The sequence below is a fragment of the Melanotaenia boesemani genome, chromosome 19, assembly GCF_017639745.1.
Source record: "Melanotaenia boesemani isolate fMelBoe1 chromosome 19, fMelBoe1.pri, whole genome shotgun sequence".
Lineage (NCBI taxonomy): Eukaryota > Metazoa > Chordata > Actinopteri > Atheriniformes > Melanotaeniidae > Melanotaenia > Melanotaenia boesemani.
This window is the reverse complement of record NC_055700.1, coordinates 9,961,131-10,105,309: the sequence shown is the minus strand read 5'-3', so window position 1 is coordinate 10,105,309 and position 144,179 is coordinate 9,961,131. Positions and strand designations below refer to the sequence as shown.

At 38.5% G+C, this 144,179-nt stretch overlaps 1 protein-coding gene across 1 annotated transcript; it reads left to right on the top strand.

Annotated features, from left to right (window-relative positions):
* Positions 1 to 67,572: 67,572 nt before the first annotated feature.
* On the top strand, positions 67,573 to 143,545 carry LOC121630378 (netrin-G2). Its single transcript, XM_041970652.1, is given in 12 exon segments — positions 67,573 to 67,908; positions 69,049 to 69,537; positions 69,539 to 69,581; positions 69,583 to 69,807; positions 81,843 to 82,110; positions 82,113 to 82,453; positions 82,456 to 82,493; positions 108,756 to 108,928; positions 110,027 to 110,056; positions 138,180 to 138,347; positions 141,098 to 141,232; positions 142,320 to 143,545. Coding segments are annotated over 11 exon segments (1,674 nt in total). The 5' UTR covers positions 67,573 to 67,908; positions 69,049 to 69,508; the 3' UTR covers positions 142,544 to 143,545.
* Positions 143,546 to 144,179: the final 634 nt, after the last annotated feature.

Sequence of the window (144,179 nt, the reverse complement as noted above, 5' to 3'; positions counted from 1 at the left end):
CATCCAATAAGCCCCCAGTGTAAATGTGAGTATAGGTTTTTGAGGTGGGGGTTGGAATCTGACTTATTTAATATGAACAAGGGAAGATCAAGCTCATTCCACCCACATCCAGTGAAGGCTTTGAAAGGGACGCAAAATATAAAACACTCCTGAGCTGTGCTATGCAGCACTGCATTACTTATGTTTTAAGCAAAAACCACTCACTAAAAAAGTGGCCAGTATATATTTTTCACAGTTTGTCCAGATGTGGCATTGCTCTGTTGTATGTATTGTATGTATATAATGTATTCTGCAAAAGTACAAAACATTACTGCATGCACAACCATACTGTTAAGCACAAAATTCCACTTATAAATTTAGGTCCAGAGATATTTGGACACTGACATAATTTTTGTTTACTATTTACCAAAATATATTCCAATTATAGTTGTATAATAAATATGGGCTTAATGTTACTCTCAGCTTTAATTTGATGACATTTACCACCAAACAGGATGAAAGGTTTGAAAAAGTGAATTATTTAATATGTGGAACCCTGCTTTTCCAGTGGCTCAAATATATTTTGGGCAAATTAGCATAACCATAAATAAAACATTAATTTTTAATTCTTTGTCAAGAATCCTTTGCAGCAACTGCAGACTGCCTGATGTCTGGAAGTCCAAAGCAATTACATATGTAAGAATTTCTTCTTTTGCAATGATTTATGTTCACTTTTTATATGTTAGTGACTTTCTATTTGCATTTTATTGTCCACAGAAAGTAAAATGCAGCTCAATTAGGTTGACATCAAGTGATTAACGCAACCGTTTCAGAATATTCCTCTTCTTTACCTTTAAAAACTCCTGGATTCTTTCTCACTTTTTTGGGGGTCATTATGTGTTGTCTAAGTGAAGCCCTGTCCAGCCAGCTATGTTTCTTTTGTAATGAATTTGAGTAGACAGTACAGCCCAACACTTGGCTGCTTTTGTCCTCTGTCATATCATCAATTAATAATGGTAACACAGTGCACTGGAAGCCATGCATGTCCCTGCCATCACAGTGCTTCCATATGTTTAACAGGCAGCGTTGAGGCTTTGGACCATTAGCTGTTCTGCTCAAGGCCTTCTTCATGGTTTTATTTCCTTTTTTTCAGGTACAAGTTGATATTAATTTCTTCTGTCTCAAAAAATGCTGCTCCAGAACTTAGCTTTTCAACAGCAGAATTGGATAATTGGATGTTTCGTCCTCATGGAAAGTGTTCTACACTTGGGTGGATGTCAAGGAGATTTTCTTTGTCATAAAGAGGATCTGAAATCAACTGGAAATTATATCCTCTCTGGCTGTCCAGGCTTTTTCATGTTTCAGAGCTCTCAAATCTTCTTTTTCTCTCAGTATGTACCAAACTATTGATTTGACCAATCCAAACATCCCTGCTATCTCTCTGATGTATTTGTTTAGCTTTTGTCTGTTGAATGCTCTGTTTCACTTGAATTGAGAAGTTATTTGACCACATATTGTGAGTTCAAAGCAGCCTCTTCCCGAAGCAAATCCAGACCTTTTATGGATCTATAAAAAAGAAAGGATAGGTCCACACCTTTTAAATCCAATGTTCAATAATTTTGAAAAAAAGATGTTTACAGAAATAAGAAAGAAAGTTCCTAATCCTCCCCCCATTTTTGGACATCAAAATCCAAAGACTAAAGCAGAGGTCATTTCAAACCCATATATACTACATAATTGTAAATTTTATTATGTTTCTTAGCAAAATAACAGAAATCTATGTCAACATCTTTCAACACTGTATACAGATTTGCATCAATATTAACTTGCATGGAATTCTATTAGATTTGGAAAATCCTACATGCCAACTCACCCGACGGTTTCAATAGAGGGCTACTTTCTTCAACAGAAAAAGTGTAACCTGTCAACACCACAGTGGCTTTTTGCACCTCTCTACTAATTCTCCAAGGAGAAGAAAATGAACTGGATAAAGATGGTGAAGAAAAAAAAAGATGGTAAAGAGGGCATCCCACACACAATGTGCATTGGCAAACTTTGTAAGGAAACTTGCTTGTTAGAAAATGGCTTAAATGGCACTTAAACTACAAATTTATAAGTAAAAACTACTTTAAAAATTGTTTTCGTACAGCACTTTCCTCAATGTCACAAACCAACAGTTCCTATTAACCTCTTTATACATCAATGATTTGCATATAAGAAGAGACTGTAGATCAGGGGTGCCCAAAGTCGGTCCTCGAGGGCCGCTGTCCTGCAGATTTTCCAGTGTTTCCTGCTTCAACACACCTGACTCAAATGAAATAGATCCAACAGCCTATTAAGTTTTGCACAATGACTCATCAATTTGAGTCAGGTGGTTTAGGAGCAGGGACACATAAAAAACCTGCAGGATTGTAGCACCTGAGGACCGGAGCTGGGCACCCCTGCTATAGATAGTTTACAAAAGCATTATCAAAATTATGTAATTCCATTTTAAAGTTATCTTTACACAACCTCAATCATATTTAACATTGGGCAGCAGCGTGGTTAGCACTGTCACCTGACAGCATGAAAGTTTTAGTCTTGAGCCTGTTGGCGGATAGGAGCCTCTCTGTGTGGAGTTTTTCTCTCCTCCCAGAACAATGTCAAAGACATGCAAGGAAAGTGTGCAAGTACCTGATCATGATGAAGCAGGTACCAAATATTTTTAGTAGTTTAACATATAAAAACAACAAAACATGCTTGGTTCTGGGAAATCTAGAGCAGTAGTTGGCTAAATGTCATTCTGAAAAGTTTTGTTTGCATGTATAATGGCCAAGCAATGCTGAAAAAGCATTTAATTAACAACAAACAAAAAGATCTCAGTCTGTTGTAATAACAATTTGAGAGATGCAAAATATTGGACATCAAATAAAAGCTGTGATCAAAAATCTTTATGCTAAATAATAATTAATTTAGAGAAATTCTATTAGCAATTACTCACTAGTTTAGGGTTAACAAGCAGTTAGTTCCTGTTTTATTATATGGGAATTACTCAAAAAAAGATGTTCCTTATTGCAAATAGTTACTAATACATCGTCTCACCATCATAGTGAAATTAGTCAAAATAACACACTGGAACAAAGTGATGGGAGTTCAGTGTTTCAATGATCTTTGTCATTAAGAGCTAATACAAAGATCTAGGCTGGAAGATCATCTCTGTAGCTTTTGTAACATTTTAAAGGGATTTCTTGCAATGCTGGATTTACAGATGTTGACAGTTCAGTTTTTCATTGTAGATATACTGCTTGTGTTTTGTCTTTATTTACTAAGAAGATACAACTTATAATTATTAGTAGGAATATCACTTTTGACTCATCAAGAAATTGGTCTAGTATAAGTAATGCAATACACAGGCGACCAAGCTAATGATAATAATAAAACAAAACAAACAAGAAAACCTTAATGCAATTCACTCTTACAGTCTGCCCAACATTCATTAACTTGGCAGCTCATTCAGAATGCCAGTCAAATGCTGTCCTAAAGGAAAAAAAAAAATATTCTCTCCGGGCTGGACCACTCTTTCCTCCAACAAAGCAGGTTTAAAACAATGTCTTGTGTCTCTCAGAGCTTTAGCAGAGCTGTAATGCATATTCTGAGCTCACAGAAAACAGCATTGCACACACTAGGGTGCAACGTCTTTTCATCTCCACATTATCGGCGTGAGACTGCTAATGAGTGCCGTCGTATGTGCCTGTTACACCATCAGTTTCAGCCTTTAGAGCCTGGTGAGCATGCAGCAAGTTCTCTGTTACTGTGAGAGTTGAAAAAAACTGTGCGTGTGTGTGTGTGTGTGCATGTCTATGTGTGATTGAGAGAGTGTGTAATTAGGGATGAGAAAGGGATGAAAAAATGGGATAGAGGGGTTAAACTGAAAGCTATGGAGAACCAAGACATCTGGGAGAACAGATGAGGGGAGGATTTTCTCTTTGCACAGTTATGCACAGAAGATGGGTCCTTTTTCTTTCCCCCTTTCTTTCACATTTCATCACTCTTTTAGAGTTGCAGGCTAGGGAGAGAGCAGAGGACCTCTCTGATGGAAGAAAGCAGAGGGGGGAAATCTCCTCTTAAGGATGAAGGGGTGGAATTAATATACATTAGTTATGGGGGACTAGAGTAGAAAAACAAAGAAAGTTAATTGTTCCATGACCTTGTTTGCCGTTTTTTGACATGTGAAGAAAGTATGTAATATCTGACATAACCCCATGCAACACACTACTGCATCAGAGTGTAAATCAAGCACACAAGCAAGGCCAAATCTTCTAAGAGTCAGCAGCTGGTTGGCTGAAATCTACTCAATCTTCAGGCCTCATCAAGCAGAGTTTTAATGAACATTGCTTTTTTAGTAGCTTCAAAGATAAACAATACCAACAACACTGCTATGCATTCCATATGGTGCTACTACTATTACAATAGTTGATATGTTGCTGCTTATTGCATTTCCTCTTAAGGCTGGTTTACACTTCATAAACTGCAGTCTGTCTCATAGCAGACTTATATGATGCGTTTCAGAACATCCTGGATCTATTGTCTTGGAAATACTCTGTTTCTGCTTCTCTGTTATTTCTAACACAACTGAAAGAAGGAGGTTTCTTTTGGAATATATCTGCAATTTCTAATGCATATTCAGTGATATATTTTTTTAGGGCAGAGCCAAGCTATAAACAGGACGAAGACACATTATTGTTCTTGGTGTATACATCTTATGATTGGGTTTGTTTACAGAATTCACAGTTAAACCAAAGCTCATTTAGTTTTATAAATAAAAAAAACACTCGCTCATGAGCAGTGATAGGAAAGGGAAGGTGTAACATTAAGTTATTACATTTAAAATAGGTGTTATCTTACAATCCAAAACCTTATTCATATTAGATAAGGCTCAGTTAGTTTACAAATGCATCAGAGAAAGAGAAAAAAGTAATTAAAGTTTCTGTATAAGCTGCAGACTTGATTATCATATGCCATGAAATTTAGCTGATTATAGCAATGTATTCTGCATCTAAAGGTGCATTAATACAACAGCTCTGCAAAGAATTATACAGTTAACTCAAATAAACTTTAACAGCCTCGCTCCTCATTCTGTCTGTAGTCATGACATTGGACCCTAATCTTATTAAATCCTTTTTAAGTGGTTTTGACATAGTTTAAGAAAACTCATGGTCAGATTTACAGATGTATTGTAGACCGATAAAACGTTTGTTTCTTTCCTGTTAGATTTGTGAATACAATCTCTCCTTTAGTTTAAAAGATGTACCAACTGGGTCTACTTTGCATACATAAATACCCATAAAAGGTCATGAAAATGAAGATCCATGTGCAGACACAGAAAGAGTTGAGACAGAGATAAGCAAAAATAACAAACATAATGGCAAAAGAAATTAATTAAAAAAAAGATATGCACTGAAACCTGTTTTCCTCATTTTTAAATGATTAACTTAATTATAAATAATCACATAGTGAAATTCATATCATGTCAAAGCAAATTTATGTACAGATGGGCAATTACTTGCAGCCAAACCTCTACAACGAGCCTGCAGTCTGGCCCCATGAGCACATCAACATGCACATCCTCATGGTGTAGTGTCTAAAGGGGGAATGTTACACCGGTTTTAATCTTTCTTTAGACACCTTCTATGGTTTGAAAGGCAAATGGCCACCTGCTCTGTCCAAACACCTCCAGCATCTTTTTAAGATGTATTGCACTCATGGATCGAGTGTGTGCAGCTGATTAAATAAAACCTCCTGGTGAGTCTAAGGTTGGTCAGTGATGTTAGTAACTAGGGGCCAGGATATAACCTTCATCTCCTAATAAAACCAATAATTACAATAAAAAGCCACAGTTTCAGAAAATGCACATTGTTAAAAGACATGTACCACTGATCCATACACCACTAGCTGCTTCTTTTAGGTGGGCACACTTTTTAGGTAGACAGATTCTTGTTGGGAAAAAAGCAAAAGAAAAATTTCAAAGTAAAAACAGAAACCTCTTGGTGTTACTCCCTCATTTACTTGTGGTCATTGAGTCATTTTTGGCCTTGGCCAATCAATGAGCTAAATTTTCTTCTTCTTTATCAGTGGTTGTCTCAAGGAAACTTGCCCCTAGCGAAACGACATGATATTTTTCAGGCAGTTTGTTCCACTTGAGTAAAAAGTACAGTGTGAAAGCAAACCAAAGCGAATGAAGATGCAATTTTTTTTCAAAATTTCCTGCCCAATCGAACAGAGTCCCCCCAGACTACAGTGGTGAGTGTGCCCTAAGATGAAGGAGTTGTAAAGGAGTTTATTTTAAAATAACATATTGCTCAGCAAATTAATAAGTCATTTATAAAAATTTAAGTAAAACATTACTATGATTCTATTATTGTTTGTTAATGAAGAAGAGAAGACAACACAAACATTGGTTCGATGTCATCACTCAAATTTTCTTAGAAGTACTCCTGAGTTTTCATAAGATTTGTTTTTAAGAACAAATATTGGACACAAAAACATTCACGAATGCGTCAGTTTTCAAAAATGTTTGTAGGTAGGAATTAAAGTAGCACTATGCAACTTTGATCGTAAAAAAATGTGTTTCAGACATGTTTTGATGGCACAATGGCGTTTGCTGCACACTGTCCCAAGGCTGAGAAACTGCACTTCACAACTTCTTTTGGAACACTGTATCTGTAACAGGTGACACTGAGGACACGGACATTCAGCTGCAACACAGGTGTAAGCATTTAAAAGGAATACATTTATTGAACTGAAATCAGAGCAAGAAGTAGGGTAGGCAGAGGACTCTAGGGGTGACAGCCCGATGGGGAGGAGATGTTTAAACTGAGGGCTTCTTGCAGCACTTGCCTGCAGAATGCTCCCCCAGTGGCGTGACAGACGCTAACAGTGGCAGCTATCAGTGATGAAAAGCAGGAGGAGTAATCCCCAGAATTCAGAACACGGAAGAGCTCCACAGTTAAAGCACCAATCCAAAATCCCGATGTGTGGTCAATAAACAGACAATGGTGAAACACAGGAAGGCAGAGGTCAGGATACTTAACAAGGTGATATGTGAGAAGCAGTTTATCTCACATGTGACAAGAGACAAAGAGACAAAGATGCATGGAAATATGAGGGTGGTAACATTTGGCAACATTTGAAATTAACATACCTATTTATGTAAGTAAAAGGAACATAAATGAGCCTTTAGCCGTTGTTGGGGGCACCTTACTGAGAAAATCTACCAAAATTCGGCAGTGCTTCTTTAAGAACAAATTGCTTTGAAAGAAAGAGTTAGGAAAGGAGGTCCACTGTGCTGTGGTAAACTGAACTTTGGGTCCATGTTTTGCTCTGTTAGCATTACCAGCACTGCTAAGTATGAAGTAGCTTGTAATCTTTTTCATCTGATTTAGCATCAGGGAATACCGATGCACATCATGGATTGTAAAGACACCTGTACAGGGATATAATCACAAACTTGAACCACCATCTTATTACTTTTTAAATGCATCAGCTACAGCAAAAGTGTTAGATAAAAAAACCTATGACTGATTGAAACCACATTAAAGTAAACTAAGCATCAGCAGCAGTGATAGTTCCATGCTCTAGGACAAAAACAGCAACTGCAACATAAAGCTTAACTGCAATGGCGGAGGGGCGGGGTGCCTGCATATGATAATAGACACACTTCACAACTTTTTGGTAAGGCTGTGGCCACCCCCACCTGGCCACCATATTGGCCACCTCAAACACTGCATCACACCCATCCCTATTGTTTTTGTTTCCATTTTATGTGGAACCATTCCCGCGCTGAGATGGCACTTCCAGACATTTTAGCTCTGCACACATCCTGTCTTCAGATAATTCACATGGTTAAAGACTCACCTCAGAGTGGCAGCTGTCAAACATAACAAGCAACAGATAATCGGAGGCACCGCTCGCCAACAGGCAACTTTTGACCAACTTTTGACTCGCTAATGAGCAGTGACAAAATAGAGAACTTGCAATGACAGTTGTCGACCGGAGCAGAACTCCCTAAATGCATCCGCCTCTCGGTCTTGTTGCAAGTAGTGTTGCTTCTTATGTAAACAAACATGAGTGCAAGTTGATCAAAATGAAGAAGTTTTGTGTCTGTGACCAAAAAAGAAGAAAACCAACTAGAGCTGGTTGAATGTGAAGTTCCTGTGTGTCATGAGGCTAAAAATAAAAATGAATAACTTATAACTTGGACAATGCTCATTCTTTTGTTATTAAATTAAAGCTGTGTCCTGTGTTAAACTGTCAAGATAATAATGTTATGGTAGAATTTGTTGGCAAGAAATTTAGATCATGCACTTCTAAGGTTTATAAATGTAAGTTGTGTGTTGTCTACAAGTGGTGTATATTATATATTTTCAGTGTGTCCAGTTGTCTTCATGTTTCTGGAAATTGCATTTATTCATTGATTTATGTCCTGTATTATGCTGTAAATGTAATCCTAAAGAGTCATAAGACAAGCCTCAGCACATAGTTTAATATTCTGTATTAGAACCATGTTAAATCATATTGTGCCTGTTTAATTAAATGAAAATTGAAAATAATAAAGTAGAAAAATAGTTGCAGTTGCTAAAGAAAATCCAAAAGTTGGATTTGAGAAATTTAATGTATTAGCAACAAAGCCTTTAAAGATATTATTCAAATGTTATTGTTATTAATATGAAACATAATGGTTGGAGGAGCCTTCTGTGAAATGTTGCCTAAGGTGCCAGGACACTCTAGAATTACCTCTGTAGATAATTACAGGAAAGCTATAATATCAAAGGGGATGCTGTGTGTATTATATTTGTGCGTATAAATCGAACAGACTATGATAAGAAAAATAAATTATGTATCTGTTTCTGTGTATTTCTGATAATGATACATAGAGAATGAAGTGAACTCATAATACTGCTGATCGCCATAAACTTAGCTGAGCATCTCCTCCAGGCAAAGTAGTGACACTCAGTACAGTTGAGTCTGTAAAAATGCTATATTTGTATAATGTAAGCTCATTTTTACTTCATCTGCACAAATACGTAAAAAACTTTTGATACATCAAATATTATTTAATCTTCCACAAACTTTCCAAATGTTGCTCAGGTACGTTGCTAATCTCAGTGGAACATCAATATTTAGGGGTCTGGAGAAGTTCAAGTTCCCAGTGTGCCAACAGAAGTGAACCCCTGCTCTTTCCCATGAGCACATATGAGGCAAAACAGTATTTGCATCCTCCTAATTGTGGTAAAAGAAATTCAAAATATGCATGAATGTGTTATTACCTGTTTTAGGTAACTTTCCCTTTTGAACATGAGCTGAAACAAAGTGTGTAACAGCAATATAAGAACAGAGTAGCTTGATATTGTTGACCTACACTTCGGGTTTGCATGCTAGAGCCAAACAGAAATATTCTAGTTAACACATGACAAAACTTTTTAACACTGTGCAGTCCATTTTGTCAACTTGAGGAAAGAGTTTTATATTGAAAATAACATCCCGGCTCAAAAGACTGCTGGACTGTGCACCCTGTTCCGCAAGATGCAGGCGAAATGCAAACCAGAGACAATATGAGGCCCACTGAAGAGGATGCAGAAACAGTCATTCATATTTCATAAGCACAGCCCTATGCATACCCTTCCTCCCCACCTCCGCCTACCTTTAACATTTGCTTATTAAATTTGCAGCTGTCAAAGAATCCTCAAAGGCTTACTGCACACACACACACGCACACATACCCACATGAACACAAGGAATTATTTTTCAAAATCCTGGCTGTGCACAGGACAGACACAGCAAGATATACACACATAGGGACACACGCACGCTTTTTCTATTCCCTCTCTGAGACAAGCACCCTGACTTTAAACTCATTACTTTGGACAAGGTTTTTAATGGAGGCAAGAGCCAGTCACACCGAGGTGCTGAAATGAATGAGATGGAGACGGAAGGCCTGAAGGGGGGGGGGCAAAAGTAAACTTTTATTCTTAATTTACACCACACCTTGGCCACAGGCCTGACTCTTGAAAGGAAGTTAAGAAACAGACCATTTAACCATGACAGACCAGGTGAGCCTGAAGGCCACCAACAAGCACAAAGCCTAACTCGGATACATTATCTCTCCTATGTTGGATTTTCCACTGTAAGTCCATGTAAATCAAACTTTGTCTGACTGGCTGGCCAGTGCTTCTGTAAGGCAGCAGACATGTGCCACCGGGGAGTGATTGAGCAACAATGACGCCTGGGGTGTCATAACAACAATATTGCACCAGCAAAGTGCTAAATGACAGTGAGCTCACAGACACAGCAGTGGAAGTGGCGAAGCTACACTGATCAATGAGAAATCAATACGGCCCGGCCAGGCAATCAAAAACCGTGGTGATTAACGACAAGCAATCAATCGCTATTAACCCCTGCATGTAGCAGTAAAGCACACAATCATCGTCACTATGGGTGTGATTAATGCCAGAAATTACAGGAGGCTCTTTACCATCCTTCTGTCTCTTTAAATATCAGCAAGCAGAAAGCTCATGTCTATGATTCACTGTCTTTAACCTTACTCACATGTCTAGTCTGACTAACAGCACATGGCAGTCAACACATATAGGAGATTAACTAAACTTCAATCAGTAAAACTCTCAAAAGCAAAAAAAAAAAAAAAAATCACTTTTGATTCTCTTGCTGCTGCACAGGATTTTGCACATTTTTACAAATAGCTTAAAATATTTCATCTTCCTGATTAAAATACAGAGGAGACAGTAACTGACTCGTTCATCTGAAAACTGAGGGATAAAACAAAAAGGAATTAATTTTGAATTATGTCATAATTAAAAACAGAATTTAAAACTAAAGTTTGAGATGTTTTTCCCTTCATGCCCCCACAGTCCCATACAGACAGGTGGGTACACTCCCACACATACAGTTGCTGGATCATTCTCGTGGGTGTGACACTGGCCCATGGAGCAAACTGCACTTGTATATTTTCACATGTAATTCAACATCACACAGCAACAAAAATTAAATGATCAGTGCTTTTAGTGAAGAAGAAATGTGTCAGTATAATGGTCATCTGGTATGTCTGAGCTGTTTCTTGCAATCACAGTCAGCTTTCATCTACTTCAAAGTTATAGGCTCAGATTCACACTGACAGCTGTTGCTAGCAAGTAAAGTGATGGATGAGTGTGTTCAGAAGCAAGTAATTTGTAAAATTCTCATTGCAACTAATGAGGAATAAAAACACAATAGATCGAGTCTTTGATTGCATTGCCAATTTTGAACCAGAAGAGGGAGCTGCTAGAGGAGCTCAGGCCAAGCAGCATCCAAACCCAGTAAAATAGGTCAAAGGAGTCTTTCATTCTCTCTCACACCTGGCCATCTTCCCCTTTTCATACTTAAAATCCACTGAAACAATTATTCCCTTTGCTTTCTCTTTTTCCTCTTAACCCTTTTTACCATACCATCATACTAACATTACAGAACACTTTTGACATGTCTTCCCTGCTCCTGCTTCCTCACACTCCATTTCCTCCCTCTCCTCCAACATCCCTTCCCTCTTGTCTCCTCCGTCAGCCCCTCCCTCCAGTTATTGCATGGCTCAGCACAACTCCCAAACTTCAGCCATCACAGGACTCTGACGAATATTCTACACAACTAAGCACTCTAACTCGCTGCTTACTTTGCTACTATGCTAACCTTGAGCTTGTGAAGGATGCATATGGCAGGATGGATATGTGTGTGTCTCTCTCTCTCTGTGTGACTGTGGGTTTCATCAAATGCAGATCAATATGACTGCAAGGTCACTTTAAAATTTAATTAATAAGAAAGTGAACATCCCATGAGCTGTTGCCACCCCTGGGGACCAAGACTCGACATGACCCAATCCCAAGGCATACAAATGATGAAACAGAGAAGATATGGATAAATTCATATCTGTATTATTAAGCACACACAGCTTTGTTTGGAGATGGGCTTGCCTGGAATGAATGTCTCAGTAAGTCTATGTTTTATTAACGGTCGTGGAACAAGCCAGCAAAAGCATATTGTCTCTTGCACCACCATCTGTGTGTATTTTTCTTTGCATGTGCTTGTGTGTGATTAAATGTGTGTTTATGTGTGTCTCTTTCTATCATGCACCCATCAAGTTCAGGTGAGTTTGTGCAACCTGACTGGTTCACGATACATAAGTTGGAGAGTAAACTTAGTTGTGTTGAGTAATGACTCATTTCCCATTTCATGCATCCACACAATGGTTGCATTAAAATATGTATGTTGGGCCACCACTCAGTCTTAATATTTAAACCAGCCTGGAGGTGAGGCCCAGTCCAACACAGCCTGACAGACAATGTGTACAAAACACTGCCTGTCTCTCATATAAACTTGCTTAGTTTACGAGCACACACACACACACACACACACACACACACACACACACACACACACACACACACACACACACACACACACACACACACGCACACGCACACACACATATACAGGAGCAGCGACAAGCACATGAACACAAAAATAAACACAAGCTGGTTTAGACAGAGCCATAGATTTATCTATAATATGTGTGTCCCATATGGAGAGAATTCTTTTATTTGTAAAATCTTAGCTGCAGGGGCTGCTGGAGGCCGAATGAAACTAGACAAGAGGAATGTAACTGGTGCTTGTCTGTAGTGAAAACTGGGTGCAGTTGCAGAGAGAGAGCATGTGACCCACAGAGACCCTGGTGATCCGAGCGTTAATTACATCTGCTAATTACGTGAGAGACGCATCATTAAGCGGAATGCGCCACCGGAGGGCTTGAGGACTCCCTGTCTCTTCTCTCTTCTACTCCTCTCGCCTTCTCCTTCTTTCTTCCTGACCCCGATCTTGTGTCCCAATTAGCACTGCCCTGCCCCCCTCCCCTCCTCCCTCCTTCCCTCCCCTGTGTGTTTTCATCAACACTGCTGCAGCCGCTGTCTAAACATGAGCAGCATTGCTGGGACGCGCCATACAGGCTGTGGACAACGCACCTCCTCACACACAGCTATTAGAGTAGACAGAGCTAAAGAGGCTGTGTAGACACCTCCGTCTTCATGCACAATGACTAATGTGGCGTCACTAGCTGTCATATATGCCTCACCAAGTTTCCCTTTTCATTCTCCCTTATTGTCTTGAATTCTTCCTAACATTTCTATCTGTAATATGATCAGTCTGTTTTTTCCTTTCCTTCCTTTTACAGTTTAAGTATTTTTTTAAATTTTATTTAACAGCACTTGAGTGATGTCAAAGTGAACAAACTTGCACTTTAACCCCTTACGATGCAGAGGTACTGGTCCCGGTACATGACTACTGATCAACAACATTGCAGCCATGTGTGCAAGCCCCTCCGTCATGAATGCCCACAATACCAAATGAAAGCTCAAAGTCTTGTCTTTCTGATGATATAAACCATTTTGACACGCAACAACCACAGCGCTAACACTAAAGCCTTTTTTACAGAGAAGCAGAAAGTTTAAATGTTGACTTTCCTTACCTTTGAGGGCTCTCTATAGGTCAAACATCAATATTTCCCATCACGATTGGTCTCGTTCTGTCCGTACAGGTTAGGCGAGGACAATTTTTTTTTTTTCTGTGTTCTAAAGTGTATAACTTTTTATCAGTAATGCTTAAAGTGATTCTGATTGCTGTGGGTGAAACTAGAGAGTGTTACCTATACAAAGAGCCCAAGCCTGTACTTACAATCCAGAGGGTTTAATAACAGCAGTAATTCTAATTTGGAGAGGTCATATAATTGGCGTTTTTGCCAAAATGACCCCGCTTGATAAGGGGTTAAATAACATTTGAGTGCACGGACATTAAATAAAAACAGTCTCAGACTGAGATGAGGTGCAGTAAATGACAGGTTCAGCTGTTTTCTTCACCATCTCATAGTCCCATTCCTGTCCTTTGCCTTTCATCTTGCTTGAGATGCTTGTTCCCTTTCAGAAACCCTGGGACTTTAGGCAGGACAGGATCAGCTGCTGAGGGGTCAGATCAGAACCTTCTACCAGCCAGACCATCTGGAACCCCTTGACTACTTGGTCTAGGCCATAGCTTCACCACTAGGATGATGGCATAGAGCAGGTGTGTCGGTGCAGAGATGCATGGAAAACCTGCAGGATTGTGGCTCTCGAGGACCGACGTTGACCACCCCTGGCATAGAGCAAGAAATACAGATGAGAGAGGGATGCTTCTGTAAGAAAGTGGATAAAGGGGGATGAAGATGAGGCAAAGAGAAAAGCAAGAGACAAATATGGTAGATGAGAACTGATAAAGAAAAGGAGTAATAAGAGAAAAAGGACTATGTTGCTAAAATGAGAGCAAACTTTGTTGTGATATGAAGGAGATGATCTTTGACTTTGACTAAGATGAAATGAGAAAGTTCCCCTTATGTTTTTTAGTGTGAATATTTGGGAGGGTAATTCTATGTAGCTTGCCATTTAGTTCTCCATTATTTAGTGTGAATCCTCATATATCCAAGAACAGTTAAGAAAAAAAAATCCATACAGCCTAAAGTGTTGAAATACATCTATAAAACATTTCACATTACCTTACTAAACAGAGAAACATAAAATCTACTGGATAATTTAACAATACAGTTATTTTCAAACCAAATAAGTCAGTTTGGTGTTTTACTTTTGTTACAAAGATCTTTCTGTTACTTTGACAGTTTAACATTAAAATTTGATTTGATTTTAAAAGATGCTGCAAGCTACAAAACCTTGTTGGGGTAGGGTGGGGGTGTGTTGATGAGCATAAAGAAAACAATTTTTGATATGAAAAGAAATATATTAAATGTTCAGCTGCTCAACATCAATATAATTAAATTCAGGTTAATATTTGTTCATCTTTACACCAGAAACTGAAAGAAAAGTTTCACGTGGTTTCACATGTCATATATGATCTAACAATATTTTAAGTCTCAAAGGACTGTAAACATTTAGGCACTACTATAGCCTACCAGCAATTAAGACAGATAAAATAAATAAATAAGTAAATAAATAAATAAATAAATAAAGTACTGAGAAATTTCTTGTAGACCTGCATGGTGTCTTTTTGGTGATGCCAACTGAAAAAAAAAAAAAAAAAAACTAGCTGTGAAGAACAGTGACAGAAATAGTGGTGACAGGTGTCCTTATCACAAATCTGCAAATCCCATGTAAAAAATGAACCAAGAATCTGTTAATTATCCCTACACACTCTCATTATGATGTGAACCTGTTGGAAATAGAGTAATGTCCTTTAGTTTAAACTATTAGAAATTATATAACTCTGTGCTTAAAACTGAGCCAGTAATTCTTTGTTTGATATGCAAGTATAAAATAAAAAGCTGTGAGAACACCTATAAATGCCACTGTGCTTTTCACTGTGGTAGATGCATTGGTACAAAGAAGCGTGTTTCTTCTTTCTTGCTTTTCTTTCTTTTCTTTTTTTTTTTTTTTTGGCCACAGAAGGCTTGTGACTTTTACTGCCAAAAATTTTTGAAACAATATCTTGTGTAGAACAAAATCCAACAAATGCAACCACACATTTTTATCTGGATGAGAAGAACTGAGCCTTTATAGAACAATGACTCACTCGCTTCTTGTTCTATGTCAGCACAATTCTGTTGTTTGCAAAATCTCTGCTTCTTTATCCTGATTTAATTAACAAATTGATTGTAAAATGTGGAAAAAATCATGTGGAACTAATGTAACTAAATGTAATTTCCATACTTTAACATTTCTAGATTGACTCTATGAACATTAAGGCAGGTCATCATTTAGCTTCCTTGCTCTGAGAAATAGTATATTTCCTTCACACTAACTAGTTTTGTGTTTGAACCTAAGCAAAGACTAAAAAAGAAAGGTCTAGCATGGTCTTCTTGGAATGGCCCTGAATCTCTAGACCTCTGACTGAAAACAGCTTGATGTCACCAACCACCTACCACCAACATATCCTACCACCATATTTTGACTTGGTAGCTCACCTCAAAGAAAAATCACAGTTGCATTCAACACATTATACCTGTAGCTCCCATGTTAAAGTACACTTTGTGTGTATCCCAGACAATGCTGAGTTGAAGTCAGTCTTTGACACCACAGAGATATGAACTGGTTCCTTGTAAGACTTTTAATTAATCAAGCCTCACTGAATACAATAAAAGCTAAGGCAACTAGACTGGATAGAACTGAGAAAGCATTTTGCCTACAAGTGGCATTTCTAAATATAGTGCAAATGTTGTGCTGTAATGGAAACTCACTCTACTGTAATAGTTAGATTTGTATCATTTAGTGTGCATGCATAAACTTGCATGCAGTGTTTTGTCATTGCTCCTTAGTTTTTCTCTGCTTTAATCATCTGCCCCCCTCCACTGTGTCTTTCACTGTTGACCATGTTCCACTCCGGGAAGCCTGATAGCCCTGATGGTGAAAGCCCCATAGTTCTCAAGACATGTGTCTGTGCCCACCGGGACCGGCAAGCGAACAGTGCAATGATAATGCTTTTTTTCTTTTTTCTTTTTTTACTTTTCCAGTACAATCAACACCATCAAGGTGGATCTATAGGGTGAGAGGCTGACATTAATGCAGGAGGTGGACATCCTAGATTGTGGATTACCTGACAGGCAAATATTTTGGTGTACTCATTGACAATAAACTTGACTGAACAAAGAACACCATCTAGAGGAAAGGCCAAAGTTGGTTCTATTTGAGGTGACTATGATTTTTTTTTACATGAAATGGACAACGCTCGGGATGTTTTATGAGGGCTGTCCCCTTTGCTGTTGCATACTGGGACAACAGACTGAGGATCAACAAACTGATACACAAGCACAACAACATTGTGGCTGTGGAACTGTTTGATAAAAGTGGCAATCAAACTATAAATCTTCATTGTATATATTTTATGGAGCAGCCATTTGTACAACACTGTATATAATCTTTTTTGTATCTATTTTTTACTTCATGTTAATTCTTTTCAGCTATTTCTTATTGTCGCTAATGCAGTGCTTTTGTAAAAGAATTTCAGATAGGGAAATAAAATATTTCTGAATATGAACTAAATCTTTTTGATTAATTTAGATTATGCCAAACTGTTCGCAAAAAGTTGACTTATACCAGAGGACAGGACCAATTCAGAGTTGTTTTTCTATCAGAGAGTGTGAAGGTGCAGTGAAGAGGCAGCAGAGTGCAGAAATGTCTGACCTGTTTTTCTTTTACTGCTCTTATTCTTATTTTTTGATACATAAAAACAGTGTCCCAATGCAATTTGCAAAGCTATCTTATATCTCTGTTACAGGCACAGTGACATGAATGTATCCTCATATAAAAACATTTTCCTTGATGTAAAAGGACTGTGTTGGCAGCTAATGGTTGTTGTGTAATGTGCATGCTGATGCATAAATTAGACTACAGCACAGGTTGATCAGGCAGTATCTGGGCTATGCAGGAGAGGCGAGGTGTTGCTTTGCTCACTTTGCAAAGGCTCCAGTAAGTACAGGTCAGTCAAGGATGGCTCGATAACAGGCTTAATATTGCAACAGAGAACATGAATAAAACAAATCTGATACCTACAGTACCACTCCCCCCATCCATTACATTCAGCAGCAGGATATCAGAGCAAGCCTCAGATCAAGGTAACCAAACACCCTTACAGTTGAGGCACTTGTTAGTCTCTGGAAGTTAGGATGCATGTCTTGTAAACAGAATGACTTAATGTAGATCTAACTTAAAAGGAGCTGTCAGTCAGTGGTAGTCCTTGACCCTGGTTGGCTGATGAGGGTTCTCTTGAGGCTGGACTACGATGACTGTCTTGGGTTTTCTGGACAGTTGGCTGTCAGAATTGTGCTCATCAACAATGCAGCACCATTACAGCCAAAGAACAGCTGGAACATCAGGGAGATGACATTGAAAGATTAATGTGCTCACACATACATTTATAAGCAGCCACAATCACATCCAGACAACTGTCAAAATAGTCAAAAAAGAAGAAGAAAGGACGTATAAACTTAAGTTCTTCTAAAGCTTAGTCACAGATTTCTTTTTTTTTTTTGTTAGTGATCATATACTCTGTGTGTCTTGTGTGTGTGGGTAGATGGGTGGGAGTGAATGGACAGACCCGATGATATTTAAATGTTGACAGCGTGCCTAGCGCTCATGTCCTCCATCAGCCTGCCTTCATTTCATCTCACTCCCCCAAACACACAGCACGAAATCAATGTGCATCAGTCCAACTCAAGATTAATGTTGCACCAGCGTTATAATTAGTTGAATTCTTTTATAACGCGCTTTTGCATAATTGCAGTGTTCATCTGTATACTATAATCTCATTTTTCTGAGTTGTAAAGCAGAGGCTGAATAACTCATAAGCAATTCTTGTTGTAATAACTAGATTAAAAGTTGCTTTTAAAAGGAAGAAAATCAGTTATATACAAAAGTACTAACCAGAAATCTATCATCACACCATTATGTCATAGCTAATTCCACTACATGTCCTTTACCCTGACTCACTTCCTCTCAACAGGCAAGTCCCCTTGTCACTGATGTCCTTGTTGGTGTGTGTATGTGTGTGAGTGAGGTGTCAGCATTTTATCAGAAATCGTTGATCCAATGGCCTGTCACCTCACCTTAAGGACACAGCGAGGAGAGGCGAGGTTCACCTTTGCCATTGCTGACATTTTAATTTGTCACTGTTGGCCATCCTGTTTCCGTCAATAATACATCAATGCATCAGAACAAACACCATGGGACACAAGAGGATTTCTGGGTTCAATACCATTGATACACACTTCTGATTAAGGCTGCACTTCTGACGCTTACAGAGATACCTGGATTTGGTTTATAGATTTGTCAAGAGAGGGGAATAGAGGAAGGAAATGACAACAGATCATAAATAGAGAGATAATCACAAGGTCAAATGTACAATCACAAGTCTCCCTTAAAGCATAGGCATAAGAGGTCTTTAGGAAGCTATTGAGAGAATTACAACAGCTTCCCAATTCTCAATTTTAGTGGAGCATTTTTACATTTCTCTATAGCCCAACTCTTGTAATGCATGAGTAGTTAAAGTCTTGGGTAGTAGCATAAAAATTAGTGATGAGCTTTTGTGAAGTCACACATTGGTTTGTGAACTTCTGTTTTGAAGTTCAACATTCTGCAGTCGAATGACCAGAAGTGATCATATTCTGGCTAAGAAGCTGAAAATGAATCCCTGAAAATTGATTAGACAATAGTGTGTTTCTTTGAGGTCTTTAAGAAGGAATACCAGGGTGCTGATCTAAAGGATTGAATCTAACAAAAGACATCGTTATTTGTGAAAAAAATATTTACCACTGATTATTGATAATGATTATTTCATAAGTTGATGTTTGTCAACAGTTGTTTATTGGTGCCACAGATGGTTTAAAACAGTTGATGGTATTGCATTGTAAGGGACGTCTACATCAGCTTCATATCTCTCATTGCATAACCTTTCCTTCTTTTCATACAGTCAGTGAGTGAAAAGTAAAACTGGTTTGCAGATAATGCCACACTATTCTTGTTCTTTCTTGTAACTGTGTAAATTCAGTATCTTTGGAGTCACTCCTGTTGTAGAAAAATTACCAAGAGTCTGTTATGAATAAAAGTATATAAAGTTTATTACAGGAGAATTATTGAATACAGAAATACTTGCAAGTTGAGAGCAGTCTTCTGACCCATGAAGAGTCAGGAGAGGACTCTACCGATTCATCAGAGAAAAACAGTTTTATTCAGCTGGTCCCCAGCTGAAAGTCAGTCTCAAAACTGATAAAGTCAGAGAAAGAAGACTGGGTGGCACCACTCTCTTCCAGTTCTCAGAGGAGAATCACGCACCCAAGGACCAAAAACAGCAGCCTATCTAGCAGGTGTGTGTCTTTGAAAACCAGTCTTAACTTTCCCATATCCAAGGTCTGGAAGAGAGTGGTCAGTCTGACCTCACACAAGCATGCACAATAAACCTGCAGAAAAACAGTAACATCAATATTCTGTAAAATGAGAACACACAATATGAAAATGTAACAGTGAATGGATTAACAATAATAAACGAATAAAGAAAACTGAATATACGTGTGATTATTATATGAGTAAATATGAGTGATTACCATATGCAGCAAAATTTCTTTCACACTCCAGAAGAACATAATGAGCTCTTTTACAAATTTTTAATTTTACAATCTGAAAAATAACAAAAGTATTAGTTGTAGTCTGACAATTAAATGATGATATATTCTAATAGTAGTGTTGTTAAATATTCTTAAGTCACTGCAGTACAGTTAAGCACATATTTATACATCTTTTCCCTGACTGGAGCAGTCATTAAGCCCTCACAGTGGCGTCCCGTCAGCATGGTCGAGACACCTCTCCCAGACGTCAATACAGGTTTGGCACACCTTGGCCCACGGTGCCCTTTGAGACCCCACTCCTGTCCTGCACATGTCAGCAGAAACAGAAGCCACTGTGTCAGGCTGCTGCTCCCTCTCGCTCTCCTTCCCCCAAATCCATCCCTCGCTCTGTCCAGTCCCAGGGGCAGCAGGTCAGTCCTAATTGTATGCTAATCAGGGCACAGTGCACGTCTTTCTAACTGCTGACAATCGATGGGTGACATCAAGGTATTGTAGCCAATGCAAAAGAAAGCCTTTGGAGAAAACAACAAGGACAGGATGTGGCGGCAGAAGAAGTGTCTGTTACACCTACCTACCTGGATTTTTAATCTGTTCTCGACATTCACATTATAACAAACATTTTTCATTACGGCACATAGAAATAACTGCAACAGTGCATAGCTTCTAAGTCTCCTTTTTATTAATAGTCTAACTCACTGTTAATACAACTATTGTTGCATGATACATGCAGATGTGAGTGCGCAATGCTGAATGCTCAGGATCTCTATCCATTTTGTAGTGTAGTGTTGATTAATTTGCCTCTTTTCCCTCCCTTTCCCCCTCTCTCTGTCAAGACGCATTATAATGACACTGATGAATCTGTTCTGACTCCCAGTTAAACCAAAACTGGCTTTTCTAAATGAATGAAGCATCAATAAGCTGAGATGATAGAGAATATGATGAATAAAACACCCAATATGGGATGAACGTCTGTACCAAGCCATCCTGTATGGGTGTATGAGTCTGTGTGCATTTACGTGTTTCTGCATGTGTTACTGCTTACGTAAGAACATAAGGGTGTGAATGCTTTTTTATGTGTCAGTGATCACTAACTGCAGTGCAATGTTTAATTTGAACTGTCATGACATCTTGTATTTGTCCACTAGTGTTTGTTTTTGAAAATGTCACTATGGAAAAGAAAAGAAAACAAAAAAATCTTACACGGTATGTAAATATAAACTTTGAATAACTGTGCAGTAATTAGTCCTGAAAAAGTCTCTTTATTCTCATCTTAAAGACAGAGCTCAGATTTATTACAACTTGCTATTTCTGATGAAAAACTTCATTCTTTAAAAATAACTAAATAAAACAGCAATGCTAAATCGCCCAGTTCTCCTTAATCACAATGAACAGTAAATCCATAAACAATAAATCCATAAAACAGAAGACTGGATAATTAACATGGCTGTATTACAAAAGCATGATGAATAATTATACTATTTGTTGTTGAATTGCAAAAATTAAATCCCTCAAGTTGAAAGTTTCATCATGCATTATTGTTTTTCAGAAAACAAATGCAGCACTTTTTTAGTCTGACATCTTGATCACCAAACATTTGTACCCTTTTGTTTAAAATACGAAAACAGTTTAGTTTAAATTCAAGAAAGATCATATAATTGACTTAAAATTACTCAAATTTAAGGGAACCTAACTTCTAATACTTGTTAAAAGTGCAGTGTGGAACTTTGATACTAATTTTTTGCTGTGATCATTCTCTTTTTGGCTGCAATCTGACTTTTGAATAAACTTTTATTGTACACTTTACAGGGTTTTCTGCCATGGAGCCTGCCATATTCCAAACTGGACTTTACTGTGACTCAATCCCCACAGTTGCTCTCCCCTTCAGCCCTTTTTGGCTCTCTCTACCATGAGCAAAGCTTAGTGAAAGCAAAGTGAACATGAATGTAAAAGTCATCTATGCCTGAATGACTTTATACAGTCGCTTTACAAAACACTGAAGCCATTAATGATGTGCATCCGTGGTCTGAAACGTTTTGCTTAGTACATGTGTCATTTGCACAACGGTGTGCAGCAAAACAAGTAAACAAAGACTACCTAAAGAGGTGGGTCTTGATCCAATTTCAAATAAACTGTGATTGAGTTTAACAAAACTATAAACACAGTATGGAACAAAAACAAACTTACAGATCTTGATTGGTGGAAATCAAGTGTTCTTCTAATCACTGGAACTCATTAAGCATTTATCTATCGATCTAGTATTTGACAATTCAATTTGCCCAACACTTAGCATTGTTTTGCAAAACCTATCAACAAATTATCATCACAAAAGCTGTACAGTTAAGTGTGTGACCTCATCTATAGAGGTCCACCTACTTAGAATAGCCCTTTGCATTTGCCATTTACTTCCCAGCTGATCTTCTACAAGATCCTTGGCTGAAACACCACTCCCACTATCTGAAACTGGCTGACAACTAGTTGGCCTTTGGCTGAGAACAGCAATTCTACACAGCCACATCCAAATGTCTTTATGAGACATCTGTTGGGTTGATATGTAAAAATGCCAACATGAAAGGCAAAGCGAACTAAGGCTAAATATCTACTTTGGTCCAGACTGGATAACTGAAGTATAATCATGAAAAATGTTAGAAAATGATAATGATTGTGTTAAAAAAAACAAAAAACATATATATATATATATCTATATATATATAGATATATATATATATATGTATTACTTAGTATTCACAATGAAAAGTTGGACACTGACCCATTCATTCTGTCCAACATACTCTTAGTAAGTTTTTGTGCCATTTGTTATTTGTATTCTTTACTTCCTCTGTTTTTTCCAGCCAGCAAGATAAATTAATCCCATGGCTTTTTGATGGCAAATCAAACACTGTCCACATTTCACAGTCAAAAATATCGTACTGTTAAAAAATAAAGAAACTTTAACTTCTACTCAATTTTAATGATAACACAGAAGAGCACCTTCCTATCAGGGGTCCCTTGCTGCTTACATGCCTATCCTACTTGGAGATGCAACTCTCACTTTTGGCTTACGGCTTTCAGATTTTAGCATCTGTTTTACTGGGTAAAACTTGTTCACCATAAAAGCTTCAATAACCAAAGAAAAAACTTACAATGGTCCTCTAAACTTCTACAGTCGTCTAAACTTCTTCCTCTAAACTTCTCCAAAACAGAATAACTGAAGAATCTACTCCATTTTCCCATTGTCCAACATAGCCCTATTCACCTATTTACAGGGGGCAGCTTTGAATCTCAAGGAGAATATGTTGTCTACATTTGAAAGGTTGGTGGTTCAATTCCTGGCTTCCAAAATCCTCATATAAACACCCTTGCGAGAGTACACGTAAGATGGAGAAATAAGTACTGAATTGGCTAAGTGTTGTGTGGATGGGTAAAAGTCCATTTACTTTCTACCCACTCTCAAACACCCCACAGGTCCCACAGTTCTCTCCTATTCTCCACCGGTATGATGCCTCTTTTCCATCATTCTGTCCCAAAAACCTCTTGATATAGGGGTCAGTCTAATCCTGCCATACGTAATCTCCAGCATTAATCCTTTCAATCCCCCCATGATTAAACAAAAAAAGATGTCTGAACATGAGCTGGAAAAATTATGACCCATTGCACAACATGCTTCGTAGCTGCTTTGGGAAGAGAGTCTATGTGCAAGGATGATGAGGAAGAGTTAATGAAAAATAACAAAACATCACTGGGTTTTATTTGAGAGATTAATTTCAAGGTCTGTATATCAGCATAGGTTTTCTTATCTGGAGTGTAAGAATGTTATCTCTGTTTAGCTGTGCAACGTTAGGTGAAGATAATGGAACAGAGCAAGAAGCAGCATGTCTATATTCTACTGGAGAAGAGCAGGGTGTTATAAGCTTCAACATCCCTCACTAGCCTTTCATCTCTCCATCCCTTTAACCCTCCTGCTGCTTAAGGAGGAAGCTCAACAATCAGATCATCAGTGTACTTTTTGTTCAACAGCCTTATCCCTCTTTGTATAAAAGACCTCTGTATTGTAAAAACAACTACCTGAAAGCACAGACAGAATGAAAATCTATTACAAACGAAGAATAAAAGGGGTACACAAGTTTTTTTTTTTTTTAGTTAGGTATGCTGAAAAAGCTTCCCAACATGTGAGTGTTCTGTCATCCCACAAGTACAAACGAGGTCATAAACTTTGGCGGAGCAACATCCGCACACTGTCAAACAATGAGACTCTGTGATCATATACCTGCACTGCTCTGAGGAGCTGGAGGTGGGCCAGACCACATGTGTTCCGGAGTTGGATGGATTTGGACCCTGAAGTGTGGCCGGGTCCCACGTGACATACTCCTGTTAGGAACGCCTGGATTCCCGGCTGACGGGGGCACACTAGAACCGACCCGACAATGCCACTGCGGATCGATCCCGCAAGGACACAGCAGCTGCTTTGAGAGTGAGATGAAAATGGGCCTGGTGACTGGCCTACTGGTGACTTCCCACCACACTGCTGGGGAGGGAGGTGACCTTGGTTGTCTCTTGATTCATGAAGCTAAATTTCTCCCTTTTCCTCTGACCCTTTGCATTGGAGTAGAAATGCACTTTATTTGTACAATGAAAGAAGAAGAAAAAAAAGACAAATTAAGGACAGGGCTACTTATATTTGATTTATTTTCTAATTGTAAACAAATCACATAAAACAAAAACAAAGTCACTCTTATGAATTTTCCTCATATTTACTGTCTGTCCCTGAAACAGATTTAAAATTGCATGAATAAGCCACATTTCTGACTGATATAAAGTGAACATCAGCTCTCTGGTTTATTTTGAGTCAATCTGACATAAAACTATTAGATTGACTCAAATCTGGAACCAGGTGTGTCTGAAGCCAGAGAAGATATTGTTTGATAAATGTATATTTTTGTTTCAGAAACTGTTGGAAATCATATTAATATTAAATAAGGACCCTTGTTTCACTACAGCTTAGTCTTTACATAACTATGTTTGGTCACTAAAAAGGAAAAAAAGTAAATAACAAATATAACAAAAAATACAAAACATAAGATCTTTATGAATGCAACTTGTTTCTCTGTTGCTTTAGAATCAATGCAAAATCCAGTAAAATCTGTTTCCAAGGCATTTTTCTTTATAGAAAGTCCATAACCATAGAAGATGTTCTTATTACTAGAGAATTGCAGGTAGAATCTATTGTTTTTTATGCTTCAATAGCTTGACAAAATCTTTAATACACAAAATTACACAGGAATACTTATACTTGAACTGCTGCTACGCAAGCTGTAAAATGTGATTTGTTTTACTGTCATCATATTCGCACTATACCAACCTGCACACACCTTCTTCATGTACACAGTTTCCTGGCTGTGAATCACAGAAAATTTGTCACAGGCTCTTTAAAAGGGAAACTTGAGCAGTGGGGGTAGAAGACAAACCATAAGACTTCCGCTTCTCTGATTTCACACACTTATGAGAATCCAATACCACTGGAGCAGAGCTGGCCCCCTTCTTTTCCTCTGCTAAGCGCTCCATCCACTGGGATAAGTGAGCAAAAATTCAGGGAGAAGGCAAGTGGAGGAGAAAAGAAGAGATAGAGTGTATGTAACATCAAGACAAAAATAAAGACATGGAAAAGGGTTAGTGGGTGCAGCAAAGAACAGATGAGGAGAAAGATGGGGAGCTCTGGGGGTAGCATGCAAGAGCAGGGAAGGAGACTTACAGGTTTATGGAAGACATGACTTAAAGTAAAAGAGACAGAAGTGTTTGTGATGAGAAGATGAGTTTAAAACTGTAAAAGAGACAGCAAAGGGAAGCCATAGGAGAAATACAAACAGCTGGTTTAGAGGAATGCAATGAAGAAAGAGAAAACCCCCTCATGTGAAGACAAACTTGCATAATTCATGTTCTGCTCCTTTTAGAAACAGCAGTTTCATCAGGACAGTGGTTCTCCACTGTAGCAATGCAGTGTGTGTGTTTGTGTGTGTGTGATAGAGCAAGAGAGAGAAAGTAAGTGACGTGCTGAGTTCTGTTTGTTGTGGCATGTTTGTTAGTTATGTGCTTTCTCTGTTTCCTTTTCATGGTGCCTGTACACAGTGTGTCTGAGCACACAGATGTTCATGTGAGTGTTTTTCACTGGAAGTGGATTTGTGTGCCTTCAGCTTGCCCCGCTCTTCACCCTCACTCTCTCTGACTGCACTCTACAAGGCCATTAGAGCTCTCAGAGGCCCGCGGAAGCTGCTTGTCTCTGTGTCTGCTTTCATGTGTCAGTGAGTGGGCCCCAATGTGTGTGTGCGTGTGTGCACATCCATGTAGCCGTGTGTGTCGAGCTTGCAAAGAGTGCATGGTAAAGTTTTTTTCTCTTTTTTTTTATATTTATTTATTTATTTATTTATCGTAGCATGTTATTTCATGTGACTGGGGACTGGTAACATGAAAAGATATCAATTGCACCTTAAAAAATAAAAGTAATATTTTCATTTCATAAGATAAAACATTGCAATTAAATGTCCAAAAGAACTGATGAAAAATTCTGAAAATGCCCTTGACAAAATTATTATTGCCTGTTTGGTGAAAAATAATACATTTCTCAACCAAAACAAACAAACAAACAAATCTTCGGATTTGATCTTTCTATATTAAAATAAACTGACTTTCTATTTTTTTATTTCACTTTTGTGAAAAAAAAGCATCTAAAATGCTGTTTAAAACAAAACAAAACAAACAAAAAAAAAGAAAACAAAAGAAAACAAAACAAACAAAAACACAAAACAAAACAAACAACAAAAAAAAACAACAACAACAAAAAAAAAAACACAATTCTGAGGGCTACTGCAATGGAACTTACTGTGTAATGTAGTTTTTAAGAGTCATGGACATTAAAGTGTTAATTTGCTTCCAGGACAAGATTCCAAGAAGAAACTCAGGGATAGAAGTTGAAGGTTGGTGCATATTGTGTTGACCTGGAGCAAGCTGGAGTGGTAGTTTCAGCCTCTACTAAATGTTGCAAAAATTGAATCAAGTAGATCTCTGTGGGTCATAGCATAGAAGGCCCCCACTGACAAATAAACATAAACAAGTAAGTCTTTGTGGGGATATTGTTTTATGGACAGGAAACCCAAGTGAGTTCCATCATCCTAGCTACATAAAAACCTGGTTGCAGTTCTATGAACATAATTTGAACACGTAATGGCACATGAATTGTTTTAATCAGCAACCAACCTTGACCCAAATCCCGTTAGAGACTAAAATGATTCTAACAGCATTGTCAATATAATAACTCCTGACCAAAGTCAGAGACATTTATTAGTTTATCAGGGTTAGGAGTTGTTGAAACTCCCAGGAAAAGACAGTGATGGAAATTCTAAACTTTATAATCTTTAAACTTAACTCCCACAATATACAACCACAGGCTCCCCTATGCAGCTGTCGCATACTGATAGTTAAAATAAATGATGCTCACAAAGCAGAAAATGATTGTAAGGGAGAAAAATGTTTGCAACTACAAATAGAGGTCAGGTTTAGATGATCAAAGAAACATTTCCAAGACAACTGCTCTCAGTTAGAAAGTCAAGTTAAGCAAAAAACATTCTTACTCCCAACTCATCAGAAACACTGCAAACACTTGGTGGAGATTCTTCCACATCCATTTTCATCACTGTTGACCTCTTTATTGTCATTTGTATGACATCCTGCCAGGTGTCCTACACACAAAACCTACAAACCAGCTGCACCAGTAGTAAATGCAGACAAATATCTTAGAACAATGATTACACAGAACATCATTAAGGCATTGGCAGTGCTACAAAAATTAGAAATCCACCCTTACAATGGTGTGAATAAATGCACAAAAAGACAAGTTTTAGGTTCTAAGTCTCATACTGTTCATCTCTAAAGAGTATGTTTTAATTTCTATGATAAGTTTGGTGTTGGCAGAGTCCCCTGTCAGAAGGAGTTTCAACTCCCATCTCCGGCAGAGCTTCAACCAAGTCCCGGGTGAGGCGGGGGACATTGAGTCTGAATGGGCTGTGTTCCGTGCCTCTATTGTCGAGGCGGCCAGCCGCAGCTGTGGCCGTAAGGTCGTCGGTGCCTGTCGTGGCGGTAACCCCCGAACTTGTTGGTGGACACCGACAGTAAGGGATGCCGTCAAGCTGAAGAAGGAGTCCTATCGGGCCTTTTTGGCCTGTGGGGCTCCAGAGGCAGCTGATGGGTATCGGCGGGCTAAGCGGAGCGCGGCTTCGGCGGTCGCTAAGGCAAAAGCTCGGGCGTGGGAGGAGTTTGGAGAGGCCATGGAGAATGACTTCCGGACGGCTTCGAGGAGATTCTGGTCCACCATCCGGCGGCTCAGGAGGGGAAAGCAGTGCTCCGTCAACACTGTGTACAGTGGGGATGGGGGGCTGCTGACCTCGACTCGAGACGTTGTGAGGCGGTGGAGGGAATACTTCGAAGACCTCCTCAATCCCACCAACACGTCTTCTGATGAGGAAGCAGAGTCTGGGGTAGCTGGTGCTGGCTCGCCTATCTCTGGGGCTGAGGTCGCTGAGGTGGTTAAAAATCTCCTTGGTGGCAAGGCCCCGGGGGTGGATGAGGTCCGCCCAGAGTTCCTTAAGGCTCTGGATGCCGTAGGGCTGTCTTGGTTGACACGCCTCTGCGGCATCGCGTGGACATCGGGGACAGTCCCCCTGGACTGGCAGACTGGGGTGGTGGTCCCCCTCTTCAAAAAGGGGGACCGGAGGGTGTGCTCCAACTACAGGGGGATCACACTCCTCAGCCTCCCCGGTAAGGTCTATTCAGGGGTGCTGCAGAGGAGGGTCCGTCAGATAGTCGAACCTCGAATTGAGGAGGAGCAGTGTGGTTTTCGTCCCGGTCGTGGAACAGTGGACCAGCTATACACCCTCTTTGGGGTCCTCGAGGGGGCATGGGAGTTTGCCCAACCAATCTACATGTGTTTTGTGGATTTGGAGAAGGCATTTGACCGTGTTCCCCGGGGACTCCTGTGGGGGGTACTCCGGGAGTATGGAGTGCCGGACTCGCTTGTAAGAGCTGTCCGGTCCCTGTACGACCGGTGTCAGAGCTTGGTCCGCATTGCCGGCAGTAAATCAGAATCGTTTCCAGTGCGGGTTGGACTCCGCCAAGGCTGTCCTTTGTCACCGATTCTGTTCATAACTTTTATGGACAGAATTTCTAGGCGCAGCCGAGGTGTCGAGGGGATCCGGTTCGGTGGCCTCAGGATTGGGTCTCTGCTCTTTGCGGATGACGTGGTTCTGTTGGCTTCATCGGGACGTGATCTTCAGCTCGCACTGGAGCGATTCGCAGCCGAGTGTGAAGCGGCTGGGATGAGAATCAGCACCTCCAAATCCGAGACCATGGTCCTCAGCCGGAAAAGGGTGGAGTGCTCTCTCCGGGTCTGCGATGGGGTCCTGCCCCAAGTGGAGGAGTTTACATATCTCGGGGTCTTGTTCACGAGTGAGGGAAGGATGGAGCGAGAGATCGACAGGCGGATCGGTGCGGCGTCCGCAGTGATGCGGGCTCTGCATCGGTCTGTCGTGGTGAAGAGAGAGCTGAGCCGAAAGGCAAAGCTCTCGATTTACCGGTCGATCTACGTTCCTACCCTCACCTATGGTCATGAGCTGTGGGTAATGACCGAAAGAACGAGATCTCGAATACAAGCGGCCGAAATGAGTTTCCTCCGCAGGGTGGCCGGGCTCTCCCTTAGAGATAGGGTGAGAAGCTCGGTGATCCGGGAGGGGCTCAGAGTAGAGCCGCTTCTCCTCCACATCGAGAGGAGCCAGATGAGGTGGCTCGGGCATCTGGTTAGGATGCCTCCTGGACGCCTCCCTGGTGAGGTGTTCCGGGCACGTCCCACCGGCAGACCCAGGACACGCTGGACAGACTACATCTCTCGGCTGGCCTGGGAACGCCTCGGGATCCCTTCGGATGAGCTGGTGAATGTGGCCGGGGAGAGGGAAGTCTGGGTTTCCCTGCTTAGGCAGCTGCCCCCGCGACCCGACTCCGGATAAGCGGAAGAGAATGGATGGATGGATGGATGGTTGAAGTTTGGTGTTAGAAGTGAGATTCATGATGTGATTAAGAATCTAACCTCATGATGCACAAGTCTACTGCTGTTACACCCAAAGAAACATCAGGTCATCTTGGTTGAGCCTCAATTGCTGATGCAATTCCAGACCTATGAGGCAGATGACAAAGAGACACAATTTTCTTTGGGTTTGTCAGGGTCTGGTAAGGTAAAACTCCTTGTACAGTTAGTGTCAATGTTGGCAAATGTCCCAATAATAAGGGGCACCATAACAGTGCAGTACTTGGCTAAGGTTGAGAAAACATCAAATGCCAGTATGTGACAAACTGGCAGTGAGAATGGGCTGAGTGAAATCCAGAGTGTGAAAGACATTCAGGAAGATTAATCAGAACAGGTTTGCTGCTATACTGTGCACCAGCACCTGCAAAAATGCAACCGTCAAGCAAGAATCATGGTATCAAAATCTCCATGATCATTGAAAAACTCACTATTTGCAAATGATGCAATCTGGAAAAAAGTCGTGTGGAGAGATGAAGTTGAAATAAAACAGTTGGAAAAAAAAAAAGATGCAGAGCTATAAAACATGGCGACTGGATTGATTATGCTCTAGGCTCCTTTTTGCAGCCAGTGGCATGAAGAAGAATGGTTTCAATTAAAATACCAGCAATTTCTGAAAGTACATATCATACCGCCTTTAAAAAAATCTGGAGATAAAAATAAATAAATAAATAAATAAATAAATAAATAAATAAATAAATAAATAAATAAATAAATAAAGACTATGGCTTCCACAACACAGCAGCATTTGATATGGATCAGTTCAAGAAGAGTAAGCTGAAGGTTTTGCCACGCGCCTTACATACCTAACCTTAAAAATAGCTACCACAAAACTTAAGAGAACCAGAAGTCTTATAGAAAAGTGAACAAAAATTCCCTACACATGAAGTGAAAGACTCTTAACTGGCTAAAAAAATTATGCTGTGGTACTTTTTGCCATAGTGCAACTTTTGCTTGGGACTTCTATTTCTTTTCAACGCAATGATAATTTTCTCCTAAATAATAAAGTCATTATTATTTAAGGCATGGAAAGTCTTTAGGTCTTTCAATGCCAGTGTCTGAGTGTGAGTACTTTTCAAACATGTAAATTCACAGGTGTGTGAGCCTGTGCAAATGCATACAGTGTGAACCCATGTGTGTAAGCATCTATTCAGGCAGCAGTCTGTGCATACAGTGTGTACAGCTGCAAACAAGTCTCAGTAGGGTTGCAAAGGGGCCCAGCTCTGCAGGCAGTGCTGGTCTGATCAAAAGATCCCCAGGTCTCTGGAATACACAGCTCAGGCTTTATGTCTGTTGACTGCTAGATTAGCATGCTGACAACAAACATCACTATACAAATAGATGGATAATAATAATAAAAAAAAAAACATTCTTAAGAAGAGTCAGAGCTCCCACCCACTCTCCTCACAACCAATATGTTAAATTATGACAATGTTGTTACAGCTCCACATACAGACACAAAAGGGAGACAAAGCAAAGGAGAGAAATAGAGGGAGACAGAAAGAATCTTCTTTGGTGGAAAAAGCAGTGTTAGTCACAGGATCTCAGATACATATCAAATATCATAAGAGGAAATGTTGAGCATTTGTTTTCAGTCTTCTAAGCTGATTATAGTAACATATCATTCACTAATGTGCAGCAGACTACATAGCACACACACACACACAATGAAGTGTGTTTCTGCTTTTGATGAATCACTTAATCATATAATAATGAAAAAGTTCTTCAGTGCTTTAATAACAGCATGAGCTTGTGTGTAACCTGTGACCTGTTAATAATAATAACTTACCCTCATCGTAATAAACCATTCAGACTGCAGGTGCACTAAGTTCAGCGGGTTTTGGTCCATGATTTTCTGTTACTCTTTTCCAGGAAGAAAGTAGTTAAGTTATCCTCCATGTTCTCTGTCTTTTTTGAGTCATTTTATGGTTTTGAATGTGTTCATATGTTGTCTTAAATAAATAAATGTATTAAAAGCACCAGTATTATGAAATTAGATAACAAAACGCTGTTTACTTTGAGAAGAGCATTGTGAAACATCTGGAAATAAACATACCTCTGCAGACTGGCTTAATACTATTCTGTGAAGCATCACAAAGTTTAACAAAATTAAGAAAAAACTGTATAGAGACATTTTTATATTTCCTTTGCCATCTTCTTTCTGTCCACAAGAAATATTGTGTTCTTTTATAATTTTGACATCTTTGAAAGATTTAATAGGCTGAGATTTTCTTCATAAATCTACATTTATATGGCAGCCTATTGGATAATCAATTTTAAGAAATAACTTAAACGTTTAGTGAAATCAAATCAAAGGAAAACAACAGTAGAACTCGGGACTATGTTTAATAAAGAAATAACATTTCCACATGGACAATGTGAAGGGAATTCAAGGGATTGAACAGCTGTGTAGCCAAGAAAACCACTAATCAGTGAGGCTAACCAGAGAAAAGGGCTTTCATTTGCTGGGGAACATAAAGATTGGACTCTGGAGCAATGGAAAAAGGTCATGTGGTCTGATGAGTCCAAATTCACCCTGTTCCACGGTGATGGGAGCATGAGGGTAAGAAGAGAGCCGGATAAAGAGATGCAGCCATCATGCCTAGTGCCTACTGTGCAAGCCTGTGGGGGCAGTCTATGATCTGGTGTTGCTGCAGTTAGTCAGGTCTAGGTTCAGTAACATTATGTGCCCAAAGAATGAAGTCAGCTGACCTGAATATTTTGAATGGTTTTAAATGGATATTTTTCTTCCTTGATGGCCATATTCTAGAATCAGACTGTGAAAGAGGGGTTCAGGGCGCATGAAACATCATCTTCACATGTAGATTGTCCACCACAATCCAAACCTTAACCCCAGTGAGAATCTTCAGGATGTGTTGGAAAAGGCTTTAAGCAGTGGTCAGACTCTCCCATGATCACCACAAGATCTTGGAGAAAAATTAATGCAACACTAGATGGATATAAATGTGACATTGCAGAAGCTTATTGAAACAATGCCACAGTGCTGCTGTAATCAAAGCTAAAGGCGGTCGTACAAAATATTAGTGTGTGAACTTTTTTTTTGGGGGGGGGGGCAACTTTTTATTTTGGCCAGGCAGGATGCACACACACACACACATACATACATCAAATTTAAAACACTTGAATGAATCAAATAATTTTCCTGGTATAATGCAAAATCCTGCTGGGGGAACACTGCATCTCTCACCCTTATCACCTAACAGACAGGTTACTCCAGGACATCCTCTGATGGTCATAATATTGTCTCTGTCACCTGTTGCTGTCAAAACAACTGCAAGACTCAACATAAAAAAGGGGATTCTGCATGAAAAATAATCTCAATCTTCTTCTTTCGTCATTTCATTATCTTTTATGTTTGGGTTGTGTTTTTTTTTGTCATAGCACCAGCGTTAGACTGATTGCTGCATTATTTCCTGCTGCATTCTCCTGGTTGAAAAAAAACATCTAAAGGCTTTGCAAATTGACATCGATACTGTAAATGTGGGAATATGAAAGCTGTTTTAGGAAAAACTTGACCCTGTCCATAAGGTTTGATCTCACTCTCATATTAACAGCCTCAAAACATTTCTCTGCCCTTCAAGAAACTCTATTGAAATATGAAATGTATTTGAATTAAAAAAAAAAAAATGCTGTCATGTGCTAAAGCTTACTCCAGGGTTTTAAATATGTATTTTGCAGGTTGTTGGGGTTTTAATGTGATTCAGCAGAGTGGCTTGATGAGAGAAGTGTTTGTTGGCTTTCTTCCTATTACTGTGGATTATGGCTCATCCACATGCTTTCATTAGAGTGGACCTTTGAGTTTTGATCTGAACATGGATTATGGGATATCTACCACTGTCACCCTCTGACCTGAGTAACATCCCTACTTGCTTTAATGCTGGGATGAGTGCAACAGAGGTCATGGGAGAACACAAGTAGGCCCTCCCTTTGAGTGAGTATGCAACAGTCATAAAAATCACCTTATATCTGCCACCAAACAAGCAGCTTTTTGATTCTCACTAATTATGAAATAGTTAAACATTCTGTGCGTGTTTCTCTCCTTCGCTTGAGTTGAGCTGCTGCACAGCCGCAGCCCTCCACCGGCTCTCAGATGAGGCTCGTCAATTAGAGCTCAGGCCAAAGCGCGGCATGTTAATGCGCTGTAAAATATTCCTCCTCCAGCGCTAATTAGGTGCTAGCTGTGGTCGAGTAGCACTGTTCACCGTGCGAGAGCAGCCTGTGCTGCATAGCAGTCCCCCAGTATCGTTTGGCTGACCAAAGCAGCCGCGATAACAGGGAATTATTTTAATTAACCGGTGCCGCCTTCTGCAGCTAATGAGCCTAGTTGAAACCAATCCGACATCTTGCTGCGGCATGCATGGTTGTGAGTCCAGAGGATCTTATGCTTGCACAAAGTAAATCTGGGGATACATATATTATAAGGTGAATGTATAGGAACACTATGCATAGATAAGTATTTTGAATAGTGCCTGTTCAATACTGACACTAGTTTGCTTTCAAGTTTTTAAGGGATGACTTCTATGAGTGCATAAATGCATGACCAAGATGGGTGGTAACAACCATGACATACACCGAGTGTACTAAACAGAGGGGACAATAGTCTTGAGATCCTTGAATCTTTTAGTCTTCATACAGGATAATACATTTCCTGTGTAAATGTGGGAGAGGGACATTTTTTTTATTCTCTTCAACTGAGTCAGAGTGAGAAAAGAGGAGGCTTTGAAACTCTGCCTGGTCTCCTGCACAGCAGAGGAGGGAAAAAAAACAAGCAAGCTGGCCCTCATCACTGTTATTCCCCTTCAGCTGTGTAACAGCGACATTTGCTCCAGGCATTCATCTCTACCTCCGCATGCAGCCACCTGCATTCTGAGAATCTTCCCCTGAAAAACTATCTAAGCCACATGCAGGTGCCATGCTTTGCATTTCTGGGATCTGCTGCATATGATTAGGTTGGCTTGTGTTGTACGTAGGCACAGGTGTTAAAGAGAGTCCAGGTTGGTAATGGCACAGACTTGCATTATTGTGCTAGGAGAGTGTGAGATGTGCATGAGTAAATGCTGCATCTTTTAATTCCTTACACCTGGAGTTGTGGCCTCTACATCTTGGGTGCTGACACAGATGATCAGATGGTACCATGCTGATGAGGTAATCAGCACAAAGATCCTAAGTGAAGTGAACAACACAGTTAACAAATAGTTCTGAGACACTATGCAATGCCCCAGTGTCTATTCAAGCACACACAGATGTCTGACCTCAAATCAGTGACCTGGGCCTGTGGTGAATCACTGCTGCAAGTGCAGAGGCTCTCATTACCTTTACGTAGGAGCTGAACTTTAAATTAGTCAGTAAGGCATATTCATTAGCCTAGCTGAATTTACCTTCTCTTACTCACTAATGCGCAATACCACACTTCATCTGCACATCACACATTTTACGTCATACTTAGCCTCTCATCTAAAACCAAGCTATGCTGGCAGCAGCAGTCAAGGTCATTTGATGATAGCTGGAGGTGTATGTGATGTGAATTCACTCACTGGATTGATTCTTCCTGTACGTCCTAATGATCAAACCCTGGTGGATTTAGAGGATAGTCAGGCGCCTTAATGAGAATGTGGAGGATAGTGGGGAACAAGGAAATGAGATAGTGTAGATACACATTGTTACAGTAGAGAGAGCCAAATGAGAGGTTGTTTCATAGTTTGAACTGCAGATCATGTTCGCAGAGAGAGGGATAACCTAACTTATCAATATAAATTTCACAGGCTTGCCGTCAAATGTCAATGACTTCTCACACTTTTTCACTTTTAAGCTGATATATGTGATTAATAAACATTTTCAAGATCAAGATTTTTGGAAGAAACCCTGATATATTTAGAATGACACTGAGCCATAACATTAAAACAACCAACAGGCCAAGGGATCAAGAAAGTATCTATCTATCTATCTATCTATCTATCTATCTATCTATCTATCTATCTATCTGTCTGTCTGTCTGTCTGTCTGTCTGTCTGTCTGTCTGTCTGTCTGTCTGTCTGTCTGTCTGTCTGTCTGTCTGTCTGTCTGTCTATCTATCTATCTATCTATCTATCTATCTAGCTAGCTAGCTAGCTAGCTAGCTAGCTATCTATCTTTTAGCAATAAAAATGGTTTATAATCAACAAATAATATCCAGTACAACAAATGTTATATATTAGGGAATTAACTCAAGAAGGTGAAATTAAATTAATATGTAAATAAATGATTAACTCTGCCCTCAGCGTTTGTTTGTGAACAGTACATATTTGCATTTTGCCACCTACATATCCTCCAAACATGTGTTAACTCATGTTTAACCTCTTCAAGCATGACTACTAGCAGACAATTATGAAACAGCTTAACAGGGTAGGCTGTTCTCAGTGGGCTAAATTAGTGCATACTCTGCGAGAAGTGAGAACTTTGTTCTTGTTCTGGAGTCTGCAAAAGCAAGAAAAAAGTTTGTATTGGTCTGGTCACTTCATACTAGAAGAAGCTTTGTTATCTATGGGGTGGGATAACTGCAGTGGGGGGATTTCTGTGTTTTTATGTGCAATGACTGGCTTACTGGCTTATTTCATATTTAACGAGAAACTTCGTCCATGGCATGGCGAGACTGTGTGCGTTGCGTTATCCCATGTGTTGTATACATTTACATACTTTCTCAGCACCTCAGTCAGCTGTTCATTAAAACTATTCGTCCTTGCATTATTCAGCCTCGCATTAGGGGAAATGCAGAAGCCACAACTTTCACTTCATTCTTTTTCACATTAACAAAACCCACCTCAAATGTCCAACCAATCACACAATACTTCTCGGAGCCCCATGAAAATAAAGTTCTGCTTACCTGATGTGTCGAGAACAAGATGCAAGCTTTCCTTTTTCAAATCTGCGCGAGCAAAATTACATCGTTTTGTTCTCTCGGCTTTGAGAACAACAAAAAAGTTCTTGCTTCTTGCTGATTATGTAACAGCCTTCAGTCGACTTGGTAGTTATACACCTGCCGAGGCTGACTTGTTGTTGGTGCCTCTCCACTGTGAAAATGAAATATTAATTTTCAAGTAGACTCAATCTCATGAAATTGATCACATATTTGAAGTTTTAAGATTTCTATTCTCATTGGAAAAAGTGACATTTGCCAGGGACAAACAGACAGACAGACAGACATTATTACTTCTGCCTCGGCAGAGGTAATATGTCTGTGTGTCTGTTAGACGGATTTTGATTAAAGTTTTGGGAAATCGGTGATATATAGATTTACAATAAAGAACAACTGATCAGATTTTGAGGGTGATCTGGATCACCGTCTGGATCCAGGAATTTTTTTTTGAACACGTGAACCTCCAAAATTTCAATACCATAGCACAGCAAGAGGGAGTCATTTTGACACCATGCCGATGCAACATAAAAATGTTAAAGGTGGCGTTTACAGAGACCATTTACCCCCTTTGAATCTTTTTTGTACCACTAAGAAGTAAACACATCTTCAATAAATAAATAATAGATTAGCATGTGAGATTACTTTACATAGAAAATATCAAATACTTCATAGCTTACCACATTCCCTTATCAGCTAACATAACAAAATTAAAGAAAAAAAATTTTGATTTATATTTTTATCAATTGTTTGAGAGAGAACAATTAGAAAAAAGACAATATAACAATATAATGCTAAAGTAATGAAACAGAGCACGGATGTCAGCTCTTCGTGTAGTTGACAGCTCGATAATGAATGCATGCCTGGTCATTCTGGCATTGATGCAGCTCTGGTAGAGGATCCATGCATTCAGTGTAACAATCTCCAAAATGTTATAAAACACCACAGCAGGCCATCTTTTAGTTGTAGCTCAAGATAAAAACTGCCTCGGTGTCTTGTCAAGGATGTCTATTCCTAACTTGGGCCTATTGAAGTGAGAGGAGCTGATCATTTCTCTCCGATTTGAGTCTGTCTCGTTCATTTGTTGGAGCATAACCAAAGCTTATTCTGCATTCATTCTTCTGCTTCTGTTAATTTCTTTTATTATGTTTTCATCTACGTTAGTTTGTCTATCTATTAGCAAAATAACTCAAGCAGTTATTGACAGATTACGATTGAATTTCAGGAAATGTCAGAAATGGAATAAAGGAACAAGTAATTACATTTTGGAGGTGATTTAGATCACGTCCCGATCCAGGAGTTTTTTTTTTAAAATGATTCTTTACTATTGGGAGATAGGGATAATTTTGCATTTACAGCTTCTACCTCAACAGATAATACTCAGAATCACTGGCAAAAAAAAATATTCAAAACGACATCATGGTAGATGTTATAATCTCAGATTGTTTGACCCGCATCATGTTGATATTCTAGATCTGGTTATCCAGTAGGTTCAAAATATAGGGGGTACTGGGTGGGCTGTTGGGCCTTTTGAGGTTTTTCTAAGGTGAATGACTCTATTGCTTGGTGGAGGCCTCTCTCTCTGAGTGCTTCTAGTTGATGATGAAATAATAAAGTACAATATATATATGGAGATAACCACTGGCCCAGAGGAATATATTTGTGCTGCTGACTGCACCATTGATGTAATTAGTCCACAATGTGATTGGTCAAAGCCATTGTGGTGGTATACAGAGGACCTGCCCAGCTACAGGATGGTGGTGGTAATATTATGACTAGCTGCTGTACATGACCAAAAAAAAAACCCAAAGAAACAAAAAAACAAATAATCCCCCCCATCCAAGCCAAAGGCAAGATAATATGAAGCAGTGTTTACAGCTTATTCACAGTCTGAGCCTTTTCTCCTTTTCCTTGAATTTTCTTTGTTTTTTTTTTTTTTTTTTGTTTTTTTTGTTGTTGTTTTTGTTTGTTTTTTTTTTTCCAAAATGCAGATTCAGCCATATTTTGGTGTGGAAATTAAACTATTTGCTGGATTGTGTGCAGTCACTTGTGATCAAAATGTATTATGGGTGATCTTATGGCAGTACGCTTCTTATGTGTTACTGTTCATGATTTCTAACCAGTCAAAATGAAATCTTGTAATAAATGACAGCTATAACTTTCTCTCTACAATTCAGACAAATGGTGTGTTAAAAGACAAGCACTGACTTTCCTTTTTTATTCATTCAACATTTCTAAATCCACTGAATAAATCTTGGGTGAATTGATGTGATTTGTTTCACTCTTGATATTAAAACAAAACAACAAAAGAATAATAGATTAAATGACAGCAACAACTCCTGTAAACGTGTATTGATAATGATAATTTTTTGTTATTACTGCAGTCATGAAATAATCTCCAATATTTAAATTATCAGCACATTTCTTTAGAGACTGCTAAAAGTAGAGCAATGCTGAACATCATAACAGGTTATGCATTTATAAAATTCTACATTATGTTTTATATATATATATATATATATATATATATATATAGTCAATTCTGAAAAAAGACAGAATCAGAAGAGGAAGTATTGTATGAGCAAAAAGAAACACAATCTCCAAACATAAAAATGATGGAGATCTGTGGTATTTCCCAGTTTGGACCCCCATAAATCAGATTTTTCTGGTTACATGGACATGAGTCCCTTTTGTAGCCAGAAACTCATTTTGGATTTAAACACGTCTTTGCCTGCTATGATTGAGAACTGTATGCATGTGCGTGACAGTAAAAATGGCATTAATGAGTTCCCAAACCAGCACCAAGCGATGCTGGAATTAGCGCCTTTCACACCCTTGCCTCCTCCTCCGCCTCCACCCTGCAGACTCCATATTCTCTCAACCCTGCGACTGGCTTTATTAAAACCTGGACATGAAGCAGACTTGAAAAATGAACAGAACTCAATCTCAGCTTTAGACTGATGCAGTCTGGGGTTGTGTGCTCTGGAAGAGCAAAGGGAAATGACCTATGCAATATATTGTTGTCTTTACCTACAGTGCAGCCTTTTTTACACACATGTAGAGTTTGAGTGTGGGCTGTGCTCACACTCATGCAGTCCTACACATACACATCCACATGGCAAGCATTGGAGCAATTATGGGAACAGTCTTTCATCTAAGACATAGAAGCAGACAGTAAACAGGTTTATAACATTTTCTGCACTTGATTAAAAAAACAAAAACAAAACAAAACAAAAAAAACCTAAGAAGCAACGAATGCTCTGATTCACCAGTTTACAAGTGAACACACAGTTGGCTATGTGCAAAATAATGGAGGAGTTATGAAAATGCTACATTGTTAATAAGGTAAATCAGCATAATCTCCGGGTGCCTCCAGCCAACTCACACAGTGGCCCTACCAGAAAACTGTGCTTAGAGAAGTAAAGCAAATACTGTGCTGCTTTTTATCAAAGGGCCCCTGCTGCCTCTAACTGGTTTTAATGAGGAATTAGCTGAAAAAGATAAATAAACAAATTCTGATTTACTATTCACTCGCTCCACTGTTCCCACACCCATCAAAGGCCTGAGCAGATCTGAGTGATGGGAGCTTTCTTTGCTCATTGCCTGAGCTGTAAAATCTTATTGGCTCATTGCAGCTCATGCTTTGCTGGGTTCTCATTGATTTCTTTTTTGTTAAGGTCTACAATACTTACAGCCTTTGACCAACCAACTTATTAGTTGTGGCTCACAGAACAGCAGGGAGTATGTGTTCCTTGTCATTAACGTGCTTTACTAGGTCATTAGCAGAAGAGTGGAGCTGCAGCAGATTGGAGAACGATGCATATAGACACACACACACACACGCACACACACACACACACACACATTGACTGAATAAGCGTGGGTGGGTCAGCACTGACTTCTGCCCATGGCATTGCTCCAGAGATGATTAAAGCCAGTGGTGACAGACAAACATGCATGTGAGAGCAGAAACAAACATACAAGTAAACACATACGCACCCACATGCCAAAGCTAAGATGAAATCTGCACAGCAGTGCTGCTACACACACAACTGACTTAACAACTTTTGATCAGCTTTCAGGAGAAAGCTGGTCCACAAAATAAGGCTTACAAGCAGTAGCAGTAGTTGAGCATATTCTGTGTAATGGAGAGAGATCACAGATACTTTCCCAGAAACTGTACAACACAGCGTTCAATTCAGACAACAAATTAACATATTAAAATAAAATCCGAGACTAATCTGCTAGCTGTTAATCTGCTGCCCCCTACACACACACACACACACACACACACACACAGCTGGGCACATTAGCTTTCTTGTGACCCTTCCAGCCAAAGAAAAAAAAAGCAAGCCTGCGGCAAAGTGACCTTCGGGGGATGGGAGGAGGCCAGGGGAATTCTCTGACACCACTGATCTCCAACGTGTTCAGTCTCAGCTCAGGCAAAGCTCTGATCTGAAGCAGCCAATGCTGATTGACAGGGGAGATGGAGTGAATTCTAACAATGTTTTGCTGTGAGAGAGATCATTTGACTTGAGACTGACAAGTCTGCTAATGGCTTTTGGCAAATTAACCCTTAAAAAAATGTCATCAAGGAAGATCTGAGGTGAAAAAAAGATCTTATAAGTGATTAAAGAGAGAGGATGCACACAGGAGAGGGCTGATCAAAATGTAGCTCTATGTTTTTGTAGAATTACCCTGATAATTGAACTCTTTACAGTCTTGTGTATAAAATGATGAGAATTACTGACCCAGAGAGCAAAGACAGCATAATTAAGGGTTTGCTGTTTATTTTTTCCCCTCAGTCTCACCACTGCAGCTATATCAAATTATGTGGCTATAGCTCTTGGCGACACTTGAGAGACCTCTGATGCCCCAGTATCATCTCTGGACCCTGTCAGTGTCAGCGATTCTGCACAGAGCCCTGCTCAGCATGCCACATAAACAGACTATAAACTAATATAAAGTTTTTTAAAAGACAGACAGGTAAAGGCCTCAACAAACCATCAGTGCTTTAAAATGCAGGCACCAGCTTTTGCTGCAGCCTCATTGGCCAGTAATAATAATAATATTAATAATAATAATAATAATAATAATAATGATGATGATGATGATGAGATAAAACTGTTGTTGAAAGCAAAAAATAATAAATAAATAAACAAATATTCAAAACAAAGTCTATGCAAAACCATCACACTGTTTCTGCACCTTTATGGTCCTAATATTAAATTTTGTAAATATCAATTACCATATTTCTTGCACATTTTCTTGAGAGAACGGGCTGAGCATAGATCTGAATGGTGCAATATTTGCTGACTCCTCAAGGTTCTACATGATGGCGATATATATACGTCTTACATGGCATTTGAGAACAAACAGTTCTGTTGGCTTGCTGAGAGAAATTCTAATATGACATAACAGCCAGCCGGTGGGAGGTAGATTAATTGAAATCACACTCATTAAGGCTCAATAGATGTACGATTTACTTTTGGTCCACTTAGCTGCATTTTGATTCCCTTTTTATCTTTTTTAGAATACTTTTTATACATAAGTGCAACTGCACCATCCAGTCCAATTACACAGAAATATCCTCTCTAACACTTAATTTGACATGTTCCTTTCACATTTGTCCATATAGCTTATACAAACTTTATAATAGACTTTGCCACCTATGTGTTCTGAACAATAGCCCAACATAACCAACAAGAAAAATAATCAGGTGATGTCTAGACATAGATCATTTACAAATCAAATAAAGATATGATGAATAACTACAGACAGCGGTGACTGTCTGCTTAAGACAATAAACTACTTTTATAAATTATGACTTTGAAGTCTTGGTTTTGAATTACTCTTCTTTTCCAAATTTCCGATCTGGGATTCAACATTATACTGTTGTAATAAAGTTACTCTTTCAGCGATGTTGCTAATGTGTTTGCATAAATAATAAACAAAAACATCTGTCATGAAATGGTATATAAAATATGATCAATAAAAACAAGCAGCTGGTTAGCACCAACACTGACACTAAACACATTCAGGAACAAATGCACAATTTCCGTTTTCCTCTCTGTTATTGTCTTTTCCATAAAACACACAGTCAAACTCTGCATAAGCACAGATTCAGGCACTGTGATCTCTTAAGCATGTTGACTGGGTCAGAGAACAAACAGAAGACAGAGCCAGAAAAGAACCGAGCAGAGGTTCAGTATGTGTGAATCCTGAGAGCATAACATGTCATCTTAACTGATATTTGCCTAAATGTCTGTATACCTTCGTAAATGTACATGTGTCTGTGAAAGTGAAGGTGGGGTGAATGCGTGGGGGGCACCGAGGCACACTTGATGTCTTTATTCTGTCATCTGACTTGCTGAGAATAAAGCAGGTGCTTACACGGCTCAGCACTTCTCAACAACAGTGCCAGCACCAGGAGCAGCCACACATCCAGTATTAATCACCTTATTCCCGATTTACAACCATGCCAGTGCAAACACACACACATACACAAATCCAGAGACACACTAGGGGCACCACAATTGCCTGCAGGGAAATAGGGGGCTAATCTGACAGTGATCTAGTGACTCTGGAGAGAAACCCGTTACACAGAGGAGTGTCGCTGGCTTAGTGGATAGGAATGTGTGCAAGTGTGTGTGTGTGTGTGTTTCTGTCTTAAAGTACTATGGGCGACAAAATTTGGACTTAAAATCTTTAAAGTGGGCTTTCTTTCACAAAAAAACAAGCCAAAATTCAAACTATGTGATGCACCCCCTATCAATGACTAAAACGGCATCCATCTTGCATCCTACATGTACTGTGAACTCTCTCCAACCAGCAAAAGACAGTCTTATCTTGACTCTTGTTTGGTCTTTTTCTCTTTTTCTTTCTTCCTCCAATGTCTTCTTGCATTTCTTTGATGAATCAGTCATGGTGTATGTTTAAAACGGCTGGTGTGTTTATACCGTATCTCTAATGTGTGAAGCAAAATGTGGTTTCAATGTCAAAAGGCATCCCAGATGAAAAGTTGTATAGTGTGGTTTCTCAGTCTGGGGATGCTGCTGGGAAGCAACAGCTCTAAAAATGCACATAATAGATGTCACTGCACCATCAAACAAGTCCAGAGTTTTAAGGTCGGAAAGTTAAATAATGGGTCTTTAAAAGATTATGTATTGGTATTTGGGTTATGTTATAGAAACATTGATGGTAACTGATGGTATTAATTCTTAAATCAAAAATAAAAGTACAGTTTAAAAAAAATATGTACATAAGATAGTTCCTGACTAAAATCAGAATGTAATATACCTGAATAATGTCAGTCCAGTGGGCAGTTTTTCCATATTTCACAAAAGGAATAAAGAGCTGACTCTGCCATCAGTGACCAATCAGCTGACCACGTAGTCCAGATGGGGTCTGGAAATAAGCATAATTACATAATGAAATATGTTTATAATCAGTAGGCTTGCATTTGCTTATTAGATCTGAATACAAAGTGCATGTTGGGAGGATGTCATTAGCTAAATTTTATTTGCTGGGCTATTATTGGACAAATTTGACTTTTTGTCTAATTGTGGTGTTAGATGAGGCATCACTGGTTCATTAAAATGATCAGCCCAGTTGCCATTATTAAGCTTTGCCATTTTATATTTCTAGAAACCACTCATGTAATCACACCGCTTGCCAGCCGCATGAGCCGGTGTCACTCCCACCTCATTGCACAGTTGTAGTTATTATACAGAGAAATCATGAGGATGAAAAGGAGGATGGAGCAGATATGTGGACAAAACTAAAGCAACAAACACTGGACTCTCCTGGGAATTATCAGATCATCCCACACATATCGAGGGATAAGGAGAACAAATGTTCCCGGGCCCACATGTCATATAAAAAAGACTGGACCCTGCCACAGCTCCATTAGAATCCTCTGAGCTTCTATTGTTAGAAGCCAATTCCCTTAAGATGCTATGAAAACAGGCCCGAATAAACAGCTCAACCTTTAGAAAATATGTCCCCTTTTTCTCTGAAGTTGAAGTGGGATGCTGTAGATCAGATTTGAATGGAATCCAGAGCGAGAGACTCCAGGAATTTAGAGATGGAAAACATTTGTATCAGGAAGCAGCGTTGGCTCAGTTCGAATGAGGTATTATAAGACAAATTAATAATAATAATTTTGTCTACTTGTTTTTATGCATTTTTCAGATAGCATGTGAAAAAATACACAGGTGAACACATTAAGCTGAAACTAGTCACTCGATAAGATGGAAAAGTCTGACAATGCTTTAATGGACCACAAGTTATCATGTAGTCTTTATGGGCTGCTTTTCACAATTTATGACATGTTTAGCTGTTTGACAAAAGAAGCAAAAAATAGTTTAAAGAGAGCAGCTTAACTGGTTGTATTAAAATACACTTATGATTTAGTGTTTCTTGCAAAAAGATGCACAAGCAAAGTGCACTGGCCTAATTGAGTCAAGTGAAGACACACTAAAATCCTTCAACCTGCAACCGCATTATCTGGGTTGTTTACGAAAAACATTTTTCTCTTCCTCTGAAGAAACTATATATACTCTGCTAATGTTCCTCCAGGTTTAAGAAAAATATATATTGTTTGTATGTCTTAAGAATGACGATGCCGTGGGGACTTGTAAGGACTTATGAATCCATCCTGTAGCATCAGATAGACAAAAGTCCTATAAGTTGTGAGTGGTGACTTTCATGGATAGGACATGTTTTATTGTAAATCTCACAGAAGCTGTATTGGATTGAAATCTGCTGACCTTTTGTCTTGTTTAAAAAAAAACAATCCCAGAAACCTTTCTTCAGTGTGGCTGGATGCATTATCTTCCTGAGAGAAGCCACTAAAATTAGGTTAAACGTCATAAAGAGATGCTCTTTGGAAGGCCAGCAACCATTAGATAGGTGATGAAATAACACACACACTGAATCCCAAAGGCAGAAAAAACAGCAAAATGTAAATAAATAAAAAAAATAAATAGATGATCATGTCACAGGTTATCCAGTTTTTCTTCTTTGACCTCTTTTTGTAAGTGAAATTATTCTCTTATGTGTGAATCTGTGAGCTCGTTACAAGAAGCTTGGGATATGTGAAACAGAATGGGATGCCATCACCAATAAAATGATTTCATCACATGTTTTCCTGTTGTCAAGATGTAAAGAAAAGAAAACCAATCCAAGTTTTCTCAACAGTGAAAACTTGCTGAAGATGCATTTACTGCATAGTGTGTCATGGTGATGCTTTAGTGGAGTTTACTGCTGAGGACAGGTCCTAATGCCATCTTTTGACAGTTGATTTAATCTCAGAACGCACACCAATCATTCAAACATTCACTTTTGTGTTACAGACAGCAACACGTCTCATGCCAAAGGTCCAAAAGCACAAAAACTGGGGCAGGTTGCTGTGACAGAATGTCTGTTAGGAAGACTGAAGCTGCATGGTACAAACTGAAAAATTGCTGAAGATATATTTACTGCATAGTGTTTGTCTAATATTTTAAGTCTCAGCAGTCATGTCTCAAGGTTGATCCTTGGTGGAGTTTTCTGGTGAGGACAGGTCCAAGTGCCATCTTTTGGCAGTCCTTCTATTCTTAAAATGCACACCAATCATTCACACATATATTCTTGTGTTACAGACAGGAACTTTTTCCATACCATGGGTCTAAAACACAGAAACTGGGACAGACTACTGTCACAGAATATGCATTAGTAAGATTGAAGCTGAAAGCTGCAAGACTTTTTTCTTTTGTTTGAAGAGGTTTCTGAGTGGGGTTACAGGATGTACAAGGATGCAGGATTTCCTGTCTATGGAGAGGATGAAAAACAAGATTTTTATTTAATCAAAATCAGTAGCATTAATCATCATAATTGCATATTTTGCTGCAGTGTTAAAATGTTGTCCATTATCACATAGCGGTTTGCACATGGCATTACTGATAGACACCTGCTCATCTTACTGAATATATCTGCTATATGTGGTCAAGTATATTTCAATCAAAATATTTGAGAAAAACAAGGTTTGTATGAACATCAGTGAGGCACATGTTCTGCAACAGACTGATTGTGTATATGTGTAAATTTTACAGTTCCCCTCTAAAAACCCCCAAACTCTCCTGGGATTAATTCTACATACCATAATGAGTTTACATAATAATTCTGTTTAGCTTATTGTTTGTCTCTAATTTTTACTGTAAGGTTATTGATAGATTTTGAAACAGATTTTAATATAATTATTAATATGAATGTTACTCTGTGCCATTCAAGAGTTTAGTTTTAGCACCTCAAACTGAATAAGTCATTACCAGTCTACTGGAAGTAAAATGAAAAATAAGCTTTTATTAATGTTTTTACATCCCTGTTCTGCTTTTCTACAGGATAAAATGTCTTAACTTAAAAGGGGGCAATAAAAAGTTCAACAATCTGTGGATGCTAAACATAGGTTTTTTGTTTGTTTTCTTCTGTAAGCCCTGATAGCCAGAGACTTCCAGAATGAATCCCACCTCTCAGTTCATGGCTGGAAGAGACTTTCAATCCCACACAACCTTGATAAGGATAAAGTGAAAGTGGGTGGACGAATGAAGTAACTAGCGATCAGGTGCAGTTTGAAAGCCAAGAAAAATAACCACGGCTGATTAGGGACGACTCTATTTTGAAAGACAGGGAGAGCATATTGAGGACATCTGGCGAACATACGAAGAATTCCAGATGAGAACAAATGTAAACACAAAGCTGAAAACAACAGGAAAGATGACAAATTAGAAGAAAACTCTCAATTACAGGTGAATGCTTTGAAATTATTTATTATATTCTCCCATGATGATTGTTTCTAAATACAGAAGTAATAGTTTCTTTAAAACCCCCCAAAATAAGTCACCAAAAATAGAAAATTATATAATTTTGATGACATTGAGAACAAACAAAATATTTACTGAAAAAATTAGGAAAGGAAAAAAATGAAGAAAAAAATTTGCACACTTTGTATTTCAGGTCTGAACTAACCTTGCAAAGAATTAAGGGTGAAGAAATACTCATAACCTTCAAAAGCAGATTTTCTCTGCATACAAAGCTTGTGAACTTGTGAGCCCAAGGCAACATAAGTGACAACAATGAATTCTGTATAAAAAATATTATTTGATGTTTCCCCAGACAACCAATAACTCTTGCATGCTATCAAAAGGTAAGCATTTCTTTCAAGAAATGAATGGAATTCCAACAAAGAAGAGCACTGGAGCTTCAAGTCTAAGAGAAAAGAAAAGAGGGACAACTAATTTTATATAAAGGCTTGGATATTTTAGATAAGTTTAAAGTTTGTATAACATTTAAATAGATTTTCATATTATGCTCCACATTGCTAAAAAAATTAATTTTAGAATTAAAGCAGAGATTTAAACAATTCTACAATGATCATAAACTATAACAAATGTGGGAAAAATATTTAGAAATGCATGCATGGGTTTCTGATAACAACTGTAAGAAGCCTCGAGTTTAATTAACAATATAAAACCACATCTTTTTAATATAGGTTTTGATAGCTTCTTTTTTTGTCTTCACAGGATTTGTGCTTGCAAACTATCTACAATAAAAGCCAGTGCACATCATTGATCAGGTAAAATCAGGATTTCTACTGATGGTATAATTTAAAAGTCACAGCTGGTCCATCAGTAAGTGTCTAACAGCAAGACAGAGAGGGGTTCATAAGGTGTCAAAAGACAAAAGAAAACACACCTTAAAGGTTCAAGATGATTTCAGACAACAGTGTTGGTTAACTTAACACAAAAAGTAAGGGAATGTATGTGCTCCTTTAAAGTCACACTATGTAACTTTCCAACCTTAAAACTCTGCATCCCAGACTCATTTGATGGCACAGTGACAAAATATATATATATCTCTAAAGCCATCACTGCCCAGCAGCATCCCAAGCCTGAGAGAGCACACTTCACAACTTTTGCTACTGGGACACCAAGTGACGTTGTAGCCCAGTTTCACTTTATGCACCCCGTCACACACTATCAAGTGGACATTAACACACTGGCCATTTTGAATTCTTACCAGGGCTCATTAAGCAAATAAATCTAAGAGGGTATTATCGGAGGAAGAGAGGAAAAGAAAGAGAGACAAGATAAGAGATAAGACAAGAGTCAACATAGGACTGACTTTTATTGCCTGGAGAGAGCTCAGAGCACAGGTAGGATGCAAGATGGATGGCAAATTAGCCATTGGGGTGCATCACTGAGAAAATCTGCCAAAGTTCTGTAGTGCCTCTTTAATAATACCAACTGGTGTTGCATTGTTCATCATTACAAAGTCTCATTAGTCACCTTCACAACAAGGTGTAATTTCTATTGATTGTACCAACAGGAGAATATTGCATTTTGGCACATTTTTGGGGGACTACCAACTCCTTTAGCTGCATTGCTCATTCCACTGAAGTGTAATAGGTTATACCTCAATTTAAAGGTGACTAATTGGGCTTTCCAACGATTGCACTCTTCTTTTTCTCACCTTTTAGAGTTATTGCCTCTGTAATAAATCAAGGCAGTTAGAAAGATAGGGCCACTACTTTGCATGAGACATCTGCTGGAATTTTACCTTCAGTGACTGATCACAGGATGAGTCCAGCAGTCGATTTTCTCTGTTACTGTTAAAACCTATACCAACCAACATTAAACTATAGCTACATTTTTTTTTCTAAACAAACAAAAAAGGAGTCTATTGTTGATGTTATTTCACAAAAATATCAGCAACACTCTAAATCTCAAAAACTTCAACAAAGCAAAGTTTCTGCTTTTGTTTGAGATGCCTCTGTGTTGGGGTCCTCTCCAGTGAGCAGAGGGTTGCTTTAGCAGTTGTGAGTTGCAGGAGTGAAGACTGCAGTTTGTGGGTATGCATCATATAGCAGCTCACTCTAGCTAGTCTTGGAGTTCCTGGGTGGTGGCCAGAAAGAGTGGCATCTCTGGATTTTTGTTGTTCTCCTGATAGATTTCAATGTTAATGTGAGCAAAGAGGAAAAAACCTGGAGGTACATGAATGGGAGCAACATTCTTCATGATCTGAACCAGAGTGGTGTTCTGTTGTTGGACTTCTTTGCTATTCATGGATTGTTGATAGATGGTAGAACGCCATCTTAGGTCAAATGTCAATGATCAATTTTGTGATTGCATCATCAGATCTGTGGTCATATGTTTTAGATGTTCAGGTAAAGGAAGGAGCAGAGCTGTCAGCTGATTACCACTTGGTGGTAAGTTGGATTTGGTGGAGGCTGCTGAACAGACCTGGTAAAGCAGCTCACAAGTATTGAATGGCCAAAAGGCCTGCAGCATCAGTAGCCGAAGATGCTAAAGATTAGTTCAGGCAGGAATTGAGGCTAACTGGAGGTTTGGGAGGAAAATCAGAGATCAGGTGAGAAGCACACACATCTCAAAGGAGCCTAATGTAGAGCTACTGCCTCCGTATTTAAAAGAGTAAGAGTCAGTGGTTCAGGCACCTCTGGGTCACCTCCTGTTTGAGGTTTTGCAAACAGGTCCTGCTCGAAGGAGACCATGCAGCAGACACCAGACTTCCACCAGGCGGAAGGATTATCTATAACCTATTTCTCCATATAATTAAACTATGGTGAAAGGTGGATTATTGCTGATATGAGGTTAAAGGGTGACAAACCAAATACATAAAATAAGAAAACATAGTTTAAAAAAGTACTAGGTATTTTCAACTATTAGTTTAGCTAAGTGCAAAGTTGCATACAAAGAAATACCTTTGATTTGTCACCACTTCATTTTTATGTACTTATATTAAACACACTGATTCATCTTAAGTACATTAATGTATTCAACCTTTTGCACTCCAAAGTACATATGACTTGATTAGGATTGATAACAGCTAAATTAAAATTAAGTAACATCTGCTAAATGTATTCTGTTTAGACCAAAGTTACATTTTACAGTGTAATGCAGTGTAAATTTCCACATTTGAGCTGACAACCACTATACACTGACTTCACCTTTTCCATTTTTAACTTTGAGCTGCATGGAAGATCACTGGGCAACCAGGAACTATGGTGTGAGTGGACTGACAACATCTGCAGCAACAAGGAAAAGACACGAGTTTTGTTTTTGTGTGTAAATGGTTTTCATTTTAGTTAAGGGAGATTCATTTAATTTCCTAACTATTTTCAGGCTTTGTTGGCAGACCTGAGCCCCCATTTTGAGAACCACTTTTATTTTCCACACATTAGTTTAAACCAAGACATTATTCAAAATTTAGCCGAAGTAGCTGTAGCTTGGGACACAAGCTGATGCTCAAATGCATAAAATAAATCATTTAAGAGAGTTAAAGTACACAATATAGAGGAATAAGTACAGACAGAAGAAAAAGAAAAGGATAAGGAAATCTGATGAGTTATAGAAAGTCAGTGAGAGTGAGGCAAGATTCCAACTTCATGGTTCTGTGAATTTACTCTCCTTTTAGTTGTGCAGGTCTCACAACAAACATATTGATCGTGTTTACATTAATAGGCACATTTGGGGCTGCAGAGGAGAGGCTAGCCCTGCCTTTACTGCAGTCCTGGAATCACTCAAACAGGAGTGCTAATCTCTGGTCAGACCTCCACCCACTTTATTCCCAACCTGCGCAGACAGGAGAGATACACCCATAAAGGCACCCACCACCTCTATTGCTTAGCCCCAAAACCTGGATGGTGTGGGAAAAAGGATCCTATACTGCTACAGAAAAGCCTCAGAAGGATCAACTTAGATGCATTCTGTACTCAGTGGATGGTTGACCTGCAAATACACATACATGAAAATGTGCATGTGCTGTATAAAGGAAGGAACCCCTAAAAAATAGCCCCCTAAAACACCCCTCTATCCAACACACACATTCATGCACAGGAAATGGCACACACACTGACATGCAATGACCCCAGCAGACAGATTTAAAAGCTTGAAGGAAATCATCCAGTTGTGGTGAAGCAGAAAAAATAATTGCACCAGAATCAATGCTCTTTGTCTAGGTCTAATAAGGGAGATATCAGGGAGTGGGAGAAGAAATGCTTTTAAGTCCAGCAGACCTTTGGTTTGCATTGAAGTCATACATTGAACCCCCTGCAGTGTGCAGTCACTGTAGGATGCAGGATCTGACGATAATTAGCAGAGTTCCCATCACAGACACCAACTGGTGACACTGGGTCCTGATGAGCTACAGTTGATATATGTTCAAATAGATGTTTAAAGACTTTGGATGCAGGAAAGGAGGCGAAAAGGCTAAAAAACACAACATGATCAGGGGTTTGATGTGTGGTGCCAAGCCAGAGCAAAACAACATCCTACAAAATGATGAGACGCATTTTGTGGCCAGTTATTTATACATAAGATCACATAGCTTTAAATGGGTTATAAATGTGTTAATATTTTAATGTAATTGTAATCAGATCATTCAAATAAAACTTATCTTTATTATTTATGGTTGCATTATGGATTTTTCTTTTATTATTACATAAAAGGGTGTCAAGTCCTACACCTTTCATATATAACTCGGATATAATTCTTTTATTTCTGAACTTTTTTTTAATACATTTTTAATGTTATATATTATATTATATTATATTATATTATATTATATTATATTATATTATATTATATTATATTATATTATATTATATTATATTATTATTAAGTTATGAGCTCAAAACTGGTTGAAATTCCTAATTAGTTTGCTAATATAATGAAACCTTTGCCATTTTATAACATGCTAAATTTTGTTGCTACTTTATTTTCTGACATTTTTTTGCATTTACGCATCATTTTGTGACTTGTTGTGCATCCATGATAATAATGATAAGCATAGATTATATTACAGGATATAATCACATTCACATAGGAATACAATACAAATAGATTCCTGATGCCTCATATCCATTTCTCTTGTATCTCTGAGGCTGACCCATGACCTGTTAGATGTAGAACTTCCAAAGACACAGGCCTCATTACCCAGGCTCCTCTCTGGCAGAGCAGGGTCTTATTTACCCCCGAGGAAGGACAGAAATAAACAAAGACCATCGCTGATTGAGTTTTGGAAACAAAACACCGCAGCAGCAAAAGGTTACAGTGACTGTTTTCCTGTTCAGTGGCCACTGGCTTTCAATCATGAAAATAAAAATAGAATGAAAAATAAATAAATAAAATAAAAATAAAACTAGCAATCATGTGTTGCAATGCCTAAATTAATCAAGAAATGTAGCCCAGTACAGAATTTACATGTTAACGATGTCATTTAAGAATGTTCAGTATGAATAACTCACCAAGAAAGTCTGACAAAATATATCCATTTACAAATACAACACAATAAACCAGCTAGAAGATAGGCAAAGATGTGTCACAGAAAAACTACAGGAGTTATTCAATCCTATTTAATGCAGTGATTAGTTTCTTAATCCTTAAAACATCTGGTCATGGAAAAACTTTTTGTTTCTTGGTTAAGTTGTTGGTCTGCATCAATGAAACAAAAACAACAAAGAAGATTGTTATGGACTGCCCAACCCATTATTAAAACCTTAAAGAATTGTGGTGAAGCATTGTCTTTGATAAGAAGCAGTGACATGCGGTGAGGTTTATGGCTGGCGAGGCACTGACTCCTTTGTAGTCAGATTTACAATTGTAAGAGCTCAATATCTATTCAACTGGTAGCATATTGACAATTGGAATTGTTTCATATCTCATCAGCCTTCCTCACTTACATTTCCATTCACAGACACACACACACACACACACACACACACAACACAAACACACACATATAGGAACATATTTGGCCTACAAAGAACTTTGATAGCAGCAAAAGATGATAAATTTACTTCCTTCATGTGTTCTAAAACAATTCATACTCCTTCTAAAGAAATAAAAGTATTGAAATGTGAACACAACCTCAGTTTTAACCCTCAGGTAAATTCTTAGTTGTTTTTAAAAAGTTACAATTCTGGTGATTTGATCAATTTTAATACAGGTTGCTCATCAAGAAGATAACAAGAAAAAGTACAATAATTCACTTAAGGGTAAAATTTTTGTTTTAAATATTAAGTTTTTAATATTTCTTTTTTAATTATTTATTTTTAGTTTAATCTTTTTTTTTTTTTTAAAGAAAACATCCATTTGTGGTCTTACCTTTTTTTGTATAATGTCCACAAAAAGATCTCTCTAAAGTGATAATGGACAAAGAAGAAAGTATATATCATTTTAGTTTAGATATAAAATCCTTCATTTGATGAGTCAATTGAAACAGAGCATAATTTAGACAAACTGCTGTGTCACATGACCTGCTGATTTTAGCTAACACTTTAGCATGGCAGCAACAAGCACCTGCCAGCTCACGTGCGCTCCTTACGGTATGTAGTTTATTGTCTGATCAGCGACAATAATTGTCAAAGACTTACATTAAAAACATTACACAGACTGTAGAAAGTCATGGAATATAATAAATCTTTCTGTAAACTTTATATGCTGAGAAACAGAAACAGGCACACACCATTCAACCCAGTGACACATTCAAGGTGAGGCTTAGCCCGCCTCTGCCTCATCTCAGGTTTCTGCCTTGCATGAATTCAGCAATTTTACTTAAGATGATGTTAAAAATTAGAGTCATACAGAAAATATATTTGGAACAAAGATCAGTGGACAAATATTAAAATTATATTATATTTATATATTCATTTATTTTAGGCTCTGCCTGCCCTGACCGCACATCAGATAAGAAGTGTGGCTCACTTAAAGGTGCAGCATGTCTCTTAGAATGAGTTATTTATATCTACTTGTCATGGCGGACATATTTGTGCCACTTTTTACTATGGTGCCTCTGAAAGGACAAACAACTCTGAACATGAAGTGAGAACCCTCTGAGCTGTACACCTGCAGTACCGGCTTTGTTTGATAGGTGATAGAACATTGTTGGGATAATTTGCAACTTAAAAGGCTGAAAGAAAATAGTAGATATGTACACAATTTTGAAGTAGTTACCTGTAGTGCAGTCATTGCTGAACCTGAGACCACTGGATCCACTCGCGGATGAAAACATGTTTATGTCTAGAGGAATTTTGGCTACTGATGGCCACCATCCATTCACAACTGTGTTGGCATTTTAAATAATTTATACGCCCATCTTTACAACTAGATGTCAGTCATTCTTACACAGTGTACCTTTAAAATTATGGTGAAGTAGAGCTGTAGAAAATCAACAGTAAAACTCTCAATATTGTTTAATATTGAATGTAAAAGCATTTCCACACATGAAGTGTGAAAAGAACTTATAAGTAATAATCTCAGGATTCTGAGAAAAAAGTCAGAATTCTGACTTTAATCTCAGAATATAAGTGAGTGTAACTAAAAAAAAAAAAAAAAAAAACAATGGCAGGGCATATAAAGATAGGACACTGAAGAACTGCTTACAGGTCTTTAAATCCGGCAGAAAAAAAAAACAGTTTTTTCTAGCAATAGATTTTTGTTTTTCCTCCAATATGGTACAAGATGACAAGACAAACTCAAAGAAAGGCTAAAGCACAAACATATAAGTTTCCAGGCTTAAAATTCTATGTTCCTAACTTTTTTGATGGCACACTGACATTCATTAAGTACATTCCTGGAGCCGGATTTGCCCTGAAGTGTCCCAAAACTGACAAATTGCACTTCACAACTTTTTTCCAAGCCTGGGACATCATATGACATTGCATCATATGCAAGCAAAAGCATATCAACATATTGGCTGTTTAAACCATGACTGATTCCGCATAATAAAAGCAAGAGGACATTATTGGAGGACGCAATGAAAATTAATAGACACAACATCAATTAACAATCAATTTTTTTAAAAAAAAAAAAAAGCTTAACAAAATGCATTTGATATGGTTTTCACTGCAGAAAATTCACGCTGTTATCATTTAGTACCAGATTTTACCCAAATCAGCCCAAACATTAAACAACAGCTCTTTAAATTTAAGTAAATCTAATTTTTAGCAGTTTGAAATCCTACAGATTAGCAACATAGTTTTGTGTTATTTTTTTTACTCTTATGACAATAACCTCTTTGGGTTTGATGAAACCACAATATATTATCTATTTTTAATGCATCCTACATCCAAATTATACAACAAAACTTATTCAATACTGAATACACTTTCATTCCCATTTTACAGTAAAGCATGACATCAAGAGACCTCCAGGACCTACTGTCACTATACAATGTCACTTTTTTCTGACTGTGAAACAGATAGCCACTACATGTAGATAGATGAATGAACCATGGCCACAGGTGACAAGAGGGGTCATTGTGGCGGAAGAACTTCCAGGCGGGACGAGGGCGAGGTAGTGTGAGCAAATCAATGAGACGAAAAGCTGGTATCGATCCTGCTGAATTTATCCCCCCAATGTCAACAGGGAGCATCTGTCTGAGGAAGAGACTGTGCCCTATTTGCCCTGAGAACAGCAGGATAAATCTCATTCCCTCTTCTACAGCTCATTTAGTGAAGGATATAATGGTGTGCGTAGGCTGAACGACTGCTAGCAGACCATTCTGCTGAACAGACTGTAAATCATTCATCTTCCTCAAGACCTGACTTTTATATGCTACAAAACCGGGTGATAAATCCAAACTGATGCTAGCACAAGGCAAATACGATGTTCATCCCTTCCTTTTCGGATATTTTGAGACTGAAGATTTCCAGTGTAGCTACATTTATGCTGAACAGTGGAACCACTTAATGTTGTGACTGTTAACAGATCAATAAACAACACCATTAAACAGAATGAATCAATAAAAGTTCAAAGTGTTAAATCAGGATTACTCAACCTTGTGTTGTGTGATATAAATATGAAATAAAAAGTCCATGATAATTCCCACGTCCTTGTCAGTGCCACAGACCATAGCACAAAGGGGGGACTATTTTGCTTTTACAATTCAAAGTCAACCAAAAGTACTGTGAAAACAGTGGTATAAATCCCTTATAGCTGGGGAAGAGCTTCATAAGTACAAAAAGAGAAAACAATTAGGATTATATTATCAATTTTATGTCTGCTTGGGCACATGTGTTTAATGTGAAGTCTGCATTACAAATTGACATGCAATGTTAAAATGAAGACGTTTTACCAGGCAGCATTACTGTCTTATGTGAAATGTTTTGCAGATGAAATTTTGGGGAATGATTCATCACAGGAATCACAAGTCTGAGTGGCTCAACCTTTCTTACTTGTGCTCCTCTCATAAGTCTGCATGTGCAATGTTAACTAACCTAAATTGGATAAACTGTACTGATTGTTATTTTACAAACAAGTAAAGCCCAATGTAGACTGATGTGTTTCTCCACTGTATTGCTGATTTCTAACTATTCTGTCTCTGGGCCAACAGAAAAAGAGCAGTCATTAAAGCACACTCAGCTCTGAATGCAGTTGTCCTTCCTTGATCCTGCAACACTGTAATGTTATTTGAAACCAAAAAAATCAAGACGGCACAATGCCAGCTCTGTTCAACATGGATGTATAACTGAATTTAAAGCAATTTCATGTGACTTTAAAGCAGACACATTAACATGTGAATGTTCTGACTCAGATAGGTCTGTGTCAATCTGTAGCTGTGTCATGATCAGTGGTTGTTTTCTATAGGGTAACATTTGTGTATTAAGTGAATTTTGAAATTTCTGAGCCCTCACCATGTATATTTTTCTAACCCAAACACTACTAAACAATTCTATCCATAACCATATGTTTTTGAACATCCAGTGCTAATCATTCATAAGTGAGACAGAGGTAGTAAAGTGAATGGACTGTGAAAAAAAGCTGAGCAGGATGAGTCTTAATGAGTCTTCTATGGATTTCCATGCAACAGGGATTTTAGTCATCACTTCTTTCCTGTTTATGGGTATTTGTGGCCAAGTGAACAGTGTCAAATGTTTACATGATGTGAAATGAGGACATGGTGACTTACATCAGGGTTCTTTAACGCTAGCCAATTAGGGCAACTGCCCTGTAGGTTTTAATTGGGTTTTAACTGATTTCTTTCTTCAGTGCACCCAGTTTAAATGAGGCAGATCGCCTCAACATCTTGTTCTCGGGTTTTTTATAAGCCCGTAAATTAGCCTTTAATTTGGACCTGGTGAGTGGAAGCAGTGAAATGGTTAAAACCTGCAGGACAGTGTTTGGATTTGAGTTGAAGTGAGTTTCAATGTGAAATTAAGCGCAATGGACCAACATAGCTGTTTCACACTATTATGTCATCTTGCCATTGACAATGGCAGCTTGGGATATATTTATATTTAACCTTTATTCAAACTGTAAATTTTATGCTTGTATTTGTGTTTGGTTTCTGTTGCTGTACCCCTGTCGTCTCGGCCAGGACACCATTGTAATTTCTAAGAATAACCAGGAAAAATAAAAGTAAAAGGATTTTTGTTCACTATAAGATTGTTTGTACGTTCATTGTGAGATTTGTTGTCATTGATAGAGATACATTTGATTTAAATGATGCAGTGTGGTATGAGCCAGAGGAATCGTTCAGTAGAGTCTGGAATGGACTATATCCAGGCTCTTGAATCAGAAAGTCAGAAAATTTACATAGAAGTCCACAAATTAAATTTGCTGTCCTGGTAAAGATTTGCATTGGCATATTGGCATTAAATGACCATTTTCTTCATTATAAGATGTTTTTCTTACTTCAAATTTACATCAGTTATCGGCACACATCCTCTCTCACTGGAAATTCCCTGGACAATTACCTGCTCTGCTCAATTAAACATAAAGCAGATTTTCAACGATGGAAATGGCAGTTGACTGATTAAGACATTTAAAAAAACCAACAAAAAAAACTGACTTGTGGCTGTGCAAAAACAAACAAACAAAAAAAAAAAAAAAAAAAAAAGAAAAAACACACACACACTACTAGATACTGAGGTATCCCTTTAAGAAAACATCATAACAGTTCAGAAACATGAAAACGGAACAGCTAGAAAAATGAGTAAAATCCATATTAAGATACTCCTCCTACAACCAGATGTGTGAAACAGATTTAAAATCCCAGCGGCACAGATGAGTGTCATGAGAAAAAAAAGCAAGCTCGCCTCTGAATGAGTCGGTCAGTGAACACTGAACACACTAATTTACCAAATGCATGAATGAGTAAGTGAGCAGTGTGAGTGTTTGAGTCATTGTGCTTGAGTATGTGTTGATGTGAATGAGTTTTATCAGCATCACAGAACGCTGGTAGAGTTGAGTACAACTTTATATTTAGTGAATTGAGAGATAAGTGAGCAAATGAGTGAGTAAGGGGGGATGAAGGTGTGAATGACTGATTGATCCATTGAATAAGAAGATGAGTGAGAGGCTGGCTTTGGTAAGTGTAACCTTCAGTGGCGACAGAAGCCTGTGATGTGGCGAGGAGAGCGTATGTGAGTGCTTGTTTGTGTGTGTGAAAGGCACCTCTTCAGGTTCTCATTGATCACGTCACATGGGGACAGAGGAGGGTCAGTCATGCAGCAGCTGACGAGCAGAAAGGAGGCCACTTCTGTATACCACCTGAACAAATCTGCACAGATGTAGCACATCTTATACATGGATTCACATTCAGCACCCTGCAATGCATCATATACACATAAATGGATATAAATAATCCCTGTTTTCATGCCCTGCTCCACTAACACAGAGACTCACCACAGCAGAGTGTTTCCTCTCTTAGCCCAGTGTGGGGCAGGACAACTACTGGGCTCTCAACATATGCTGTTTATCTCATAATCGGTCACTTGTCCTCCCGCATTACAAAGTGACTGATATGTAACATAGACGGATGAGCCTGAGTGTTCTTTCTATGACCCACTCTATCATATCAGATTTCTTGGGATAGAAATCACTAGAGAAGTCCTAAATGTTTTTTTTAAGGATGGTAAATGTCCAATTGCTGTACAGTATATAGGAGGTTAAAAAACTGTTTGTGGTACTTATACCTTTTTGGAGGTGACTAAGTAAAAGATTTGTGATGTGGTTTGTGGGAAGGAGGTGACATGTTCCTGCATTTCAGGGTCACTGGATTCCCTGGTGGGCAAACACCTGACATAAGTGAAAAGAGCATCACTTCCAAGGTAGGATCACTAACTAGGAGTTGCTAGGAAACCATGATTGGTGTGTGTGCTTTCGTGTGCTTGTTTCCATTCTTTCTCGAGAGGATCCATCTGCTTGTTTAAAGAACATCATATGTTCATAGTGACAGGTGTTCTGTAGTCAAAAGCACATATGGGGCTCACTGTAAGAAAAATACCATTAAGTGTGTCAATCTCAACTTTTTAGAAAAGCAAATTTAAGTGTAAAATATAGAAATTGTTCTAAAAATTCATAACAAATCTGACTGCTGACAATTTAACCACACACATCCACATAGTGTGATAAGAGTGAGTAGGTAATGTAGCCTCATGCTTCAAGCTCAATCAGAGGAAAGATTTGGCAAGTTTACTCATTTTGAACTCTGGAATGTTGAAAACAACCACGATTAGAAAAAAATGTGACAACCAGCTGCTACACCTGCTATACATACATATTTATTTATAATTACACTCAAAATACGAGATAAGGATTTAAAAAATTTGAACAAAATCCATTATTTCAGTAATGTTTTTATTAGTTGTGATAATATCATGCTAATAAATTATCAGATGTATATTACATACATCATTTGCATATATTATTTTCTTCAGGCATAACCAATATTCACATACTTAATATCAGATAAGTCATTGTTTTGCTGGTCTCTCAATTGATAAGCTAATTATCTAAACCATACCTTTGACTGAAAGTAGCATAATTACATTGTGTTAAAACAAACAATTCATGACTTTTGTAGATCTATGAATTCTAAAAACAAAATACTAATTTGCAAAAACGCCTTTTTCTGATTGGTGTACAGGAGACCAATAAATAAATCCCACATATCAGGAAAAACACTTGCAAACATTCATTTGTACTTTGGAAAGCACCTTTTCGCAAACTTTTTATGTTTTGGCACAAGTTAAAGGAACACTTCTGAACTCTGCCATCCCCTAATGAAGACTAATTCTGCATCCATTCTGCATCCTGTCATTTCTCTGAGAACAGGCAGCCAGTAAAAGTCAGTCTGATGTTGACTTTTGTCTAATCATTTGCTCTTTCACCTTCTCACTTTCTTTTCCTCTCTTCTTCTAATAATTTCCTCTGGCATTTCTTTGGTGATTCAGCCATTGTACACATCCAGTGCTGCCAGTGTTTTGATATCCAGTTACCTCTGTGTGATGCCTACCACAAGGCAAAGCACAGCTGTGTCATGATGCCCCAGGCTGGAAGAATATGATGTAAAGAGATGTTTCTCAGCCATGGGACACACAGGGAAACAACGGCTGCAGGAATGGGCAAAATGAATGTCAGTGTGCCATCAAAACGAGTTAGAAGCAGACAGTTTTAAGGTTGGGAACTTATATAGTGTTGCTTTACATTGGGAAAAAAAAACATATCTTTTTCATTTTATCTGAAATGCATATATAATCTTTTTATTTCTGCATTTCAGATTTTTAAAGGAAATTTTTTCAGTGAATGACAGATTTGGGCTACAGGCTAGGCTAGTTCAGCCACTAAACTTTTTAAATATTTCCTTTCAACAGATGGCTAAATGAGAACACAACATCCATGTTGTGCAAAAACTATGCTGAACATTCTATTGATTTTTGTTACTGATTTTTTTTTGTTGATGCACAGATAAGCAATTCATCTATAGCTTGCACTAATGAACCCACCTTTCCATTACAAATGCTGGCTTTACAAATGTTGTGGTAAGCTTGGAAGAGTTGGCATTCATGACAAAAGTTCTCTTTCAACCATTTTCTGACTTCTGTATTTGTTTATACCTAACTATATGTGCCTTTTTAAAAAGAAAACATATATACTTGTCATTTTGTACAGTTTGATGGAGTGATAAAATGTGGTTCACTGAGTATTGTTTTCATAAGTGTTTTTGAGTTCACACATTGAATTACACAACATCTACACTTTTACTCCAGTGTTGCCTGTGTCAGATGATTATGGTCATTTATTATTAGTTCAGCATTGTCCTTCCACACAGAGCTTATCTCAGCATCTATTATTTACAAAAGACTATAAAAAGATGATTGACTCCATAGAGTTATAGAAGCACACCCACAAGGAAGGGGTGATGATTTTGTTGGTCAGCATCATATCTCAGACTCTATTGTCTGGAGGAATTTTAACAGGGATTCTGCAGAATGGTCCAAGGAGCCAGGGTGCAACCATTAATTATGCAGGGAGATTTTTTTGTTTTGTTTTGATTTTTTAAACATGATCCCCCTGTGGACTGGGAGCTGGTTTGGTGGCATAAACACTGAAGAGAAGTGGTCATCAACCAATCAGAAGATAAGATGTTTTGACCCCTCATATAGTCAGTGTTATAATGTCCTTGGGCTTAGCCTCACCTGGTCAGCCCCAAGGGGCCCACCTGGTAAAGCCATAGTTTAGGTTCATATGGGCATTATAATATAATATAATATAATATAATATAATATAATATAATATAATATAATATAATATAATATAATATAATATAATGCTCAGTTAGATGGCATATCACATGTTGGTTTATTAGAGAACTGCACTCATTACACAGCACATCACATAACCTATTACACTTACACATACAACTTTATCTTCCATGTTTATTTTGTCATTGTTTCATTGTTCTGTATCTTTTGTTCCCGTGCCCTGTGTTATCATGTTTTGGAGTTTTTTTTTTTTATTATTATAATTGTTATAAATGAGATTAGTTTGAGGTATAACACAGAACTTTGCATCCAACACTAACTTTTCTTTTACCATGAGGGCAGTGTCTTGATGGAGGATGGTACAACATGTAGACAAACAAGGTATCCTGTTCCCAAACTTAAAAATAGTCTAATCTTGATTAAAGATTGTAACATGTTATTTCTTTCTTTCTTTTTTTTTTATTGGAGACACACATTTATTGGAAACATTAGCATGTGCAGACGTTTTAAAAGACAAATTATAATTTCTCAAACTTGTGAGAAAGTATAGACCTGTGTGCTAAACAGAGGAGTGTAAACATATTTGTGATTAGGTATAGCCTATAGCCATTTGGTCAAAGATTTTCAAGAAGGAGATAATGGATAGATAAATTATTTCTGATCATGCACTACTTGTTTGGGGCCTTCCCAAATTTCCAAACTGATTTATGCAAGACCGTGACTCCCGCACCAGTTGACTTTAGCGTCATCCTTTCAGCAAACAGATAGAGAGATGAGGTCTGTCCTGAACCTTGTCCAAACTCTGCAGGCTGCCATGATGAAGGGTATATTTTTTTTTATCAAGGTCTGCCAGCTAGGCTACTCCAAAAGCCAAATACAGAGATGGAGAGAGAGGGACAGTGAGGGAGAGTACAGAGAAAGTTAAAAGATAGAAAAAAGCAAAATAATCTAATCATCTAGCTTTGCGATACCTTACAGCTTCTCAGATTCATTGAGCACATTATGAATGATTCACAGAGCAGATTTCTATAAGAACTGATTAATACTAAAACAAACAAAAAACTGAATTACAATAAAATTCCAAATGCAATCATGTTTAACCTAACACTGCCACTTTGAACATTGCATGCTAAAATCACTGACTGTTGCAGGAAATGAATGTGACAATGTGCTGCTGTGCAGCGTACTGTAATGTGTACCAGTCTATTAGCCAGGACAGGCTGTTCTATTGTTATTGATGCGCTTATTTAGGTAGGCATAATTGAATTCTAAAATACAATATCACTCATTCATCATGTTGAGGGTTGACATTTCTATCAGATTATTGATGCACAGTCAAGTTACTTTTGTTTGTGTAAAATCATATACAGATGTCGAAAATGTGTCTTCAGTTAGATATGATCATAATAATTGTTGAAATACAGGGCAGAAAATTAGAGATGCTGCCCAAAATGCAATCAGCTTCATTGCCTACACATGTAATCCATTTCCGTTTATGGAATAAATGTTTGGAGCTTAATCATACCAAGTCACGTTTGGAGTGTGGCTGAAAGACACTGACCATGGCTGAATCAGTGATGGACCCGATTTAAACACACACCGAGAAAGTGAGGAGAAAACACAGGGGTTTGCTGCACAAAGTTTCAAATTCTAACTCGTGAAACCTGAAGACCTTTAGAAGTCTAACATTGAAGGAGATGGCTGCAGAATGATTTTTCTCAGCCTCTGACAAATGCTACGCAGCTCATGCTTCATCTTTGACTCAGAGGCTGTTTGACAAGTTCAGTAGAGCCCTTTTTTCTGTTCTTCTGCAATGTCAATTAAAGGCCTGTGTTACTCTGTATCAATAGCTTCTTATGGGTGTGAATACCAAATTTGCAATGTTCTATTGATTCCTGGCGGTGTGGATGGGACAAGAAGGGTCTTCCAGCCTGGCCCTGCTTACAATACTGGGTAAAGTGTGGTCCTCTGAAACAATTTACCAGTGCAAAAGGGGTTAAAGCTCATCTCGAGGATACAAAAAGAGAAGGATGGCCTTCAAGGACAAACTATCGATCCTCTTCTGTGTGTACTGCCAATGTTTCATAGGCAGTTCATAATTTCCTCGCAAGTTGTATATCTCTTTCTCTCTCACCATGTGTGTCTTTTGGCCTCATTCTTCCTCTGTTGCCTTAAAATGTGACCAGAGGTGTGACTCATGTAATCCCAAAATGCTTGTCATTCACCTCTGAAGTGTGAATTAGTGTTCTGGCTCAGTATGAAATGATTACATCTGGTCCTCTGTTAGCAGCACAATAGTGTTAGTTATTTAAGTGGTTTCCAAAATTAGCTGCAGGGACCTTCAAGGTTCTTCAGGATGTTGCAGCAGTTCCCCTGCAGAGTTAATTAATTGCTCACTTAAGGCTAGGCGATATATTGAATTATTCAGTTAAAATAATTATGAGATATGGGCTTCCTCTTCTTTCAGAAGGCGACATAAATTGTTAGTGTTTCCTTGGACATGCTTGCATGTGTGATCTTTGCCAGTAAACACATTAACCCTAACCATGAATTATGACAGAAACCAATCAAAAACAAACACATGATACAGAAGTATAGTAGTATAGGATTTTGAGCATTTTTACACTAAATAGACCACTATTTGGCATTAAATTGTCAAAAATACTGTCTGAACTAAAACTGCAGAAACAGCTGTTTCAAACTGACACACAGGGGATAATGGAAGCACCTCTGTGTATCAATATTCTGACACTATACTTTCACCACTGATCCAAAAACTTATGACAGCAAGAATTTGAGGGTCGCTACATTTTTCAAGAGAGTCAGCTTGATCAAACTTCTATTTAAAGCTCTGGATAAACTTTTCAAAAATAATCCCGATTATGAGAAAACAAGGTCAGTAAAGAGGATGCTCAGCAATGAAATAAAGAGACAAACAGGAACTTACTTCAAATTCATAACAAGTTTCAGCTGGCTGTTTAGCTGTCCCACCAAGATCATATTAATTTATCATTTTTTTAGGCAGACAGTAAGTAACTGGCTGGTGAACTTAAGTGGAGTACCAAAGGGAAATTCATGTTTTCTCTTTCCATGTGTGCAAACCAATTGGGACCCTGCAGATGCACACATGGTCCAATACATTCTACTTCCTGGCTGTGCAAACACTTCCCATGCATGGGCATGTAATCAGTCTGCAGTACATTAAAGAGGTGTGGATAACGAGGGTTTCAACCACGAAATCTCTCCTCAAAACAGGCTTCAATGTTTGATCTGTGTCTCCTCTTCTTTTACTAGTATGTTGATTTCTCTGCGTGGATATTTATCAAGGTGCTTTGGTCTTTGGCATACTTGGTCTGTGCAGTAATAAATATTTGGGCTGCATGCGGTCAGCTAAAGAGGGACCTTTTGGACTTAAGATAATGAAAGTGACATCATACAAACCTTGCAGCTGAATGGATGTGCAAGTAATTTTTTCTAGGTATACTAAAGCTGTTATAGTTTGTAAATATTTCATTCTTAGACCTTTTCCTGGTGGTGCAACAAAGGCTGTTTGGAAGCACAAAATCAAAGCAAAAAGCCAGAGAAATTAAATGTAAATTAGACCCCCCCACCCCATTACGTTTCATTCTAAAGCATAAATAATAAAGTACACCTCTGTGCGATCTTGTGGGGAGGTACTGCATCATCAAATTTTAATAGTAATGTCCACGTTCTGTCATCTCTGATCATGAACATACATGTAAGTATGTGGTGGAGATTTGAACTGAGGTCTAAAATCCTAGCAACCACACACTGTCATTGCTTGGTGTCTGCGTATCATTTATTCAAAGGCTATGGCCAACAAACCAAGAAACAAGTAAAAAAAAACTGATAGAACGGGGTGTGTACGCTGTAAAATGCAACACCATACACTTTTATTGGATATTTTGACATAACAGAGAGGAATAACTATCATATGTTGCTTTTTCAAAAGAAATATCCCGATTTTGTCTGCCTTTAATATATGAAAAGCTTTAAATTTTCCTCAAGAGTTGCTTGAAAGCAAGGCTAAAAGAGAGAAAAAAAATCCATTTTTATTAACCAGGCAGTTGGAGACAGATTTCCAAATTAATTACACCATTGCAACATATATGTTGCATGCATGTGCAATAAATCAGTCTTTTTGGGAACAAGCTTGACATTTGCTATGTGGAGTTGATGCTTTGTTTGAACAGCTTTTTGCTGCTCCAGTTGGCAAAAACTCATACCTTATATAGACTACACTGCATTGTGCAGTTTAAAAGTCAGCAAAAAGTTAAGATTTTTACAAATGCAGCAAAACTTGATCTTATAATGAAATTTAAGTTGATATTGTGGGTTAGAGTTAGCGATTAATAATTAAGTAAAGGGGTAGCTAAGATCAGCATTCACCAGCACCGCAGTCACACTGAGAGTCCCTTACATGAAGGAAAGATGCATGAACAGCGGAGTTTATCAGCCATGTAAACAGGGTGCACAGATCTCTTATTCGCTTCTGGGAAGATGGGATGGGGAACAGGAGGGGACATTGGAAGTTGCACCTCCCCGGTTCAGGCAGCAGGACTAGAGCAGATAAAAAGCTCGGATAGTGATTGACAGTGATTGTAAAAGGATTTAGCTTCGGCATTAACTGAGAGAGGTAGAGAGAGAGAGAGAGAGAGAGAGAGAGAGAGAGAGAGAGAGAGAGAGAAGCTGAGAGAGAGACAGCGAGAGAGGCGGGAGAGGGAGGGAGGGTGATATTTTCCATACCCCCCACCCCCCCCCCCTTATCTTCCTGCCCTTGAGCATCCCGGGTAAACCCAAGCTTGTAAAGTGGGAAGAGGAGGAGGAGGAGAGGGGGGAAGAAGGGCGGGCACAAGCCTTTCCTCAAACTCAATATTTTATACTTTTGATACTCCTTGACGCTGGATTTCAACCCTCTTTTCCCGGCCGCCTCCATATCTAGGACAACGATCTGCCGTGCAGCCATCCACGGTGTGATTAAAAAAAAAGTATCCAGCGGACGACAAAAAACAAACAGTGAGTCGGACAGGCTGCTGATGGGAGTACAGTGAGGACCGCGGCAGGGGACGAGTACAGTGGATAGTCGGAGGTGATTTATTTGGCCAAACAGGGGGACGTGTGCGGTCTTCACATAAAGTGTTGACCGGTCTGACAGATGCCTGTAAGAAGTAAGTGCTTATCTTAAGGATGTCACAACACGATGCATTTTACCAAAGCTCTTTGAAGTCTGCACCGACTTAGGCACAATATCCAGAGCACTTAAGAATGGCCATAATGGGCGAGGGGGCTCTCAGCGTAATTTACAATATTTAAGATGCATTAACACTGGAAAATAAATTAGTTTATTTTGCGTGAGCATTGCTTCACGGTTTAAGTGTACTAGAAACTGACACACCCCTGGCAAGACTGTCGATGCCGGAAAATTGCTTTAGCGACTTCACTTGAAAAGTGAACTAAGTCCGCAGGGTTGCATGGGACAGGTTGTTCACGGACCAAGCTCCTGTCACTGTGGGGCGGCAGTCGGATTATTGTCCCCGAGTCCACGCTTGAAAAAGAATCGCTTATGTATTCATGCATTCGGTAAAAAAAATCAAATCTAATTAATAATTAAAGTAATTCTACAATACTTACAGAACAGTTTGTTTCACTAAAGTTCATTAGTATATTAAATAAATGACAATTTTGCTAAAGTAAGGGTGATTGTTGGAAAAAAGATCTAATGTCCAGTTCATAAACTCCCAGGAAAACTCAGACTTAGGTCATTAAAATTATTTGGACCAGCTGTTTAGAGGATAATTTTACATTTTTGTATAAGTTCATGTAATCAAAACAAACTATAAGGGCATAGAAATATATGTCTTCCGATTGATATTTCTTGCAGTGTAATTATTCACATAACGACTGTAGCCCACTCTGCAGCACTGGAGCAATAACTCTTGCACGCAGGCAGCACCCGGCAGCAGCACGTGTTTTTACGCACAAGATTATCACAGATATACAACACGTTATATTGCTTTTAAAAACGCAGATCTCCTTAATATATTCCCACGAATGTATCTCAGATTAGAATAAAGTTTAACCTGACTTTTCTTTAGAAACACTTAAAAGTTCTATTTATGGCATGAGCACAAATGTGTTTTTACTCTGCAAGTTAATCTCTTCTCTTAGCAGAATTTAATAATATTTTTCGTACTACAAAATTAGAAAATTATCTTGATCATAAAGAAATACTTATATTAATGATTTAATGTAGGATAAACGATGATTATATCATACATTGACGTTCTACTTTTTTATATTTCTGCCAGGACAATCAGAGGAGCTCAGCCAATCTAAATCATCCAATGGCTCTACCTGAAGACGCAGCAACTTGTCCTTCAGCCTCCCCAACAAGCATTACTGTTCCCCTGCAGGACACCGCTGTCTGAGACATGGATCCCCGTGAACATCTCCCTCCTTACTCCCTGCAACACTATGGTAAAAGCGTATGTCGAGACCAGTCTTTCTAACAGTATCCACCTCTCCACCCACCGCCCATTTTCTTTGGAAAAGAGGCTGTCCAAACAAGAAAGTTTCCTTCTCTCGATTCTCCGGGGGGTGTCAATATTTGTTCGGCGACACCCAGCGAAAGCTGCAGATATAGTGGTCTCCTTCCATCTGGGGAATCTCTAAAAGCCAGTTGGCGAACTGAGTCAGTTTAGATGTACCTCTTCATTCAAAGTCGTGGGGCGGCAGGGATATTCATTATTTCTTTATGATTCCCACTCCATGCGCTTTCCCTCTTCTCTGAGTTCCGTGGCCCCCTCACCCTGTGCCGGACCCCGCTCCATTCACCCCCCTAACCTGCCATGCTCCTCCAAGCCGTGTTGCTGTTGCTGCTGCACTGCTTGGCCTCCACTCTGGGCCAGTACGAACTGTGCAAGTCCCTGGTCAGCACGGACGAAGGCTCGGTGTGGGAGCATTACGCGTGCCAGCCGAGTCCCGCGTCTATGAAAGACTACATGCGGATCCAGGTAGATCCACCCGGAATCACGTGTGGATCCCCGCCTGAGAGATTCTGCACTCTGGTAAGTTCACGTCGGGACCAGTTTTGCATCTTATAAACTTATGTTATTAATTTAAAATTGTGTTAATATTTGAAAAAAACAAACAAAACAAAAAAACGTAAAAGCCTGACAAAGTAAAATAAAATGAAAAACATGAGGCCACAGCAGGATTAACACTAAAAGCTATAGGGGTCTGTAAAAAGGTGATACCTATATAATGACTTGGCATGAATCAACCTTGCTCTGATGTGTGTGGGGTGTTGTTTACATTAGTGTACAGTTTTATTTAGGCTTTTAGAGAACCTCACACTTCCTGTGATAAAAGTGCACATAGCGGGACCTTTCACTTCCAAGGACTTTAAAGGGTAAGCTGCAGGAAAACTCGTTAAAATGTCTGCTAAAGCAATATTTGACACACTTTTGCCTGCAGGCTTGTCCTGCCTAATGATGGTCTAATAGTTTGAAATACGGGTTGTAAAATCTGAATCATAAGACTGTAATTAAGCTTCTCCCTCCCTTCTCAGTGGAAACTTTTATTAAGGTTTGACTCATGATTTGACTCACTGTGTGTTTGTGTGTGTGTGAGAGAGATACAAGTTTGTCCTCTTAATGACTGTCTCCCGCTGTCACTGATCGTCCGCTCATTCAGATGGCCATTGCTGAAGGTGCTAGACTCATCTCAACTGAGTCAAAATCTCAGAACAAGTGCCTCCACAGAAGTTTTGGCCTCTCTGTACCACATGTTATAATTGTGTCACTATGTTAATTATTAGCTGTTTGCATTCTGATTATTTAGAGAAATGGTACTTGAAGACAAATTTCAGAAAATGACCTTCTGCCCCCGTCTCTGTCCTGTCTCAAAGACTGATATCATGTAGGGTGATTTGAATTGGAGAGGATATTGTGGTGCTTGGATACCTAATGGCTAATGATTTGTTTAGTAGCAGAAACCGCTGTTGTCTTGAGTGAAACTTCTTTGCTGACTGCTCTTAAGAGGGGAGCTGGACAGGAGTAAGACATGAGGTGAAGAGATGCTCGGTGCCATAACGTATTGACATGTGCCCCCTAATGGCTCCGGCCTGGAAACTTCTATAACTATGTTTCTGAGTGTGCAATGATGAAATATTGATGGGCTCCTTAATGGGCTTCCTTACAAGGATTGGCCAGCGACGCTCCATCCGAAGGATCCAGAGTGTGCTGCTCAGCTGATGAGACAGAAAGAAAGAGGAGAGGAGTGGAAGGTGGGACAGGAAGGAGTCTGGTCTTAGTCAGCACTTTCATATTGGACAGGGTCTTTATAGTGGAAAGTTTTGGTTCTTGTCAGGTCATTTGTGGCTATAGGGATTTAACCAGGCCCACAAGTGCACTAGCAGGGGGATTTAGAGAGTAAAGTTTACTCAAAGAGACAGAGTCGTTAGATATTTGCTTCAAATTCCAGCACATTTAACAGTTACATTGCTGCAATCTCAGAGTATTTTCTGATGCACATTAACAATTCACAGAGCATCTACAAATCTTTTTCTCCCCCAACCAAACACTTCTACAGGATATCAAGTTAATTAGATCTTCTCTTTCATTTAGATACACCAAACGGGTATTGGCAAAGGATTATTGATATACCGATCTTTTATTTTCAGGCAAGCAGCATTTTTTCCCCTTCCTTCTCATGCCCCCAGATTTGGCTGTTTTACAGAAAACCTGGTGTTTTTTCTAATTGGTGTACATTTACATTCACTTGTTCAGCAAGTTAAGTCACAAGTCACAGAAAGAAAGAAAGTCACAGCACTTGGAAAAAACAAAACAAAACAGACTGCATCAACCAATGCGCAGTGCTCATCCTTAATAAGACTTGAGACATACTGCGGAAGATGCAAAGTAATTTTTTCTTCCTATCCGTCTCTCTACTCACAGTTTGAGTGGAGTGTTGGTACACACTATGGAAAGGATTCACTTTTTGAGGGGGTTCTGAAGCATACTGTAGCTTCCTCCATTTCCACTGGTTTGCAGTAGCTTTACTCCCTCCATCTCCACAGGGATGTATTTTTTTATACTCTATTTATCTTCCTTTTTCCTTGGAATACAGCATTCTTTCTCCATAGCCAAAAAGGCTGGCATGTTGGCTTCTTTCAATGTGATGGGCTTCCAGCACTTTGACGAAGATACTACTGTCACTAGTGCTATGTGAGGAGCTTCAGAAGTTTCTTTGTAGTGTCCCAGTATGATTTCTGCTATAGAATTGTTGCTTGCTGTTGAGTGTGATGGAGTAAGGGGGTTTGAAGCAGTGTGTTGCAGAAGGGGGTAGCTAATGATGAGGAAGAGGTGAGGAAGATCCGAGCTTAGCTAAGCAGAAAGATGAAATCACACCACAGTCCCATAGTTGTGCGCACAGTGTCGATATAAAAATGCTGCACACATATGGGTCTCGCTGTGCTATTTGTTATTTTCTTTGTTGGTTTTGAACCAAAACCTTCAATCAACTGTCTCCCTTGGGGCCGAGAACAGAGAGCAGCCGAATGCAAATGGGAGCGTGCATGTGTACTGGAATGTACAGTTTGTGGTGACGTTAACAGGGACCAGCAGGGGTGTGTGAAACATGTGCATAAGTTAGCTGACAGTGCACATTGGTATGTCTAAGAAAGACAAAAACAACACACCTTTCTGTTCCACAAAACATTTGCCTGTTTTAGAAGGTAGAAATCAGCCAGCTCTAAAAATAGACATGAGAAGAGAGAGAAGCGGAGCAGCAGCGGAAGGGGAGCTTGCAGGAAGGGTAGGAAGATGGCAGCTGGTAGTGTGGATCAGTGCATCTCAGACTGGGCCTATGGCCATACTTCATGCTCCCTGCCTAGTGTAGCCTTGCCAGACCCGACTGGCCTGCCCTGCCCAGCAGTGGGCCATCAAGGCCATGTAAAAGGGCCACCTAAATCCAGCAGTGGGTCAGTCCTGATGCAGCTCTCTGGGGTATAAGATAACCCAGGTGGCCAGTGTTCAAATAAAAGACCCCTGAAGGTGAATTTGGGGACAGACTGGTGAGGATTGACAGTGCGGGGCATAATTAACGAAGAGAACAGATAACTTCAGAGAGTGGCAGTGAGAGTGACTGTATAAACAAGGGAGGTGGGGAAGAGTGTAGTGATGTAATGGTGTGGCTTGCTTCCCCATTAGGACTCAGTTGAAAGTGATCTGAGAATGTTTAGATGTGTTGGCAGAATGGGGGGATAATTTTAAGTGAGATTTATCTTTCACTGAGGTGATACTTGGAGGGATTGGCTGCAGGGGCTTAAATGGCCTGAGGTGGACTTAGCAAACCACCTTGTGACCAGTCAGGACCTCAGGACTGATGGAGAGGAGAGACCATGTGCACATAAGCTATATAGCACTCTATGGATGTGTGTTGGTTAAAGCAGCTACCCTAAATTGTTGATAATTACCAAGGTGATTAATCAACCAATATATTCGACAGGAAGGAGAGCAAATTAATAAAAAAAAAAAAGAAAAAAATAGCCTACAAATTATTAGTATACATGTTAACTTTAATTTTGATACAAATACACGAGGTGTTTAATGGGAATTCTGTTTAAAAATGGGAAAATTGAGAGACACCCCCAGTTTTCTCTAGTGAATTAAATAGTAATAAAATAGTAAAGCAGAAATAGTTTTAAAAAATCTGAGAGCAGCTAGATTGACAAATACCAGTATATCATAACATATCTCACAAACCACTACAATTAAAGGAAAAGCATGCAGCTTTTTTAACACAGAAGTCAAGACCTTTTTCAACAGGACTTGTTAAAAAGATTTAAGATGCACAAAAGCTTTTGTGGCTTAAGAGAAATCTTCGGCCTTAGCCGGTTTAGGTAATGTCATTTGATTTTGGTGTCAATTGGAGGCTGAAAGTCTAAAGAAGGAAATCTGGGATCTGGCATTACAAAAAAGTAAGTTTACCAGATGGTCTTAATTTTCATCTTATAAAAGGTTAGTGGTTATTGGAGTGTTGTGCTGCAGGCACCAGATTTTACCAGAAGTACCAGTAAAGATTAAAACTCTTGTTTTATTGCAGGTTGATTGTCTTTTAAATAGTCTGTTTTGGATTTGAGATTGTAAAGACTGTAGCTAAGCTCAGTCAGTGGTGCACTTTTAGGAAATGCAGCAAGAAATTATATGATAATCTTTGCAGTAAAATCCACATTTCAGCCTTTTTAAAGCCTAAATCACTTTCTTGCTCTTCAGCCTATTTTTTTAATCTACATCTCTATTATTGGTTTAGATTGAACAGCTTTTACCAGAATTCACATGGAGTGCACTTTATGCAAAAAATGTTTTCAATTTAAAATATATCTGCTATACCTGAATCATAAGATAAGTTCATATTAAAAACTCAGCCAGATCCAACTATGGTGACTTGAACAGGAAGAGCTCAGCTGCTGCTTTGGAGCAGCATGATGTCTCTGCTCTGTCCTTCTCTCCTCCTCCAGCACAATCACACATGCCTACAAAAAACATTTCAGTTTTTTCTTGCACACACACAGACACACAAAGAGCAAAAACAACACCTGCCCACACAGACACACACCTAAGACATTTATACTCACCGACTGCTGTTTTGTACCCAGCAAGGCATTTTACAGGAAGTGGGTAAACACCTTTTTAGGCACTTTGAGTAAAATCCGGAAATATTGTTTGCGCCTCAGATACACACTTAAAATGGCATAAAAAAGTTGGGTGATGCCTGATAAAGGTTTTTATTACAGTAAAAAATTTAGGTGAGGGAATGATTTCCAGAATGCAAAAGGTTAAAGGTGAAATATTTATTTAATATTTAATGGAAAATTATTTTTTCTCTGTCTTTTGCCCAAAAGCAACACTGTGAGCATCATACCTGGTTAATTGTTACTGGACCCTGTTTGGCAAATACTATAGTTGTACTTTTTAAAAGTCAGCTAACAGTCTTTCACAGGTTTTCACCCCTTATTCCAGCAAAAGGCTTCTACTCTTGTTAGAGTCCTCAGTAACAATACATACACTTTTCATCTGGGGCATGTCCACATTTTAGATTCAAGTATGAAGGCTGAACCTTTAGCTCATATATATTAAATGTAGTCCATTGTGGATTTAGATTTTTTTAAAATGATTTTCATCCTGTTGCAAAAATATTTTATTTTAAGCTTCAGCTGTTTTTACACGGATGTGTGTTCCCAGAATTTGCTGGTATTTAACTGAATCTATTCACCCATCTACTAGTGAAATATTCCCTATGCTACTGGCTGCAAAACAAGCCCAAAACTTGATTGATCCAACTCTGTGCTTAACAGTTAAGATTTTCTTTCTCTAAAATTTCTGTTTAAGCTTGATCATTTCTGAAATGCTTCAACTCTGTTTGGGTGTTTTTTTTGCAAAATTCTGATGCTGATGTCTGTGGTGATGGTACGCTTCAGTCAGGGGTAGACAACTCTGGTCCTGGAGATATTCCCTGTTTCAACATGCCTGGTTAAAATAAATGAGTCACTGAACAGAGCTTGATAAGCTATTGGATCTATTTAATTTTAATCAGGTGAAAAAACATCTTAAAACTGCAGGACTGTGGGTCTCGATGACCAGAGATGCTGCGCACCTCTGGCTTACTGAAGAGTCGAACAGCGACCTGCTTGATCTGGACTTGGCCTCCACTGGTCCTGTTTAGTGCCATTTCTTAATTACATTACAAGGAAACAGCCTGTCCTGCTTTGTGAGCATCAGTTCTAGCATAACTGATAAGTTGTGATAGATTGTTGGAACAGGGTTGAAGAAATTAGAGTTTTGCAAAGCCTTGAAGTTTGCCATACTCGGCCATTCCCAGCATAAAAAAACTAAGGCCCTAACAAGCTAATCAAGGTTCCTTGGAGGGCCATGCTTTTTCATTGTGCTCCTTTTCTGTAAATTCACTGCAATTTTATTTTACAAAAGTAGAACACTGTTCTTGCTTAAAATATAGAAAACAATGCTTAATCATCTGCTTACTAAATCAGAAATTTTTAGTGAGTTTGATGCTGAATAAGTGCATGCAACTGTATTTGTCAGGCAAGACACAAACACACACACACACACACACACACACACACACAACACATACACACACAGATAAACCTTCTTCATTCTTTGTAACAGGAATCTCCAGTATGATGGAAAAGCCTCCAACAAAATTAAAGATTAACGTTCTAAGTGAAAAAGCAATCTCTTTCTTTCCCTCTGTGGCCTTTTTAATGAGGAGGTCATGCTATTTGATGTTACTCCAAACCAAAATAAATTGTGTTGTCTGTGTATAGTCTGACTCTGTACCCCTGCTTTTATTCCCCCTGCCATCAAAATAAGAGAAACTTATGTAAGTTAAAGGGAAAGACACAAAATAACACAGAGAATGGTTTTGGCTTTAAAAAAAAAAAAAAAAAAAAAAAAAAAAAACAGCAATAACTCTACTCAAAAACGTTATATGTGCAAAATATGAGAGCTGTCTTTTTTTTTTTTGTCTTTGTTTTACAGTCACAGACACTGCAAAGAGATCTCAAAAACAAATCGGTGCTGATAGACATAGCCAAATTTTAAGACTTGATCTGTTATTACCAACTGCCTAGGATTTCATTGTTTTCCCACAAGTGAAAACAAGTCAGTCATCACTGGGGCATCATGGCAGCTGTTGTCGTGGAGACAGGAGACCAGCGGGGATAATTGCTGGAGGGGTTTAGCGGGCCACCTGCCGCAGCATTTGGTTGGGATCTGCATGTGTATGTTTATGAGAGAGTGCATTTTGCGGGTGTTTGTATCATAGCGTACACTGGATTGGGCCAGAATAGTGGCAGGCGGGAGAGTGGGAGGAGCAGGATAGGGCATGCAAAGGGCTTAAACATAACCTCCTGTAAGGCTGTCATGGAGGATGAAAATCTTCCAGCCTCTATTACTGTACATATCACCTCTACTGTAGCTAATCCCGAAGGGCTCTGCGAGGTCAAAACAGGCTCATGATCATCAACGAGCACCTGTTTGATCCAATACTCAAATAACTCAAACAAAGAAAGAAGATTTTTTAAATAATTTTGCCCAGATATTGCTAGTTTATGCAATAGCCAGCAAACAAAGACACAGTCTTTCTCTCAGAGAATACAGGAGCAAACCTAAATAGAGTTTGCACTGTATCTGGGACAGTGTGACAGTACAGTCATTTTCAATAGGATTTATAGGGCAAGAGTCACCCCCAGAACAACAGCCTTCTAGTTTTTCTGTGTGTGTGTAAACATGTGTCTGGAGTAAGGTCAGGAGATTCACTAACGGAGGGCAAAGGACCAGCTGGGCCTTGACGGGGCAGCTATTCTTACTCTGATGTCCAGTGTAACTGTCTTCATCTGATGCCAATTACCTTGTCTGGTTGCAGTTGTTTATGAGCATTGCAGATTATCATCCTAAGTGTGTTTGCAGTGACACTGATCTCTATCGGAGTCGCTGCAAGAGGGATAATTGGGTTATCAGTAGTAAACAATCCTGGTATGTTGCTTCAGAGTGGAAGAGATATATTACCTGCAGTTTCTGGTATAAAAGACACTCATTTTACAGCTGTGTCTTCGCACACATTATGAAACTGTATAGTGCCTTTTTTGTCCTGCAGCTTCCCTCAGCACAAGCTCAGCGTTTGCTTATGTTTGGAGTTTTCCCACTCTGCGTTGTCACCATAAATCAGATGATTTATAATCCCAGCCCCAAAGGATTCTAACTTTTGCTTTTGGTATTATACCGCAAGAGTGCCTTTGAGTGACTGCTCACTTTCCCGTGGAACAGTCCAATGACTTTATTCAAAAGGCACTATGGATGCTGCTACTTGCTGGCACTGGATGTGAAAAGTGAATGTCTGCAAAAGAAGCAGTGACACATGATCTGTGCTTGCACAGTACATCGATATTAGGCAGTATTGCTTTCACGTTAGAGCTTACATCATAAAGAAGAAACTGCTGTATCATGTGATACTCTTCTAAATCTTTTGAGTATTGACTAGTCAGCCTTTATAGGACTGAAAGGTGGCTGTAAAAAGTTTGAATTAATTTAATTTGCAGAAGAAAACTTTAAAACATCCACAGAAGCTCCTTTGACCAATCACACAGCTTAATCCATTTCTCCATCTGTATGCTCAGCATGTTATAATGCTCATATTTAAATGCAAAAGTTGCATAGTAGACAACTTTGGCAAGCTCATTAGCAGGCATTTGCCTTGGTATGAACAAGTAAAAAAAAAAAGCTCTGCTGACTTCTGCTGCCATTTCCATTCAACAATAACGACAACTATTTAAATTTACCCCTTAAAGCCTGCAGGGGGCCAGCTTTAGATACTCAAAAGACAAATTTAGGTTGAAATTGCTTTAAAGTCATCAGGCTACCCAAATGAAGGCAGCTGCAAAATTATTGTGCATTAGTTTTCCAGTTTGTGTGATTCCTGTAGTAATGAATTCAATATGATAAATAGCTACATATGCACTAATTTTCTCAAAGTTGATGACAGCTTGTACTGGATTCACATGAAAGGATTTCTCTGAATCCAGCCAAAATTTCCTATCAAAATGCATCTTATAAATGTTTTATGCAAGAATGCGAGCTGGGTAAGTAAGAACTATCACAGCAGTGAATTAACAACACAGGCTGAATTAATATACTCCTAAATTTAAATCTAGAACGAGCTAAACCTAATAATAACAATAATAATCAAGTGATTGTTCAGGCACCACTTTAGGCTGATTTACTTCAAACTTACTTGTTTGTATTTAGAAATATATAAAGCTCTTTTTTATGGTCAGTCTGATGTACATTGTCTAAATTTCTTTTCTTGATCTTTGGCCTTCTTTTTGTCTATTATTATGATAAAAGTGTCCCACAGAAGGAAAAAAAAATGGTAATCAAATGTTTTTTCAAGGAATCTTTCATTTCAGTTTTATTAATTTATTTATTGTTAACAGAAATAAAAGTAAGTAGTATAGCAGATTTAAGTAAATTGTGAAATCCTGTCATTGGTTGTCTTGGCTCTAAGCATACATGTATTAAATCGTGTAAGTTTTTACGTTGCTTGGAGAAGTCCCACATTCTGCTGCACTTAAAGTTAGCACAAAGGTAAGGAAATTTGTGTTTGGTTTGGGGGATTATTCTTTCTCTTAAATAATACCTACTGGTGTTGTATTACATTTCACTGAAAAACCTGATTATGTTTACATGAGGTATAATTTGTAAGTATTGTCTACCCTGGAATGAGTGACACAGTTAAACAAATGGGTAGTGCATCCCCCCCAAAATGTGCCAAATCCCTTTTAAATGTCCTCTTGTTGATACTTACTTATGTTTTGAGTTACTTTGGGGATTGGATGACTGTAATTTCACACAATAATAAGGAAAAAAACTGCACAGTTGGCAAGTTTTACACAATGTCAGGGACCTAAGTAGCATATGAAAGATTCACCACAACAGCTTTGCTCCTCCTCTTTATGCTGGTCACCAGCCTGGTCACATTTTACTGTGGGTTGGCATATCATTCCCCAAACAGGAGTTATTAAAGGTCAACAAGTGTGGTTGTGTTGGTCCCTCTAGCCCAGGGGTGCCCAAATCCAGTCCTCGAGATCTACCATCCTGCAACTTTTAGATGCAACCCTTCTCCAACACACCTGAATCAAATGACTGGCTCGTTACCAGGCCTCTGCAGAGCTGAATGACATGCAGATGACCTCTGATTCAAGCGTGTTGGAGAAGGGTTGCATCTAAAAGTTGCAGGATGGTAGATCTCGAGGACCGAACTTGGGCACCCCTGCTCTAGCCCATACAGCATGACCAAGCTGACCACACAAGTGCTCAGTTGGGTTAAGGTCTGGATTCACAGCTGGCTATTACATCCTCCCCACTTTCAAATTCTGGAGCTACTCTGAAAATCCTGGCTCTGTGGTGGAGAATGTTGTCTTCCTGGTGAATGGAGTATGGAGTACTAGCCACATGTATAGCTGTGTTGCTCATTCTACAGAAGCAGGATAGGTACAGGTTAAACTTTGTTGTAAAGATGACTAATCTGGCTCTCAAACAGGGAAAATAATGACATACAAAATAATGCATTTTTTTTACTTTTTGTTACTAAATGTGACTTTACTTTAGCTAAGAACAATTACTTGGGAGCTGGTTTAATTTAATCCTTATTAGAAGCAATGAAAATCAATATACTGATACTACATTTAACACCTATTATATATTAGGTTTGTTATTGTTAGTTTTTATTTTCGTACTTGACTCACATTTATTTTCTTCTCCTCTTTTTAAAACTCAGTGTGTTGCATTATCCTACTATATTTAACCATCTTGAAATGCCTCTAGACTAATTATTCAGATAAATCAGATTTTTTTGTTTTCTGGAGTTTCTTGTCAGCATAATTGCCACAGCCTCGATGAATTGCATTTTAGGACATGTCTTTAGGTCAGAGTTTTTAGGTCTGAACATGTTAAAAGGAAAAACAAAACAAATGAAGGAGGTGAGGAAGTAGAGTGAGAATGACTTGGCAGAGGAACATTTATACTTTCTGCTCCAACTCTGGCTTAATGCTGTAAAAACTCATAAAGACTATCGGATTCTAAATGAATAAAAGAAAAAGATCAATAACTACAATTTTTGAATCCAGAAGAAGCTGAAAACAAGAGAAAAGTTAAAGCCATCAGTAGCTAACTCTTAACCTTAATGAAGTAAGCTGCAGTCTTTGTCAAATTCAACTAATATCTAACTTGGTTAATATAAAAAAAACATGATAGAAATGACATTTTAAGACTTGTGCTGTTAATGCATGAATCAAGCTGTATTTAAAGACGGAATTGCTTAGAGACAAAATACAAGATAGACTGAATAACTGAGTAAATACTGGAGAAAATAATAACCCTTATCAGTGTAATTAGTGCATCCTGAGGGCAAATAATAAGGCTCATGTATGTGATCCAATCCAAACAGTACCAGAGCTGAATTTAGCAAATGAAGCACCAAGAGAGATGACTGAGGATCCCTGGGAATTCTTTGAGCAAATATTTTCACTTCTGTAGTGATGGGGATGTCAGACAACTGGCATGCAACAGTCAATTATGTGAACCCAAGAAGCTCTGAGTTTCATCAGCCACCTCCCTCTGTCCCTGGTGTGGTACATGCATGTCATACTTTACTCAACAAAATGTTGATTGTGAGTGTTATCTATGCAGGGGTTGCATTTGTTACAATGTCACTAGGAAAAATACATATTTGCAATATTAACATGGTATTTTATGGATTTTTTCTTTTTATTCTTAGTATATGATAAAGTTCTCTTTGAGGTAGAACAGGACATCTCCAATCAAAGTGAGAAGCATTTCTTTAAACAGGTGGAAAGAGGCTTGTAGAGCTTTGTGAGCCGTGTGAAAAATCCTGTTGACTTTTGGTTGTGTAGCAGGGCAGCAACTTGAAAGTCTTGGCATCACAAGAAGGGGAGGATCAATTCTCTGGAGTTAAAAGTGCAGCAACACTCTGCTGTCCATGCAAAGACAGTGATGATGCGCAATCCTCCTGACCTTCACACTTCCTCTTGTGCTGTTTTGCAAGTTTACTTTTAATGTCTCCTTAGTGCTCCAGTAAGGCACTCCTCATTCAGACTTATGCAATCTTTCATGTTTTTGGTGTTAACTTTTAGACATGCTTGGAAAAAGTTAATAACTTCTTAATAGAACTGAAGAAGGAATGGTTTGAATGGGTCAGAGTGAGAGCAGAAATAGTATTTTTCAGTTTCCTTGAGTATGAATGACTGCACCTATCAGAAATTAGAAACATTTCTAAAAAAAAAATTAGATATTAAATTAGATAAATTGGGAGCTTGTGCAAAATGGGTGACCGTATGAGCACAGCTCATACAAACATGCAGAAATTACTTTGTTGTCATGTCATAAAATGCAATTTTTGTGGATATTGTTCACAACATAATGTTCATTTTTATTCACTACTGTAAAAACCATCACAATAATTTTAACGACACCTTGCTCATCTGTCTTCATCTCTTTTTTAGGAGAACCCATACTTGTGTAGTGATGAGTGTGATGCCTCAAACCCAGATTTGGCCCACCCTCCTCAGCTAATGCAGGACCGTGAACGCAACGGCCTTATAACCTACTGGCAGACAGTTACCTGGAGACGGCATCCAGAGCCCCTGCTTGCCAACATCACAATGTCCTGGAACAAGAGTCTGGAGCTCACAGACGACATCCAGATAACTTTTGAGTATGGCCGTCCCACAATCATGGTACTGGAAAAGTCCATGGACCATGGACGCTCCTGGCGCCCTACCAATTCTATGCTGATGACTGCCTGGATGCTTTCAACATGCCAGCCAAACGTGTGCACGACCTCATCGGCCATAAACGTTACACGGGTCATCTAGCACTGAGGCAGTACTCGCGCTGGGTCGGATCCAAGGAACGACAAGAAAATGTGAAGTTCGAGGTGCGAGCACGCTTTGCTGTGTTTGCCGGACCTCGGCTCCAAAACATGGACAACTTATATACTCGCATGGAACGTGCAAATGGACTGAAGGACTTTTTCACCTTCACCAACCTGAGAATGAGGCTGCTCAGGCCCGCCCTTGGAGGCACCTACGTCCAGAGAGACAACCTGCTCAAAGGTACTTCTACGCCATCTCAAACATCGAGATACCTGCCAGGTGGAGTGTTACTCCTGGTTTGAGAAATACACATTTTTTGTGATGTTTTTTTAACAAAAAAAAAAAGAAAAAATCATTGCATAGCACAGTATCAACTCCTTTTTGTAAGGGGGTTCTCAAACCTTTTCTATTACACAACACACACACACACACACATACACATAATATATACATATATACACCTCTATACCTCCTCCCAGCCAAGGCTCAAACCAGCGACCTTCTTGCTGTGAGGCTGTGGTGCTAGACTACCACATCACCATGTAGGCAGAGCAGGACCCCAACAAAGTAGTTGGCAGGTGGGGCAGGTCTAGAAAAGTTATGATGGGGGCCAGGCAGGGATGCTGGCCCAGGAAAAGGTTGGTACAAGTGAGATTTATTTTTTATGTCTGATCTTATATAATACTGAAACTGATTATGACAACTAAAGTGATCGTTTAACGTAAAAATGTGACAAAAAACCCAAGTGAGCATTGACTTGCTCTTTCTGTTGATACAATATAGTAAAAATGAGCAGATTTTGGGCAGAGTCACAAATGCTGATTAATCATGATTAACTCATTTGTAAACTGTGATTAATCTGATTAAAAATTTTAATCAATATATATGTTTGACAAATTCTTAAGATAAAATTTAAAAGAACAGTCAAATGAATACAGGAATAAATAGATAAAATTAATTTCAATGCAAATGCATGGGGTCAGGTTTATTGTCACTGTACTAAAAACAACTATGTTAGGTTAGTACAGCAAAAAATATTCAGATATTTAGGCAAGCATGAGCTCCAGCTGTGAGGCCCTTTGACTTCACAGGTAAAAATAAATAAATAAATAAAGTATATAATCAAACTTTCACAGGTATTGTTGGGCCACGGATGAGAACAGTATTTTTTTTCTTTAACTACATTAAATAACTGTCTTGTGTTTTAAATATTTAAAAACCAATATTCCAATGTTTCAGACAGCTATTCATTGTACCAACTGTGAAGACATTTCTGTACATGGATTTGTGATTCAACAACGGAGAACACGGATTAAACCAAGGACGGTGGATGTTTTGTTTTTGCAAAGCAATCTTGGTTCAAAATACTGTTGGCCGTAAGCACCAACCTTTTAAGAGAGATTATATGATTCGGTGCAATATGATATAAGTTATATCAAGTGTGTTAAGAGTAAGTTCAGCCTGAAAAAAATAAAGCACCTCCAAAGTTCAGTGCTGTTTTATTGTGGGTCATGGTTTAGGTTACGGGCTATGTATCAGCTGGTCGGAGACCTGGAATTGATAGGGAGGATAAACTGGTAATGGGTCATGTGGTAATTATAACGGGTGTGTGTGGGTACGGGGTGGAAAAATTTGACCTGTGCAGGACTCCGCTCAGAGGCTGGAGATTTTATTCATTCAGCTTTTCCAATATGTGGCTGAGATGAAACCAGTTTAACATCATTATAATCTCCTATAGTCGAGGGCTAACATGTCTTTTTATTTAGCTGTTGCCTATTTCCTTCTTGTGATAACAAAGCAGGTTTTCATCTTTCATCTTAAAAGTTTCATCTTAAAACTCAAGTGTCTAAGGCTACGTTCACACTACAGGGCAAAATGCTCACACAACGCCCTCCCTGTCATGTTGCCTCACCCCCATTTTGAGAATCACTGGCTTAAAATGGTAAAAACTGGAAATTCACAATGGAGGACAACCTCTTTATTTCCGTAGTCATCTGCAGCTTTTCTCTTCCGTATACTTGGTTACATTGCAGGTGTATTTAATGGATATTTCCTCTCTTTTCCTGAACTCACACAACAGATAACAAAAATCACCTGGTGATGAACATACCTTTGATCTGACATCCACGCACACAGCCACTGTGATCTGAGGCTTTTAAAATGACCTCTCTCTCAACATGAATCTTGATCTGTCTGTCACTGTCTGTGAGGACCATGATTAATGACAGAAATGCGTGGCCTCGGTGGTCCAACGTAAACCCCCTCCCCTCCATCCACATTCAGCTAGAGAGCTGGGAACCCTTACATGGCAACTTTGTGACAGTGAACGATGCTCGGGCTATCATGCACCTGCTTAACATCAACAAGCCATCTCTCCTTCCTTTCAGAGTTATTATTCCAATCAATACGGCAGTCTGACATTTGAATGGTATTTAACATCCTTGTTGAGATGGTGTACGATGGGTGGAAGAAGGAATGAATGTGTGAAAAAGGGTTGCTGTGCATGTAGGGGGAAAGTGAAAATGTGTTTGAGCAGGGCGCTGAGCGATGTGGGTGTCTGTATATGAATGTCTGCACGTGAGGAAAGGGTGGGGGGAGGGTGTTTGATGAAGTCCTGAGTGGATGCTGACGCAGCACACACACACACACACATACATACACACACAAATAGCCCTCTGGCAGCGTGGTGAGGGCCTGCAGGTATTGATCACAGCTACTTTTCAGGCTCAGCACAGAGTCAGAGAGAGTGAGAGAAAGAGAGAGAGAGAGAGAGAGAGAGCGAGAGATCAACCCAATAGCCAGGTGAAACCACCCATCATTGAGCCAAAACCTCCAAATCTTTAATCTTCTAATTTAATAAACCAAATTCAAATGTGAAAATGTGTGCTATTTCATTGTGTAGTAGCTTACAACTGCACAACATGTGCCACTTTGATTAAACTGCCCCATACATTATAATTCATGGACTCACTCAGCCTTTATTTGTACCTAAGTGTTGTGTGAGCTCTAATAAAGTTTCCTTTTAAAACCTGATTCCAGAGAACGCTTCTCATCCAGAGAGCTGTGCTGATGGCAGCTAGTGATAGTGTCAGTATGTGTAGGATCTGGTAACAGAGGACCCAGATTTAGCCCTATGGAGATGACTGAGGCCAGTCCGTCTTCCGCCCCGGCCACCCACACCTCCCGTAACATTATCACCAATCAATAAGTTATTCTGGGCAGCTGGGAGGGGTATTAGGTGATAGTGGTGGGGGGTCCTCCACAATACAGTACAATCAGGAGTGTCTGATGCTTACGGTTGGGAAATTGATTCTGGGGAGCAAGACGATTAGTCAATGTTCCCTGGACAAAAGGCTAAGCTATTTCATCTCATCTCATCTGGCCTTAGTAACATATTGGAATTTCCAATGCTTAAAATTTGAATAATGAATATTCTACCCCACTGGTGCTCCGGCAGGGACAGCACACTGAAATGGATTTTATATGATCAAGACCGAGTGGCAGTGTACCGCAGGTCGCCACAGTAATGAGATATGCTGGTGTTATCGATGGAGAGAGGGTTGTAGTCACTTCCTGGCCGTATTGCGTGTCCTCAGGCCTCTTGCTGTGGCTCTCTGACTGAACCCAGTTAAAATTAATTATTATTAGTTGACTGTTCCTAATGATTTAAATTGAGCTTGCACAGAGACAGCAAAACAGGCTCTTTTCCCATCAATCTATGCAGCTGTTACCTCTGCCTCTACCTCTGAGTCTTGCATCTGATGCTGCACTGGCAGTGTCTAAATAGCTGGCGCAGGTATGCTCAAAGTCAGGTACTTAGATAAATAGTGCTACTTTATCAATAAATACGTAACCTGATAAGCCATTAAGTGCAAACACAGGCAAGCCGAGTTTGATGGGAGGTAGTAAATTTAGATTTGTGAAACCCTCAGCAAACTGGATCTTGAGCAAGCTGTGACAGGGCATTTAGAGAAGAGGGCAGCCAGAGGTGGGGCAAGGATTTTGAAGAGGGCAGAGAGTAGAGAAGGTGAAACAAAGGGAGCACAGGCAAAATTAAATTGGATGGAGTCAACAGAATATCCTATGATTCAGCATCACTCACACAGTGTTGCAAAGTTCTCCCAAGGTTAACAGTAATGAGTTAAAGGGCTGCCAGCAGTATAAACTTTAAGGAAAGGTGTTTCTGGGGCTTGAAAGCTGTGGGCTTTTTGTTCATTTTACAGACGGGATTCAAACGGGATTCAGACGTGGGTATTTCCATATCACTGATGGGCCATGTGAAAGCTATCTCCAACCATCAAAGAGTAGCACAGCCTCAGCTCTATCATCATTTACATCAGTGAAATCATATTCGCCGGGAAGCCTCAGTCATAAGCAGAGCTCTCAAATTCTCCTTCATTCATTGTAGGTCCATCTCTCTGTTCCCATTCCCTTTATCCCATTCGTCAGCAGCCCAGCCGGACTGTGGTGTGGACTATAGCAGACTGGTAGTCTACATTAAGGATAAGATGTGGGGTCATGGATTGGGTCTTTTTTTAATGAAATAAGCAGTGGGTCATATGGTGGGTCTTTATAATGGAATAAAGGAAAGGCTCCAAGCTCAGGAAAAGCCAACTAAGTGGATTAAGGCCAAGAGGGAGGGAAGGAGATGGAGCAGGATGAGGATATAGACGAAGTCTTCATTGTCTCATAATCGCAGCAGCATCAGGTTCTCTACTGCTCGACTTCTAAATTTGATTTGATTGGCTGATGGGGGGTATATGACATTTAAGAGAAGCCAAATAGTCTGAGTGTCTCTTACTCTCCTCGGTCAGTAAGCTGAGTCAGGTGCAAAAGTAAAAAAGAACTCAGCAGATGTGCCACCTTACACCTGATGGAAATTAATACTATATACTATCCCAACATGCAACAAATTCAGTGTTTATTAATTATTTTGTTTTAGGAACATACTGCTTCTGCTAACTAGAAGCAGATAGCAAAGGGGAAAAAAGTAACTTGTTTTTCTGCTAATATGGGCAAAGGTGCAAATCAAACGTGTAGTCAGGGATTTGTGCACTGTGGAAATAACCAATCAGACAGCATCTCAGTAGAGTTGAAAAATGATTCATACTTATTTTACCAGCGCCTCTAAATCCAAATACAAATGGAAAAGATTTTCAAAAAATGAATAAATAGTTACATGCCTGCTAACTGTTTTTTGATAACTTAGAATGGCATAAATAATTAAGAAAAGCGAGAGAAAAAAAAAAAAAGTCTAAAAAACAGATTTATGTTCATTAAAAAGGTGTCTGTTGGGAAAAAAAGTAATCTATAATCCTTAACCAAAGAGTTGCAATGACCATCACAGAGGCTGACAATGGCACCTCTGGCTTAAAATGTATTAACATCAATATCACTATTAATACTATTGTAAATAATCCCTAATTACACTTTGTAAGGCCCAGTCTTATCTAAAAGCACCATCTCTTCCCAACAACTAATTATTTTTCAGTGGTGAAAATTAGTTAAGACCTGACCTGGCAGGGTGTAAACCATCCAAATGTTAATGATATTCAGAGTGTTTTTACATGGTCATGTTGTTTCATGCCTGCTTGAATCATTTATCCGTCATGTGTCTGTGTTTCTCTCAGTGCCATCCTGGTCCCCTGCTGATAGAGCTAATGTGCTGAGAGATTTAAACTCTCCATCTCTTCACAGATTGGAACAGACTGGCACAGAAAACTTTCCATTACATGTTACAAAGAGTAGAGAAAGACTGGGAAAGCAGTTTTTATGACTTCTTTCATGTTTCTCTGAGTGTTCATCCTTGTTTTTTAGTTCTAATCAAGACAGCCGGTGCAGCAGAAGTTCTTTGTAATTCTCCAAAAAAATGGTAATAGTTATGGTTCACAGAATGCGTGGAAGATAGGATCTGTTTCTGTATATGATAAACACTTAAAAAGATTTTTTTAAAAGCAGTAGTATGCAAAAAATCATTTTATCTCAGCTCTCTTTGATTACTCTGGTCTGGTGTGCTTTGTGGATCGTTTGTGTGCCAGCTTTATTAAAATACGATCTGTGTCTGGTATATGCATAATGATCTATGGGCCCTCAGTTATACACCTGCTTTTAGGAAACCTTATCATTATCTTGATTCTAAAAAGACCTAAATATTCCAACTCAGATTGATCAGATTATGTTCCAGCAGTGCGGTGTGGGTGCATTTATACCTCATACAGAACATGAGTCTTCCTTTTATTGATTCAAAGATGCTGCCAGCATATTTGTTCCAATGTTGATAGAGGTAAAGCGAATGGCAATGCAAGATGTATGTATTTTCAGAATTTTAAATAAATTTTATTCTAATATCAACAATGGCATGACAGACTCATGCTTGTTGAATTTTAATTGACTGAATTCCCAGTAAAAATGTTTTCATTTACATTATTAATGACAAATAAATTGAATTTTTGTGGCCTTCTTTAATACTGACATTTAAAATATATTTCCTAACTACAAGAGAAAAAGTAGATATATCCACCGTAGGATGAAATTTGATCAAACTCCAAAGTACACTAGTTCTCCCATCCCTTTCTTAGTCTCACCTCTGCAATCCAGTGGGACAGATGACCTGCTGATAGTCTACATCGTCTACCCACCATTCCTGTTTAAATCACTCAAAGTGCCGGTTGGTTACCCTGTCGGCCTGTGTCACCCTGATGTACAACTCTTGCTTCTCTGCCAGGGAAAAGTGGCACCTATCTCTTTCTCTGTCTTTTGCTTTGCTGGCAAAACAAGCAAAACAGCTCAATCATTTCAGCCGTGAGTTTGTTATAGGATGAAGAATGGAAAGGGATGCAACAGTGCTTCCTCATCATGCAGCCTATGCTTACAAAGCTCCTCTTGGACTGGCCAAGCTTGCATTTTTTTCCACTTTCCTTGTAGTTGTCATTGCCAACAGAAACGCTACCTTGAATGACCAACAGAGTTTCAAATGCATCCTGCCGAGTCTCTGGGTCTCTCTCAGTCTCAAGGCTCTAACTGGAGCTCTGAGTTTCCTTTTAAAATCTGAGCAAAGAGAACGCTGTAATCTTCAAAAAGCCTGTACTTCCTCACACAAGCTGCTTTGATGGCAGCCCACATGGGTCAGTGAAACCTCCATCCTGTCCAACTGATCCTGCAGATACATACTCCAGGATCTCCTGAGACCCACGCATGACTGGATCTGCCAGGTTTACCCTCCACCGCAACTCACGTCCTGGATGTGATAATAAGAGGGGGAAAAAAATCAAGAAATCACTCACACCTGCACGTTCTGCTACAACTGATGGGTCTTAAATAATCATCCACTTGTCAGATGGTAGAATTAGCCTTACATATGGAATGTGAGGTTATTTAGAGGGATTGTTTCCCAGCATGTGCAGAGCAGAGTTTTACCATCTGATAAGCCTTTAATGTGCTTCTCACACTGAATTTCTTATTATTATTAGTTTCCTAAATATCAGGTTTCCATGAAGGCACAATTTTGTGTTGTTTTAATGCTTATTATTTTAAGTATAAAATCAGAAATTATTGGGCATTAAAACAAAGATAAACAGTAACACAAAAATGCTTGTGTAAATTTCCAAATCACCAACCTTTAGTAACCCCGGTCTGTGCTTCTGCAATAGCATTGGATCCTCTGGGAAAGTGCTAATTAGACTCTGAATGGCTCTCAGCAGTTAATCCTACTGTTACAACAGCTTATTGTTGTAGTGGAAGCATGAATGAGGATGACAGGGCAAATACTGAGGAATCTCCGTGGCCTCTGGGTTTGTCCATCTTCTCCTCTTGAGGGACAGATGTTTCTCCTCTGCTCTCCTCATCAGGGCCTCCAGTCTTTTTGTGTCTTGATTAGCTTTTTAGGGTTACCTTTGACTTTGTAGACTGTTGACTATTTTTGAATTACAAAGTTTTCTTTCCTGTCCTTTGCAGACTGAAGGTGAGTGGATGGGAGGTGTATGACCTGGTATAAGGAGAGAAAAGAGAGGGAGGCAGATGATGGATTAACTCCTAGTTTCAGGGGACTAGCTAGGGTGTGTGATTTTGTGATGGATGATGTGAGGTGCAATGCTCTGTAAATATTATTCTCTGCTTCTCATGGCCACCACAAAGCAACTCACACAATTGAAAACTTTCCCGTCGATTCTGCTGGATGAGAAAACCACTATTTCCCCCTGCATGAATGAAATACACGAGACAAGCTTGATGCAGTGGCTTGTGTGCTTTCCCCAAAACAGTAAACCTTCAAATTTAGCCCCTCCCACCCTGCTCAGACTCCTCCCCTCTGAGTTATCTCCCTTCGAGGCAGCCAAGGCTCAGAAACAGATCGCTTTTTAAATCATTCATGAGCACTCCCAAGAAAAGAAAGGCATGCAAAAAGCTGAGGAACTGCAATGAGGAATGTGTCATTGTTCCTCTCATATATGCTGATTTATGACACAATGGTTGTAACTGATTTGATAATCACAGTTTTATTTCCTCTCAGAAGCGAATAAAGTTATAGTCAGCAATTTTGCCTGTTTTCCTTTCATTCCTCGTCTTTTGTTTCACAGATGAATATTTTTTCCATCTCCGCCCTCTTGAATAGATTTGTCTTTTTCTCCCACCTTCTCTCACTCCGCTTACCATCCCATAAATATCCTTTTAAAAACACAAATACAATAAAGAATAAAGTGCTTGCACTGTACCTTACCCTACAGCTGGTGAAAAGGGAATCTCTTGATACTGCAAGCGTGTTTTAAAGCTGAAAAGCATGCTGGGAATTGTAAATGGGAGAACATGAGGAGGAGGGAGGGTGTCCTTGGAAAGATGGCTTGTTCTCAGTCAGCCACATTAATTAGCATAGTATTATTACAGGCATGGTGTGATCAAAGACACACTGCCATCTTTACTGCGGGACTAAGTCTGTCATTACAAGCACGTTGATGGGATCCGATAAACAACTCATCAACTAGTGCCTGAATGTTAGACAGAAAAAAAAGCTCATGTGTTTTTTAATGAGAAACACACCGGCACATACCATCAGCCGATAGTGTTTGATGCAGGAACCTTATTTACTGCAGTGAATCCCATTATGGGCTATGGAGGAATGGCAGACTGCAATCTTTCAATCAAAAAAGACAAAATCACCAGAGGATGGAACATATCAAATATTCAAAGTGAGATACCCTTTAAGGCCCAAACCCTGGAAAAATGCTAAGATTTTTTTTTTTTTTTTAAATATGACATCTTTATTTGGTCCTTTAACAAAATGTAACAAAAAACGTTTAATTAATTTTGTAAAAAAAAAAAAAAAAAAATTAACAATTTCTAACAGTCATTTTTTTTTGGGGGGGGGGGGGTATTTACCATTTATTACCACGTGATGTTTAAAAAATATTATTGTGTGGTTTTCTGCTTCTAGGTATTTATTAGGGGCAGAAGACAAGTATCAGATCGTGTTTAACATGATTTTGAGCAAAGTTTTTACCACAAAGTGATGCAAAATGTCTCAGAAACTGTATGCATCAAATTTGTTATGTTAGGCTCTTATGGGTTACATTTTATGTAAAATATTACCCCATATATTTAGTTTCATAGCAGCAATTTGAAGGACAACAAGAGGCTGGAGAAATAAGTTAATATAATAGGTACGAAAAAGAAAATTGCATTTATTTTATGTGTTTATTCATTCAGGAATTTTTTTTTATCTATTCGTGTTTTTAATTATATATAAGCCTATGGGATTTAAAGATTTGTATCATTTAACACTCCCACACATTTTTGCAAACAAAGACAGACGTATTCCTGTGATTTTGTGTCCATATGGGTTAGTTTTACTATATTTCATGGTCACAGATAAGCCACAAAGCCTTTGAGGTTCCAGTTCCATACCTTTGTGCAGGCTATTTTACAAAACTTGCTTTTTGAACCACATTAAGCTCTGTTAACCTGAGCTTTCAGACAGCGATCTGCTGCAAATCTCTAATAATGTATCAGTCAAACAATAAAGCAGTACACACCACAGTATTTATTTGGATTAAACCTTATGTTAGGGGTGTCAAATCCATTTTAGTTAAGGACAATACAACTGGAGGAAGCCAATCTGATCTCAAGTGGGCTAGACCAGTAAATTAATAGCAAAAGTATAACCCATTACCCATTAATAAAACTTCAAAATTTTCCTTTTGTTTTAGTCTAAAGAAGTAAAAGTACGTGATGAAGATGTTTACATTTAATGAACCATCCTTTCAGAAAACCCGTTATGAACAACCTGAAAGTTCTTGAGATAAAATAAGTGCAGTTTTAATAATAGAATTTAAATAACAACTTACAAATCACAATGGATCTACACAATCACAAAACATTTAATCACATGTATCTGGACTTGAAAATTACAGTATTGCACATTAAGATTAGAGTAACACTTCAAGAGCTACAAGTACATTTCCACATCTGTGTAATAATCGTAAACTAACTCACCTCATAAAAACTGAAGTGGTATCTCTTAAGTAAGATGTAACACAAAATTTATAACAAGTTATTCCCCTGCCTTGTAAATGTATTATTTTTAAACAAATAATGCAACCTCACATGAACAATGTTTATTGAAAAATTGCAGTTAATGTTTTTTGTGTCATTTTCACATTAATGAAATTCATCCCACGGGTCAGATTGGACCTTCTAGCCAGCCAATTTTGGCCCCTGGACCCTATGTTTGACACTCGGCCTTAAGTCATACAGCTCAAGTTGTTTGATCTGTGAATCCACCTGCTGCAGTTTTTGGATCAGTACTGTAGCATCCACATAATTGCTTTTATAAATAAGATACTACTCAGTCCTTTAGCAACCACAGATTCATGATAAATCTGTACAAACCAGAGGCCAATTAATTAACTTCTTGAGTTCTTGCTTCACAAGAGTTTCATTATGTTTTTGATCTGATATGAATCTAAACTATTTCATCACAAGTAACTCTTTTATGGAGACATAATCACAGAAAATAGAATTACTGAATTGGTGAAACAATGGCTAGTGCTCCTCATAGTGCTGTTAAACACTCCCCTCACACACAGACATACACACACCCAACAAAGACCCCCAAGTTGAAGTCCTTGTGCTAATTGTCTTGTTAAGTGTACTAGTGGGTTTTGAAGCTCTCCTTCCCTCCTTCCCCCTGCTCCTCCTCCTCTGTTCCTCCCTCCTCCTCTCCTGGCCTGCGGCTTGGGTAGCTCTTCTCTTGCTATGACTAATGATGTTCTTTCAGTCTCAAGGTTTTAGTAGGATAATTATATTAACCCTTGTCCTCTGGATGATCCCAACTCAACTCGTCTTCCCCAGGCATCCTCTACTCCACAGTCTCACAGGAATTAAACTTTAATACACAAGAATGGGTAAAAAAAAAGAGCTTGTGTTGCAGTTGTACACTGATGTGTGTTTTATAATAGCTTGTTTGTTGGTGTATATGGTTTGATGACTTTTGCAAGACTTTTTAGTAATTATTATATTATTTAAATGCATGATTGAGTGAAAGTGAAAATTTTAAACTCATCATGTGACATGGAAATAAAGCAGCAGTTTCTGATAAAATGTATAATGCTAATTTAAAAAAAAACATGCAAAAAACACACATGTACATTTCTGAATTTTTTTATGTAGATAGATGACCCAAATATCCTGTATGTAGTCTTTTTATTAATCCTAAGGGTTTTTTTCTTTCTTCCTTTTTTTCTAATTCTCATATGCACACAGCAACAGACAAAAAGGTCCCTTAAAAAGGTCCATATCACCCTTGGGGGTGTTTGGAGACACTGCGGGGGACCAAAGAACAGGAACCACTTCCCCACAAACCCCTGAGTTTCTGCCTCTTCAACACTTTTTCATTCCCATTGCCTCCCCTCTCCCATTACTTCTTCCTCCCTGTTCATATTTTCAATAAGAGGATGTATAACAACCTTCTCCCTCCAACTCATCCCCAGTTTCCTCTCACCCCAGGTGTAACTCTCTGCAGTAGTGTTCATTAAAACAAATTCAGCAGTACTAAGGACTCTGCAGGGAAGTTACACTAATATCCAGCACAATTCAGTGATCTCAGGACAATCGTGGTTGAATGAAACGAGGCTGAATTCTCTTTAGTGGAAGAGTGAGGCCTTTAGATGTGGTGACATGCCTGCTTCAGTGAGACTAAATCAGCCATTCTAAGTCATTCAGGTAAGCAAAACATTGATCAAGTGCCAAAGACAGGCAAAATATGGGTCACTCTACACAGTAGCTGGTGAGTTTTGAGTAGGGATGCACCAATACTTACACTTGAGTACTAGATGTGAGTAATAATAAATCCCATTACAGTTCACTGTTAAGGAGTGTGGACCAGATGCCACATGAGTGAGTGGTTAATTGTGTGTTATATCATTTGAGTCATCCTGCAGCATCCTCTAAATGCAAGGCTGGAAAACTCACAATCTTCATAAATAAGAAGGATTAAGTGGTTTTTGATGGATTTTGTTCACCGCTGTGACAAAGCACCTACAGGCACCTAAATGTTCTTTTGCTGAGATAATGCCAAATTCAGATTGTTAATATGGCATGAGTAATAACTTTGTTAAATAGAATTAAATAAAAATGTTAGAAAGAGGAGGCAATTATATATATATATATATATATATATATATATATATATATATATATATAAAAAAAGTTTAAAAAAAAAGGAGAATACTAATAATGATTGTGGTTACCACTAAAATTTAAGCTAGCTATAATTGCGCATAACAAACACTCATTATCTTCAGGTTCCAACAACTCGAAAATCCCAGCAGGAACCCTTAGGGATGCCAGGTCTATATCCACCAGACTTTTGGCTGGAGAGTCGTTCGCCATTTTCGTAAAAAACGTTTATAAATCAATGGAATAAAAGCATATTTTAATCTCCTTCAGGCAGACGGCATTTGTCTCAGGGATAACTGGCTTGTGGTGGCCAAGCGTTCATAGCGACGTCGCTCTTTGCTCCTTCGATGTCAGCTCTTCCTATCACTGTGAAGCAGAATTAACCAAGCATTGGATTGTTTACCCACTAATAGGGAACATGAGCTGGGTTTAGACTGTCGTAAGACAGATTAGGTTTACCCTACTGATGATGTGTTGTTGCAATAGTAATCCTGTTGGGATTTTCAACAGTCAGGAGGGTTTACCAAACGCTTGGATAAACTTCTCTGGCTCAGGTACTGACATGAGAGATCAGTGACTTGCGGCGAAGTTTATAGTTGGTGAGGCACTGATTAACACTCACACAACCACTGTTACCAGCTCTTTAGTGAGAAAAGTAGCTATTGGAGGTCCTAAAAGTCGCTAGAAGTCGCTAAATGACATCATCTAATGTACATAATAGCCTGGTACATATAGTTGTAATGGAGGCTGCCATGGAGAGGAATGTCGTGGGAAAGGCAAAAATGGATGAAAAGACAAGCTAAAAATGTTTAAAAAGGCAAAACTAATAAAAAAAATAAAGCAAATTCTATGGTTAATATTTTCTCTTGTTGTAGTTTAATTTTATTAAGTGTAGGTTGTTTTCTAATTTGGAGGCCGCAACATTTCACAACACTTTCGACTTTCTAAATATTTTTTCTCCACACCTATTCATTAATAGACAATAATATCTAATGGTAAGCCAGCGCGGGATCAGCCAGCAGCAGCAGCTTTGTACGTTTCATTTTCAGCCTGGTCATGAAAGAGAGGCGATCATCTCCTGCTCTGAATGCAGCTGCTGCCGAAGCGTCTTCTGATTGCTTTTAGACAGTGGAAGGGCCTGCGCAGCACCAGTTTCTCATTGAGAAGAATAAACTACGTTCATATACATCAGTCTCCAAAATTCTCCAGTACTACCTGAAAAAGTCGCTAGATTTGTCGGTAGTCGCTTAAAAAAAAAAAAAAAGTCCTAAGTTGGCAACACTGCACACACCGTGTTGGTGTGTGACATTACACAGACTGTAGAGAGTCATGGCGTATAACAAATATTTCTGTAAAGTTCATATTGGCGATATGCTGAGTAACAGAAATGGGCACGTGTCATGCAACCCAGTTTGTATTGGATGGCACAGTCAGAGGAGAGGCACAACCTCCACACAGGTTTCTGCCCTGGATTTGATCAGGAAATACTCAAATTCGACGATTTTTAGTTAATAAACTTTTTAAAAACGTGGTAGAGTCATACTGAAAATGCATTTTTAACACGGATCAGTGGAAAATATTAATATTTATTTTATGGGTTTTTTTTCTTTATCATGGCACTGCCTCACCTGCCTCCCCTGACCGCACGTCACTGCGGGAGACGCCCTGCTTGGTGATGCAAAGTCTGGGGGGTACTGGAGAGATGGCTTCAGTCCCATCATGTAAAGGGAGGACATCATTTTGTTATATTCTTTCCTCTAGTCAAGCACCTCAAAGAAGTAGTCTTCATAAACTCTGAATGAATGACCCCTGGTAAAGCGGTATACCTCTCCTCTGAGCCTCCTGGACCAGCCGTTCCCTTCTCTGGAAGTGGTGGAAGCAAGAGGATAACAAGTCATGGCTTTGGTTTGATGGTCGCTCTGTGGTGAGCCCAGTCCAGGCAAGACAGGATTTCCTCATGACCGCTTGCAGACGTTTAAAAAAGGACTGGGTAGGTTGTGGACCTTTAATTCCCTTGGAGAGTCCAATCAGCCAGACGTTACAGCGTCTGCTTCTCCCCTCCAGGTCAGTTAGCTCAGCCTTTAGCTTCCTGTTCTCATTTTCAACCTGAGTGTATAAAGTTTCTACCTCCTCAAGCCGCTGATAAACAGTGTCATGTTTTTCTTCAAAGACAGTCTGTTGTGGTGGCTAGTGTCTTGAGCTAGGAGAGCGGGGCTGATCTGTGTTCAGCTAGAAGTGCTATGATGTTGCATTTGATGGCATGGGTGTCAGCCTCACACTTTTCACCTGGTTTAGTGGTTTTTAGTGGGTTATGTGTTCATGTATTTCTTTTTTAAATGTGCGTCACTTACACAGACTATCTCTTTGCATTAACATGTTAAATTTGATAGCACTAGTTTTTTCACACTGGTATCGGTTTTGTAGTATCAGAGCACTTTTATAAATACCGAGTACGAGTACACACACATGTTATCGGACCGATACCCAATACTGGTATCGGTATCAGTGCATCGCTACATTGGAGTGTGTAGGTGATGACCCTCAGCATATGTTATTTCAAATGCAAGACCTTTTCTTTAGTTAAGGTGTAATTGCTAATGTGACATGCTCATTTCATGTAATTATCATTTGTATTATAAACAGACATATGCAGATGGATGACAAATTAATAATAAACCAAAGGACATAATCCACTCAACTTGCAAGGTCAGATTTCTGAGAGCTGGTTATCACATGCAAGGTGTAACATTACAGCAGAAACACATCATATACTGAGTGCTAAAGTAGAGAAGTAGTGTTACAATTTTAGCATAATATAAATATACTGTAAACTAAAAAATGATTATATTCATAATAGGTTTCCATAAATTTACAGTATATGTCAGCATGTTGCTGTTTATTGACAAAAGCGATTTAATTCAAATACTTTTGCGTTCAATTTATAAGAAATATTTTCAAAAATAGAGAACAAACCAAAAATGAAATAATGCTTGAAAACGAGTTATCGTAACCTGCATGCTTTTTGTAGCAAGAAATAATCTAGCCTTCTCTAAAACAAGCTCGCTTGGCATGTTAATTTCTACTTTTTTCCTTAGGTCTAATCAGCTCTCTTTACATTTACCCAACTGTGCTAACATGGGGAATGTCATCAATCCACAAACTCACAACACACACAGTGTCAGAGCTCCTCTAATCTAACATGACAGTAAATGATTAACAGCGAGTATAAATTAATTATCCTCTGTTATCAGCTAATTGACTGCATTAACTCTTAATTTGAGGGCTAAATTTTTAAATAAAGCTCACAAATATTATGAGATATATTGAAATATTACTGATAAAGCTAAATATATAACAGCTCATTACAGTCAGCATAAAGTTATTAGCTATAAACATTTTAGCATCAACTTATGGCTGAGCTGCAGAGGCACCCATACAAGGTGCTTTATTCATTTACTCTTATTTACAAAGAGATTCTAGTTTGAACACAAATAGCTAAGCCCAACATTTGATTGTGGAATTTTATTGAAATTTTACAGTGTTTGAGTACAATCACAAGTGAGGCTATGCAGCAAGGTGATAGGTGGAGAAAGAGGTGGGGACTAGTTTGCATATGCATATGGGTTGTGTAATATTTTTCTAAGTATTAAGTGTCATACTGCAGTAGACCACAGGCAGTGTGCCTATCAAAAAGCTGCTAAAGCAAAGCTAATTTGTCAGCTAAAACAGCTCAAACTTTAAATCTGTCATAACAAGTAAATCTTGGGTGTTTACACCGTGCTGCTTTTGCTTCTGCACAGGGGCACTGCATGGTACAGTAAAGTAGTTAACATCCAGTTGGACTCTGTGTCATGTATAAAATTCCTGAGCATTGCCAGTTTGTTTTAATTTTGCATCAAGACAAGAAGAAAAGATCTGAGTGACTTTGAAGCTTCCACCACACATGCCCCAGTAATGAAGCCTCTGCAGTAACTGTTCAAGATACGTTTCAAAAGAGACATCTGCATTAAGATAAACTGAAAAGAAGAACAGTAAAAAGAGGTTGAAATTTTTAGTAAACAGTGCAGATTTGATGACCTTGGTGTTCTTGCATTAATGCGATATGTATGGAAAAGCAGAAAAGGTGATAGAGTGTCAGTGCAGGATGCGTCTCAGTGACAGAGAGGGATATTACATTATGTTTGCACAGCATAAAACACTAAGTGCAAGTAAGAATGAAAGAACTTGCTCCCCTGTTAAACTGGTTTTCCTTTTGCATTTTGAAAAATTGTGTAGATTTATGATAAAAATAAAATCAATTTATAAAAATCACACCATAATACCTTTGTCTGTACTTTAGTCTGTGTATGAGAATAAAGAAAAAGAATACCAGCCATAATGTATAAGAATATGAATTTGTATTTAATTGCATTACATTCCAAGTGTTTTTCTTTTTAACAGATTCATATGGAGAAAGAAATCAAAATTACAGACCACAAAAAATATATTAATTCTGTTTCACTACTGAATTGTTTCTGTACCTATTAGTAATATTTGATTAATTATTCATTATTATACCAGGTCTTTTTTTTTTTTTTTTTTTAGGTATTTCACATCCATTCATGCACTGACAGACTATTAGATTAACTGTATTTACACAGCGCTTTTCTAGCCACACTGACTTCTCCAAACCTCATTTACCCATCTTACACACACATTGTGACAGCACTTTTTGTTCCATGCATGCATTGCATCTTTCTATTTTTAAACACACACTAATGAGCAAATTGAGGCCAAAGTCTCAAACTACTGATCCACAACCTGAACCACAGCAGTAATCAAAAGGTACCAGTTATCAGCATCAGTCAAAAAAAAAAAAAAAAACTTGCTATGGAAATAACTACAATTTATAGTATATAACCAAAACGGGCCTTGATTTTTCCAAAAATAAAAATATCAAGGTGTAGGGTTTCTCTCTTCTGTTGCCAAAATAAATGGCACATGTGCTCTACAAAGGCTGCAAGTTCAGCAGTTCATTGTTGGTCCAGTCTATGAATGACAGCACATCTAAATAATCCAAGACTTTTGAGATTTAACAAAAAAATACAGAAAGTATCAAGCTTTAAAAAAAGCTTACATCAGGTGTTCGAGTGAAAAATTGTTTACAAGATGTGTCCCATCTTCATCCCCAGAAAACAGCCAAGGTGACAAAATCCTACCGTATAAAACCTGCACATTACTTTCCCTGAAAGTTGAAAGGCCAGCAAAAAGAGTTCACAGCTGGCATGTAACCCACACCTGAACTGTTCAAATATATAGCTCTCTGGTGCACTCATGAGAACAGTCCTCTGAGGTCTGGATTTGAGAACAGGATGTGCTTGAGTTCCATTATTTAGCTATTTGGTCCTATGCATACAGTGCACACTTCAGAGAATGGGTACCTCAAAGCGGGGCTGAGTTTGCCTGCTGCTCTTTATATGACCTAACACAACCAATCAGAGGGCTGCTTTCAGGTCAGAGCGCCAGCTCGGCATGCACGCAATAGCCATTTACTGTATGCTGTGTAAATAATTTACTTGTAAGCTTAGTCACAGACAGTCTCTTTCTGTCCCTCCATCTATCCCACATTAAAGTGCAGCATCACAAACTGAAAGGTATTTTGTAACTAAGAACAAACTGTACTAAAATAATAAATCATCCCAAAAAACACATCAGCGAGGTCACACTTCTCCCTCCACTGCACAGTGCACACACCACAAATACATGCAGGGTGTGGATTGCAAAGACAATCAAGGTCTTTCCTCGGCTTTGAATAATTTAAGAAGTCTTTTTGCTCGACGCATCACTCCCGATTTTTTCCAGGGCCAAAAGCATCCAGTGACCTCTTGACAGTGAACATATTTAACAAGTGGGAGTACTGCGTGTGAGTGTGTGTATGTGTGTGTTGAGTTAAGAGACACAGTTCCTTAGGCTTGTCGCTCTTTCTATACACAGTCCATTAAAAAGTTTTCTACCCTTCAGATGTGTTTTGGAGACATGGCTACATACAAATTAAAAACTTAGAAATGACATGGAAATGGAGTGGAAAATAATTAAATGAGGATTGACTCAAGAAATTTGACTGTTTTTTTTAACATTTTATTTTATTAGGTAATGACAGATAATGAGCTTGGGATGAATGATTTGCCTATAAATTGCAATCAGTTTTACTAATTATGTGAAAGAGTTGGAGGACCTGACATAAATGTGTGAAAAAGTACTAAAAAAGGCACACTGTAAGCCCTGCTACCTACATTATTGCAGAGGAGGTCAGATATAGATTACCTGTTTAGTCTTGAGGAAGAGTGGAAGCGCACGTGAGAGGATGGATAGTAAAGAGAGAAAAAAAGAAAAGGTGAGGCGTGGTGGTGAGGAAAGCGAACGTTTGAAGAGGCTTGTGCTGCCACGGAAGGCTGCACTCGAGGAAAATCGATCCTCTCCCTTCAGAGAAAGAAATTTATGAAGCTGGAACATAAACGCAGTCATGTCCAATTAGCCACTCTGAATTTATGAGGCGAGGCGGAGGAGGAAGTAGGAGGGGACATGGTGATAAAGACTTCAGCAGAAACCAATAAGGCGTGCTGCTGATCAATGATCTCTGCTTTATGCAGCTCCCACCCCTCGCTTGGTCACTTCCAGCTAAGCTTGGAATGTGCTATGCAGAATGGCTCTGCTTTTCTGTAAGCTGCCCTCTACTAACCAGATGCTTATTAATAGACTTGCAGCACTTACAGATCATCTTCAGATGTGTTTTAGGAAAATGTTTAATTAGCTAATTAATCTTTTTTCATCACATTTACTCTTCGCCCTCACTGAAAGCTATCTAGATAGCTGTCATTTTCAAAGTTCAAACACTTGATCACAATTGACTTAAGTGATGCATTTTTAAAACCCAGATAAACTCTTTCTTTTATCATGTCAAAAGATTTTTTGGTATTAAACTTTACTCATCATTCTGTGCAGTAAAGGTTAAACAGCCACATGTTGTAAAACACCAAGGTAAATCCACTGTTGAAAGGAAGAGAGATGTAATAAAAAAGTTAATAAAAAATGCTGGATGTTAATTACAAAAGGTTCAAAGTGTAGGATTTAGGGACATCTGGTAGTGCAAACTGTAAATAAAGATTTAACATTAAAAAAAAGCATAATAGACATTAAAAGTTACCAAGATAAGACAGCTAAACATGGAAAAAGTACATCTTATTGGTATAAAATAATCAGTTTAGGGAAAGTAAAATTCTTAATGCTTATTTTCATCCAACTCTTCACTAATGAAATCATGTTGCATGTCTGCCAATAGATCTGTAACATGCTTCAACTTCCACAATCAATAAGATAGTCTGTCCAGATCCTCATTATTGAAGAAATTTATTTTAAAATCTTAAATAATTTAGATAAAACTAATCCCAACAAACCCTCAAGCTCAACCTTTTCGTTCTTCTCTTTAAATGATGTGACAGATTTCTTTACAAAGTTATCTACACCAGACACAGTATGCCTGCAAAGCATAAGCACTACAACTCACAGGCCCCGGGTGCTTCCAGAAGTTGGAATTATTGAAGGAACAGGAGCTAAAACAGTTTGTTTCAGACAGGAAGAACTGAGAGGTGACATTAGTAACCAGCTTTGAAACAAAGGGAATTGTGCATCTTGAAAAGCCTCTTCAGAAACATCTCATAACCCTAATATAAAGCTGGAAAGTTACCATGTATTTCTATTGTATTCTGATTAAAAAAATAAGCATCTGTGCCCAAGTACATTGCTAGAAATACTTCAAACAAACCAAAAAAATCTGATATTGTCTTGATGGATTTGATTTGAGTACAATTTTCTGTCCATTCGAATCAACCCTGTCACAGAAATCATGTTTATGTAATGTCAGTCAGATTAGACTTTTTAATCAACAAAATGAAGAACTCTGGCACCTTCCCAAATACATGTATCAACAGCAATGTGTTTCATTTATGTAACGCCAAAATATCACTTATTTCAGGGTTTAGGTCAATGCTGCCTTCACAGGACTTTAAAAAAACAACTTAGTCTCAGTTTAGAGCTGAAAAGATGACAACATTTAGCACCACAATTATTTTATTTTCTGACAGTAACAGAGTGCAGTGGTCAGCACGGTTGTCTCACAGCAAGCTCCCAGATGAAGCTTAGCCTGGGAATTGGTATGTGGAGTTGGCATGTTGCTCCTGTGTGTCTGTGTTTTGTTTTTTCCTTACTGTCCAAAAATGTATGCTCTAAATTGGTTTTAGAATCTAAATTAGCTTGAATCCCGAACAGAATAAAGTTTAAAGAATGGATGAATGAAGATAACTAAAACAGTAACAATCTGTGCCCATTAGACTCTCTTTCTAGTGTTACTACAGCAGACTGAACAGCTAGTTGTTAGCTTTGTGGTTCAAAAGGAGGGAACTGGTGCAAGGGTGGAATGGTCCTTCTCCGTGATGGTTGATCGAACACAGAGAGGAGGAGGGAAATCTCCTGCTGGGGCCAAAGCTGCATCAATATGGTCTGTCATCACAGGTTAGAGCACGTCAATGCAGACCCTCCTCCTGCTCCTCCTCTGAGCCTCACCACTCTAGCCAGAAAGGGAGGCAGACTGTCATGGTTTTGACACAGCTGCCCTAATCTCTGCTGGACTGACTGCTCAGCCCTCCGCATCATCTATATCTCCTCTATTTTCTCCTCTACCCACTCTTCTCAAGCACATGTCCACAGCCCAATTTACTCAATGCACTGCTCAGTGAAAACTGATGCAACAAGCAGAACCAAAAGAGCGAAACAGGAATGGCTTTACAGAAGAGACTGACAGAAGAGAAAGGAAGAGATTCAGGATAAAATGGAAATCACAGAGGAAGAGAAAAATTAAAGACTTGAAGGACAGCTACAGTAGCTGGAACTTGGGGAACAAAAGGAGAATAAGTGGGAGGGGAGTTCAGAAAAGAAAATAATGGGGAGGGAATGATAGTTGTGTCCCTGATGAGAGGTACAGGAACACACGTCAACTACAGTAAAGAGACAGATAAAGCCCTATTAGCTGCTACTTCCAGCAGCTTTTTCAGGCTCTGCCACCACACGACTCCCCCTTGATGTTTGTTTATCTTTCTTCTTATTTATTCCCCTAATTACTGCATCTCTGCTGTCTAAAACAGAGAGTCTAGAATCATTAAATACTCTGGGCCAACATGACTTTAAACAGACACTGTGGAGAAAATGGACGGAAACACACCAATGTGTGACAGCTATGATGGTCCGCAGTGCAAAGCATACCATTTTTACAATAAAGGCTCAAAAATGATAAAATTACAACACTTAGGTTATAAAATCAATACTTTACTACATTTAGTAGTACTTGATCTGTAACACATCCTCAAAAGTAATAAATGTACATATTTTCAAGACATGCTTACATTTTCCTTTGTTAAATGTAACATCACTGTGTTTTGTATTATGGGAAAGCCCTGCATATTTGATATCGTATAAATACTAAATGCTCAAAAGTGTTCATAAAGAAGAGAGGCTGGATTTAAACATCCAAAAGGAGACTGCTTCACATTGCCTCAAAGCCTCCTTATATCCAAGAAGAGGTGATTTAAAAAATCTAGTTTATCACAATTTCTTCACCTTTATTGAAACACTAATGTGGATATTTGGACAAACATGCATATCATTTTTTTCTTGTGAGACTGGACTAAGCTCAAAACTACTAAAGCCTGAAGAAACATGCCATTAAAACAGTAGATTATATTGAATGTGGGCATGCAAACATCCTGGCACAAGCTTATATAACACTATATTTAAAAAGTACTAATGTTTAAAAGCTAATAGGTGGCTTTTCCATGTTTCAGAGGAAACATAAATCCTGTTTGGATTTTCTTCATTATTGTCTTTCCTGTCTTCTAATACTACATAGATGTTCCTAGAAGGAGGTCAGGATGGTTTATAGACCAACATAACACAGAGCTTTGACACCAGAGACCAGAATTCATGTTCTAAATCACAAGATCTGCAAATGAATTGCATTTAGGAGATATAAGCTCCACATAAAGCATGATTTCAGCATTAATATTTTCCAATATGGTAAATGTTTCCATCTCTAAGGTCAATTTAGAAAATGAAAATGGCACATTCACTGATGCTAATCAGAGTAAAACTGATTTTTTTAAGGATTAGGCTTGAAGTGAATCAGTTCCTGCAGCACTTAGTAATCATCTCTCGATGCTCCTACTTTCTGCCTCAGTTCTAAAGAAAATCCATTTGTAACCCATGCATCTGTTTATACGCATGGGTTTCAACTTCAGCTGACATGACCCGTTGTCTGATTTCCTTTCATACCCAGATTGTCACAAATAGCAAAGACCTGTATACATTCATTAGTGAACTTTATCAAAGTCAGGTTTTATAACTAACTACTTAGACACATTTCTGTACTTTAGTTAAACCCAAACCCAAGATTTTTATTACGTTTTATTTTTTTAATTCAAACATTTTCATCCATGTTTACTAGCACGTCGGCATCTTTGCTGCTCCTGTGCACTGCTGGGTATACTGATGTATTCTTGCCACCTGCACATCAGTGGAATTATGTAAAAGTTTTAGCATGTGAATTGCATCACTTACATGTACCACATGTGTCATGGGAGAGTGTGCAAAAAGACAAACTAAAAGGGGAGCCAGTCACAAAAGAAAAGAACTGCCCTGCAGTGCTGCTAATATCACAGACACCAAAACTGCATTTAATTCACTGATGAAGAAAAACACTGACCCATGATTACAACAGCCAATTATCCCGGCAACTAGTGAGTGATTTCTAATTTAAACTGGAATGAATTTGCATCTATCATTTCCCCTCCTTTTTTTATTATTGCCCGTCTGCCTTTTCTTTCACTGTCTCTCATTTAATCTCCTTTCTTGCTCTCTCTGAGTAAAGACAGAATTGTGACAGATCCAGCTGTCCTGTCATAACTTTCTTCAACTCGTAGCAGCTAGTCCTGCTTTGATGACTTTGCAGTGAAGGCAGACATCTTGCACATTAACATATGATTGTGCCCATGTATTATTTGTGTGTGGAGGGGCTGAAGAGAGGGATGGGAAAAAGTCCCAGAGCAAGCTGTCATCCGAAGAGAGGGAGAGCAAAGAGGGAGAGACACGGCACTTGAAGAGTCGGAATGTCGCATCATTCATGCGTAAGGAGTGCAAGGCTAGAAGTACTTTTGGTTTTCAATGGTTGCACTTTGAGGCAGAGGTCAGAAAAGCAGGTCAAGGAGATGAAGTGTCCATAAAGTTTCAACCTGTTTTCTTGTCTGATCAACATTTTTTTCTGATTGTATAATTGGATTTGCAGAAGCTTTTGTTGAAACTTAAAATTTTATAAAGAAAAATTCATTTTTCAGTCCCATACAGGCTTTATTGTCAGCCCACAGTATGTCAGCTGCTGATAATTGACAAAACGGAGGCTTTTTTCATTTTTAACTGAGGCATCCATTAGACCTGCAAGACACAAAATGCACAGCAATATACCTAGAAAATCACTTTGTTCTTCAGTATTGATTTGAACTACAACTCTTAGATCCCGCGCTCAGCAGTGTTTCCACTTGCAAGATGAGACAGATGAGATTTATCAGCGAAGATGCAGGAGATGAGAAGTAGTGATATGTTCAGCACTGTCAGTCACTCAACACAGGCATTAGTCACCATGCGTCTGCTTCTCTGATCTGTTGTCTGTCATCTGCGCTTTCAGACAAATGTTTCAATACACAATCACATGGAGCAGAAACACACACATTCACACCTGTCTCATTTGACACACTCTCACACACGCACATGAAAAAGAGATGTTCAATTTCCGTCTTTGCTAAGTGGACAGCTGGTGTCCTTCAGAATGCAGTCAGGAAACAAGGCCTTGTAGGTGGATGGATTTTCCCCGGAACATCCTGTCAGTATGTCCATTGATAAGAGAGAAACGGGGGGAGTGGCGTGGATTTATGGGACTGCGAACAGTAGCGCAACCTCATGACGCGAGACAAAACTTTCCAAACTGTTTCCATGTTTCTCTTAAAATGCTTGATGCTCTTAAAATGTTTCGGTCTTCATCTTTTTTGTATATGCTAGGCTAAAGTTCATAGGTCAGCATTACATCCACCATCAAAAAAAAGAAAGACACGCCGTAGATAAGTGTGAGGAGGGATGATTGAAATCATCATCTCACCAGAATACAGAAGCCATTCTTTGAATATTTGATGCAGACGGATAGCTGTTCACTCCAGTGGAACAAACTGGATTGGAATCCAGTCGCTCATCTGGAAAAGGCTATAATTTAAAGTCCTACTTGCAGAGTGTCCTTAAGATCCTCATTTCCTTCCTGGCACAACCTCAACCTCTGGATTGGCCCACCTGGGCCCTACCCTTAGCTGAGGTCAATGTACACAGCCATACCCCCCCACACACTCCACACACACACTCAGACAATGAAATATCACAGGCAACAGCTGACAACAATTATTTCCTCCATTGTGAAGAGTGGCTAAGTTATACCATTTGTTGTAAAGTGTAAGAATGTTTATAGACACACTTGAGGTTGTTCTTGTCTGTTTCAAAGAGGAATTTATGCTCATTAGTGGCAATGGAAACAAGTCTGCATATGGCATTTGGTCTGGAGAATATTAAAATGACTTGATGCACCAGCTGGTTCCAGTCTGAACTGGTATTTAAAAAAAATAAACATGTGACTAGCCAGCATCTTCCTGGATATAATATCCCAGATATTCCCTGAAATTACACAAGACAGCCTTGATTTTTTTTTTTTTTTTCTTTTCTTTTTTTATTTGGAAACATCTGGCTCACTTTTCTTGTTTACAGATTATCAGAAGATTGCTTCAGATTTTGTTTGTAATGAATGGAAATTGCAAATAAAATTTTATTTAATGAGTTAATTTATGTCCATATGTCTTAATTTTATCCTCTATTATTGCTTCTTTTGATATAGTTAAAATAAACTGTTTATGTTTTAGGCATGAAAAAACTAAGAGGACCATGATCTGGCCTAAAGTACAATGACATACAAAGTGTAATTTTGTAATAAAGTGAAAGAGACAGCAGGTTCTTCTGTTTATTAGTTTATCAGCATGTGGATCTGAAAAGAAAAAGTGTTCATGTGACTGTTTGTAGCCAAAGGATTTCAAATATCTGAAAAGTAACTGGTATATATTATGCAAATATAAACAGTAAACAGCATAATCTTCCACTTAGACTGATAAATTTTCTTACATCGCCCAGTCAATGTGTAAAACGTGAGCAAAACTAAATGATGGCATCAGATTAGCTGGCAGGTGTACAAACTGCTAGCAGACATCAGGACAGAAATGGGGTGCTGCAATCCTGAGACAATAAAATTTAATTAAACTACTAACACTTTGAACCTAAAATAATTATGCTATTGTGTCTTTTTTTATGCTAAGTTTTTATGCTTAAAACATGAAAAATATGCACAAGAATAAATAAGTTTGGTAGTTTGAAGCTTTTTCTGTAATCTGCTCATGCCTTTTTACAAGAGTTATTTTCAATATATTGTTTTAAATTATTACAAAAAAAAGTGTCCTAGTGTGCGAAGATATTGTAATTATTCTATTTTTGTGCTACATCCTGCAGTCAATTGTAGCACTTGCACTTTTTATACCCTTGAATAACATCCCCCCTTTTTCCTGCTTTCATTAACACTAGCAACGTGGGTGTAATTGAAACTTTTTCCTGCTGCTTTATGTGGAATCAGTGGGACACATTATCACACATCACACACCACACATGAACATTTATTCTCATATGAGCTGACTGTCTCCTCTCATTTCCTTTAAGGTGCAAGTGTAACCTCCATGCCTCCCAGTGCCTGCTGATTGATGGGAACCTCCAATGCCAGTGTGAACACAACACCACTGGCCAGGACTGCCAGCGATGCAAGAAGGGCTTCAAAGCCAAGTCCTGGAAAGCAGGTTCCTACCTACCTACGCCGACTGGAACCCCCAATACCTGTACGTACCTGCTTATGTGTGTTTCCCCTAGATTTATCCAAATCAAGCTGACATAGAAACAGTAGATAAAAGCACACTAACCTTTTATATGCTACATAGTCTTACTTGAATCAATCCCTCTCATCTGAATGGTGACATTTTTTGCTCTTCAAAGAATTCATGTGGTGACACCATGAATTTCTTTTTCCTCAATCATGACTGATGAGCGTCAAGGTTTTTTCACAACCGAAATCCTGAATAAAAAGTAAAACCAAGTTGAAATTAAAGGATGAGTTGAAAGATGACAAAGGTACTGAGCTCCCTGAGTTGTCACCTCTGTGCAGAGAGCAGATCAGAGCTGTATAACAGCACAGGAATGTGTGTGGAAGGAAATCCTTTTGGAGAGTGTAGCCAGCTACCATAGCTAGCTATGATAAAATAATAATCTAGGCCAGCCCCTCCCAAGATTTCTTATTTCACACAGACACACTCACATGCACAGAGAGGCTCTCACATAGAAACAATGGTACACCTGTTCCTGCAGAAAATTGCTCTGTTGTCAGCCTTTTTTCCTTTTGCTATGCCGTTGTTTCCATCACATTTCTAATGGTACTGACACACACCTTCAGAGCCCATTGCTAGTCTTTTAAAATGCCTGAATCCCATTAGTGGCATTTAAAAATTAAAATGTTTGCAGCTTGCGCTTGGTACGCAAAATTGCCATGCTTGGGAAAGAGTTTGGTCTCTACAGATTGCATTATGCATGCCAAGCCAGGCTAACTATAAGTACAATCTAGGAAAATGTGCAATAAAAGCAAAAAGTTTTTATTGAAGTGAAGCAAAGTGGCAGTGTCCTCCTAAAAGATAAATATGTGATGCAGGTCTGTGAATATGAGAGTTTTAGGAAGGAGTAAAATTAGCGAGGATTGGGAAGGCAGTGCCGATCAAGTAATTACTCTGGGACATCGAGAGGTGGCTCCACAGCAAACCCTTATTTTTACTGAACAGCTCTCTCTGCCACCTGAGTCTGATGAATGAGGCAGAGTCAAGTCTTTAGGCAAATTGAATGCATAAATAAATAAGCTCTCATCTCTTCTTCCTTTTCTTATTCTCTTTCAGGTACAATTGCTGGTTCTTCCTCCGGTTCTAGTAAGTAATAATGCAAAGCAAAGCAGAAGAGATGGTATTCCACTTTCCTTCCTTTTTGTTGCGTCGTTTTTTTCAAATTTAAGTTTTTACATCACACCTCTGCATCTGTATGTCTCCTAAACTCCACCTCTCTCTCCTGTGATGTTCAGCTGGCTCTCTAGTCACTCATTTCTCTTCCCCCACATCTCCTCTCTCAATGCAGCAGCTTGGGCCCTCTGTGCTTCATTATTAATAGGTCTCTCTGTCGCCATGTCCTTTCATCACAGCACATCACACTAACCTGCACAGGAGGAATTCTTCCACAGTTTTGCTTCTTTATATTTAGACTAACGACAGTGCCGTTGATGGACTGAAGAACAGAGGGATGAGAGATAGTTGTGCGATTGTTGGTGGATGGAGGTAAGAGAGAGAAAGAAACAAGACAGAGAGAGAAATTGGAGAGAAGGATGCGGGCATATGTTAGTGTGTTGTAATGCAGTATGATTCCGGGTGAAGAGCAAGGGGAGGCAGGAATAAAAGGGAATTTGATTAGGGATTCTCTCTGTGGAGAAGCTCTCAGCCTCCAAGCTGTTAGACAGAAACGATCGGCAAAGTGGCAACATCAACCCTGACAGCGCTGGGTTTTTCTCCACATTGCCTAACAGTAAAACCTGATATCATGTATAGATGATGATGCATGGATAGACTGAGCCATTGGACTGCACTGCAGACGTCTGATATTTAAAGGCCTTCTCCGACAATTAAACATGACCATGTGGTTATTTGGAAAAATAATGGGTATGATTTATGAAGGAAAAGAATGATTATAACTAATGGGCTGATTAAGGGTTTAGTCCAGTTTTTAACTCCCAGTGCTTTAGTACTTTTAATGAAAATGCCTATGTGTGTTTCTGAACAGCAACTTCATCTAGGACATTCACTGCTCTTGAAGCTGAAAATAAAACAAAGGTTGAGACACAACCATCTCTGAGGAGGAGAGGTCAGCGGTTGCAACCCATGAGTCTACTGGAGCTTCCAAAGGCACAGAAAAGTAGCTTAGCCTGAGCCAGACATAGAATGAAACTAAGTACATTTACTTAGTACTGTAAAAATCTTCAGGAAGCTCTAAGCCTAATATGTCTTGCCGGATGCTTTCAGTCCACTATACACCCGCAGACAAGTGTTCCTATTTACACCACAGTACATTTATCTGCCAGCTGTAATTACTGTTTGCTTTTTGACATTTGCACACACTGCAGAAAAATCTATGTTAAAGAAATAGTTGGTTACAAAATCCTGAAAAACAAATCCACCTTTGCATGAACGGTATTTCAGGTATGGCTTAATGTCCAGTAGTCAGTCAGTCAGTAAGTCTGTCTATAATATATATATATATATATATATATATATATATATATATATATATATATATATATATATACGGTACAATGTTGATGTTTTTCTCTGAGTAAGAGATCTGAATTCTTCCTTCACTGGCAAATGCTGATAAAATGTTACTGTAATACTGCAGCATGAACTTACTATACACATGTGACAAATCAAATGTGTGTGCCTGTGGATGTGTTTATTGACTCTGACAGGCAGGGTGTTTGTGTCAGTGAAGAAATCATACATAATTCATCTTGCAACTTACTGGAGGTCTTAAGATGTACATTGACCGTTTCCCTGGCTATTTATATCTGCGACATTAATGTTAGATGTGGATTGTCCTGTCTTGAGAGCAAGGTCGTCAAAGAGTATGGACATTCAGACTTTATTTGTTCTGACTGACTGATTTCAAACCACCCAGGATGGATGTGAACAGAATCTGTCAGCTGCCTCGATCTACAGTAAAGTGGTCCTTAAAGCCCAGCTCGCCTTGTTACTAAATTTAAACATGCCATTTTGGTAAGCAGTAGACCTTGAATGTTTTGCAAGAAAAGCATTTAAAACATGGGAGGAGCATCGCTGTGATGGCGTCAGACTTTTTTTGTTGTTGTTTTGGGGAAATCCGTTGAGTAGTGTGTTTTTTATACAGTGAAGCACTTTAGTTTCCTTTTGAGATCAGCCAAACAATTCAGTGATTAGATGTGATTTAGGAGGTCCTGACAGTAGCTTTCACATAATAAACAGAACAGCAGTCTTAAAAGTTAACTTTTAAAAGTTCACTATGGAAGACAACTTCATAGAAAGTTGCATGTAGACTTTATTTCCTAAACTTGGTACATAAACTTAAAAATTCATCCATGATAAGTCTCCAACCAAACTATTGCTTATTTTATCAGTTAATGCACTGTTTAGTTTTTCATCTTGTAAAATATTTGTAACGTATGGCTGTGAAGGTTGTCATTCATCCAGGTCATGGTATCCAATGTAGGTTGAGAGAGAAGTTTGTTTTTTCAAATTTTATTTCATAGTTCCTGAGAAACATCATTTCGGTGGGGCAGGGCTTTGCACAGAGTGGTGTCAATCTCTTCACATGCTTTTCATGTATTGCATAGATTTTCATATTTCCTCATTGCTTTGGCCGACTGTTCCGGAAAACTGTCCATTTTGTATCGGTGGAAAAGCGGAATTGACAACTTTCCACTTTTTGCTTTTCCACATTAAACTCCCCACATGAGAAAAAAGGCTCCCAACTCCCAAACTGAACATTTAAAAAATAATAATAATGATAAAAAAAAAAAAACATATTAACAGATTAATGGCTTAACACACGAGAGCCAACTCATCAGGCCAGGACTCTTTGCATCTTAATGATAAAGACACACTTTTTAAGACCACAATGTGAAAAACTTGGACAGAGAAAACAAGGGGTTTGAGAGGGGAATGAAAAAGGCCATCTATATCATAGTCAGTGTTAGGCATTTGGCTTTAAAAAATTAATTAATTATAGTTACTCGTTACTACTTGTGAAAAGTAAAGGAGTTGATAGTGGAGTTACAGCATTAACAGAGTATTACTCGGAAAAGTAATTATTCCTTTACTTTAAAAAGAAAAAGGTTAAAATATATTCCCTTTAACAGAACTCTAAATTCATCTGCATGTTCATTTACTCATAATAAAGCCGAATATTAGATCTGGCTAATGAATGAAATGGAAACTTAACAGAATAAATATTTAACAGAAAAATCATCTACACTAATCTCAGGCTGCTGGATGTCGTGTTTCAGTTTGCTCCTGAGCTGCTTCACATGATTCTAAGTGCTTCCAGCCACCATGAAGAAACTGTTTCTGGTCATAATGAACATTTCTCATAACGTTCTTGTCTTTTGTCTCTGTGAGGGAAAACTGATGTATGTGGTTTCAGATTAAAACTCTTCCTCTGTTTTCTCTGGACTGTTGCTGGTCGTTTGTGTTTGTGGCTATGCACACTGACTCATGACGTTTTACTCTTCATCAGTAAATCATCATCAGTTAGGCTATGTGTTTGTTTCTCCCTCTAAGTCCCCGGTCAGATGAAGACAGCGTCAGCGTGTGGGATTATAGTGTAACGCTTTTTGTCTCTTTGGTGTTAACAATTAACTAAATTAGGGTCATAAAAATTATTCGGGGACAACTTCTAGCTCAAACATATGACTCTGCTTTAATCTTAGCTTGCACCCGGTTTAACAACACATCATGGCAACTCTTCTATTCAGACGTTTAGGGTATTCTCCAGTTTCAGCTATATCACTCCACCTCCTCTCCACTGTAAGAGTAGCACAATATAGTCCCAACAAATGAGAAACTTATGTTCGTCCAAAACATTAATGAATCTCATTTTACAATAGTAATGTGCTGTCAGTACCGTTTTATCCTCAGTAATGGTAACAGTATTGTAATGATGGAAAGAGTAATTAGATTACCCGTTACTGAAAAAAGTAACTTAATTTATTTTAACGCTTTTACTCCCATTACTGATCGGAGTAGAGAAACCTTAACACAGGCGTAGGATTGAGGCATTTCCTCGCCCCCACCTACAATAGCATCCTTTCAGCCATCACAAGAAGATTGACAGCACCTATTCACACTCAGCCTCAAATGAAACTTTGAACAGTGGTCTCTTTAATGAGACCTCTCCCACTATCTCCATCAGAACTGAAGAAGCTCTTCTGGGTGAGAGCAAAACAACTTCAAGAAATTACTTCAAAGAAAGTTTATCAATGATTTTCAAGCAATCATTGCAGTTCTTATCCATGTTACATTTGAACTCTAACAATTAATTCTGAATGCAAGTAGTATGTGTAATAATTTAAATTAATGGGCAATGTGCAGTCTACAAAAAAGGTATACTGTACATGCACACATCTGGTACAACATACAGAAAAATACCATTGTAAAGGTGTGGTGTTTTTTATTATTAATATTTTAGGATTGGAGAAGCATATTTTTAGCTTTAATCTGACCATGATGTGAGTAAACCTTTGTTATATGTGTATGTGCACTTGTGTATATCTAGATTTATAGCAGACATATGGTGCAGTTCAGTGAAACCCATAAATCATCGTCGTCTTTCCTACTCCTGGTGGGGATCTGAGGTCTTAGGTTTTATTCACACCGAGAGGCCACCACTACTGTACATGCACACACTGATACACACAAACACAAAGGTTTTTATCATACTATGTGGTCAAGGTCCTATGACTTAAATAACTACATCACTTTGAACCATTGGTTGTCTTGGATAATTTAAGCTGTGATGTTTTTTTATCTTCTGAAAGCATTCAGAGCCAAATGGTTATAAAGAAAAGTGATAAAGCAGCCTGTTTTTTGTATTACTATTAATTGTGTAATTTGAAAAGCTGACAGGTAAAATGCATTAAGATCAGTATGTTTATGAGTATTGTTTGAACTGACATGCAGATGCATAAATGTATATACGTATTACACCAGACACATGTCAGCATAGTTGCATCCTTTGTCTTGTCCCTGCCCCAGTTAAGTCAGTGAGCATGCTCAGATGAGGATTAGCGATCTATTGGCAAGAGAGTCTGATCCACTGCGCCTGCAGCCCATTGGTCAGCTGCACAGATGAGTGTTGGCGATGGGGGAGGGTAGGTCAGTGAAAACAAATCCTAAAACCTAGTCATATATCTACCTACCCAACTGCATAACCTCACATGACCACACTTCTTTTTTCATCCACTATAAGGCCCAGGAGCTGCAAGAGCCTGAATATGAACAAAAACAGTCGCACACCAGACACATTCAGGAAAGTGTACGCATTTTTTAAAAATTTCACTTGGTTTTAGTAAGAGGGATTGGATCATGTCTGGAAAACCATGTGATACATTAACACCCATGCTGTCCGCCACCATTAGGTGTTTTTGCAGACGTTAACTGATCCTGAATTACAATGGCTTCATTAGTGTGCAGCTAAATCAGTGTCTAGCACACTGGTAATAAATGATGAGAATGCTGACAGGTGGCATTAAATATTTTTGTTATACTTTCATGGGCTGTATTAACAGTGTCAAATGGCCTCATTGTATGCAAATGCATTTATGTGGAAAACAGCTAAAAATGTGAAAGCACATGAACAGACACCATATGCTCACTTGCTTGTGTGTATATTAAGTGTGTGTTTGTGTGCCAGAGTGTGTGTCATGGGACAGTTAGTAAGTCCATTTGTACAGACGGGCACATATTAGAAGATTATGATTTGAATCAGCTTAGGCTGTTGATGCATTTCAGGAGAGAGTGGTGGCGCTGTTGGATGGCTTCAGCTGACACCAAGATTCTTTCATTTTGCCCTCTTTCTTTAAATACAGTGGCTACTACCTCCCACAGCTCAACCTCTGGGGTTGCAAACCAACATTTCAGCTTTCCAAATTCTCATGGTTTTGATATAAGCAAAGGTAAGAGCTATACAGTAGTGTGAGACACCTGCTTATGGAAATTTAGCCATACTGCAGTATAATACTAGAATAGATTACTTTTAATGCTTTGGCTTAAAGTTATGTAAATGACTTGTTTTACTGTTGATGTAGAGCTTACAAAAATCTCAGATGTAAAATCCCTTGCTAGCCTGAGATTAAAAAACCTTCAAAGTTCCCCCTTCCTGTTCCTGGTTGCTTACTATCCATGTTTTCCCGTTGTCTAGTTAAACATGCATGAAAATAGAAAAACCCACTGTCCCTTTCAGAAAAGGAATTTGAGAAGTTTCACCTAAGCAAATGGACACGGAATTAGTTTTTTGATGCACTTTTGATAGTCATAACATTAATAGTGAGTAACAAGACTGGTTTACCTTGGTTTGACCTTAAAAGTAACAAATACCACATTTAATATCTCATAGTTAATCTTAATGTTGGACCTAAAATACCATATTTAGCCATATTTGAATTTAGATATTCTCTATAATATTCTCTATTATGAAAGTGGTAAGAGTAGTACAAAGAATAGCACTGCAGCTGAAAGGTTGTCAGTTATTACAATTGTGTTAATTTGTTTGATAATTGGTTGAATAAAGTTTAATGTTGAATTTGTGGACATAACATTTAACAATGGAAATTAATAGACACAATTTAGCGCATACATAAACTTGCAGGTGTAAAACGTAATACACTGGCACTCACTGATTTCATTTTACAGTCATATTAACAATAGTCACACTTTTGATACTGACAGTGTTTTGCAGACATATCTGCATTTCCAGCACTGAAAGGGTTGTGGAAGAGATTTTGAGTTTAGCCTATCTCAGCAGTGTGAAATCACACGTTCCTTGTGTGTTCTCACTTCTGTGTCTTAGGAATGTGCAGAGCTGTGTGTGTATGTGCACGTTTGAAGAGAAAACAAAAAAGGGAAAGCCAGGCTTTCTTTGGATAAACAATCTGAGGCAGCATCTCTTATGCTAATGTCTTAGCGTGCCCATTCCTCACTGCATTTACATTCTCTGTCCTTATGCAATTGATCCCACAGACAGCAGAGCTCCACCAACAGAAACCAGAGTTACAGAGATCTCAGCTCCAAAAACACACTATGTGTTACCGACCACCTCTTTGTCTGAGACTAAACTGAAACCTAATGGAGAATCTCAAACACTTGTTAGAACAGAGGTTCTTCGTCCTTCACCAGAACATCATGGGGTTTCCCTGACACCAGATAAGCTCACTCATTCAGAAACACCCCCAGAAAACACGCATCTGTCTCACCCAGTCCGAGAGGAGTCCTCACATCATCATCACACAGTCCCAAACGAGTCCAACCACCATCCATTGACTCAAGTCCACCAAGCTCACACAAGCTCATCTGAAACTGCAGAAAAACACTCCGACGCAAGGCATGGTGAGAGAGGTAAGGCATGCCCATAGCTCTAGATGACAGCAGATATAGCGCAAAAGCCAACAGAAAATAGAATAATCTAATTTTGAATCAGGAGATCATTTTCATTTCCAGCCAGTGTGATGGCATTTATGGTGTGGAACCTTTAAAATTAATGAATTTATAAGGCGTGAGAGTCACTAATGTGCTATTAAACCAAAGCTTTCATCATTTTTATGTTACTCAGCACCCTATCACATGTGAGAGAGGCATTTGGTTTAGATAGTGAGAGTGTGCTCTACTTTATGTAGGTGTGTGTGAAAGCTTTGAAGAGAGAAACTAAGTTTATTGAACACTGGTACTAGAAGGGTCAGTGAAAGTCTGACTTGTGTTGGCATTGTCTTTGCATCATTGAGAAACATTGACGCATGGATTAAAGACCATCAGCTACAGGATCAGAATGATGAAAAGACAGGAAGACAAAGCAGACAGAATCAGGGCAAAGCACAATTTAACCTCAACCTACTGCAGCAGATTGTAAAATACTATGTTTGCAGTATTAACATATTAAGTGTCAAGATATAAATAAAACCATCACGTGCTATTTGAGGTAACTCTCTGCTACTTTTGGCATGGTGTCAACCTGCCAGTGAGGGGGCAGATGAAGAGCTCCATCACTGTCATGCCTTACAAAGCCTAACAGACTCACACACAACCTTCTTTTAGGTAGCGTAGAGAAACCCAGAATACTCCAGCTGCCAGTGTCTAATGTCAGACAGCTTGGGCTGAGCTGATTGAGATTAATATCAAGAATCACTCCTACCCCCAAGGCAGCACGTGTTACTGAGATTAAATGCATTTATGCACACTGCTTTGCCACAGCAGCCTTTGAAACAACTGTGATTCAGGATCCTACTTTACCAACAGAGTAGGTTTCTGTCAGCATGTGAGTGTGCAGCTGTGACAGATGTGTGAAAGAGCGGGTGTAGTGGGGCCTAAGGAGGACATGAGTAGAGGTAAGCAGGGGTTACTTTGATGAGATGTAATGATGGCACGATGCCAGTTGTGAAATGGTCCAGGGTGCTGTGAGAACAGCTGCTGATGTCCTGTCACACTGGAGCCCCAGGGAGGATGGGGGGGGTAAAGAGGAGTGAGTGGGCGGGAAATAGCCTGGAGGGGGGATGTACTGCAGGGGAGCGGGATGCTTGCAGGATGCCCCTCTCTGAAGAATAACTGGAGATGTACGTTGCCTGTATCAAACACCTCAAGGGAAAACGCAGATGGAAGCATGCAGCTCTGTATTCTCTTGTGGTCCGGTGATCATTAGTCCCTGAGTGAGGTGGATGGCGTTATCACGTGATTGGTTATCTGCATTTTCAATAGAAATCACCTCTGTATGGTGTTTTGATGACACTAAATTGTGCCTGCACGTTAGGAAGGGCAGGCGACACTTGATGTGTAAACTAGTTTCACATCTTTTTCACTTGGGCTCATTGTAGCCCTAAAACCTGAGGCAAAGGATTCTGGGAAAAACATAAAGCCCTGTGGGAGAGTGGAGTATACAAAGAAGAAGAGAAAGAAGACAATTAAAAATGCAGTATAATTGGAATGTGTGTGCTAAGCTGTCTAGTATTGATTTGAGAGGTTTTTTGCAACTCTGGCACCAGACAGAACATAACATCTTAATATGGGGAAGCACACCCATGAGGAGACATCACTGTAATATAAGACAGTCTATGGTGTATTATAAATAGTCATATTTTGGGTAAACACAATAACAAAAAGAGCAGAGATAGATTGTCTGTCTATACAAGAGGGAACAAAGAAGCACACAATTTCATGACATTCAGATAAAAGCAAGTGCATGTCATTTGTTTCACACCCAGAGTGAAAATGCAGTGATGAAGGAGTTTCTCAAGCCTCTCTGACTCTCACAGCCTTTTCCCAAGCCCAGGGCTGAGGTCCCTGATGGGGCAATCCACTATCTGACAGAGAGAGAAAGGAAGAGAAAAGGAAAAATGTCTCACAGGAAGAAAGGAAAACGGCAGACGCTATCAGTAATCTTTACCCGCTTCAGCATCAGCCTAATTATAAAGTTCTTATTGTTCAGGCAGCTGAGGAAAGAGCTTGTAAAATACCGCACAAGGTGTCTGTTCTTGTTATGTTAATTATGATTGTGGTGTCTCAGGCTCCCATAAGTCTGTACATGAAATTCATGGACACAAAGCAACAAGCTCCTCAGAGCATAGGCAGGACAGGGAGGAAGAGGAGGGGGAGAAAAAGACAGAACATCTGAAATGACAGGTATTCTGTATGAATACACTTTTTTACTTTTGCTGCAGTAGATAAACGTTTACTGTGAAACCTGACAGCTGAGAGTGAAAACTAGGGCAATAAAAACTGAAGCAGAAATCTATATTTATTTATCTCTTCACTGACAAGATTGTCTGTCAGTCAACAAATCCCAATTTTGGCATCAACAGTATCATCATACACTTGTTTAGACAGTAACTGAAGCTGCTGAGTTTAAAATGAAAAACAGACAGAAGCAAAACCCATATTTCATTGCTCAGCCTCCTGAGAAAAGGCCAAATAAACTCGCGGTCACCAACCTACAAATTTGTCTGGACATGGAGAGAAAAGTGAGGAAGAGGAGGAGCATAAAGAAAGAAAAAATAAAAGATATTGTTTGTATGAACTGAAGCAGTATGTAGCTAAAAGTAGTACATTGTACTTTATAAATAACAGGGAGGTTAATGTGCTTAGTGGTGGCAAATAAAACGAAAATAATGCTGAAAATGCAGAATTGTGTCAGAGTTATTGCTTAATTATTGTGGTACAAGTCTCCCATGAGTCAGGAGAACATCAGCACAAGACTCAGGGACAGAAAACTACATCTTTATCTGAACCAGGTTAAGAGAGGTTGGAGGAAGAGTAGAGCAATGGAAGGCAACGTAATGAGACCCATATTTCTTAAGTAGTCAATGAGTATATGTAAAAATGGACTTTTAAGCACACATGGTTTAGACTAAAGTAAAACATGGTAAATCTCAGTGCACAGCATTGTCTTATAGTATCATACTATAAGTTTAGAAGATTAGAATGATGTTTTAGGAAAAATCCTTGTCCATGACTCAGAGAGAGAGAGAGAGAGAGAAAGTTTAAATTTAGGAAATGCACACTTTTTGATTATCTCTGTGGTCAACAAGCTTGACTGGCTAAAAAGAGGTCACATGACATGAGATACATCGACGCATATGAATACCTCATGTTGTAGTACAAATGTTGAATAACCATTCCATTATTTATTTATTTTATGTTTTCTCAAAATTGCAAGTTTAATATTTTGTTAGAGAAAAACAGGTTTGGTTTTTTTTTTTCATGACATTAAAGATTTAATTAATTTAAATTTGTTTATGGAGAGTTAAAGAATGGACTAAACCTGATTGAGTGTTGTGACTGTTAGGAAGGATCTATAACGGAAGTTAAGGAATAAATGAAAAGCTGTACCTGCTACAGTTAAGCTTTGAAGAAGACAATAAGTCTTGTGTTAGCGAATCTCCAACCTTTCCTTCTGAGTTCTCTGCTCTGCAAGGGGACCTTAGTGGATAATTGCAGCCTTGTGAGGCTGACCAAATCTATTTAACAACAGTCACTAAAGTTATCATGATGTCATCTGTCCATTAATGATAATTAACTAGCTCTTTGCAATACCAGGCTTTGTTTTGCTGACATAACTAAATAAGTTTATTTATTGTGCATTGTGCTGCATGAATTATACAGTTCTACAGCATCTAATTACATCGTAATTATACAATTTTCAATACTGTAGGTTCCCCAAAGATTTTCTTTATTGTTTCAATTAAATACTGTGATATTTCAGACCCCAGCAAGTCTGAAGAACACATACACAACACTCATGGCCACCAAATGACATCATCTGTGCACGGAGAGAAAAGGGAGGAGGAGCAAAGAGAAAGGCATGTGGAAAGGACAGGTACCTTAACTTTAGATGCCATGTCAATTCCACCCCCCCCCCACAAAAAAAAAAAAAAATAGAACTAGCAGAAATGTAACTTGTCAAAAATTATTGTCCTGAGTCAGACCTCCACACATCTGGCGGACACACACACGAGCTTCATGGCCACAAGTCAGCAGCCTCCAAGCATGGGGAGAACAGTGAGGAGGATGTGCATGTAGAAAGAACACCTAAGAGGACAGGTATTTTCTATGCGGCAGTAGCTGTATAGCTAACGTGTAGTTAACATGTAGTGATAAAAAATGTGCGGTAGATAAACAGTAGGATGTGTCTTGATACTTTGAGTTGCTGAAAATGTGGTGTGTCAGTCTCCCACATGTCTGAGCATGTACATCACGCCCATGGCCACAGATCAGCAACCTCACCTGAGCATGGTGAAGACCAGCATACAAAAGGAAATGCAGAACGGAAAGGTAACTTATTTTGTTTGTAGTGGTAGCCATTTTGAAACTGCTTTCAATACATTTTGAACTTTATGTGAAGTGACAGAAATACTAACTTTAATGGGTATAAATAGAGAATTTTAATTAGCAGCTTTCAGTTTTATGCTTGCAAGTTTACATGGTATGAAGTTGCTCATTCTTTACTATGTAAACTGAAAACTGACAACCTAAAACAGCAGAAATCTCCTCAGAAAAATACAGCAATGGTATCTGAAGTTAGAAAAACTGAAGGAAGTCTTAAATGTTGGTTGTAGCTGGTTAGTTGTCACTAAAACAACTTTTCGTTGTTGTTTTTGTATGCTATCTTAATTAAAAAAAAACTGTGGTATGACAGATTCCCATGTGTCTGAGGGGCATGAGAGTCATGGCCACAAAACATCGTCTGTGCCACATGGAGAAAATATGCAAGAAAAGGTGCATGAAGAACACAAAGGTATATTTTTTGCATTAGCATTCAATGTAGAGTTGGGTTTAAGGTATGTTCTGTATAATGTAGTTCAAATATGTGGCAGATAAACTTTTAATATCTGAGGTTTTGTGGCAGAGAAAAACCTCTCAAAACTGGCGACGTTATGTCTTTATTTTTGCTTGTGTGTGAGTGATTGTGCAATTTCAGTTCACCACAGTTTTGAGAAAGACATACAGGAGGTTTTTAGCCACAAAACAACCACCTCATCTGAACACAAAAAGGAAAGAGGTGGGGAATGAAAAGAGAAGGAAGGATATCTTTTCTGAATGTAGAGAAGAAAATGACTTCATAGATTATTAAACTGTAGCCTATTTGTGGTGCAGCCAAAACAGAGTTGATACACTTTATTACAAGATAAACTTGAAGCTTTTAGTGTAAAATATGCACTGAAAAACTGAAGCAGCAGAGATTATATTAACCGCTTTAGATTTTTTTTTTTATTATTATACTTTTTTCATTACCCTAACCAACATCCTGGTGATTTAGCCACTCACAAATCTGGGGAACATGGACATGAAACTCATGGACACACAAGTTCATCTGAGCATGGGCAGGCGAAGGCTGACGGAAAAGGTATCTTGTTTAAATATATGGATGGTAGTTCTTTGTAGGTTTGAGTAATTTGTAGGAAAATAGCTGTTCAACTTAGAAAAACGAGTCTCTGAAAACACAAAAGAAATAAAAAATAACTAATACTTGTCTGAGATTTTTCAGACCCTCATGAGTCTCATGGACATGGACATCAGGCTCATGGACACATAATATCCCCTCATGAGCATGGACATCAGACTCATGCCCCTCATGAGCATGGACATCAGACTCATGGACACACAATATCTCCTCATGGACATGGACATCAGGCTCATGGGCATGGAGAGGAGGAACATACACACAGTAAAGCCGAAACAATAGGTAAATTGTTTAACTGCAGTTGTAGCTACAGTCTTAATAAAATTTGTAAAACCATAAATAAGCTTATAAAAATCTTATTTTTTAAGGAAAAAAGCATAAACAGCAAATGTTTAAGAAAACGTTTACTTTTAATTTTGATGACAATGGTTATTTCAGACCCTTATAACTCTCATGGACTTACCCGTGTGACACATGTGTCACATGTGTCACATAGCCACGAAACAACAACTTCACAGGGGCACAGACAGGAGAAGAATGGGCACACAAAAACAGGTATATCGGTTAGATGTAGTTATAGCCCACTTTTATCTGTAGCAATTGAAATGTATAAAGAATAAATTTACTAATATGGGCCTCCTGAAAACCAAATGAATAAGCAGCAGATATTTGTGAAATTGTTTACCTGTAACTTTAATGGAAATTATTCTTTCAGACCTTCATAACTCTCATGGTCATGCACATGAGACACATGACCACCAAACAACAGCTTCACATGGGAATGGACATGAGGACCATACACACGCAAAAACTGAAAGGACAGGTATATGTAGTGATAGCCTACTTCTGGTATCTGAAGAAAATAGGGTTTAAGATTATAACTTAAACTTTTTGAACACAGCCTGCATGGCTTCACTTTTAATTAAACCTAGCAATAAAAGTAAGTAAATTTGTGTTTGGTCACTTATTAGTTCCTTTTAATGAACCCAATTGATGTTGTATAGTACATTATTGAAAAAAAGCCGGATTAGTCACCTTTAGAATGAGGTACAACTTAGCATCGTTCTTCTGTGGAACAAGCAGCACAGCTAAACGTCTGGGTAATCAATGAGGCTTTCCAGAAATGTATAATACAAAACCAGTTGATGTTATTAAGGGAGGGGGATAACAGACTAGACACAAGTTTCCTTACTTTTTGTGTTAAGTTTATGTAGAATAACTGTTGTCATCATACAGAAAGCATAAATGTACACAATAAAATGTATAGTTCAGCCTATGTTTATGAAACCTGTGGTATCTCAGCCACACACAAATCTGAAGAAAATGAACATGGACACAAAACACCAGCCGGACATGGCCATGAGGAGCACACAGACAGAACAACTGAAAACAAAGGTATCAGTTTTAGAAATAGTGGTAAAATGTTCTTAATTTCTACAAACAAAAACATACTTTATCAATTAAAAACTTTAACCAATTATATTGCCTTTTAATTAACTAAATGCATATAAATGAACTTTTTAGAGGAAAAGAGGAAAATAAGGATTGCAATGTCAGTATATTGTTTGGCTTGTGGAGGAAAAATTGAATTTTCTCTGTATTGGTTGTTTTGATGACCATCGTGTTAATGAGTCTCATATTTGTATGATACTCCATTCTCATCTGAGCAAGGAGAAGAGCATACGCTCAGAAAAGATGAAAGAACAGGTGGCTTTTTTAAACCTATGGTTTTTAAAAGTTTTCCTCTATGGTGCAAGAATATGCACATAAACTTTTTGATAAATGATTAGGATGCAATAATAAATAAATGTAGTGGATTTTTTTAAATGCGTTGTGTTAATGAAATCTGTGGTTTGTCAGGCCACCCCACATCTGAGGAACATGTTCATTGGACTAATAGCCACAAAACCCCATCGCAGCATGGGCAGGAGGAGCATATAGACAAACATTTTGAAAGAAAAGGTACCTAATGCTTTATGTAGTATAACTGTAGCAATGGAAATTACTTATGACATAAGTGGCACATGAGAGGAGAGAAAACATGCGAACAGAAATGCTGAGAGCTCAGGAAACTCTTAAGAAAACTGCTTACAGAGCTTTTACAGTTTAATGTTGTGATAAATTTTCCAATAAATCAATCCTAACAGCTTACAGCAGAAAATGCTCATCTGAATACAGGAAACAGCTTAAGCACATTAAGGGCTTTGCTTCCAATACTGATGACAATTATTGTGTCAGGCTCCCATGTGCTTGAGGAACACACACACAACCACAAAACAACAGCCTCACACGGGCACAGAGAGGAGGTGAATGCACACAGACAACCTGAAAGGACAGGTAAATCATTTCGCAGTAGTAAACTTACAAAAACAAGCCTCTTAAAGTAAAAAGTACAATCTAACAGTACTAATATAAATCTTTGGTTGTAATTTTAATGAGTGATTTCATTCAGACCCACATAAGTCTAATGGACATGAGACTCATGGACATGAAACAACACCTTCACATGGACATGGAGAGGTGACACAAACACACAGAGCAGCTGAAACAACAGGTAAACCGTTCACATGTAGTGATAGTCATCTTCTTGTAGCCTGTAGAGTTGTAAAATTGTATTTTTTATGTTTAAATATGCATCTCAGAAAATTAAAAACAAAGCGACTAATACTTCTTTAAAAGTTTATTTGTAAACTTAAAAGTTTTTTCAGACCCTCACAAATCTGATGGTAATGGACATGAGACTAATGGACACATAACAGCCTCACATGGACATGGAGAGGAGGATCTTAGACACAGTGAAGCTGAAACAATGGGTAAAGTGTTGAAATGTAGTTGTTGGTATATTTTCTTGTAACAGAAGTAGAAAGTTGTTCGCCATAGCCACTTTTTAAAAGGGTAAAGTTTAATTTTAATGGCAATGGCTGTTTCAGACCCTCATAAGTCTCATGTACACGGGCATGAGACACATGGCCACAAAGCAACAGCTTCTCATGGGCACGGACAGGAAGCGCATGGGCACCCAAAAACTGAAACAATGGGTATATATATTATATATGTCCTATTTTCATCTATAGTGACTGAAATGTACATTGAATAATTTACAAATAGCCTCCTAAAAATTGAATAATGCAAACAGCAGATATTTATGTACCTATAATTGTAACGACAGTATGTTTTTTTCAGACCCTCATAACTCTCATGGACATGCACATGTTGCACATGTTGCTCATGGTCATGAAATAGTTTCACATGGGCACAGACAAGAGGAGCATTCACACACCAAAACAGAAAGGACAGGTATATCTTTTAGAAGCCTATTTGTATGTAATGACTGAAACAGAGTGAATAACTTTTACAATTTGAGCCTCTTGAAAATAAAAGGTACAAAAAGTGGATAATAATATAGTTGTTTGCCTGTAATTTTCATATTAATGATTATTTCAGACCCTCATAACTCTCATGGGCACACACATGATACACATGGTCATGAAACGACAGCTTCACATGGGCATGGACAGGAGGAGCATACGCACAAAAAAACTGAAGCAACAGGTACATCTTAGTGTACTTAAAGCAGTAGCCTACTTAGTTTTGTAGTGACCAAAATATAGTTATAGTACATAATTTGAGTTATATGAGCCCCCTGAAAGTAAAAAGTATAAACAGCAGCTATTGATATAATTGTTACCTGTAACTTTAATGGAAATTATTATTTCAGACCCTCATAACTCTCATGGACATGCACATGAGACACATGGCCACAAAACAACAGCTTCACATGGGCACGGACAGGAGGAGCATGAGCACATAAATGCTGAAACGACAGGTATATCATAGATGCAACGATAGCCTTCTTATATCTGTTGTTATAAAAATGCATACCCTTATGAATATGAGCTGCCTAAAAAATAAAAAGTACAAACATTTAAAAGTAAAATAGTAGAGAGAGCAGATATTAATATAGTTTTTTGCTCCATTTTTATATTAATGATAATTTCAGACCCTCATAAATTTCATGGACATGCACATGAGACACACGTCCACAAAACGACAGCTTCACATGGGCACGGACAGGAGGAGCATGGGCACATAAATGCTGAAAAGACAGGTATATCATAGATGCAATAATAGCCTTCTAATATCTGTATTAATTAAATTGCATACTCCATAATTTTTTTAATATAAGCCACCTGAAAAATAAAAAGTACAAACTTTTAAAAGTACACAAAGTAGAAAAAGCAGACAATATAGTTTTTTGCTTAATTGTGATATTAATGGAAATTTCAGATTCTCATAACTCTCATGGACATGCACTCGAGACACATGGCCACAAAACAACAGCTTCACATGGGCACGGACAGGAGGGGCATGGGCACAGAAATGCTGAAACAACAGGTATATCATAGATGTAATAGATAAATGATAGTGTTCTTATATCTGTATTAATTAAAATACATACTCCATCATTTTTCTACCTGAAAACTAAAAACGTACAAACACCAGATATTAATATAACTGCTTAGGTGTCAATTTAATGGCAATGTTTATTTTCAGATTCTCACAAGTCTCATGGACATGCACATGAGGCACATAGCCATGAAACAACAGCTTCACATGGGCATGGACAGGAGGAACTTCAACATACAACAACTGATAGGACAGGTATATCTTTAGATGTGGGAGCTGTAGTCTACTTCTAGTAAAAGCTTACATACATCTATTGCAATTGAAACAAATAGTGAATCATTTTTGCTGATATGAACTCCTTGAGAACTAAAATGTAGAAACAGCATATTTTTAGATGGTTTCCATGCATTTTTTACAACAATGGTTATTTCAGAGCCTCATAACGCTCATGAACATGGACATGGGTCACATGGCCACGAAACAACAGCTTCACACGGACAGGAGGAGCATGGCCACAGAAACGGTGAAAGGACAGGTATATATTTTAGATTTAGTAGTAGCCTACTTGTAGGGATTGTAGAGTGGACTGGCAGGAATCACCTGCAACTGAATGTCACTAAGACCAGAGAGATGGTGATAGACTTCCAGAGAAAGAGACCTATAAGTACCTGGGAGTGACCATCGACCACAGACTGGAGGGGAAATCCAACACAGATGCTGTGTACAAGAAGGAGAAGAGCAGGCTCTACTTCTTGGCTCAGATCTTTCAGTGTCTACAGCAAAATGTTGGTTATCTTTCATCAGTCTGCTGTCTACAGTGTGCTTTTCTTTGCTGCTGGGTGCTGGGGAAGCAGCATCGGAGCCAGCAACACCAACAGGCTGAACAAACTTGAAAAGAAGGCTGGCTCCGTCATTAATTGGACAATTTTGAAACTGTGGTGGAGAGGAGGTTGCTGAACAAACTGGTTTCCATCACGGATAACCCCGACCATCCTTTCCACCACACAGTTGTCAGACAGCGGAGCTCCTTTTCTAACAGACAGAGACGCTCCGCCGTCGTACAGCCAGATACAGGAAATCTTTTCTGCCACATTCCATCACTCTGTTCAATAAGTCACCTCTGGCAGACAGGGAAGAGCTGGTTTTACCTGCTGCTTTTATCCACTGCTTTATTTTTGTCTTTTTTGAGTCTTTTGCACCAATGCATGCTGCTGCATCCCCTAATTTTTGTTGATTTGGGATCATCAAATAAACCTGTAATTTTAGACCCACATGGCTCTCATGGACATGATCATGTGGCACATACCCATGAAACAGTCTCACATGGGCAACAAAAGGAGCAGCATGGGCACACAAAAACGGAAAGAACAGGTATATTTTTTTAGATTTAGTAGTAGCATACTTGCGTCTGTATTGAGTAAAATGTATAGTGAAAATGTTTCCTTATTTGAAGTGCTTGAAACTAAAGAAAGAAGAAACAGTATATATTAATTTAGCTTTTGCCTGTTTTTTTTTTAAATGGTTATTTCAGACTTTCATAACTCTAATGGACATGCACATGAGTCACATGAGTCACATGGGTCACATGGCCACGAAACAACAGCTACACATGGACAGGAGAAGCATGGGCACAGAAATGTTGAAAGGACAGGTATATATTTTAGATGTGGTGGTAGCCTGCTTGTATCTTTAGCCAACTAGATCTCACAGAAATATGTGAAATTACCATGAGATCTCAACACTTTTTTACATGTAATTGTTGGTGAAGTGACTGAATTCTCGTTGGACAGGATTGGACTTCCTGTATCAATGCTGCTGATCAAGCGATATGGATATATTACAACGGCCTACTTTCGTATGCGAATGTGCTGATAACCACTAATAATGTTGATTCAGTCAAGTGAGAACATCATGTTCAGAATTATGTACTTTATTACCAGTATTTCTTTCTGCATTGGAGATAACTTGTGCATTTATTTTCTTGTTTCGGAACCAGAAAAGTTGTGCAGACGCCAAGATGAAGCCATTGACTTAACATTGCCCTGATTACTCAGAACATGTAAATAAGTGTTGAGACCTCGTAGTTATGTTACATATTCCTGTGAGATCAGGTTGCTGTAGCGACTGAAATGCATTGTCCAAAATTTTACTAATATGAACCCCCTGAAAATGAAAAAGTACAAACAGCTGGTATTTATATAATTGTTTACTTGTAATTTCAGACCCTCATAACTCTCATGGACATGCACATGTGGCACATGGCCATGAAACAGCCTCACATGGGCACAGACAGGAGGAGCATGGGCACACAAAAACTGAAAGGACAGGTACATCTTTTAGATGTAGTTGTAACCTACTTGCATCTGTTGCGGCTTAAATGAATAATAAATAATTTTACTAAAATAAGCCTCTTGAAACTAAAAAAAGTAGAAAGAGTAGATATTCATATAGCTATTTCCTTAATTTTAAATTTAATGGTAATTTTAAGACCATCATAACTCTCATGGACACACCCATGAATCACATGGCCTCGAAACAATATCTACACACGGACACGAACATGAGGAGCATGCACACAGAAATGTTGAAAGAACAGGTATATAATTTATTTATAGTGGTAACCTACTTCTTATATCTGTAATGCTCTTATTGTAAATAATTATCATAAAATTAGCGCCCTAAAAATGTAAAAGCACAGTAAGAAGAATCTAATTGTATACTTTTAAATAATTATTTACTTGTAGACCACCATAACTCTCATGGACCTGCACACGTGACACATGGTCACGAAACAACAGCCTCACATGGGCACGGACATAAAAATGGACACATAAAAACAGGTACATCGGTTAGATGTAGCAATAGTCCACTTTTATCTGTAGCAGTTGAAATATATAGAGAATAATTTTACTAATATAGGCCTCCTGAAAACCAAAAAGCATAAACAGAAGATATTTAATTGTTTACCTGTAACTTTAATGGAAATTATTATTTCAGACCCTCAAAACTCTCATGGACATGTACATGAGACACATGCCCACAAACCAACTGATTCACATGGGCACGGACAGGAGGAGCATGGGCACATAAATGCTGAAAGGACAGGTACATTTTTTAAATACATTGACAGCCTCCTTATATTTGTAAAAACTGAAATGTATAGTCCATCATTTTTACCAAAATTAGCCACCTACAAACCAAAAAAATTACAAACAGTAGTTATTAATATATTTGTTTGCCTTTCATTTTTCAATGGCAATGGTTTTTGCAGACCTTCATAATTCTCATGGACATGCTCATGGGGCACATGGCCACGAAACAACAGCCTCACATGGGCACAAACAGGAGGGACATGGGCATACAAAAACTGAAAGGACAGGTACATCTTTTAGATTTAGTTGTAGCCTACTTGTATCTGTAGTGACTGAAATGTATAGTAATTAATTTTCAAAAAAAAAACAACCCAAAAAAACCCAGCAGATATTAATATTGTTGTGTGCCTATAATTTTAACAGCAATGTTTTTTTCAGACCCTTATAACTCTCATGGACATGCACATGAGGCACATGAGACACATGATACACATGGCCACGAAACAGCTTCACATGGGCATGGACAGGAGGAGCATGGGCACACAAAAACTGATATGACAGGTAAATCCTTTAGATTTAGTGAAGGAAAAGCCCAAACAGCAGATGTTAAAGACACAATATGCATCATTCCAACCTTAAAACTCATTTGATGGCACAGTGACATCTATCATGCACATTTCTGGAGGCGTCGATCCAGCAGACTATACTGTACAACTTTTTCTTCTGAGACGTCATGTAACGTTGCTGCTGGGTTTCAATTTAGGCACTGCATCACATGTAAGCAAGCAGATGTAAACACACCAGCTGTTTTGAACGCACGTTGCATTTGATTCAGCAAAAAAATGCACAAAAATATTATCAGAGGAAAGAAGGAAAAGTAACAGAAAGGGACAAAACAAGACAGAAGACAAGGATCAAGATAAGACTGTCATTTACTGGTTGGAAAGAACTCACTACAGGTAGGATGCATGATGGGTGTCGAATTAGCCGTTGATAGGGGGCGAGTCACTGAGAAAATCTGCAAAAGTTCTGTAGTGCATCTTTAATAAAATTGTGTATCTGTAAATTTGATGGCAATTTGCTTTTTCAGACCCTCATAACTCACATGAACATGTGACACATGGTCATGAAACAACTTCTCATGAGCACGAACAGGAGCATGGGCACAGAAACACTGAAGAGACAGGTATATCCTTTACATTTAGCAAAAGGCCTCATATCTGACACAGTTGGAATTTAAAGTAATAGATTTTACTAATATGAGCCTCGTGAATCTAAAAGAAGTACAAAGATTAGACAGATATAAATATATATATATATATATATATATATATATATATATATATATATATATATATATATATATATATATATTGTCTGTAATTTTAATATTTAATGGTTATTTCAGGCCCTCATAACTCCCATGGACATGCACAAGAGACACATGAAACACATGGCCACATAACAGCCTCACATGGTCACAGGCAGGAGGAGCATGGTCACAGAAATGCTGAAGGGAAAGGTACATCTTTTAAATACAATTATAGCTGTCATATCTGTAACAACTGAAATGTATAGTCCTCCTGGAATCTAAAAAGTACAAACAGTAGATATTTTTTTGCCTTTAATTTTAATTGCATCAGGTATTTCAGACCTCCATGAGTCTCATGGACATGCACATGTGGCACATGGCCATGAAACAACAGCTGCACATGGGCACGGACAGGAGCAACATGGACACAGAAATGCTGAAAGGAAAGGTATCTGTTTTAGATTTAGTGGTAGCTTTCTCATATCTAAGATCCCCTAACTAAGATGTGTAAACAGTAGATATTTATAAGTGTTTTCCTGCACTTTTATTGACAATGGTTAATTCAGACCCTCATGGACATGGACATGGACATGGACATGAAACACATGGCCATGAAACAGCCTCTCATGAGCACGGACATGGTGAAAGGACAGGTATATTTTTAGATGTAGTGTTAGTATCAATATACCTGTAACTGCTGAAATGTCTAGTCTGAAATTTGACTCAATTTGAAACTAAAAAGTACACACAGCAGATTTTAACATACTTGTTTGCCTGTAATTAATTGCATTGGTTACTTCAGATCTTCATAACTCTCATGGACATGGACATGTGACACATGGCCATGGGACAACAGCTTTACATGGGCACGGACAGGAGGAACATGGGCACACAAAAACTGAGAGGACAGGTATATTTTGTAGATGTAGCGGTTGCTCCAGAAAAATAAAATGTACGAACATCTTTTATTTCTATTATTTAATGTCACTGGTTATTTCAGACCCTCGCAAGTCTCATGCACATCCACATGAGACTCATGGCCACAAATCGACATCCTCCTCTGTGCACGGGGAGCAAAACCACATTCAAGGTGTCCAATAATAGCAGCATTTTCTTTTCTTTTTTTTTATTAAACAGCATTCTGGATTGCATAAACTTTTCTTTACAGTTACCCCTAACTCCAAGCATTAAACAGCTGGGTTTTGTTTTGTTTTGTTTTGCTTGTGGTGCATCAGTCCACCATAAGTCTGACGAACATTTACCTGGAAGTCATGGCCATGGATTCACTTCATCTCATCATGGGGAGTCCAGGGGGAAAGGTAGCTATTTCATGATGGCAATCTTTTCACAACACAACATTTTTGTCCATTATGACATTGATGATTGTGGCATTTCAGTGTCCCATCATTTTGAGGGACACACACACGAAAGTCATGGCCACAGAACAATCTCATCTGGGCATGAGCAGGAGGGCCATAGACATGGAACAGCTGAGAATACAGGTATTTGTTTTTTATGTAGTCACTTCTATGTTCTTTTAGATTTACATTGGCTATATACAGTATGTTACTTGTGATGCAGTAAAAGTGCAGAGGATAAACTTTCATCATAAGTTAAGCTTGACAGATTACAGTAAGAGGGAAAAATGTATCTAAACTTATCTTCTCAACCAAATGATCGCCTGTCAGTCAACATGAGCCATAAGGCTAGATCTTAATCTGGTATCAACAGTAGTACCATATTTTCATGTAAGACACTGAGTGATGCTGAGAGGCAAGAAAGAAATGCATTATAAAAAGAAGTAGAGAAAATGGGCTGACAAGAAAGAAGATAAATTTGACACAGCAAATGTACTTGAAATAAACAGTGCTGCTACTGGGTTCAGAATGATGTGAACAGTATTTTGTTTAAATTCTAGATACTGTGATGTCTTATCTAATTAGCTAATTATAAATATGATGCAGGTTTTGTGCTTAATTTTACAAAAAGATTTATATTAGTGCAAGTTTTTTGCAAACTTGCAGTTAATGTTGTTTTTTGAGTAGTTTTTGTGTCATCTAGGTTGGTAGAGATAGCCTGAGATAATCTGTATTGTACTGATATAAATTCATTTTTGAGTTGTTGCTCATTTGTAGTGCACCACATCAGTGAAAAACATGGGAGAGAGGGAGGTGGTCATGGGACCACATGGTACGGTTATGGACAAGAAGAAGATGAAAAAGAGGAGAAAGAAAAAGGAAAAAAGAAAGGTAGAATCTGAGTGATATAATTGCAGTGGTTCATAACTGGTTGCACAAATTTATCAAAATTTAGACTGACAATTTGGAGACTGCCTGTTTCAATATGTGTGTAGTTTACAGAAAAAAAAAAGTTTACATATATTATCACATATAAAGACAAAAATCTCCAAACAACTCCCATAGTTATTTCTGTGTAATTAAGGAAAAAAATATCTCCACATAATTGATGAGCATCTCAAGTCTTTCAATCATAACATCTTTATCATCAACAATGAAATGCCATGTCCCAGAAAACTTCCTGGCCCATCAGGGCAAGAAACAGGACATCTGGAGCGTCCTGTGGTGTCTAAGCAAAGAACCTGTGGGTTGTTGGGTGAGGCCTCTGTGGTTTATGCTTGTTCCAAGGCATCCTGTTAAAATACTGTAGCATCCATATGAATACTAGGACCTAAGTCCTCCAAGCAGAAGACTGCAGTGATGATTGATGATATTCACATCGCCTGTAAGTGGTTTTAATGTTGTGGTTAATTAGTATGAGATGTCACTTTTGTTTTTCCTGAGCATTTTCAGAAACTTTTGTCAATGTCAAAATAATCTCACAGCAGATTCTATTTCCACCTACATTTTTTTTAAAATGCTTAAAAACTGATTTTATGTGAAAATTTTTGTAAAGAAGTAAATTAATATTTAAATTCATATTTAGCCTGTAACTTATTGGAGAGGAGCACAACACTATTTTTTTAATACAAACTTATAAAGTGTTACAAACCTTTTAAACTGTCCAACCAGTTAAGAAACACTACAGTAGCTGAAGACTTCCTCAGCTTTATAGAACAAATCTAGCACCTTTCTGTCAGCTAGAGTTCAGTGGGTATCCCTACCACTTTGTCTACTAGACCCTCCCTTTAGTACTAAATGGGACCTCTAGGCTCTACTGGCTCCAGCTGTGTGAATGTAAAGTACTGTAGGAAACCGTAGCACAATGAATGATGTGGAGAATAATCTTAAACAAAGATTCCTTCATCCCTCAAGGGCTTCTGAAACTCTTGCTCCCAGGAGAGACCCAGGACAAACAGTTGCTTGGGATCATATATTATGATTACAAAGGTAAGAGACTAACACAAGTAACATGTGGTCTGAAGAACCAGCCAGGACACTTGAGTTAGTTTAAATCCTCTGGATTGTTCCTCTTCTTTTCCTAATAATTCGATAGTGCCATTCAAATAGTAAACCTGTGGAAAAATTCCTCCCATGATATGTTTTATACTTTTCATTTTGCTCATTTTCTCTCTTTTCATCTGTGACTCATGGTTTTGTTCACTTTATGTGCATTAACAAGGTAAGTGTCTGCACTTCCCACTCATACTTGTGTTTATTGCTGCAGAAATGATGCTTGTAAGAAAGAAAAGTTATTGCTTCAAACTCTCTTTAACTGAGGCCGTTTTCTCCGTCTCCCAATATAACCATCTTTTACTGTTAACCATTCACAATTGATAAATACCAATAAAGAAGCATCTTGACTCGTAACGTTAATTTGTGGAACAATGTCCTATTGCCTCTCTAGTCTGCGAAGTAATTGCCCATTTATATTTAATTAGGCCGTCCTCTCCCACTGCTAGCATGGTTCCCTCAGTGCTGAGAGAGGCACTTTATGGTGCTCCTCTCGCTGGCTTCCTTTAAACCAGCTCATTAATATTTTAGCTGGCATCATCAACCAAACAATAATAAAATAATAATGTGACGGCGGATTAAACAGCTAAACTCCGACTTTTTAATGTGCATTTAAATGTGTATTTGCATAAACATGCCTGGTAAACGCCTCTTTAGAGGACAGCGATGCCTTGCAGCGCACTATAGCAGCCAACTTCTAAGGCTTAATAAAACCTTAATTAGCAACCGGAATCAGCCAAGAAAACAGTGGAGAAACTAGAGAAACACCCCTCCACCTTTCACTACGCCCCTCTCCACAATACAGACCCTGCAGTATAGCTAATAGGCTTTAAACTATAGAGCTGCTTCACCAATCTCCATTTTAGGGTGTGAAATTCAGAACAAGTCTTAATTTATAAAACATGAAACCTGTAATCAGAGTCTCTCAAGACAATTCAAAAATTACAAAGGAAATACGATTAAGAGCTCCAACTGCGCAGCCCTTTGTAAAATGAGAATTTTAAACTGCAGAGAATGATAAAGCAACAGTAAAAATCTAGAAGAGCAGGACTGAGCCAAAAAAAATGTGCAATGTGTTTTCTTCAACTTTTCATAAATTTCAACAAAGAGACCATAGTAAAGAGGGGATACACATGTTTGTTAGACCACATTGATTCATATTTGTGGTACATAAGTCAATTACTAGTCCATAAGTAGTTTAAATAAACTACACAAGCAAGTAATCAAAGACAAAAAAAATCAATGACTCAGATTGGTTTATACAAAAGCAGAGCGAGGACCGTTTTTTCATGATAACAGGATAATTTATCTCATTATCGAGAAAACAAAGTCTGTTTTTTAGACATAATGAGATGATTAAGGTGGGCTCAAAAGTCAGTGTGTGACACCTGATTTCAATTATCAAAACAGACCCCGTGACAGCTGATGGGAGGGGCTACAGTTGTGGTGTAGATGTGTACTTATGTGAATGAGGAATGGTAAAAGTTAATAGTCAGATGTGTCACAATTTCAGCCTTTGTCAGACTTAATAGAAGAAAAATCTGGCATATTGATCAGTAATGGATGTTGCTCGATCTGACGTCAGCTTGCATCCGTTGTTGTACTGAGGCTTTCCAGTACAGAACAACTTTATACTGGGGTGCCCATTGGTAGGTGAGGTATTGAAAGAGAAGATAAGCTAAGCTCTTATCCCCACCTCTCGAGTTTCGGTGAGGTAATAATTTGAACGGAAGCAGCAGGTCACCTGCAGCTAACCTCACAGCTCTCTTGGAAGTTTGCAAAGTTGAGATAGGAGAGGTGAGGAAGCATTATCCTGTTTAATGACTTTCAAACACTAAAATCTTAAATTTGAGCTTGAAATTTAACTGGGAACCAGAACTACAACACGCCACCTAAACATAAATACTTCACTACAAAAATCCAAAGGGAACCTTTTCATTGACAGTTCAGGGAGGAACATTACATTTATTGGTTTTCATGTCAATGAAAAAGGTCAAGTGTCACAATGGTTCTTCCATCCCTTCCAATTATTTCAAATCAAATCTTATTTAAGCACTTTTCATACAAAACATAGTCCAAAGTGTTTTACATAAAAAACATACAACAAACAGTTTTTTAAAACACACACCTGATCATAACCTCTCTCTCTCACATCCATTCACACACACACAACATGCATTATTTTTTTGCATACACATTGTTCATGGATCTAATTTCTGGTCTTTCACAATATTATATTGCTCTTGTTGTGAGTGTGATAAGTAACGGCAGATGTTAGAGAATCTAATGATCTTGAGATGTGTTAGTACTAGTATTTTCATCCATAGTAAAATGATAGGGATAGACTTTCCTGTCCTGTTTAGTCAGCAGTAGAAATCTGAAGAATGTGATCCACGGAAACTTTGCTCATTTAGGCATTTCAATACAAAAGTCAGCTACACAATTTTACCACTGCAGCCTTGGAGGGCTGACCCAAATGTTTCTGAGATACATTTAATCACTGCTAATGTGGGGATATTTTGCTGTAACTACCCAGTAGGTTTTTGTTGTTTTTTGTGTTCTGGTTAACCAGGGTCAGATTGATTTCATAGATACAGTTGCAAACTCTAAAAGCCCACAGTATTGCTCACCTCAAACTCCCTTGATTATGATTCTGTAGCTTATAATATACTAATATGGTGCAATAATTAAACTCCCAGACACACTAAACATGGCTGTAATCACACACCTGCATGCTTTCACAGAAGCATGTGCACACATGATAGTGGAATTCCCATTAGTAATCAGTGTTGCACAGTGAAGCAGATTCAGCAAACCTGAGTGTGGTAATGGGGAGGGAGTGGTTTGTCTTTATTGAACCAATATATCGTGATTGAGGTACCTCTTAAAAAACGCATGAGTCATTCATTCTTTACACTGACATCCTAAACTAAAACCTTCAGACGTATTTGTGAGCACAAATCATTTATCATTTCCACCTGTCATCCAATAATCCAATGCAGTACTCTCCCTAGTCAGTTTTTTATCATTTAAATTTAAGCATGAACAACATTATCCTTCCATACGAACTAAATGAAATCTGTTTCTTTTCTTGTAGACTGTGAGTGCTATGGCCACTCCAACCGCTGCAGCTATATTGACTACCTGAACATTGTCACATGCGTCAGCTGCAAGCACAACACCAGAGGCCAGAACTGCCAACACTGCAGACTTGGATTCTTCCGCAACGCCTCTGCCGAACTGGATGATGAGAACGTGTGCATTGGTCAGTCTACTGGGAGACAGTGAGAGTATGTGGAGGGGGATGGTGTTTGTGCGTGTCAGTATAGTGGTAGAGTATGTGTGCTTTCTGTGTGAGGTCTTCAGTTTCCATCCAATTCAGGATTTATTACAGTAGCATGTAGGGAAGTAGAAGAAATGGGCACAGAGTTCCACAGAATCTACTTTCCCTCATCCTTGAAACTGGTGCTGTACTGAGGGCTTCCAAATATGGAGATCCTCCCAGTCATTCTTGATATTATTTCAACTTCTGAATTTAAATTGAGCAAGTATTTCCTTTGGAGCTGAGATGGAAAGTCTACAGTAAGTTATCAGGCCAGGCTCCTAGCCATAAACAAGAGAACATTACATTTCTCCTTCTCCAATATATCACTTCAACACACTCCTTTGAAAATTAAAGGCACAGACTGAATGGTGAACTTTTGATGTTAGTAAAGTTATGTTTTTTTCCTTAATATATAAATACTTTACTGAGAGTTTTAAAAAAAAACACAGTTGTGCTGTCTCTGTACTCCAGCATACAGGATTTGAAGTTTTAATGTAAATGTTCACATCCCTGTCAGAGCGACAGTGAGGAAGCTGAAACACTTTTCAAACGGGGGTCTCCAACTGTGCCAAACAGAAAGGGGCTGTGCAAAATTAAAGCTGCTCCAACTGATTTCTATATCAAAATTTCCACAAATCTGATAGTTTCCATTGCATACTAAAGTGTTTTCTTGCATAAACAGGAGGCTAAGGAGGCCATACATCACTAAAAACTAAGTCTACTCCAGAGGGCTTAGCAAAACAGGAAAACAAGCATGACGACATGTTTAAGTAAGCAGCAGTAGATGAATTCAGATATTTTAAATAAGAAACAGCTTCCAGTAAAGAAACTAGTTGTTCCCTGTCACCTTTTTTTTTTATCAAATTGTTGTCACAGAAAGTTTTTTTTTTTTTTTTGGCCACAAAGAGTAAAAAGGCATGTCAACTATAAAGTAAAGTAAAGTTAAGCTGTTGTGTTCAGATAAATGACATAACCCAGGAACTTTGAACTTTTGTGGAAATAAAACTATAGAACTTTTGGATATATGGTTCTATTACCCTGAAGCTAGACAGACTGCAATATAAATTAAAGAAGTCATCCTCTCATCATTGATGAGAATATCCTCAGGCACCCTTTAAGCCAAAAGCCAACACCTTAAACTTGCATCATTGTTGATGTGGTAGAAGCATATAATTAAAGCAGTGAAAAAAAATCATGAATGTTGTGTAGAAAACTACTTTTTTCATGTCTACATACAATGACTGGTTATTTGCTGTCACAGTATTTGTTTTTAATGAAAAGGACATCCTGATCAGAGGTCACTTTGTTTGCATTGTTGTAGAGCTAAAATCTGGTGTTGATTTGGATCCATCTGTAGGTGAACTGCAGGGGGTTGGAGGGTAAACTCACTGCCGTCAGGGCACACACAGGGCCAAGCCTTGGAGTCAGCACAAATAAGGCCCTATTAGCTCATCTGCCAGCACATTGGCACATAAAGCATGGCAACAGAAATCAGTTCACACAAATGTCTCTAGAGCAGGAAACACATTTTATCCAGCAATGCATTCTCAACGCGTATTCGCTAACAGTGGGTCACATACAATCCCAATATGAATGCGCATGACCCACAAACAGGAATACCAACGGCATAGCTGTGGTTGCTTTAATCTTGGTCTCTCAGCTTCTCTCAATTTGATGAATATTTAATGATAAATTTAATGATAAATTAGCTAATTTGATCTTGAATTTATTCAAAAGATGAGCTATTATATGATATGATGAGAAAAACTCTAGTTAACCATTAACTGACAAATATGCAGTTTTTAAAAATTATTTTCCTAAAAACTATCACTGATCAGAATGTCTGTTTCCAAATATGCTTTTGGAATCATAATTACAACAAGCAATGAAGTAATTTAAAAACAAAATTCAATATTGTGATTAAAAAGGAAACAATACAGAGAAGAGAGCATATCAAGACATGATTATAATGTAAAAGATGGTAAAGTTAGGGAGAGTTTCTAAGCCAATAGACTAGTTTTTATAGTTTAGCAGTCCATCTGAATCATAATTCATTAAATTCTGGTTCAAAGAATAGGTTTGTTGCAAGTATTTCAACCTTAATTTAAATGTTAAATTAAGCAGGATAACAAAAATACTCGTATATCTCATTCAGCTGTTTAAATCGCCACAATTTTCCTTGCATCTGCCTTTTTAGAGATCCAATATCATGTGATCAAAAGAACTTGCATTTCTGTGCCATGGAAGCCGTTTCCCAAGCAACATCTGAGACATGCAGTACTCTGTGACATAAATAGACAGCTTTCATTTGTATCTTTTGGACTTGATGGGAAAGAAGTTGATCAGTCTCTTCAAGGCTTCAATATAGGTGCTTTTTTCAGGAAACCCATGTGGATTCTTTTAAAGACAGTTTAAACTCAAGCAGACCTTTAGACAGTTTGCATAGTAGTGCTCTGCAGATTGAGGAGATGAAGCAGTTATAAAATATCAAATTAAATGTCTTAATGTTTTAGTCATATGTAGCATCAAAGAGCTCAGTAGCCTTAAGTGATGAGTTTTGTATAGCTGTTATTCCGTCACTGCTTTTGACTGAACAGGTTAATTATTTATTATCAAGGTGGCAGACCATTACATTAGCAAAGTGACAGAACTTGACTAACTAATCTCAAGTCAAATCATTCTTTTTTCAGAGTGCAACTGCAACCAAATGGGCTCTGTTCATGATCGGTGTAACGGTACAGGCTTCTGCCAGTGTAGAGACGGCGTCACGGGGCCCAAATGTGATGACTGCCTACCGGGATACTACTGGAAACAAGGCTGTTATGGTGAGTATGGGTAGGCTGATTTGTTCTGAGATCATGTCAAAAGATCCAGGGTGAAAGAAATGTTGCAGCCTTTCCAGGACCTTTTCAAGTGTACCGTCCACTTAACTTGTGCCGCTCCCTGTGTTTTCTTAACTCACAGGGGAATAGATCATGTAGCTCATTAGCAGCATCAGCTGCTCCTTTAATTGATGGCCCTGTCACACCTTAACCCCATTACAGAGAATCGCCTTCCTCTGCCATCTACCATCTAGTCAGGGGCCTCAAACACAAATAAAACTTTCATACACTCGTGCACATGCTGATAAAAAGACAATGATGCATTTAAACTGTAGTTTCAATTATTATAATAATGGATAGTGTAAAGTATAATAATACTGTTAATTTAATACTGATAGTTGCTGCTGCAACACAACCAGTTGTCTCTTGAGGAATGAAAAAAATGTCAGGACGTGTAATTATTTCTCACCAAAGAAGCTTGATCCTTTGTTTTCTCTCTGAGATTTTTTTTTTTTTAGGCCATGTACTTTGTGAAGCACAGCTATCTTTGTACTGTTCCCGATCCCCTTTATAGTATTTTAATGATGCTAGTTGTTCCTTGAATCATTACTTGACAAATATCAGATGTGCAGTTTTTTTCTGCTTAGATTGATATATTTTTTACTTGACCCTGAGAAAGCGCAGGCTTGGAGAACAGACAAAAAAAAAGAAAGCAGATGTTACCTGTTCTTGCCCCTGAGGAAAAGACTAGAATTCATCTAACCTCTTGCTTTCCTCCTGCTAACTTTTCAACTTTGTTCTTTCTGCCCTGAATTCCACTCCTCTTGCTGTATCTGTTCCCTATCATATTTTTTTTCTAACATTGCCTTTCCTTATCTTTTTCTACCTGTCTCTCTTTGCTATACATATCTCCTTTGCCTTTGTGCTCTTTACTCCCCCACTATCCTTTTACCACCTGTCATTCTGTCACTTTGCTGCATGCTCTTTATTTCCAACTCTTCACTCTCATTCTACTACCTCTGCAAATCCTTTCCACTATACCCTTCTCTCTCTGCTGCTCTCTCCCTTTTGCCTTTATCCCTTCTCACAGCTAACGTTTGTGACGAGGAGATGCTTCTGTGCCAGAACGGAGGAACGTGCAGCCAGAACCAGAAGTGTATCTGTCCTCTAGAGTTTAAGGGGGTACTGTGCCAACAGTCCCGCTGTGAGGCGGGCAAGGACTGCAATGGCGCCTCATTGCCGCACCTCTCTACAGCCACCCTGCTGCTCTGCACCCTGCTACCATACTTGCTGGCCACATTATCACCCCACTGAGCCACGAAACCCTCCACACCCCACACCTTTAAACAAAGAACTGTGTGTGTATGAGTGCATATATAAGGCAAAGGGTGACCCAAAGTAAGGCAGGTCACTTAAGTCATGGACCTCAACAAACGCACACAGCAGCATTCTTATAGAAACACACCTTACAGAACACTACCTATCCCTATCCTCCTTGCAAACACACATACACACACCTCACTGGACTGTTATGACGCTGAGTGTGTGCTCAGGTGTGAGAAGGACAAATAAAAGGGATGACCTCAGAGAAAAGAGATGCAGTCAAAGGGGAAAATAATCATACCAACCACTGTTCCCTTTATTCCTCAGCTGGAGCGATGTGCATCAAACCAAAAAGCATAAACAGAACACTTAAATCACCACTGTTCACTTCAAAGGGAATGGCTGTTGTAACCACAAGGACCTTTTCTGTTCTTTTCATTTCCTTCTACGTTGAGTTAAGGACCTCACCTTTGTCAGACTGACAGCCAACGTGTGTGTGGTCGAACTCAGTGTGAGGGTGAGACATGTCAACTTGATGGACGGTTCAGGAGGTGCTCCTTTGATTCTGCTGCTGAGGCCTACATAGTATTTTATCCAGGTTTCATTTCTACCAAAAGATGAGACTTGATTTTGCATTTATTCTATTTCTGCTGCATTTATTTTTTAATTATACCTTCAGTCAATGTATCTAAATGTGCCCACTAGCAGTCGCTGAGATTATAAATGACATTATATAATATCCAGGGGGTTATGATTCTAAAAAATTAGTTACTATTATGGTTGTTATAGGAATGAGTGATTGTTGCCACACTTTAATGAGATTTAATCTTCACACAGTATTCAGGAAACACAGTTTTAACAAGTTTCAGATAATCAGAAGTCTAAAGGAGAGACAAAAGATATGAACCACGTATCAATATTATGACATTATTTCAATATTTTTTGTAGAAATTATTTTTGTTTGAAGTTACAATAAATGATAAAAAAAATACATTTACAACTATTACAAATGCGCATTTTATTACACTGAGTGTAAAGCTTAAAGTAAATATGACTGTTATTTGTCTTCTTGCTTGTGGTTTTTTTCCTTCACTCAAGTGTCCGTTACATGCTGTTAATCCTCTTCTTTTCAAAAAGAGAGAAAAAAAAGAAGGTTTGACTAAAAGGCAGCTACTTCAAATCATTCATGTGATCTATTTTATTCACTTTGGACGCGGCGTTACTCAGTAGTACAAACTGATTATTCAATTTAAAATCAAACAGCCACACTGAGTTACTTTGCCATCAAAAGGATGGTTTATTTTATTCTGACAAATGTAGAAAAGAGCTTTTATGTGTGGAGATGCAGCACAAATAATGGGATAAATTGAAATATTTAATTGGTATAAACAACAGAGACATACAATATCTAGATGAGTCTCATGGCCAAACATTTAGAAAACTCCAAATTCATACTAATAAAGACATATTTTGTAGTTTGTGCCATGAAATACAACTTTTAAAGTGTTGTATTTCAGTTTGGAACATCTGGTTTGAGTCCAGCTTCTGGTTGTGTTTAATTGACGGGACCAGGACTTCGCTAATCCAGGAAAAAGAATATTTTGATACGGTAAGATTACAGTGTTTA